The sequence below is a fragment of the Crassostrea angulata genome, chromosome 7, assembly GCF_025612915.1.
Source record: "Crassostrea angulata isolate pt1a10 chromosome 7, ASM2561291v2, whole genome shotgun sequence".
In the NCBI taxonomy this organism is placed as follows: Eukaryota; Metazoa; Mollusca; class Bivalvia; order Ostreida; family Ostreidae; genus Magallana; species Magallana angulata.
Window position 1 is genome coordinate 34,433,689 of NC_069117.1, and position 110,714 is coordinate 34,544,402.

The 110,714-nt window shown below is 33.1% G+C and overlaps 3 protein-coding genes and 1 pseudogene across 4 annotated transcripts; 3 read left to right on the forward strand and 1 right to left on the reverse strand.

Annotated features, from left to right (window-relative positions):
* Nucleotides 1-1,382: 1,382 nt before the first annotated feature.
* LOC128155435 (alpha-1,3-mannosyl-glycoprotein 4-beta-N-acetylglucosaminyltransferase A-like) lies at nt 1,383-24,793 on the reverse strand. The gene is made up of 14 exons (XM_052817136.1): nt 24,769-24,793; nt 21,106-21,278; nt 19,800-19,965; nt 18,538-18,710; nt 16,012-16,145; nt 14,618-14,667; nt 13,774-13,887; nt 12,547-12,622; nt 9,717-9,831; nt 9,485-9,615; nt 9,292-9,399; nt 6,803-6,996; nt 6,339-6,600; nt 1,383-5,535 (listed from the first exon to the last, which is right to left on the reverse strand). The coding sequence occupies exons 2-14, from the start codon at nt 21,191-21,193 to the stop codon at nt 5,494-5,496; spliced, it is 1,653 nt and encodes a 550-aa protein (XP_052673096.1). The 5' UTR covers nt 21,194-21,278; nt 24,769-24,793; the 3' UTR covers nt 1,383-5,493.
* A 214-nt stretch (nt 24,794-25,007) lies between these two features.
* LOC128155437 (ATP-dependent DNA helicase Q5-like) lies at nt 25,008-52,311 on the forward strand. The gene is made up of 18 exons (XM_052817139.1): nt 25,008-25,211; nt 26,296-26,963; nt 27,806-28,023; nt 28,456-28,618; nt 28,814-28,896; nt 31,117-31,338; nt 33,336-33,456; nt 34,488-34,589; nt 35,376-36,191; nt 36,649-36,777; nt 37,925-37,994; nt 46,016-46,192; nt 47,421-47,518; nt 47,700-47,836; nt 48,278-48,405; nt 48,657-48,839; nt 49,233-49,372; nt 51,962-52,311. The coding sequence occupies exons 1-18, from the start codon at nt 25,115-25,117 to the stop codon at nt 52,283-52,285; spliced, it is 3,876 nt and encodes a 1,291-aa protein (XP_052673099.1). The 5' UTR covers nt 25,008-25,114; the 3' UTR covers nt 52,286-52,311.
* Nucleotides 52,312-60,613: 8,302 nt separating this feature from the next.
* LOC128155436 (PC-esterase domain-containing protein 1A-like) lies at nt 60,614-75,510 on the forward strand. 2 transcript variants are annotated; one of them, XM_052817137.1, is made up of 6 exons: nt 60,614-60,737; nt 62,304-62,403; nt 62,502-62,581; nt 67,360-67,592; nt 69,390-69,745; nt 74,627-75,510. In XM_052817137.1, the coding sequence occupies exons 2-6, from the start codon at nt 62,322-62,324 to the stop codon at nt 75,256-75,258; spliced, it is 1,383 nt and encodes a 460-aa protein (XP_052673097.1). In that variant the 5' UTR covers nt 60,614-60,737; nt 62,304-62,321; the 3' UTR covers nt 75,259-75,510. The 2 variants fall into 2 exon arrangements, with proteins under 2 accessions (XP_052673097.1, XP_052673098.1); XM_052817138.1 differs by lacking the exon at nt 60,614-60,737 and adding an exon at nt 60,811-60,930.
* A 2,989-nt stretch (nt 75,511-78,499) lies between these two features.
* Nucleotides 78,500-103,788, forward strand: LOC128155438 (uncharacterized; annotated as a pseudogene).
* Nucleotides 103,789-110,714: the final 6,926 nt, after the last annotated feature.

A 110,714-nucleotide genomic window follows, 5' to 3' on the forward strand; every position in this document is an offset into this window, starting at 1 on the left:
AATAGTGCGTTGTTTAAATGCCATATGTAACATTGGCCACGAATTCACGTACTTGTATTATTTTTCTAAAACGTTCAATTGTTGGGCTAGAAAATGACATTTTTAAAGTCTAGTGGGTCATCTCTCCACATTTTTGTTGATTAAAATCGGTTTAAATTCCATTAAACCGCATTTAGACTATGACAAAAATATGTAGCTCAGACCATATTTTATAAGAGAAAAGGCATTGAAGTTATAAAAACGACACTATTTGGAGGTTTTGACACACATAAGCCAGTTTAAATCAAACTATTACAAGTATTTAAAATATTTAAGGGTTACAAACCGATGTTACGTTAAATATACACTGTTTTTAATTATTTTAAAAAAATTATGAGATTTAATGGTATTTTAATTTTGCAGTATCTAATCATTCCTCATATGGGCATTTTACACGCCTTATTCACCCATCTTCTTCATGTTTCGACCACATTAACTAAATAAAGCATCTAAAAGCATAACTTTCTCTCTCTCTCTGTCTTTCTTTAATCTCTCTTTCCAGTTTCAGGGGCGGATAAATAATTACCTCACCAACCCAATTTTGTTAACTCTCTTTTTTTTTTCATAAACGCTTTCTTACATATATATCCGATATGTCCTATTTTTCTACCAAATAATATATTGGGTTCATATTTCCACGGGCTGTGGTATCATTGCATATTTCTGATAGTCTTTTCTAAATGAATTCAATTGCTCTGCAAACTCCGGGGTTGGGGGTCAGATCCCCTCCTTTCCCATCTAAATCTGTGCTCGAGTTAAAAAGTTTTATGTCGTTCTGTTGCATTATTTGATATACATGTACTTAATTATCATTAGAAATGCGTGTGCAAGTCTGTTAAAATCTTCCTAGATACCTTTTTTGGCTTCTTTTGTTTGGGAATAGGAGAAATATGTACCGTTATTTATTTGTCAAATTTACATTTTTTTTTTATTTGTGAATTCAATTTCATCAATCATTGATCAAAATCAAACAGATAAATAAATAAATAATTATATGACAGCTTGTGTCCAAGTGACAGTAACAGAGTCGAGTCGCAGTGCAATTCGCCAGTATACGTTACGAATCTATTGTATCTGGGTCGTCAGAGAAGAGATAGAAGGGAAACGCTTTATAATACCCAAAACTGACTTAAGACATTTCAGAAGTTGTCTGTTAAGATTAAGCCAATTCATAGCAACATTCTTAATTCTAGTGTTGGTAAAGGAATTCTCATACTGATACATAATACAGTACCACTGCCAGTGTACAAACCAGTAGCTTATATTTCTAGTGTTGACATTCTTCAATATATATACCATTGATTGAATTTAATGTTCAAAAGGAAACAAGACAGTAATTGAATTTAATTTTTTTATTGATTTGGGACCAAATTAAATTTATCACAAAATTATGGCTACACTGAGTGAATGAAATGTACAGCAATTAAAAACCGGGTCTTAGTGGAAAATGGTTTACTATGGTGTACTAAATATTGCCACAAAAACTTGTAAACATTTATCAACAATAATAGAATTAAAAACAATATGTATTTTATGAAAAAAATCCCGCAACAAGATTATCAACAACATTAAGCATATGTGTAACAATGCTGTTTTAATCATGTATATACATCAAACAATCATTTATATAAATGATTATATCTCAAATTCAACAATTTTTAAAATGTGATTTGATTGCTAATGGCACAATTTTCTGCACGCAAACTAAACGTGCAAATTTATAGTGGAATGAATTTTAAGTCTTACCTTTCTTTCTAATATAAAATTTATGTTTTTTTAAAAATCAGAATAAAAGAGCTTTAACAATTAAGATTAAATCGATGAATTTGTAGTAACATGTAAAAAATTCACCAAAACTACAATGAAATTCAAAAGAGGAAAAATGGCTTGCAGACATTGAAGCACAAAAGCAGGATTAAATTGGATAAAAAGAAGGTAGACAAAAAAGTGACAGATATACACATTAATCTTCTACAACCCTTACTGACATTACAAAGTACCCTTACCATAGAGGCAACAATACCCTTGATATTTGGCACCAAGTCGTAACCTTTCATGATCTTTTATAACATCTGCCTTGCGATTATTATTCAAAACTCAAATAGCATACATGTTAATAAATATAGGCATTCTCCTTTTTAACAAATTTGTGCCTGAAAAATGGCAATGGATTTATTAATTGCTAATTTCAGTAATTTTCAAAAACAAATTTCAAGAATGTTTAAATCTTATATATATCAGGAACACTAATGTAATTCAACAAAAATAAGATAGGATATCTTGTTGGTGGTTGTTAAAACAAATGAAATGAATGGAGGGGTGACGAGTATAGGGTCCTTTTAGGAATGGGACATCAAATTGGGGGCAAATATGCTATATTCAAACAACAAGGCCATTTAGTGACTCTATAAATTTAAACTGCCCATTGATTGGATGATTTATACATTGAATAAAACCACTATTTGACTTAATCTTTGGTCTTAAAATGATTCAAATAAAAGATGTATAATTATCAAAATTACATTCAAAAGCAGCATTTCAATTGATGAAAATGTTTTTATGCAGGGAATATTTTTCAAACATGAAGATTACTTGCTGTCAAATCATAAAAAAAAAATATCATCACTTTTATCATATACAAGGTTAGAGTTAATCTAAATGCATATCCAAAATATTTTGAATGCAAAATTTTACTCAGTAAAATCCCTTTTTCTTCATGCTGTATGATTTGATTTAATGAATAATCTTAAAAAGAAAAGAAGTGTTTTTGATTTCGTGCACACTTTAACCTCTACTGCACTAAAATAATCCAATTGTTTGAATTTTCTTAAATCTATGGTGTTGAAAGTTTTTGAAATTCATTTTTGGTGGGTCCAGAATAAATTCAAAGAATTATCCGGTAAGTTACATGTACTAAAAAATTGAAGGGGACCCAGTGTGTCTGCTCAATACATTTCTGCTTAAGGACAATTGATTCTAAAGTAAACAGAAATACTTAAGTGTTTTTAAATAAGTAGCCTCACTCAGAACATACCAGCTGATTTGATTATTTTCTTTTGCTTCGCTCTCAATTGTTATTAAATTTTTTTTTTACATCATTTGACTTAATTCATATAAGCATAGGTGAAAGTGATAGCACTCTTTGTTTTACAAATCGGAACTTAAAAACTTAAATGAGTTTTTAAAAATAAAATCACAGAAAATCTCAATTACTTTAATTACCTGGTAAGACTTTTCTAATAGAAAAAAAAAAATCAATCACACTTAGCGCTTCTTATTAAAAATTCATATCATCTTTGGACAGGAGTCATTGGCATCTTTTTTATCTTTACAATACAATCAATGCCATAAAAGCTTTAGACTAAAATAAGACAGGAAGCTGTGGAGATATCACAGACATGAATTCTACAGATATCTGTACTCCCAATTGGAACTTACTTTCTGGGCCTTTCCGACAACCATAAAAACAATACATGTACTTGTATATCATAGAGGCATCCATAATAACCTCACCCCCAGCCCATACCTTCTTTATACATATGGTACTAAAAGAAATATATGGTACTAAATGCATCATATTGAGATTGATTTAAAATTTAATAAACCCAACAATATAAAAATCAAAAAACCCCAATAAGTCTGTCTTGTTAACTAACACTTCGAATTGATGGGGAGTAACTCCCTTTTATTAAAAAGATATTACAAACTCGTAAAGGAATTATATTTGAGGTATTTTCAAAGCTCTACCAGAAAGGCTCAAGAAATTATGAGAATTGCTGTATCCCTTCACAGGTTGTAAATAAAATGATGATAGAGTATAAAGACACTAGAGATTAAAGCTTCGTCTCTACTCACTATGTACATGTGTGTGAACAGTTCTCATTAAAACGACTCATCTGGTACATGTATTGTCAAACTCTTGGGGGGGGGGGGGGAATTCTTTGGCAAAATTAAAAACACAACTGCAATATTTCAATGTAGACAGTCAAATATACATGTGATTGTATATACATGTAAATATTCAGGCAACAGTGACTAGGAAAAAGAATGGAAAACAAATACATGTGCAATAACCTATGATGTAAAAAAGACATCAAAATGATGTGTACATTGAGTAAATACTAAATATCAAAACAACAGTTTAATTTTCCTCTATGGGAAAAGGAAGACCTCTACATGTTTATCTCTTAATACATCTGTTGTTATCTGTTACCTGATGCTGCTATGAATCCACCTCTTAACTCCTTGTACATGCCACCAATGAGGGATGTAGAGAAAAATACTCTTACATAACTTTTAAAACACACTTTATAAAATCCAAGGTAGTAATAAAATTCAAATCTGGACAAATAAAGCCTATAAAGTAACTGTCTAATAGATATCTAAATTGCCTCAAAGCCTATGAACTGGACAGATAATATCTTATCATTTACAATGTGATTTTAAAAATTAACTATTGTTAATTGCAATTTTCTGCACCAAAGAGACTCTAAGTGCATAAAAATTCAATAAACTGGTGTTATTCTGTTTAATACCGGTAAATGAAATCAATAAGTTCCAAAAAGATTTTTGAAAAACCTTGTCCATTGGTTAATTACGACACTGGTCTCTTCAGATTCCATATGCTTTAACAATTCAAGTTCATAAGATAATATAATCATCAACTTTTCTTTTCCCTTAAAAACCACAATCAATACGTGTAATAGCATTAGCATGAATAATCAACAATTTTTGGTACTATTTAGACATGATGGAAAGGTACAATCATGTTGAATATAAAGTATGTAAAGGTATATATGGCAAATTTATTAAATGATCAAAATTTTGAAAATATTTTGTTTTGTTAACATTGCCTAACTTAGTCTATTTTTGTATTATTCACAATAATGGAAACAATAGATTGATACATTCAGAATGATTGAAAAGGGGATACATGTATTTATTGCTCAGAATCAGATCAAAAATATCTTAACAGAATGACAGAAAAATTATGAGATTAATACCAGAGTGAATGTGTGTATTGGCTTCAACTTTTTTATGCACAGCTGTGTTGTAAATATCCTATGTCTTAATCAAATAATCATCAAATATGAAGATTTATATAGGTACTGGTAAATAACTATGACAGTATGTGATACAATTTAATTGTGAGATACAGAACACCTACCTGCAATCAAATTTGAAAAAAAAACCCAAAAAACAAAGCCTGGGTAATTCAAGCTATATATACCTTTAGATATTCATATTCTCAATACATAATGTATATAACCACAGTATTTCTGGGTATCAATATAAACAACTATCGTCAGTACATGTGCACTTGATTGACTCTGCAGACCTTTCCATCGATGACCAGTGGTCCCTATTTCAATCGCTGTTGGTGGGACAAGAATCAACACACCACGTATAATCAACCCAATTGCATATAAACATTTCAAAAGAAGATGGCCAATGCTAGCTTGGAGGCGTTGATATTTTCCTTTCTTTAATATGGATCTGTAAACAACAAAAAAATGTCCACAAATCTATACCACTTACATGTACTAGGTATTCAATGTACATGTACTAAAAGCAAAAGCAGGATTCATCTATTTGTTTGATATTTTGAACAGTTTTAAAAAGTTTGATATGCCAATTTGTTTCTGCTCTAACTTTCATGTTATGATCCAAATGACATTGTGTGATAGATACACAGGTGGAATTTTAAGAGTGCAATGACTAACCATGGATCATAAACAAGGCTAAATTAACATATGCTCAAGAAATAATGGCCAAATTACAGTAAATCAATATATCAATTTCGAATATAGAACATATGGACAATTTATTTATTTATTTTTTTAACTTTTTAACCATTATTACAATTTTTCTTTTTTCTTTTTTGTGGAGGTGTGGGTGATAGTATGATAGTATAAATACATAAACTGTAAATCAACTTTTATTTGCATTGACTATCATTTGCAATTAATCAATGGCAAACTATACTGCATCAACTAATTCTTGCCATTGTGCTAATCTAGATGATGTTCAATAAAGAGGACATCCATTTATAGGAAAAAATGCTTTGCAATTTAATTAATCACAATGAAACCGAAGATTTGACCAAATTTTGCATTTGCCTGCCTGTTACTTTTGAAAAATTAGTATGATGAAGGACTACAGGCAACAAAGGAGTTCTGGGATGCAGTCACAAAAAAAAATTCTTGGCAAACATTAAGAATTTTCTACAGCTTTAACTCATTCTTATTTAGGAGGTTTTGTCCATTGAGCTTGCTTTACTCTCCATAAACTACTCTCACCTCACTGACAATCATCCAGTTTTCGTTGTCTGCCTCTACTACCACTTTCACACAAGAAATTTTTTCCATATTCTCACTGAACTGTACATGAGCCAGTCCCTCTTTAAATGAAGCGACTACGAGGAAGCCTGAGCTGGTGACTGTGAAGGTGGAATCCTGTAGGGTGGACACAGGTTTGGAGGACTCCACGGGCAGTACAAGCAGAGAGCCATTCACCAAAACATCATCCTTGTGATCAGGATTTCCAGTCCTGATCAAAATCCTTAGAAACAAAATAAACATTCAAATATAGAGCAATATCAGTATCAAATGATATTTGTTTAATCTCTTATCTAATACTGAGGCAAAATCCCAAGATTAATATCTTGGTATGTAGGGAACAGTCTTGCTTGCTTGTAAAGGAAATCTGTTTCTAGTTTTATTTGTTTTGAGTTTGTTGATAAGTGCTGTCTCTGAATACCTACTCCTCTACATGTATTGGTGGGTCCAGCTTGATCTGGATGTAGTCTCCCTTGGCAGGAGTTGTGGCCCAAAACACATCCTCTCCAATGTAAGCTTTGTGCAAAGTAAACTTCTGATAAGCTTTTAATGAAGTTTTTAGATTGGCTCTAGGGTTTACATGAGCTCTATGCAACATCAGCTTTCCAAAGTCTTTTTCCTGAAATTCAAAATACGAAAAATTAATAGCATTAGAGCATAAAATTATTAAATAATATCAGTTGAATCTTCAAGGGTAAGTAAGCTTTATACAATTTATTACGAAATAAAAATACATATATCCATGCAAGTGTTTTTTGCTGTATACCTAGCATGCCTGTCAAAAAAATGACTTTTTCATCATTAAAAATGCATCAATTTCCAACCTATAATATAGAGTTGATTTTTTTATTTCTAATTTTATACAATGGGCAGATAATTCAAATCTCAATTGCAAAACTATGTGACTTCTCACATACAGTACTTCACAATAAGGAGGAGTCTCATACCTCCTTAACAGCATTACACAATATACAGAAAAAAATTTATTTTCACCAAGTAGGAAAGAATATGTGTTAAGATTGTAAGTTGAATTACATATGGCATATGCTTTCTTTACTTATCCGGTAAATCTGCATAGTTTGATAGATGGACTTCTGATAATTGTGAACATTGTATTTCATAACAAAAGGCCAATATATAAATAGTGCCTGTTTGGGAGTGTAACAGTTGAAATTGACACCTCTCGAAAACCATTGTCAACCGACGTGAAACAGAGGTTGACAATGGTTTTCGAGGGGTGTCAATTTCAACTGTTATCCTCCAAAACAGGCACTATTTATTTTATTACACAGAATGTCTTAATTTTAGAGAAATTATTACTGCTTTTATATTGAAATGACGTGAATTCTACGGAGAACCGTACGCGCATAATTTATGCGCATGTAACAATTCGTTGTGTTACCCATTGCCAAGTGTGTTGCTAACCCTGAGGGTAATAGAACGGATTATCATATGCATATAAACCAATCAGATTTCAGTGTTTAACATGAAAGTATAATAATAGGCCTTAACGGTCACCTGAGTAGCATATACCCATGCATACACAAAATTGTCAAGGGGTCTCATATATATGAATTTAATTTTCATTCTCGAGTAGAAAAATGATAAATTTGTAATGACGACCACCTCCCTGCCTGAAATCTTTCAAAAAGGACTATGAAACCTATAATTTTAAAGTGAAAAACTTAAAAGATCATAATGGAGTGCATGACCTGATATTGAAAAGGTGCAAGACTCTGATCAACAATAATTTCCCCACACACCCTGCATTAAGAACCCCTACCCTATATGAGTGTTCTAGCCCTGCCCTAGATTCAAATCCCTACATTGAGAGACATGAAATTTAAAATTTTGATAGACAGCTTTATTTTCTTTCTTTATATGCAGTCAGTTTTTATAGCTAAGAAGATGATTTTTAAAACATTAAATGCAATAACACTATATGACTATTTTGCCCCCACCCTAGAGTCAAAACCCATTCTCTAGAGGACATGACTAGAGTCAAAACCCATTCTCTAGAGGACATGACATGAATAATTTTGGTAGAGGGCTTTCTGGTCTTTTTTTACAGATGCCTGGCAGTGAAGAAGAAGATTTTTAAACATATGCATTAACACTATATGGCCAAATTGAACCCCCCCCCCCCCCCCCCCCCCCCCCCCGGTCCTGAACCCCTGACCCAGGGTCATGAATTTCACAATTTTGGTAGAGGGCTTCATGGACATCATACCCATGCATTTAGTTTTTTAAAAATATATGTGGGAGTAGAGAAGAAGATTTTCTAAGATTTAATACATTTTTACTATATGGCCATATTGGCCCGACCCTAACGCCTGCACACCTGACCCAGGGGCCATAAATTTCACAGTTTATGTAGATGACCTCGTTGACTTCATAACCATGCATTCAGTTGTTTTTTTTACAAATATATGTGGGAGTAGAGAAGAAGATTTTTTAAGATTTAATACATTTTTACTATATTGCCATATTGGCCCCACCCTAGAGCCTGAACAACTGACCCAGGGTCATGAATTTCACAATTTTGGTAGAGGGCTTCATGGACATCATAACTATGCAATCATTTTTTTTTTCTCACTTGTGTGCAAGAGGAAGATTTTTTGGAAATTTTGCTTTTTTTGCATATTTTCCCTCCCATGGCGCCCAAGGCTGATAGAGCCATGAATTTCGCAATTTAGATTCCTCTTACCAGAGAGATGCTTCACACCAAAAATGGCAAGAATTGGTCTTGTAGTTTTTAAAAAGAAGTTAAAAATGTAAAAAAATTTAATGCACGACGGACAACAACAAATGAAAACAGATAGCAATAGGTCACCTGAGTTTACCCAGGTGACCTAAAAATCTGTTGATTTTCCCTAAATTAATGTATTTATACATATTTATATGTGCAACTTACTTTTAGTTTTTGGACTTTTCCTTTTAATGAGGAATGTGTCCCTACATGCTGGAAGAGAGAGGGCTTATATCTCCGACGCATTTCTCCCTTCATTCGATTGCAGTGTTTCTAAATGAGAAAAAAATAAGATTTTTATAAATTCATAAAATATGGACATCAATCAGTCTATCATTTTTTGATTTCTTTGACGTACATGATCCTTTTCTGGGTTGCAAACTTTTACAGCCAGAAAATAATCCAGCAGCCAATCAATGGGCTTGTCCTGGTAAAACATCAAGAAGAACTCCACCATCATCGGCAAGTCGCGCGATTTGAACATTTTGCCTAAAAAAAAAAGAATTAAGTCAATGATCATTTGATTATGAAGTTTAAGGAAATTAAGCTCTAGTTTGAATTAAAATCTAAAAATTTCAAAATTAATATACCTATGAATCCCAGAGTAGAAAACTCCAGCAGTACCCAGGTACTTGAGCTTTGCTGTTCAGCAAATGTTTTCATTATGGAGAAATAGCCTGGCTTGGCAATCACATCATCTTCCAGCTACATTTTACAGAAGTGAGAAATTTCATACTGATAGTAAATTTGAAATCTATATGGATGAATTTACACACTCAGATAATGGAGGCACAGAGCATGTAAAGGAATGTTTACAACATTCCAAACAGTAATGAAATGTATTTATAAGAAGGCATTGAACAAACTCTCAAAAATATCTTTTAACTACCAGTAAGCTAAAAAAAAACACCAAATAAACAATAGCAAAAATATTAATAAAATTCATCCTTTTCCTTCTTCATAGTAATACTTTTTTTTCACATGCTATATTTAAATAGTTGTTTCCACGATATTTTTGTAAAAGCTGGTAAAATAAATCTAACACTGCAACACTTTTGTAAACAATCAAAACTACAGCTACCAACTAACTCATCACAAAAAGAAAGAATTAAAACTGATTAGTACTTCTACATAAATATGAAAAACTTTTGTCAATGCATTATTAATAAATTAATATCCAACAAAATTACACAGCACACAATTTATTTACTATACACTCAGTTAGTACTGTTCATTATGTAGTGATATATTGTGATACAAAGAGATTTATAAAGGGACTTGGTCACGATGTTGGTCAAATTCTATTTTTTCTGTTTTTATTATTTACAATGCTTTAGGAATGCATTTCTAATGATCAAATGAAATTTGAGAGTCAGTCGTAGAGTTATAAGCAAGATACAACAAGGCTCACAAATCTGTCACGAATACAAGGCTTGTGTCCTATTTTTGTTTATATAGGTTTAATATACCAGTAAAAAATCTTTTTCAAGCTATTTTGTCTATTTTTAATCATTCATTTTAAGCATAAATAAACAGTTTCAAATGTTAAAAACATTCATTTTAGGTCTAAAACTCGAATTTTGACTTCAGCATTCAAAATGTAAATAAAGCTTTATCTACATAGCAAATAATTGTAAGCTCTGTAACTTGCTTATAACTCGATGTATGACACTCAAATATCGGGTTCCCTATTAAAAATGCCTTTCCAAAGCATTGTAAACATTAAAATCAGAAAAACAATTTTTGACCAACACCATGGCCATGCTCCTTTAAGACTGATTGACAGGGGTGGTATGTTAGTACTGGATTCCCCACTGGTTCACACTGGTTCCCCACACAGTGGATAGGACTTTTCTGACTTGCATTTCATGTAGTATTGACGTTATGACACATACAATGATATTACAGAGTGGATGTTTATTTTCAACTGCACATATAGCACTGCTGTTTTTTCTTGTTTTGACCTGTGGGGAAAGGTTGAGAAACCTTATTTATTCCCTTGCCTTCCATTTCAATTGACATAATTTCGCAAGTTTACGCATAAAATTTCAACCATAGAAACACCATCATATTGGGTAATCTTGCAAATAAGTACTTCTACAGTGCCATATTTATAGACTTTAAAAGATAAATTCAAATCAAATTTCATCAAGCTTTTAAACACCAACACATAGTGAGTGACTTTTATTTAACAGAAATCTCTGCCTGAATGATCCCCCCTCCCCAAGGTTAAGTTATGTTACAGTTAGGTATTGTCAGGAATAAGATTATCTGATATCATCACAGAAGTGCATTAAAAATGGCTAAACATTGGATAAATGAACAGTGTATGCAGATGAAGAGAAAAGAATACATGATTAGAAAAAGCAAATCAAAATAAAGATAATAAGAAAATACTGTGTCGCACATTTACCAGGACTCTTTTATCTGAAAACATTAACAAACATTCCATGCTAATGCTTGAAAAGTAAAAGTAAATGCAGTAAATGCAGTCAACCACAAGACAATCATACAAAATGGTCACTGATAATCTAATTAGTATAATCTAGTGTTGTCAAATCAGAAGAGGAATTAATATCCGATTAAAATTACACGAAGCACATCTTCGTGGATTTTAAAAATCTCGCTTTTATATGAAACTATATCTGAAAACTAAATGAAACTATGATAAAAATTTGGTGTTTTAATACCATATTCTTGTGACTTGATGCAAAACAGTTTAATTTTGGAATTAAGTACTCGTGTAAAATAAGGAATCTTCTGTATTACCCGGTATCTATAAATTTACTATATAAAATGTATTTTTTATCGATAAATCAAATGCAAGTTAGCAGTTAATATAGCTAGTGCTCATTGACAACACTAGTATTATCATCGAGATTTGTTTCAGTAAAATCATTACCGCCTGGTGTGTTACAAAACCCATTCTTCTTAATGCTTCAGTTAAATTAAGATATGCATGCAAGATTTTCCTTACAAACGATGGACGACGGAAAGAGCCGCCAGTTTATTTCAATTGATAACTTCTATATTTCACGTACAGATATGATTTGGTTTACATTGTCTTAAAGAATGTCCAATTCAAAATTGCTCAGACTTATAAACAGACAAATTATCCTCGATTTTTAATGATCTGTAACTCAGTGAAACCAGAAACTTGTTCATCAAAGTCAGGATAGTTTACACCGAAATCTACAAGAATCATTAATTGTAAGGGCATCATAAGTCAACTATTCTTGCTAGATCTGTCAGAAACTCTAGACCATTGTAGGCGAAAAATCATCCAAATATATTTAGAAGTGGAGACTTCTTGCATTATATGACTTGGATCACACTGAAAGAAGTTCCATTTTTGAAATGAAGTTGTAGACATGCTGACAGAGCATTAGAGGCATATACAAATCACCTTTTAGTTCTTACCTGTACATAATAAACTGCTTTCATTCTAGCATACATCATTAGAAAGGAAAAGTCTAGATTCTGTTTGGTTCTCCATCTGAAATACATGGACATGTACAATAATAAAAGTCAGTGGTAGATTCCAAAAGGATTTATCTATCTACTGGTATTGTTAAAAAAAATTACATAATATACTGCAAACCAACTCTTATTCCATTGATATTAGTGACTGCTTTTGTCATGAAATAAAAAGCTCAAAGGTCATACAGTCCCCTGAGAATTATACAATCCAGTATAGTTTTCACAGATCTAGAATGGCAATCTTATCAAAAGATAAAGCAAAATACATGTACTGGTAAACTAATAGCAGTAACATGTTGCTCAAAAACAAGATTCAAAGGGGTGTATGAATGATCAACAAAATAAGTGTATATCATTGGTGTTCTGAAATTTTATTTTTTATTATTTGATTCCAAATAATAATTTGTTTTTTATTATTTGATTCCAAACAAAGAATCATTACCCGTATCTGTAAATGTAACATACTTCACCAGCAGGCAGGATAAAGTTGTTACATTTCCATTGGTAACATGGAAAGAGGAGCAACTTCCTTAAAATAAGCTCAATCCAGTACAAGATTTGCAAAGAGGTACAACTCAAGTGATTCTCTTTTTCAATATGGCAATAAAATAACTCAGCATTTAACCTGTTGTGTGACTGTGCCTGAGAAACAAAACATTTCTTTCTACACTGAGGTACCGACTATACAGACTTCCAAACTGTCAACCTTGCATCATTCGACCTCAGAGTTACGAATCTACGTGGAAGTTTAGTACAGGTATGGTGTACCAATGAAACTTCCATATGGAAGAATTTGCGGTTTCTTTTTATCAATGATTGTAACTGACATATTTTCAATCACTACATATGGATAATTGAAGAAAGATTCAAAAAGAGATGTTAAAACATTTTTAATGCTTCCTTAGTTGTTTCATATAAAAAAGACAATCATGTAAAAATAGCTACCGTATTATAATTTCAGAAAAAAATTACAAAACACAAGGTTTATTTTTCAGCAGTGGTATCTTAATTTATACCAGCAAGAAACACAATAAGAGAATTTTTATTGTTAAACAAACAAACACAAAACTAAAATTTACTTGATTTCATTGTATACAGTTACAAAAAGAAGTCCATGTGACTAAACCCCAGAAATTGTACTAACTACACTGGATGTACTATACTTACTTTACCCTTTCCTTTGTATCTCCATAGGTTTGCTTGATATTATTAAAATCAGGGTAAAATTCCGCTGGTGGTGATATCAATTCTAACAAACCGCTCTGTAAATGTTGAGGGAATCTAAAAATTAAAAAAAAAAAAACTGTTCATGAAATATAAAAGGAATTTTCAACTGACAAAAAAAAGAGAATGTTATTATTTTAACGTGTTTGAAAAAATCGTATATCAAAATGTTATTTCTGAATAAGACATATTTGGAGAAGAATTCCCAAGTGTGGGCAAATTGAAGACAAATATTTAAACAGTTACATGACATCTTTTGTTAAAAAACCAACAACACCAAAACTTAATTCCTTTTGGAAGAATAAAATAGCACTTCACAACAATATAATGTTCATCTTTCAAGTAAAGCATAGCTACTGTATTTACAAGGAAACTTGATTTGTAATTTAAGAAAATTAGGTTGTAATACATGTAATTATCAATTCAATTCAATTCAATTTATTTTCACTCAAACCGTCAACATGACGGTACATGAGGTACACATATATATATATATATAAATATTTACAAATGTATGTATAGAGTCAGAGGTACATGTACAGTACAAATTAGAGAGAAAAAAATATGAGAAAAAAGTACAAATGTTCAAGGAGGACAGACTGATTCAAAAATTTCATTTATAAATAAACAGAGTTTTTTGAGTTTTTTAAGTTTTAAAGTAGACAATAATTCACAAAATTTAAAAGTGTTTGGTCTTACACAAAATCTAGGTTCCAAGTATTTTTGTATTATCACAACATAATACATAAGGAATAAACAATCATCCATTTTATTCTGGTAAACTTACTGTTTACTTAATTCTCTACCCACTTCTTGCACATACTCAGGATCATTTGGCTGGAAGTAGATTGAAAAAATAGAAGGTGGAAGTTAGAATATGATTGAAAAGTAGAATAACATGAAAAACAAGAGGCCTATGGGCCACATTGCTCACCTGAGCAACAATCCCCATAATAAAATAAGCTTTATGGAGTTATATACAAAATATCTGGACAATGTAGATTAATGTAATCTGTATAAAAAAAATGTTCAAAATTTTTTTCATCTGAATATACTAATGTTCATCGTTAAGCCCCTTTGTAACAGGATAATTAGTCATATCACATATTCAGCATTGCAGTTCTTAAGAAGATCTTAAAAAATTGTTTATATATAAGATTTACATATATATCAAAATTTGAATCCCTTGTGAAGCCAAGGAATTTTCCAGGGGCCAAAGTCTAGCCAATTTTAAAGAATTAACTATTTGTCATAATGCTTGCATATTAGTTTAACCATAGAATAAAACATTTGATTTTTTTTTGAATAATTTAAAATCTTTTCCTTTGCAAAATTGGAGCCCCTTTAGGGTCCCACCCTTATCCTGAAGATTTTGATGAATTTGAATCTACACTATACAAGGTTGCTCTCACTGAACTTATCGCTTTTCTAGGCATTCTATATGGGGTTTTTTTTAGAAGAAGATATATAAATTTTTTATTCTATATATTCCTATGTAAAAATAAGATTCCCATTGTGGCTCCATCCGATCCCTGGGGATCATGACTTTAACAAACTATAATCTACCCTACTTGAGGATGCTTCCACAGAAGTTTCACCTTATTGTGGCCGATAAGTTTCTGAGAAGAAGATTTTTATTGTATATATTCCTTTGTAAAAAATTGGACCTTCCATTGTACCCCTACCCTGTCTTCAGGGATCATGATTTAAACAACTTGAATCTTCATTACCTGGGGATACTTCCATACAAATTCAGCTTTTCTTGTCAAATGGTTTTTGAGAAGAAGATTTTAAAAGATTTTTCTCAATATATTCTTATGTAAAAATTCGACCCCTCATTGTGGCCTCACCCTGTCCCAAGGGATTATGATTTGAACAAACTTGAATCTACACAACCTGAGGATGCTTCCACAGAAGTTTCAGCTTTTCTGGTTTAATGAGTTTTAAGAAGAAGATTTTTATATAAATTTTTCTCTATATATTCCAATCTAAAAATTTGACCGCCATTATGGCCCCTCTCTAACCCCAAGGATCATGGTTTGAACAAATTTGAATATACACTACCTGAGCTCAGGTGAGCTGAACACAAAGGCAATCAAAGAAATAAAGTAACCAGGAGAAAATAGATCACATTTGTGATTGTAATCAACATTCAAATTACAGAACAGTTGAAAGTCCCACCTCTGCTACAAAGACCACAATGAGACACTCCTTCTGTTCCTCCTTAGACATGCCTTGTATCAGGGAGGCCACTGTCTGCTGTAAATAGCTCGTCTTATCCCGACGAATCGTTGGAATTCCAATCACAATAGAGACTGCAAAGATCAAAGAAATACTGGACTTAAATTAAAATTTTCACCTTTAATAATTAAATATACTCCAAGAGATGATATACAGTAAAACACGGTTATAGCGAACACACTAATAATGAATTGATGCTTATAGCGAAGTAAATTTCATTCTCCAAGACTCAATTTCATGTTGTAAACATGACGGATATAACGAATTATGCTTATAACGTAGAAAAATTGCTCGTCCTTGGGACTTCGTTATAAGCATGTTTTACTGTATAACTACACACGTCTTTATTAAAAAAAAAAAAAATTATGTGTGAATTTTCAAATTAATGAAGTTTTAGGTCCACTTGTATGTAATGTTTTATTCATATGTCATAATTGCTATGAAAAAAACACAATAAACTTAACATTGTCATCAATTGTATTTTATTATTTATTTCTACCGGCCAGTTCTTTCACTATACAATGAGAACCAACCCACAATCTTTTTTTGAAAAATAAAAGCTTCAACTAAAATTCTGAATGGCAAAAAACATCAGCATGTGCACACAAAGGTACTTACTGTATATACATGTATAGGGTTATTTTAACTAGTTTTATTTTGCCTACCAGTAATCAGTGTTTGCCACATGTTAAAAATTTATCCATGGCAGGTGTGCAGTACAGCAAAATCACAAATGCACATTTGATCTTTATGTTTTCAATAAGTACTTGGTTGACCATAATATACTGCATAAAAAATCAAAATACGGTAACTAACAACTCATTAAGAAAGTTGCATTTATTGTTCAATTGAGCCATTCATATCTCTATAAATACATCAGTTTCAAAGCAATTTAAAATTGAAACTAGAACTTTCCTAATAGGACTAATACCCCCGGAAGGCTAATTTCAAATGGGACAAATAATTTTACTGAAAAATAGAACCATTTTAACAAGAGCTTGGACTTTGGGTAGTTGTGTTAAACAGCAATGTGAACATGTCTGTCTATTTCATAGTCAGCCACTCAGCCATTGGTCTCTGAAATCAACAAGATTTGTCTGGCATTTAAGCTACGACTATGCAATCGTGGCATATTTTGCATGAAACAGTGTCACTTTTAACTTGTTTTAAGGCAGGAAATAGATGGCTACGTCCAACTGAAAGTCCAAGGTCTTGTTAGGCTTGCGACACATAAATAAAAAAATTCTAGAAAAAAATCAAAATTGTCCGAACTTCAATTTAAATACATATGTAAAATATTAACAAATTCCTGTATCCTCTGATATATTTTTTTTTATTTTATTGTTTTAAAGAAAAAAAACTGAGTGATAATAACCCCTCCCTTTATAGTAAATGAAAATAGCCAAGCAATGCTCTTCCGTGGATAAAACCTTGAATATTTTCTAATCGGAGTCCTGACAGATGCAATTAGTAGTGTAAAATTTTCCTAATTTCTCCTATGGTACAATGGAACTCCATATCAGAAAATCAATCATATAGGACTATGATTTTCTTTGATGAGCTTGTTAAACTTAGATTAACTCCTAAAACATTATCATAATTAGCATACTATGTAAAAATATGTAATAAAGAGAATTTAATATTACATGAATTTTTAAAATTGCCAAAACACTACAATCATATTGAATTTGAATTTTTATTTACATTTATGCATTATAGAGTCACTTCATCAATTTACTTGACTAATAAATTCTAACAGCTCATTAAAATCTTTATTAATAATGATATATTTCCTTATAATGATAGAAACTTTTGGTTTTAGTATATGAAACAATATTAAAATACCCCCAAATCACTGCCCATTTTACAGACTATCAATTTTTCCTAAACACAGGCTCCATCTAAACTATGGCTCAGATAATGGCTCCCTTGGGACAAATGAATTCAGCCACACTTGTCTTTAATGTTTTTATTAGCCCCTAAGAATTCATTAATGACAAACAAAAAGTTTGCATTGTCAGTTGATAAAATACTTACAAAACATAAATTTAGTTAAGAAATAAAGACAAAAACCTCCATCTGGATGTATTTATATAAATATATTTAAGAAAGTTTACCATTAATTTAATCTTTAAGGATTTAACCTCCCTAACTTTTGAACATCAGTGTACAATATATAGGATAAGGAAAATGAAAATTGTCATAAAATCAAATCTAGTTTGATCTTAATAAAAATTGCAGGTACACATCATATGTTCAACATATGTACAAATTTTCAGACTGTTCATGCAGTAGTAGAAAATTCTATAAAGGGGACAAAATTGTGTCTACAGACAGACAGACGGACAGACAGACAGACAGGGTGAATCCAATATATCACCGCTAAACTTTGTTTGTGGGGGTATAAAAATCTCTTTTTTTTTAGGTGTGAGTGTGAAAATAACCACAAAAGAGTATACATCTTACCTCCATATCTGTTCTGAGACAGCTGAAAGCTTGGTCTGAGACTTTGGGGTTTCCCAACAATGTGGGGTAAATATGTAAATAGACTTGGCAGTTGAAGGGAATTATCTGAAGAAATATCACTCATATTGCTGAGTTGTAAGGCCTGGTTGGTTTGAAACAAGTCTGCTATAGATCTGTCAAACAAAGTTCTGAATTAGAATCAAAATCAAATAATATGGAATATACCATGCATATATCATATACAGTAAAACTCGGTTATAGCGAGGTCATAGGGACCAATGGATTTACTTCGTTAAATCCGTAATTCGTTATGGCCGTAGAACGAATTCATAATTATAACAATAGCGAATTCGCTATATACATGCTTTCTTTCACCAGACTATAATTTGGCTAATTGAAGCTTAAAATAAAAATACATTTCTTAAGTACTTCAATAATCGGATTGTGCAATGAAAATTTTATATGAAAATAAATTCATTTAAACTATTATGTTAAATGGTATTAAAAACTTTTTAAACTGTAAGGTAATTCATTATAAAAGTGTTAAATTTCATCCTTATTCACCTCTACAGGACTCAAAATCAGTTTGCTATATCCGTAAATTCTTTATATATATAAATTCTTTATAACCGTAAAATTTTCGAAGATTTGTTAAGAATTTTACCAGGGAGAGAATTCGCTATATCCGTGTTCGTACTAAACAAGTTTTACTGTAGTAATATGCAGATAATTAATTTTTTTATCTTGACACAATACTGTAAACGTATTATATTTGGCGTGTATGATATTTGGCGGAAATTAGTTTTTGAACAAGTTGGTGCGGAGTTGAATTAGCGTATTCATGAATATGACCATTCTTATACATATATGCATGGCATTTAGTGATGTACTTGATTTAGCAGAAGCCGCATTACACCAAAAACGCTAAATAGAATACACAGCCAAATGTAATTTGTTTACAGTAGTTCAGCTTTATTCACCATATACATGATATAAAACCAACAATCAGTTACATTGTTGCTTTGAAGTACACGTACAAGAAGTCTGTGAAGAGTTCTCTTCCTCATTTAAACAAACAACTTGTTATGTCAAAATATGCATGTCACAGATTTTGAATAATAAACACTATCCATATTGTAATTTTTCTTTTTTTGCAAGCATTTAGGAAGTTAGTATATAAGAGGTGGTAGTAACATTGTATCTCTGACGTCTTGTATGAACAGAGTGCACCAACTGCTAGCTAGCTGTCATGTTGGACGTACCTGTTTGTTTGATTAGTTTCCTGCAGAACGCTCCTTAAGATTTGAATGAAATGACTGCGTAGAGTTCTTAGATCCTCCTCCCGTCTCCTGTTGACATGCTCTGCGACCTGTAACCTGTCTTGTACGTCCTCCAGTCCACTAGAATCTGTCCTCGGAAATGGTACATCTGAAATAAAATAATTAAAGTAGGAGCAAGCATGTACAATATAATGAATTCACACTAACGGCAAATCCAGTTCATTGCCCTCTAGTTTTAAAATCTATAGAAAAAAACCCAAAGAGGTTAAATAATGTACTTGCATTATTTTTATATAGAATCAAAATTAGACATCCCTGGCATCTTAATTGCTATGATCATGTTTTCTTGTATACATCATACAGTGTCTAAATTCCCATACTTCTGACAGACTTGAGACAGCTATCAAATGTTGGGAGGCTATTGCCTATATCACAAGTATAATTGTAGTTAAGTTATGTGATAATTAAGAAGTAACTGCATTTCAAATCTCAACAAAATTGTTATTTTGTACCAATTAACATACAAAGCCTGTTTTCTGACCATTATTCTTATCAAGACTGTGTCAGTGTTTGGACTTTTTATAATCAGACAAAGGACATTTCAGTATTATTCATTTTCTGTCTCCAAATCTAAAAGTTATGAACAAGACTTCCATGCATGTTAACTCTATCGCTTTTTAACTTTGTTTCCCGCCTACCCCTTTTACTAGAAAATCTACTGCTTTTCTTCAAAGTATCGATGTTTCACTGTTTTGATAGATAGTCATTTTGGAAGCCATTGTGGTAAAAAATCTCATCTGGTTTGAAATTAGCACATCACTAGTGACTTAAATCGGGGGCAAACAAATGCTTTTTTAAAGCAGAGAAATGATCCGATTTTAAGCATGTGTTTTAAATTGAACAAGGAAGCCACTTCCAGTAAATAATCAAGTTACAGGACATGTTGATCTCCTTGCCAAGAAAGGAAGCTTTGCTATCCACACAAGGCTTTATTGTTGACTGAACACAAAACCTTATTACTTAATTAGCCTTAAAAGCAAAAGTTAATTGTCCCATTTTTGTGAAATTATTTATTAACAAGAGTAGGTTTTGGGCAATGATGACTAATCATAAATATTTCTTGTAATAGATATAAGTATTCTGTTTAATATATAATTAAGATAGATAGGATATACACGTAATAAAGTTAATAAAATTTAAAACTGAATCCAAAAACAATCAAACCGTATAGACCTTCTAAATGGATATATGATAATTAAATAAATGTACTAGTATTCAAACAACTTACTTTGTTTTGTTATTAGTGAGATCCAAAACAGTGGAATAACACAGACACAGAGAATCAAGATAAGAACATTCTTTGGCCTAGCTCTCATTGGAATTCTCTAGTTTTCAATAAACTTGCGTTTTTTGGCTGAAGAGGGACATGGCACAATGGACAGACACAGTTATTCCAAAAATCTGAAATATACAAAAGATGAAAATTACCAATATCATGTAATTTATCCAATAAAAATATTATGTTGGTACACAATACGCATTTGCTAATTAGTGCATTGTACAGGAAGGATACACCTACATGACTATAAACAAGGGGAAGTTTATTTAAAACTTGACCGGCTCAATTTGAATTGCTAAATACCAAACTAGAATCCAATCAACAGATAAGATTACATAACATTCCAAACAAACCTTATCCAAAGTGTAGTCTAACTAGATACGATCCTTTACGAGTAACGAGTGGGTCTTCCGTGTAATTTCTCTCATAAAATATCGATACAAGTAAAGAATCACCCCCCCCCCACACACACTTTCAGGATGATGAATAAAAATCCCTAATTAAGTCAGTAATGGGTGTGGCCATGATTTTTTCAAAGAGATATTGTTACAGTCAACAACTTTGCTTCTATAATGCATTACAAAATCTTTATCATTTTCAAGTTATTTGTAATATACTTTACAGGTCTCTTGGCCCCTAATTTGGGGAGCCAGCCCCTTTTTCTTGATGTCAAACAAAAGATCTTCTTTTTTCTTCTACATGTCTTAACAAAATATTTTTGAGAAAAGAGATAAACTAAGAAAACTATATGCAAATCTAAAATGCTTTTTTATCCTTTTTTTCGAGCCCTACTGAGCTTTGGCGCTTTTTGTGCTTGAGAAATTGTAAATGCCTTCATACATATCTACAATCTGTTGTCTATCATTCTTGAAATTTTGAACTCAATATCTTTTATAGTTTATGAGAACATTCATGGACAAGCGGACCCTCTAAAAATTGTAAAATTGTTAATATTTCAAAACCGGAAGTGATGTCATTATTACAAAAAAATTTCAATAGGTTCAGTTCAATATCTATCAGATCTGAAAATTTCATGTAAATCAAGTAATTTTTGAGAAATCGGGTACACAGAATTTGTAAGGAAAAAAACGCTAGGGAAAAAGAAACCGAATGAAAACAGCGGAAGACCTTAAATATCCTAATTTAAGTTATAGAGATTCCCTAATGCAAAGTTTCACTATCTGAACCAATATAAAAGTAGAAAGAAAATAATGAAAGATTTAGTGGAATCTTTTGGAAATGATTAGTACAATTATATTCTTCTAACAATTTACTACTGATTTCTTTACTTTCCTTGCTTCAGACTCTCTCGTGAACATGCTAACCTACCTCGGAAAACGAAGTTCCAGTATGTTAAACTCAAGCAGATCAAGAGTGATCTTTTTTAATGTAAACAAACTACCTTATTTTAATTTATGGGACTGGTGATGGTGCAAAGAATATGAGAGGCAAGTCAATCATTTTGGGGAATATAATATTTGTCCTGGATGTGTTCATAAATAAGACTAATCCATCTAAAACCAGCACAGATTTTGCGCCATAAAACTTTTTAACATATTAAGGAATTACTGCTGAAGCGAATGTTTGAATATTTTTATTCAAATGAATTTTTAGCATTCAAATATTTGGTCACACTCTTTAACACCCATATGCAGCGGTGTAAACTATGCAGCAATGTGTTATTTCCTCATGATAGAAAAGAGAAACTGGGTTTGTGAACATTCAAATCAATTTGCAAACTCTGTAGAGTTGGTAACAGTAGCCTTTTATATTTATGGGCACACCATTGAACCTAATCAATCACCTATTAAAACGGCAAACATCTATTGGCCTCAATGTTTGTAAAATTAATCATTTCTCCGAAGTTTTGATCTATGACTGCCATCCTTTGAAAGTTAAAGCAGGGTTTACATAGCACAGAGACAAACATTCCAGATTTTTTTTATTCATTAATATGATGAATGTATAATAGCAGAAATACTATCATATTTTGTTAAATATGTTTGAACGTGTAAGTTACAGAGAGATACTTCAACATGATGAGGTCATTATTGGTTTTCTCAAATATATGTACAAAAATCAAATATGGCAGAAAGTTTCAGAATGATTTACATATTAAACTGCGCAGTATATTAATTAAAAGAAGAAATAAATCTTCTGATTGTAGTTGATAAAGATGTAATTTTTTTCTCTCGATCAATATTATTTGTATAGAAAAGTGTGTGTGTGTGTAATAAGCTACCAAGCATGCATAATACTTTGTACATGATGAAGACGTCTATGAATATTTGAATTTGAATAGAACAGCAGTCACGAATATTCGAATATTGATTTATCATATTTGTTTCAGCACTTCAAGGAACTGTACTCAAAGGTTGTCCATCTGAATTTTTATAGACCGGGAGCTACAGAGCTTCAGCTTTTATAAATCAAGCCCATTTGGCAGGATATGTGAGGTCAACCCCACTGTAAGACAATCAAGAAAACCTTGGAAACAGTTCTTTTCATGCAGTTTTTTTGTTTTATCAATAAATAAAGAATTAATTAAAGGGTTTCAATTCCACATAACTTCTGTTTGAGAATCTGTGAAAATTTGGAAACTGTCAAATTCATTCCATAATTAAAATTACATGATATAAAGAATATCTAACCTTCTTATGATGAAAAACATCTTTTAAACAAAACTGTCATCCTGATTATTCATATACAGTAACTGTATAATCATTGGTACAATAAACATTCAAAATAGCATGCATGAAGAACAAACACCATGCAGACACAATGTACACACTCTAGTATACACAACAATGGGACACCATGTCTGGAAGAAGGTTATATCATTGAAATAGCTTTAATGAAAATTTTCTCCAATCTCAGTAAATAATGAATTCTTCTAAATTTATTTCAATGCTAATGGAAAGGTTGGTTGTCATGGATGACTACAGTATACTTTTCTAGATGACTAACATGATGCTTTAATTTTGCACAGAAAAGCATTAATATGAGATGGATTTGAACAAAATTTTAGTCCCATTTCATGAGTTAATTTGGGGTTCCTTATAGGTGGTTAATCTGATAATCAAATTCCTATAGTGGGAAAAACCTGGCCAAACAGAGCAGTGCCCAGGTTCTGCTTATTATCAAGTGAATATGCAGCTGATTATTCTCTTTTGAGAAGTGGACAGGCATAGCCTACAACTATGTAGACTACATGTATGCCTGTCCACTTCTTAAAAGAGAATAGCAGCTGATGTGTGTTGATTGATTGCATTGTTTGACTATACTTTCAATGAATAAATTATTTTGCAAAATTACAATGCTGTTCAATTATCCAACCTTATAAAAATGTACATGGAAAACCGTCATTGAGCTGTTGATTAATAAACAGATAAAAAGAAATTATTAACTAAGTAGAGGTTAGTTTGATAAATAAGGTTTAACTGTTTGACCATGAAAAATTCGTCCTTTCGATTGCTAAATTGTCTTCATGGCCCTTTCAACATACAATATGTCATAACAGATTGTAACTGTTTTCTTAAAATTGCTAAAACTATACTACATTACCGATTAACAGAGTATTCACTCATGATTACTGTAATGTGTAACCCCTACCTTATTCATCCATCACAAACAGGACAGGAAGTAACACCAATTCCGGATAAAAACGGAATATTTTTAATTTGCATTGAGCTCTGTAACATCTGTATTTTACTGTAAGGGAAGGGTATAAAAGGTCAAATATTTATCTTTTTTTTTCTTTACAAAATATAGGCCTCTTACCACGTTTACAGTTTTATACCTCTTCACTCGGAGTTCCTCGTATGTTTATGTTATCTCATAGCCGAGGATAACCGAATGGAATAATACTTGACAGCAGGCACTGAGACAGTCACACCGCATTGTCAGTCTATACCTATTTTTCAAACTTAGATGGATTGGGAATCCACTGAATGACAGTATGGCTGCAAAGATGTACGAAGTTCTTAAGAAAATATTTAAACATGACGACTTTAAGTCAGATCTGCAGAAAAAGGCTGTAAAATGTGTCCTAGAAGGTATGGTATCCTACAGGTGATCATTACATGATTAAACTGACAAGGTTCATGGCTGTGAGGAAAGAATATGATATATCTACTACATCACTTGTATATTTTGTACTCCTATTAAACACAGTTTTGTACCGTGAATCCTTAATATACTAAATGGTAAATTATGTATATTCTGTAATTAACCAGTCAGGGGTGTACTTGACTGAAATCCATCATATTGACAAATAACTAATTATTGTCATTTCTTCTAAATTACAGACTTACTAATTTGATAAAAAATGATGAAATACAGTCATATTTTTTTTCAGAGGTCACTCTATGTCATAAAATAAACTCCAAATAGTTATGACTGTTTTTCATCATTATTCTAAAAATGATGGATTTCAGATATTACTAAAATTAGTTTTGTGACTAGAAATCATCATTTTTAAATAAATTGGTAAGTCTGGGTACACTTAATTATCTTGTTTGGTTTACGGGGCGCACTAAGGTATTTTGGTTTCACTGTGGGTCAAGATGTTTCTCAAAACATGGGACCATGGCAGGAAAGTGTACTATGAAGCAAATAGGTTGGAAGAGACTTCACAAAAATATTAACTTTTACATCATTAAGATGTAAGAAGGTAAGAAGTTGCAAAACTGTAGCCCTGTAGCAAAGTCTGTCAATTTAAGTTCGCGCGATCCTTAACACACAAAAAAATATATACCCAAAAATCAAATTTGTTTTGGAATTATCTATTAATAATATTATTTCCTTACACATACTTTACTCATAATACTATAGTTATATAAGATGCGGAACATTCTTGAGAAACATTTAATTGCTTTCAAACACCAGGGTTGCATTATATGATCATGCTGGTGGTTGTATTAGAATGTGAGGTACTGTAGATTTGTGGCCTGCAACCCAAATTTTTGAAAAACCACATGCATATACATCTGCAGCTTCTTTAACAAATCTGTTTGCATATGTAGAAGGGGCTAAACAAATCATGGGGTGAAAATAACCTTGTTTACAGTAATTCTTAGCAAAATCACTGAGTGAGTTGTTATTTTGAATGAAGATCTGCATACATCTTTATAATTTTAGGTAAGAATGATGTCTTCATATCCATGCCCACTGGAGCTGGAAAGTCGCTGTGCTACCAACTTCCAGCTGTTGCATCTCCTGGTATAACTGTGGTTGTCTCCCCATTGATAGCACTGATGCAGGATCAACTTGAACATTTGGAGATACTCAAAATTCCAGCAGAGACAATCAACAGTAAAATGACAACTAAACAAAGAGCAAAGGTAGTCGAAGATCTAAACAGAGCAAAACCCAAAACTAAGCTTCTATATATAACTCCTGAACAAGCTGCATCAGAAGGGTGTCGTACCCTGATTGAAGGACTTGTCAAAAGGCAGATGTTGACATATTTTGTGGTAGATGAAGCTCATTGTGTTTCTCAGTGGGGACATGACTTCAGACCAGACTACTTAAAGCTGGGCTCCTTCAGGAAAATCATGCCCAATGTGCCATGTGTTGCATTGACTGCCACAGCAACAGCTCAGACTATAGAAGACATTGTACAACAGCTGAAACTCAAAAATCAGCTAACCAAGTTCAAAACAAGCTGCTTCAGATCTAATATTTACTATGACATTGTTATGAAAGATGTTGTTCATGATCCATATGAGGATTTGATGAAATTTGGGTTGACATCCCTTGGAAGGGAAATGTTTACTAAGGAAGATAATTCTCTTATAGAAAATTGGGTAAGATTCATCAAAATGTATTTTCATTGATAAGGAATACTTTTCAAATTGGTTTGAGATGTTATCCATATCATTTAGGAAATTTCTTAAAAATATGAAAAAAAAATATGACCATGTATTCTTAGATTGTATGCATATTTAGAGAGATCACAAAAGACTCAAAAATGAGGCCTGAATGCAGATGTTAAAGGGACTTAGACACAATTTGAGCTCAAATGTTTGGAATGGCCAATAAGAATATTTTTAATGCTTTGTCTATATTTGAAAGTCAAATATGGCGTAAGAAGCGAGTTACAGCGATTAGAATTCTTTGTTTTGTCAACAAAACTTGAGTCCTATTATTGCTTACATATGTGTTGTATTTGAAAAGTGTAAATATAATGTTGCTTTTTGTTGTTGATAAAGTTATTTATGAAAACATTGAATCAGTTTACTTTGTTTACCACAAGTTATTTTGTTTAAGAAATGGCAATTTCTTTACGTTACCTTATTTGTAAACAAATATAAGACTCAAGCTTTGATTACATAACGACTTCTTTCTTTAGTATCTCGCTTGTAACTCGCTTGTAACTTGACTTCAAACATTCAAATTTTGGTGAATCATTAAAAATTCACAAGTATATCATTTCAGACCCCAAAATCAACAATTAAACTTTCATCTTAAATCGTGTCAAGGTCTGTATAAAGAGCCCAACAGGTCTTTATACATGTATGCACTATTGTGCTCGGGTGACTAATACCGCCTGTTGGTCTCTTGTTTTTTTAATCATTTTGTTGAAGTACATGTATTTTCATGTTTTGTTCAATAAATCAGGATAATTATGTAAACTTGATTATTTTAGTCAGAATTTGGCTGTGGTATTGTCTACTGCCGAACAAGAGATGCCTGTGCTGAGGTAGCATCTCATTTAACAAGAAAAGGCATTCTGACGAAGCCTTACCATGCAGGACTGAAGGCTGACGTCAGGGAGACAGTACAGAGTGACTGGATGGAGGGCAGGTTCCCTGTTATTGCAGCCACCATAAGCTTTGGAATGGGAGTGGACAAACCTAATGTCAGGTACAATTATAAACCAGTTTATTTGCCTTTGAAACGCAGAGATAAAATGTCATAATTGTTTAAGAAAGATTCTTATGGTATCTCTATTACAGGTGAATTAAGATTTTCAAAATTTTATCAAAATAATAAAATACTGTTGAATTGAAATACGTTCAGTGCTATGTAAAATAATCAGAATAAATATACAGGTCTGAAGAACTGATACTGTATACAGGATTATTTTCAGCCCGTGTTATTTTCGCCCTTCAACACTTGGAAACGGTTTTGACCTGTCTTGAATTCACACAGATGCATTTGTGTTAAAAGGGATTATACTTGCAAGAATGGGATTCGCCCATTTTGAAATTTGCCCGCTTATAACGAAGGCGAAAGGGGCAAAAATAAAACAGGCCAAATATTTCTCTGTATACAGTTATACAATTACTGTTGTAGATTTGTTGCTCATTGGACAATTCCAAAATCCATGTCAGGTTACTACCAGGAATCTGGGCGGGCTGGAAGGGATGGTGCACAATCATTTTGTAGATTGTATTATTCCAAGCGAGAAATGGACACAGTGGCATTCCTCATCAACAAGGAAAACTCCAAATTTACAGTCAGTTCCTTTATTAAACACACAAACTGTTGTTTGTTTATGAGCTTTAAAAGATGCATGGAAAATCATCAAATTGAATGTAGAACTAAGTAGAGACCAAGGAAAATCCCTTGGTTTATTCTTTGATTTTTTTGTTTTGCTCTTTTATTTCATATAATGTTATTTGTATGATTTAAAGGTCATAAAATATTGTAGAAAAACACAGAAGCTCGAAAGATAAGGAAAAAGGCTGCTGAGAGTGGCTTTGATGCCATTGTTAAATATTGTGAAAATTTAAGGTATGGTTTTCTTTTTTTTTGCTTTAGAAATACACATACTGGCAGCATTAATTTGTTTGCTGTTATTTACTTGGTGAAAGACAACTATGAAACTTTTTAAATCTACATATTTGTAAAAAAAATGGGTCATTAGCAGAGAATGGAATAATACTGTGGATAGGAAATTTGTACAGTGGTTTTAATTAGTGATCAGTTTGTCCATCTGTCTGTGTGTCAGTGTGTCCGTCTGTCTGGGCATCTGAAATCTCTTGTCTGGAGCATATCTTCTCTCCCCCTGGCCCAATCTGGCTCATACTTCACTAAGAGAGTGGCTTTGGTAAAGAGTATGCAATGACCTTGAACCATTTTTTAGGTGTAACGTTAAGATATAGCAGAATTGTATGAAAAATCCTTGTACGGAGCATATTTTCTCACTACTTGGTCAAATCTGGCTCATACTTCACTCACAGAGTGCCTTTGATCAAAGGGTAGGCTTTAAGGTTAAGTGTCAAGGTCATACTGGACCTTTTTTTCAAAGCATATATCCTTTCCGCTTAGCCTTATTTGGATCATACTTTCAATAAACAGAGCTTTTGGGTTAATGGAGTTCAGTGACTTTGATGCAAGTCAATGTGAAGGTCAAAGCAGATTTCTTTATAATCAGTTTTAGACTGAAGATTATTTCCAATTTGCTTAATCTTGCTCAGGTCGAACAAAAATGCCTGTATGTATGGGGTAATAAGATTGAATTAGACGTTCTATGCCAGCTGAAAAATTTGAAGTTATAGGTCAAGGTCAAAGGAAAATTCTCTAAAATGCTTTTCATCCTATTGTCCATTATTTAAGTGGGGCCCTTTGAGGTGTTCACCATCTCAATGTTGTCTAGTTTCACTCTGTTTGCAATATACCATTTTTCAGAAAATAAAACCTGTTGTAAATGTGGTTATTTTTACGGCATGGTAGAAATCCTTTTTGTTTTAACGAAGTAGATTTAGATCCTTTAGAAAGAAATTAAAACAACTGCTGCAATTGGTACCTTGAACTTATAGCATAATGTAATTAAAACATCTTGTATTCTTCGAAGATGACATTATTGTCGTTTTTTAGCTCACCTGTGCTGAAAGCTCAAATGAGCTTTTCTGATCACATTTTGTCTGTCGTCCGCCTGTCTATCTGTCCATCTGTAAACTTTTCACATTTTCAACATCTTCTCCAGAACCACTGGGTCATTTTCAACCAAACTTGGCACAAAGCATTCCTAGACAAAGATTCAATGTTGTGAAAATTAAGGATCATATGCTTTAGAGAAATTTTCAAAAATCTTTTTCTCAAGAACTATTTTGCCATGAAAGCTGAAACTTATATTGAAGCATTGAAGCATTCTTAGATAGGGTAGATTCAAAGTTGTGAAAATTATAATCTCTGAGAATATTGAGGGGCCACAAAGGGGGGTTGAACTTTTACATAGGAATATAAAATTTTCTTCTCAGAAAATAATCAGCCATGAAAGCTGAAACGTGTGTGGAAGCATTATCAGGTGGGGTAGATTCAAAGTTGTGAAAATTATAATCCCTGGGAATATGGTGGGGCCACAATTGGGGAGGGGGTTGAACTTTTACATAAGAATATAAAGGGTAAGTTTTCTCAGAAACTAATCAGCCAGGAAAGCTGAAACTTAGTTGGAAGCATTTTCAGATAGGGTAGATTCAAAGTTGTTTGAATCATGACCCCAGTGATAGGGTTGGCCACAATTTTGAGGGGGTCAAACTTTTATGTAGGAATATAATCAATATATAGAGTAAATCTTTTAAAATCTTCTTAGAAAACTAATCTGCCAAAAAAGCAGAAACTTGTGTGGAAGCATCCTCTGATAACGTAGATTCAAAGTTTTAAAATTCATGACCTCCACGGGTAGGATTGGGTCACAATGAGGATGGAGGGGCATTGGGAACAAAAATTTACATAGAAATATTTTTATAAAAATCTTTAAAAATTTTAAATTTTCTTCTAAAAAATCCATTAGCCTAGAAAAGGAGATAATTAAGTGAAAGCAACCTCAGATAATGTAGATTCTGATTTGTTCAATTCAAAATCTTGAAGAGTATTGTTTGGCCACATTTGGGATCCAATTTTACAAAGGAAATCATTTTTATTATTCACAAGATTCTTGGGCCTTGAAAGGGGCTATTTTTTTCTCAGGTGAGCAATGTGGCTTATGGGCCTCTTGTCTCTGTATTGCAGCTGCCGACATTGGTCTATTGCCAAATATTTTGGAGATGAAAAACCAGAATGCAATAAATCATGTGATTGCTGCGCAGATCTTAAAAAAGTGGAGAGAGCAGTCGAAGACATGAAAAGAAGTGCATTTGGAAGTATGAAGAAAGGAGTTCCTGGGGGTGCTATTTACACGGTATCAGAAGATGACCTAGAGATGTATGGGGGAGGAAGGAAAGGGCAAAAGAGGTGACAAAATGTTATTATACTTTCATGTTAAATACTGAAATATGATTACCCGTAGTTAAGACGCAGTTTATAATTTATTCTATTACCCTCAGCACTAGCAACACACTTTGCAACGGGTAACACTATACATTTATTGCGTGATGGTGAAGGAAAGTTGAAGATTTATTCCCCCAAGAAAAATAATATTTCCCGAGGGCTTTATAATCTTTATATTTCCCGAACATTCATGCAATAAAAGTTTTATTATACCGAACAACAAAATATTATACAACATACGTCTATTTTTAATAATTTTTCGACTTGTCAAAATCAATAACGTCATAATTTTTGGGGTTTTTTTCTGATTGTCTATCTTTATCTTCATAAATTCGAATGAAATATAGTAAAATTGATTTTTGTAACATAAAGATACCGGTTATTTAAATGATTAAATATTTTTGATTTCATCATATTTGTTAACATTGTATGCTCATATTGGCTTTTTCATACCTTTGGGATGAAAAAACATGAGATTTCCGAAGAGGTGAGACATGACCTTTATTCCCCGGGAGACACAACGTTTTGTCGCCCAGTCACGTGATTGTATAGAACCAATCAGATGTCGCGTTATATAGAATAATCATATTGAAGTATAATAAAACGAATTGTTTTATGCGCATATATTCTGCGTGTACGGTTCGCTGAGGAATTCACATCAAAAATTTAAAAGCTGTAAGGTTTTGTTTAAAATTAATACATTCAGTATTATAAAATAAATAGCGCCTGTTTGGGAGGGCAACAGTTGATATTGACACCCCTCGAAAACCATTGTCAACCTCTGCTTGGTGTCGGTTGACAATGGTTTTCTCGGGATGTCAATTTCAACCGTTAACCTCTCAAACAGGCACTATTTATATAATGGTGAATCAAAAAATCATAAGACAAATAGATCCAGTGTGGTCTTTTTTCAACAAGTACTGTTTAAGTCCTTGTGATATAAATGTAGAACTGACAGCAGTAAAACCTCTGTATAACTGAAATATACCGGTACATGACATTTATTCTACCCTAAAAGAATAGCTGTCTGCCTAATTGAACTTTAAATGTACAAATTGACCACAAAAAAGATCAAACTAATAGTTTTTTTACATAGTACTCTTTGTAATGTTTTCAGAAAATTTTGTTCATTTCAATTTTTTAATCTCTGTTGAAGACCTTATTCCTGTCTCCTAGATAAAATAAAACCGATTTTCCTTATAAGTGTACAGTTTACAATAATAAATTTAAAACAATTTTTTTCATAACAAAGGTAAAGATCTAAATGTGAAATCCTTGTCAATGCATTTTTAATCCCTTTGGCTCTATCCTGCTCATTATCTACCTATCTTTATAGATTTCTGAAAAGTTAAAAATGTCTAGTAACCAAGTTTTTAATTCAAGATCATAGCAAATCTCTGTTGAAAATCTTTGTCCAAAACATATTTTCTCTCACTGTGGTCCTATCTAGCTTAGGCTTTACCTTAAAAGGGGCCATGGGTAATGATCAGATGTAAGTCAAAGATCAATGTCAAGTCATCTCTGTGGTAAAATACATGTGATAATATTTTTTTTCTGCATGTCTAATACATACATACTTCAGCCAAATAGCTCATGTTAATTTATAGCGAGCAAAGCAGTGCGCAGAAAAAAGGACGAGCTAAACCTACAGACTCATCAAGAAAAAAAATGGATAGTCAAGGAATTGTTAATTTACTTGTACTTGGAACTGAATGCCATTCTGGAATGCTACTATCACTTACAATTTATATATCTTTGAATTAAAATACACATGTATTTGATGATTATAATGATCTGTACTATATGTATTAGTTTTATATACATTTACATTTAGTTTACATTTACTGTATACATTTTAATACATACGTTCTGTCAACATTGATAAGAAATTGTGTAGTTAAAAATAAATCATTATAAGATTCGCTTTCGACTTTGTTAATCTCCATTTCTGTATGCTTCAGGGAATTTGATGAATATGATGAGGATGACGAGTTCTCCGAGTATCACCGAGACCTGCAGGATCAGGAAGTGGAGAAGAGACAGAGACGTGCCCTTATTACTAAGGAGTTTAGGAAACGCAAGGCAAGAGAAGTGATTAATTTCAGAATTTAAACTTAAACTTTAAATGATCTGAACTTATTACAACTAGAATTTTAATCTTAATGATGCATTGATATTGCTTATTTTTAAACCTTTAAAACATTTCATTATAAAAGATGTAAATTTCGCTATTTTTATACCCAGCCCTGAAATGGGGGGGGGGGGCATATAATGTTACCCCGTCCGTTTCTTCATTCTGTCCTTCTGTCATTTGTAATCATTCACTTTCGGATCATTATCTCAACAAATGTCACACACATCCAACTCACATTTGAAATGTGGATGTATCTTATGAATATACAAGCTGAGTTCGAATTTGGTTCCAACCCGATGATTTTAGACAGAGTTAATTAATTATGCCTCCTAAACTTTGAACAAAATGAGAAATTCACTTTCCCATCATTATCTCAATAATCATTGCACACATTCAACTCAAATTTGATATATGGATGTACATGTATCTCATGAATATACAGGTTGAGTTCAAATTCGATTCTGGTCCAATGATTTTTGACAGAGTTATGCATATGGAACTTGAGAAGTGAGAAATTCTCAGTTTTGCTCTCTTACTTTTGAAGGAATGCATATATATAGCTTATATTTATTATTATTTATTATTTTTAAAAAGAAAATACATACGGTATTAAGTTTGAATTTAGTACAGGTTTGATGATTTTTGACTGATTCGTTCATAAACTTATGTATCTCATATTCACATCATAAAACATTATTTCATAAATTGTTGCCATTACAATATATTCTCAAGCAATCTTTAATAAAATGCTATTCTGACATCTTTACCCTCTGTTACCCATGGTGACAATAGGACTACATAGCAACAAATAAACTACATGAAGTCTATAAAACTGTAAAGTAATGAAGAAAAGTGGTGACTACCTATTGCATGGCCATCAAATTTTTATTCTTGCATAGAAATGATCTTATAAACTATGTTTTAACCCAGAATGCATGCAGATTATCATTTTGATACGGAAATTGTTTCTCTACAATAGGCCACTGTAGAGGGAGAGGTTTCCAAAGACTTTGTTCCTCCCAATGAAGATTGTCCTTTGAAAGATCCTGCCAGCCAGAGGATTCCAAAACTGACTGTCAAGGTTGTTATTTTAAATCTGGTAGAGTAGACATTCATGACCAGTAGGCCTACTTGAATTTGATATTAATAAGAAATATAAATCATTTGAGGGTAAACCAAAGTGCTTTTTCTCAAAGCATTTTGGGTATCTGACTATTTGTTAGCAATGCCCATGACTCTCAAAAGCTGGAACAAAATCAAATGACATTTATTCCCATCAGTTTATTCAATAAGTTTACAGTCAAAATGTAAGCAAACTAAGTTACCAAATAAACCCCAAAAAAGTAATGTAAATTGACTTGCCTTATTAGAGAAGCTGCTGATTCACACCGCCTGAGCTACAGAGTCTTTGGAGAACTGTCAATTAAACTCAGTCCTATGTCCACAATTCAATTCTTAAGTGATGAAACTTAGTTGTAAAATTCTATCTGTAATGCTATAAGTTAAACATTTACAGTAAAAACTAATTTATTACAAACAAACTTGCAATGAAACCAGGATAATAAGCAAATTCAGCTTCATTCTCTTATTATAAACCGATAACAAATAGTGTATATGATGAATCATTGTTGTTTGTTATTGGTAATTTGCTGCAGACGTGTTTTACTCTTTGTCTTTCTCTCTCTTAACAATGGATCGAACATTGGTGTTGCATACTTAGAGAGGTTTGATCCTCTGCTTTTGGGTAGACATTTTGGGTCACTTTTGGTGTAAAAATTCTGTATCATATATTTATAATTGTTGGAGGTTGGCAAGTATTTTAACAGGATATGTTTATATCATTGAAAATGCATCATTTATTTTGTAGATTAGAGAACATTGCTTAGGAATGATTGAAGAAGCTTTGAAAAATAACTACATAAGGTACTATGCTGACATTTCTACCAAACTAGCTGCATCAGAGTATGTCCCAAAGTGCTGTGCTATTGATGCTGAATACCAAGTGTTTAAAACCAATAAATTAGCAAACATGTATAAAACATCAATTATGAAAGCCATTAATGACATCAAGAAATGCACTGGTTCAAAGGAGCTTCATGATTCTTTAGTTCAAGGAAGTGAGGGACAGGATAATGCTGAACTTCAGACAAAAGACAGGGACTTAGGTAAGGATTCACTGCCAAAACTGCCAGAATTTTCTGTCTTCATAGATCAGGAAAAGGATTACCCAAAAGGTGATTTCTCTATCAGTGCAAGTGGTCAAGCGAAACAAAACTTGCCATCATCTAATTTGTACTGTGAATCTCCTTGTGATATGCCAACTTCAAAAGTAGAAAGTTTTCCTTCATCATCACTGGGTTCAAAAACTTTCAGCACCCAATTTCTTAAAGCAAGTGAGTTATTGAATGTACAGACTTCTAATCAGCAGAATACCAGTAAATCTACCTCAATTCCCAAAATCTTTAACAAACCACCAGTGCCAAAAATAACATATTTCTTTGAACGTGCCAAAATCTCAGAGGGAAAAGATAAAAACTGTGAAACAGATGAGAAGAAATCTTCAGCAGAAAATGGTACATGTAGCGCAAGAAATGAAAAGAACTGTACTGGTAAAAGTGAAGTGTCAGGAAATGTGAAAGCCACTCAGAGAACCTTTAAGAGACAGATCACTCCTCAAGACGAGGTATTTAAATGAAACAGTGGATATGTTAATTGTTATGATAATTTTCTTAGGGTTTTTTTTATCAATATTTTTACTTATTAGGTTTGTTATTGTCTACAGAAATACATGTATGTCTAGTCATTGTGCCCTCTGTGGATTTAAACGACCTAACATCTTTCTGTAGACAGCAACAAATATAAAACTATGGTATTGTTGAGGATTTGTAGATGTTTAACTTAATAAATTGTGAAATGATAAAAGAAATATACTAAATGAATGACTAACATGTTGCTGTCTATAATTTGCTACCTGCCGACCATAGAAATTAATGTAGATGGCAATTATGTGACATGTCAAATCTATCAAATGAACACATTTTTGTCATTTTAGGCAGAGGAAAAACAGATATATAGTACATACATCACACTGTTTTACATGTGCACCATTTCTCAGGAAATCATATTATTTTTTGTGATAGACACATCTAGAAAAGAAGAGGCCAAAACTTGATATGCCCTCTATGTCGAATTCCCAGCTGAAGAAAACAGCAGATGTGGTTGTACGCTATTTATCTCCATACTACAAAGATGGGCATATTGTTTCAAAGGTAACAAACAGTGAATTAGATGTAATTTACAGTTACTACTATTAAATTCAATTTTATGCTTTTACAAAGCTTAAGGAGTGTTAATTTGTAGGATATCCTTTATAAATCTTGCTATTTCAAATATATAGAGAAAAATATTTAAAGATCTTCTCAAAAATCAATCTGCCAAGTAAAGCTGAAACTTGTGTGGAAGTATACTTAGGTAGGGTAGATTAAAGGGGAGACAAATTTTTACATAGGAATATATAGAGAAAAATCTTTAAAAATCTTCTAAAAAACCATTTGCCTAGAAAAACTGTAACTTTAGTGAAAGCAGCCTTTGTTTATGTAGATTCAAATTCGTTAAAATCAAAATCTTGAGGAGTAGGGTGTGGCCACATTTGGGATCCAATTTACAAAGGAAAACATTTTAATTATTCACAAAAACTAAAAAGTTATAATATATGGTTTTGCTTATATGCAATGATTCTTTAAAATTGTTTAGACTTTGGCCCCTGGACGATTCTGGGGCCTCACAAGGGGTTTAGAGTTTGATGTAGGTTTATATCCCATGTATAAACAATTGCAGTGGATGTATTTTATACGATCTACATTGTCAAGATATTTTGTATTATGAATCCATACACTAAACTGATTTTATCATGCCTATAGTTGTTCAGGTAAGCAATGTGGCCCATTGGCCTTTTGTTTAACATGTAGTACTTATCTCTTCTATACAAAGCCAGTATTGAAATGTTTTAAAAATTTATTACTTACGGGTATAACTTGACTATACTGTAAATGTGTAAAGACATCACATTTAGTCATGCAATGAATATTAAACAGCCAGTGTGGTGTTAAACACTGTAAATTCTTTATATCACGCCAGTACTTATTTCTGCAATCCAACTGTTTTGCATCAAATCGCAAACGCAGAACTTTTCTCCTTATTTCTTATAGTTGTCAACTCTCAGAAAATAATGGTAAGATTTTAAAATCTGCGAAGTGTGCTTCTCGCGATTTTATGTGGATATTAATTCCTCGCGTTTAATTAGGAATATACAGTAGAAATGAAAATCATCTGGGCTTTCAGGATGTTTTCTTGTTTATAACTTTCAAGCATCAATTTGACTTTTTGTGTATGGTTTTTTTTTGGTTTTTGTTTCAGGAGATCTTTAAGACAATGGCAAGAACCCTGTCTCATAGAGTCCAGTCTTTGTGTCAGAGTGAGGAGCAAGGTGAGATGTAAAGTAACTGCTATGTTTATACTAGGGAAACCAAGCACCAACTGTATAATTTATTCATGTAAAGACAATTTTGTCAAAACATATTCTGGTACAAAATAATACAATGTACATCAATTAAATATTGATCTTTATTTAACTTATATGATCTAATCACTTACAAGCATGTCCTTTTCTCTATTTTCAGCTAAACAAGAGTGCAAGCATTTGATTAAAGAACTCTTTTCTAAACATGAGAAAATCACATCAGAGAAAGATTTTGATGACTTGAAGTACAATTAAGACAGCACATGCATGAAAAAAAAATTAAAAAAATATATGTGTTTAGTATTATGCAGTTTTTTTCAACCTGTGATGTGAAATAAAGGAGATTTTGTAACTTGGGTGATTTTTATAATGCAGTAAATGAAATTGTAGTGTTCCATGGGAAACATCGAAGTTAATTAAAACAATCACTGAATTTTTAAAAAAAAAAAGCATTTCAGATCTTTTTAAATGTGGAAAAATAGTTAACTTCAGTCTTCACTTCTGCAAAAACAAAAGACTAAACAAAATTTTACGAAACCCTACAAATATTGGTACCAATGGTTTTTTTTAAACCATAGTACACATAATTCTTACGTTCAAATTTTTGTAACCATATATGTTGGGTTTTCAAACATGAGACAATGCACTCACCAGCAAGGAAATTTTTAAAAAAAGTTTTTAGCTGGCACAAATACATGCCTTTTACTGTTGTTTATCAATTTCTTTTATGATTTGCTTTCTTGACTAAGATGGATGACTGTAAAACAATTTATCAGAATTAAAAGATGAAATATTTTTAATCTTTTGTATTTTGTTTCATGGATGATTGTGTAGTAGTACCTACTTAAATTATTTTCAAATTCATCGGGTTCGTTATTCATTTTCTCTTTCATCTATTATAAAACGTAAATTCTTATTGGCCAATTCTGTTAAACGTGTTCACTAGTATATAAACCCGAGCACATTCGTGCGCGGGGCTTCTTCTCTGAACCTTGCATCAAGGTACGAAGTCGCCCTCGTTGTGGCAATTTTAAGTTGACTCAAATTCCATATTTATTTTGGGAAATTATTTTTTTTCTTTAAATTTTCGTTATTTATTTTGGTCACTAATTAAGGTACACTAGCTACTCCTCGTAATTAATTATTGTTTAATTACGAATAAATTATATTTTCAACTTATCAAATTCTTCTGTTTTTCTTCTTGTTAATAGCCTTAACAGGCAGACTCAAAATTATCTGGGTTAAATATTATGTAAAAACACAACGCGAAGTCAAAATATATTCATATACAGTAGTGTAAAAGACCAAACTACTACAATTGCTTCCCTTTGTAACTGCAATATATTCTTATAGCTCACCTGAGCTGTAGACCAATTATAACCAAACTTTGCACAAAACATATTTGGTGAAGGAGATTCAAGTTTGTTGAACTATGCCCTCTTTGTAGGGGATATAATTAGGAATTATTGAAAATTTGTTGATACTTTCTAAAAATCATCTCATCGGGCCAAAAAGCTGAAACTTGTGTGAGAGCATCCTCAAATTGTGTAAATTTGTTCAAATCATGGTCCACGAAGGTAGAATAGGACCACAATGCTAGGTTGAATTTCTATATAGGAATATATAGTGAAAAGTCCTTTTAAGGTCCTCTTCTTTAAGATCAATTTGCCAGAAGACTGTACCTTTTGTGGAAGCATCCTCAGGAAGTGTAGATTCATATTTGTTCAAGTCATGATGTCTGGGGGTTAGGTTGGGGTCACAATTTGGGTAATTTTTCCATAGAATAAAATCATTAAATTAAAAGTCTTCATTCTTCTCAAAAACCATTTGGCCAAATAGACTGAAACTTGTGTAGAATCATTTTCAGGTGGTGTAGATTCATGTTTGTCCAAATCATGATCATTGGTGGTAGGATGTTGAATTTTTACATTGGAATAAATAGAATAAAAAATCTTTAAAAATTTTATTCTCAAATTGAAACTACAAAAGGAGCTCAATGTTTAACTTACTAGTAAAAATATGTTAAGAAATGTTAAAAATCTTTGAAAATCGAGATATACTTTAGCTACTAAGCTGTCTAGATAATTTCTATTTGATACTTTAAAGAAGGTCTCAAGCTGTTGGATATTGTTTCTCAGGTGAGTGATGAGGTCCTTTGGCCTCTAGCTTGTTATTCTGTAGAAGTGAACATTTTAATGGCAATGAGAGAATTTTGAGATATATAAAGACTATTTCAGAGATTACAAACTTGAAATTTGTGGTAAACTTGAAATTTGTGGTTCACTATTTGGCAGTTCATATACTCTTCGCTGTTTTTAATATCTTTTCCAAAGATATATTTGTTCAAATCTGATAAAAATTTCAGTGTTTACAAGATTTTAAAAACATATTTGCAAATAGTTGCTTTAATTTATTTTTAATTCTTGTGTGGAGTATTTTTACTGTGATGGAAATGGTCGAATTACGGTATGTCTGCTCTGCTAAAATGGCTTTGCAATAGACTGACCACCCTACCTTAAGTGAAATGAGTAGGACCCAACTGCACCCAAAAGTGAAAATTCTGTTATTGGGTTTGCTTCCAAACGGTCACATTGTAAAACATATTTCTGAAGATTTTTTTTTTATTCTTTTTCAATCTGATCCATACATTTTTAAAAACATGTTTACAAGTAAAGTTTTTCGGTGAAAATAACTTTCAACATTGCTCTGTCGTTATGTAAGCTGTGTGGCCCATGGGCCTATTTTACTTTTCGTTTATTAGTGATACCCAACATCCGAGCCCGACTGAATTAGGTCTATTTCTCTCCAAAACTTTGGATAGTTTGGGAGTTTTATATGCTTCTATTTCTAACTACTATCAAATCAGGTAATCACATGTATTTTCCTGAGAAATGGTTTTTATGTTATCGAATGTATTGATTACGATGTGTTCCTATGATAGCATGATTGGCAAACCATTCAACATCATGATAATGAACACGTTCAACTGTTCAACCTGAGGTTTGGGTCAAGCATGACTAATTAACTTGACTTAATTTCATCGTATTGACATAATCTTGGGTATAATGGACGGCTAAAATAGCTTTAATCGATTAATGCTAATTTTGGTATGTTTTTTTTAAGGTGTAGTTATGTGTTTATTACCAAGAAATGAACATGGCTCGAATTTCCTCTTTACACTTCGAACCAAAATTTTAATAACTAAACTATTGGGATTTGTTTGAATATTTTTTCGGAAAGTTTAAAATTTTATTTTTAGCTCACCGAGACGAAGTCAAGGAGAGCTTATGCTATACCCTCGGCGTCGGCGTCGGCGGTGGCGTCGGCGTCGGCGTCGGCGTCCGGACCTGGTTAAAGTTTTTGTTGCAGGTCCTGTATCTAAGCTATTACTTGTCCTATCTTCACCAAACTTGCATGGATGATGCATCTGGACCTACTTATGGACTTGAAAGACTTGGATGCTGAATCTGGGTCCTAACTTTCAGATGCTGGAGGAGGTTAAGGTTGTTGGACCAGGTTAAAGTTTTTGTTGCAGGTGCCCTTTGATAGCAATATCTTAGTTACTGCTGGTCCGTACTTCACCAAACTTGCATGGATGGTGTGCCTTATGATACTGATGCACCAGACAGGCTTGAGGGCTGAATCTGAGCTATAGGTTTCGGATGCTGGAGGAGGTTAAGGTTTTTGGAGCAGGTTAAAGTTTTTGTTGCGGGTGCCCATCGATAGCAATATCTAAGTTACTACTGGTCCTAACTTCACCAAACTTGTATGGATGATGCGTCTTATGATACTGATGCACCTGACAAGCTTGAATGCTGAATCTGAGCAATAGGTTTCGGATGCTGGAAGAGGTTAAGGTTTTTAGAGCTAGTTAAAGTTTTTGTTGCAGGTGCCCTCTGATGATTATATCTTAGTTACTACTGGTCCTAACTTCACCAAACTTGTATGGATGGTGCGTCTTATGATACTGATGCACCTGACAAGCTTGAATGCTGAATCTGAGCAATAGGTTTCGGATGCTGGAGGAGGTTAAGGTTTTAAGAGCTGGTTAAATAAAGTTTTTGAAACAGGTGCCCTCTGATGATGATATCTTAGTTATTACTTGTCCTTACTTCACCAGACTTCCATGGATGGTGTGTCTTATGATACTGATGCACCTGACAGGCTTGAATGCTGAGTCTGGTTTCGGATGCTGGATAAAATTAAGTTTTTAGGAACAGGTCACATGTTTAATAGATGAGAGTACTATTTCAAACTTGCATAGTTGATTTAACTGTAATATGAATGAATCGCAGAGGTAGCTTCAGATGCAGAGCTTGATCTCCATTATCAAGGATGCTAAAAAATAAATCTTAGTTATTACAGATCCTAACTTCACCAAACTTGAATGGATGGTGTGTCTTATGATACAGATGCACCTGACAGGCATGGATGCTGATTCTGAGCCATAGGTTGCGGATGCTGGAAAAAGTTAAGGTTTTAATTGCTAGTGCCCTCTGATTATGATATCTTAGTTATTACTGGTCCAAACTTCACCAAACTTGCATGGATGATGCGTCTTATCATACCAATGCACCTGATGGGCTTGAATGCTGAATATGAGCCATAGGTTTCGGATGCTGGATGAGGTTTAGTTTTTTGGAACAGGTCACATGTTTTATAGATGATAGCTTGCATAGTTGATTTAACTTTATTATAAATTAAATGCAGAGGTTGCTTCAGATGCAGAGCCTGATCTCCATTATCAAGGATGCTAAAGAAATCTCCTACCTCACTCAAACCAGCTCAATAGATAGATGTGTTTGTTGATAAATGATATAACATGATTCCTATGATATCGTATTGTATGATATGAAACAATATTGTTTGATATGATACAATATGATATATTATGTTATATTATAAAAAGTTATATGATAAGATATGATATTGTATCAATTTTTTGATATTTTATGATATGATATTGTATCATGATATTGTTATGTATAGTATTGTATATTATGATACAATATTGTATAATATTATATTGTATTTTTAATTTATTATTTTATCACATGATACAATTACATAAGATATTGCAAAATATAATATTGTATCCTATGATACAATATTATATATTCTATAATATTGTATCATACAATATTGTATAATATGATATTGGTTTCAGTAATATAGAATAATATCACATGAAATTGTATTATATGATATTGTAATATTATATAATATTGTATCATACGATATTGTATGATATGATATTGGTTTATATGATATTGTAATATCATGTGATATTATCATATCACATGAAATTGTATTATATGATATTGTAATATATATTATTGTGTCATATGATACAATATGTATAATATAATAATGTATTTTATAATATTTTACTTTATCACATAATATTGTATCATTTGATAAGATACAATGTTGGAATCAAATTATATTGTATTATATGATATAATATCATATAATGTATCAAATATGTTTCAGTGTCATTCAATACAATATCATACTATATTATACAATATAATATCATGTTTCAATGTTATGATGTATTATGTAATATGATATTGTAATATAATACTATATTGTATTATATTTTATGATATTGTATTATGTGATCAAATACAATAAGGTATAACACAATACAATGTCATATCATACGTTACAATATCATATCTCATTATTGTTTATTATGTGTTTGATGCAATATTTCATTTTATATCATTGTATTGATTAACATATGAACATATGATTATCATAAAAAATTTTATCAGATGATATGCGATATTTTGTCAAAACAGAATCCATGAATATCCAAGATCATAAAGTATGATTTTCATATAAAATGATAAAGGTGGTCTTATGAAGGTGATGTCTCATAAGGGTGATGCTCCGTCTCGGTGAGCTTAGTAATCTATGATTACCTATGTTTATGGCAGGTAACTACATCTAGATATATTCGATCATCATGCGGATTACAAGACAATTATTTGTATCTCGCAAGAAGAGGATCAAGTTCCTAATGGACAAGTTGACCTACAAAGATATGCCATTAAACGCTCCAGCTCTTAGTGGTAGGGTTTTGCTTCTTTTTTTTAAAATTTGATTATCACCAGGCTAAATAGATGAACTATACTGTGACTTACCGTGGACATTAAAGGTTTAACATACTCATTACGCATTAGGGCATACTCCAATCATCTATGATAATTAACAGATATAACCTGCAATACCTTTGCAGGGAATTTCATTTAGCTATAGTGTGTCCCAGTCACAGTGTCCATCCCTTTTTGTTGATCACATACTTGTAAGTGAAGAACAATTAAAATCAAATAGTGACAAAAATTCTAAGATTTCATCTTCCCCACTAGCTATCTCCGCCTTTCTGAACCTGGAGAAATTCATAGAACAAGTGATTTTTACAGGGATACATAAAGGGGAAAATCTGACATCTCTTTACCGGGACCCCCCCCCCCCCCCCCCACACACACATACACAATTTTACAAAATTATCATCGGGGTACTATTTGTGATGTTTCCATAAGACTATTTATTTATGCCCCCTTCAAAGAAGGAAGGCTACGTTGCTTAGCTGCTGTCTATCTGTATGTCTGTTGATCACTCCACCAACAGTTTCCTTTCATTTTCTTCACAGAGGTTGCACATTCTGTAATGAGATTAGGTATACAGATTTATCATAAGAATATCTAGGTCAAGTTTAATTTTGGAAAGGATTGAGCAGTTTTTGACAGAGTTATGCCCCTTGGGCATTCCAATTATTTTTTTTTCTGTTCATTATCTCAGCAAAGGTTTAGCAAATTAATTACTGATACATCAGGAAAAACATGTTTTTGCCAAAGATGTGATATGTAAAAGATTTGTGCAACCTATAATTCTAAAACTTGTATTTTAGATACTAGTATGTCATACTTGATAGGTTGATGGATCTCAGATAGTACCAGTAGATGACCCCTATTGATTTTTAAGTTGAAAAGGTTAATAATTCAATTTCCATGTACACTTCCCATAATGTATACTGCCTACAATAAAGGCTTGTGCAACCCATAATGTATATCCAAGGGAGAGGACATACATGTTTCACAAACATCTCTTGTTGGTTATGTAATGAAACCTCAAGAGGGGGCATTTCAAAACAGAAAAACTGCATGGACTTTTTCATTCTAGCAAATGAATGTAACTTGGGCACAAAGGTATTTATGATTTATCAAAATATGAAGTACAAAGTGGAAGAAGCAGCCACTTGGGACAGAGTATTGAGGAAATTGCAAAGCAACATGTTTTATAATGTTCTTGAATTTTTAAAATCATTTTCAAGAGATGAATCCAAGAAATGAGTTATTTAAATTTTCTTAAGGGGAAAAGGTGTTTTATTAACAGCACAGGAACTTGTGTCCGTAATAAAGGCAGGTTGGTCATTAATGCATATTTTTGGTACAGGGCTGTGCTGGTATCCTTTCTGATCTGGAAATTTTTTACTCGTTTGAAGTAGAAGTCATACATGTATTTTCTTTTAGAGGAAAAGGCAGTTTAAAAGTGTTTACAATCATTTTCATATACATCCTAGTACATGTAATTTCATGATTAAATATCATGATCAACAAAACCAGATATGGCATTACTCCAATTTGTGGTACAATATTTAATATATATGAACATCACGAATGGAGAACGTTTTGATTGCATATTTTAATTGAAGTACCAGTAGTTTTAGTATAGCAGTATGTCTCAATACAAATTTTACAATGTTTGTTCGACTTTTATGTAGCATATCAGATATCCATTATTAGTTTTGCTCTATGTTGCTCTTACAAACAATGTCAAGAAAAAACAATTGGAGTAGGAATCAATGTATAAAACAGGAGATAGAACTCACTGTCTAAAAATGGAAGATGGTTTTGTAGCAAGAAGGTTGTAAATTCTTTGGAGTTAAACTTTAATAAATGATTTCCAATGGGTTTCAGATGTTGAAGTTGTAAAGTTAACAGGAAGGCCAGAGCCAGGACAAAAGCAGCGAAAGCCACTGCCACCAGAATTAGCAGATGATCCAAGATTTTATGTACCTCCTAAAGGAGAGGAAAAGAAAAATTATAGAGAAACACCAGCATTCCTTTACAACAGAAACTGCAGATTCATAGAAGGTACATTTAGCTCCCATTTCAATTTAAATAAGTGAAATGACAACATTTTTTGTGAATGTATATTAAAACTCCAACAAAACCTACAATTATTACAGGTATATTTAAGCACTGAATCATTATTTTTTTAAAGATATAGTCTCATAACTGCAGTGGTGTGTGCATTAAATGCTGCGCGTTAGCACGTTATGATAATTTGTATGCACACAACGCTGCAGTTATGAGACTACCGGTATATCTTTCAAAAAATAATATAATTTAATGCTTATATTTACATTTTTTAACTTCCTTGTCTGCAAATGTTATTTATACCTTTAAAATCGTGTTTTATCGCAAGGGTAAGTTTATGTAAATGGAAGATCCACTGCAACAGCCACAAGCGTAAACTTTGATTTTTCGCTTGTGACGTTGCATTTTACAGCGTTCAACGTTTGTGACGTCATAATAAAACTTGTCATTTTAAACCCTTCTGTACCCTGTTTGAACTGCAGTAACTTTCCACACACTCTACATGCAAAAATATGTGGAATGTAAATATACCGGTATATTACTGGACATATTATTTTTGAAACACAGTATCACAATATCCTTTAAAAACATTAGCAGACATGTATTAAAAAAAAAACCAATGGGATGGAATAAAAGTTCAAAATAGGAGACAAACCCCACGAAGAAACAGTTGTTTGATAGCTTCAGTTCATTACTTGAAGCAGATTTTATTTTCATGTATATCTAATCATCTGCTGATTCAACAATCTGATATGTCTTTAGACAGTTACAATTTAACAGGAATATGCATATAGACACTGTCTAAAATTGAATTTAGAAAAGCTGTTTAAAACAGGAGACAAACCCCACCAAGAAACAGTTGTTTGATAGCTTCAGTTCACAACTTGATGCAGATTTTATTTTCATGTGTTAATTAAAGTGCATGATAAAAGGTGTCATCTAATCATCTGCTGATTCAACAATCTGACATATGTCTGTAGACAGTTACATTTTAACACGAATATGCATATAGACACTGCCTAAAATTGAATTTAGAAAATCTTTTTAAAATTTATGTAGTAACACACCAATAACCTGAATATGTTTTATAGATTTGCAAGCTATACATTGTTGAATTTAAAATATTTTCACTGAGTTTCAGCTACTGTACTGGTAATTGCTAATAAAGATGACAACCAAACCTTATGGTTATGTATTTTATATAATTTTTGTTTAATTGTAGGGACAAAACAGGCTTGTTTTTTGACAAAATCAGTAAGATATGATGGAATGCCAGAAAGTGTGCGCCAACTTATTGACAAATTTGAAGTTCCAGACGAGGTAAACAGATTGTAGACATGTTCAAGTCTATCTCATGGTCATTAAAAATATCTTTTTTTAAATTAAAATAAAGATGATAATGGATATTGCATTATTAAAAAAAATGTAAGGACAGGATTCATTTATAAGTCTTGCAATAATTGTTGCATTATTTTTTGAATGTGTTGACCATTTATTTCAGTCCAGGCTAGTGCAGAAAGCTATTTTAAAATCACAGATCTGGGACTCAACAAGAGAAAAACTCCCAAAGAGACGTGATCCAGAATACCCAAGATATAAAATTGACAGAGAATATGGAATTCCATTAGAAAAAAGGCTGTAAGTTTCTAACAAAATTTTTTAGGCTGCTCTCATAACATCTGTTCAGGCACTGAATCACAGGCATTTGATCTTAAAAACATTCCTTTTTTTAGATAGATAATTTGATGTTCTTGAATAATAGTGAGGTTTGTCATTGTTGCCGTTTTAAAATTTTTAGACTGCCATTACTGTCATGAGTTCTATTACTGTCTATTTGAGTTCATGTAAAATATTAAATAGGTAGAAAAATATCAGTTTGCTTCTTTTACGTATATACTTGTGCATCATTCATTTGAATTGATGATATAACCATTTATATTACTGTATTTAAAATCATTCTCCAAATTCAGTCTTCAGCTTCTCATACTGATAAATCTGGAATATTTTATGCCAATTTTTCGTATTTTTAAGATAGAGGAATTTATATAATTTATGCGCTGATCTTAATTTTGATTTAAGAAATATGCTGTCCTTTGATCTTCTTCGCATGGCTGACACTGCCATTGCCTCCCAGTATCCTGAGATTGGTAGAAGCAGAAGGTTGATATTTTATCCCAATGGAATGGCAACTTTCTTCAAATACAGTGGTAAAAGTATTAATGTTTACATTATTTGTATACAATTGTTTTTATTTTATTCATTTAGAAATATTTATATGTTTATGGTATTATATGTAGGAAAATGAGTGAAATAATGTATGAAATGCTATTACAAAGTGTCTGCATGCCTAAACATATTATTAAAAATCATAGATCCCTTCAGATAACTTTCTGAGGTGTTTGATTATAATGACAACTGTTTGTTAATTGCTTTCCTAGCGTTTATTTTTCAATTTTAGACTCTCTCCTAAGTTTTTACCTGGGTATTGATGCAGCTATCACTTCAACCTCTCCGTTGCCTCCGTTTGTGCCAGAGGAGCTAGTGGAATCGTCCAGTAGTGAAGCGATACCCTCCTTATACCCCATCTCACCAACGATTGATTTTTTAAAGACAAATAACTACAACTTAAAGAACTCCATAGGTCAGAAGAAAAGAGCAATTTGTGAATGGTTTTAGCACTACCACAGTTGCAAAATGATTTGATGTGTATCAAATATCAAATATTTTTGTAAGACATCTGTACATGCTTAAAACATGTAAAGAGATTATGGTCTTCAAAGGTTGATTTGAACAGATTTCATTTTCATAATTACCTTATTGTTATGTTTACTCTTTATTCAAATGGCAATGAATGAGTGTTCAGGCAGTAACAATTATTTTTATTTATTGAAAGAAGCAATTATGATATTTTATTTCATGGACATTGACCTGTAGATCACTGCTAATAAATATTTTCAGTTCATGGTAAATGTATGTATGTACACTAATGTCTAAATGATGGGTTTGCTGGTAATACTTTGGCTTGTACTTCCAGGCTTTTCTGAGATCAGCTGTAAATTTCCTCATACTCTTATTCTGTTGAATAATGATGATTGGAGTGAGGATGAACGTCAAGCACGGGCTCTAGTGACCGCCATGGGACTAGCAGTGGCACAAGTGAAAAAGACCTACCCTGTAAGTACAAAACATTTGAAATTAGCTGATGTTGAACCAACAAGACTGCTAGTGTGTTTTCAGGTAACTTAAATTGTACTCTTGCTAAGGGTTCTAAGCCCTACAACAGGCCTATTTGATGCATAAGATGTACCGGTAAAATACATTCTATTGTCGAAGAGCGTCTCTTCTTACTCCAGGGCATTTCTGAACAAACTGATTAAGGTCAAGATCTAGTACATGTATATGAGTCCAGAGTATCTTTTTGATGGTAGAAACATTATGACATTTTAATTGATTTGATGCATCTTTTTCTTGAACTTTACGGCTTTAAAGGTTTCATGTAGAAATGAAACAATTTCTTGACATTCTATAGGGTGATTTAACCATGCATCGGACACATACCTTGGATCGGACAACTTTGTTTATAAATATACAAATAAATGTGCATGCGCTCATGTGTTGTTTCGTATATTCCTGAATTAGAACAAATGAACTTTATCATTATTAAGAATTTGACAGTCACATTGTCAAAAAAATAGCAATATAGACATCGTAAAATGACATCAAATACGCCATTATTGAAAATTTAGTTACGAAGATTTTACACTAAAGCATTATTTGAATGCTGTGCGTTTGATTGTGAATTAGTGAAAATGCACTCTCTGCGTAAAATAATTAGAAAGAAGTAAGTTTTGAAACAAAATTTGATTAAAATAAGTCCAAGAAATTTGAACAATTAATGTCAAGGTCATTATTGCACCATATGTTCATTTCACCATGGATCGGACATAAATTAACCATGCATCGGACAGTTTTCACTTGCATGATTTCTTCTAATAATATGGAGATTATGTGCCCATTCCTTGTGATATACTTTAAATGTGAAGTAAAATAAAAATTTAAAAAATAATTGAAACAAACATTTTCTTCAAACCACTTAAAAATCGAGTTTTACGGACACACCCTTTTTAGTCCAAAGTTCCTGTAGGAGCTGGCACGATAAAGAACCCCTTATGATAAATATTCCTTTAAACAAAAGCACTAGTCTAAATTCCTATATGTAGATTTGAGGATTTACATTAAAAGAAATATGAATAGCAATTGAATAAATTAATATTTCCGAACATTTGTATTTTTGCATTAAAACCAGAAAATGTTGTTATTTTTAATCTCTACTGCACTGCTATAGCTGTCCGATGCTTGGTAAATATTGTCCGATCCATGGTGAAATAGTTCAACACTTCATTAGTTTGCTTTATTTTCTACATTTTTAATAATTTCACAATTTTTTCTCCAATAATTAAGCAAGGGGAAAACCTGTAACTTTTAAAACAAGTTTTATTTATATTTGGACGATATTTGATGCGTGAACAAAGGGAAAAATCCAAAGGTGTCCGATGCATGGTGAAATCACCCTATTAAATCGTGGGAAAAGTAATCCCGATACATATATTTAATTTGATAAGATATTATAGAGGAGGTCAAGAGCGTGTTTAATGCCATTTTTAAAGAGACTGTAGGCCTTCTAGATATACATGTATTTCATTGGACAAAAATGGACATAACTTCTTATTTCCTTCATATTACATAGAAATTGACTGTTAAAAGCATGATTTTTTGTTGTGTTTACTAGAAATTTAAGCGCTGGTACACCCTGTCAAACAAAGCTATTGTTGTGAAGCGCCATTGAAAGAATTTATATCCTGAATTTCATAAACCTGTACTAGATCTTGACCTTAAGGTCAACATCTAGTAAGTAGTACTGGTTAATGATTCCAGAGTGTCGTTTTGGTGCTAGAACCATTATGACCTCATAATTGATTTAATATTTCTTTTTCTAGTACTTTATAACAATAAGTGAATTAAACAGAAAATGAAACATTTTCTTGACATTTCATTTGAAATCCTATAAAAAGTATGTTCAATTTGATATCATTTAAAAAAAAAAGGTCAAGAACATTTTATATACTTTTGTACCAGTATATTGACAGATGACGAAGAACGAGTAAAAACTGCTGAACAACTTCTAGAAATTGTTTCAAAATTCAATTAAACACAATTTGCAAAAATTGTTGCTGGCTATGAAACATGGGTTCACCATTTCAACCCAGTAAGAAAAATTGGAAACAAAATGTAGCTATCTAAACATGGTAAAAGGTCTTTTCTCCTTTTTTCAAATTTTAAAAAGTTCTTTTCTGGTCATCATTTCAATTCCTGACAAGCCCTTGGCTCAGCCATCACTCAGTCATGCCTAAATCAGCATACCCTGACACATTTCTGAAATGTATTCAGAGATTGAAACTATGTAATTCAAATCATGGAGAATGCTTCGAAAGGATGTACCGTAATGGTCATTTCACTATTTAAGTCGAATGCTTTAGAGATATTGTACATTTCACATTTCATATCGAACAACCTTCATTTATATAAAGCATTGGAAAATATATGCATTTCCAACATTAGCTGCAAGTCTGTAGCTCCCCGTCTAAAACATTTGGATGGACGACCTCCATTCTACGGTAATTTTTTCAGACTGGGAGTACAGACCTGCAGCTATTCCATCAACCATTAATTTGGAATCCTCACAATGTACTGTTCTATTTGTAGGGTATTAAAGATCGCCTTCCAACACCAATCTCTGTTCAAGTGATCAACATGAGCGAAACAACTATGAACTTCACATACTTTCAATTGAACACTATTGATTTTGATAATTCTGAAGCTGGTGTGAAAAATTTTGTATGGTTTGACACTGGGAATGTTTTGTTTGAAAGACGTTTGCCCCAGCCATGGAAAAGGGATAAAATCTTAGGAACTAGTTTGGAGAATCTGGACTTGGATCCATTTAAGAAACTTCTTGCTACAGTTGGCAATTGTGCAGAATTAGAAGATTCATCCACACAGTTTAAGGAAAAGCTAATAGAGCTCTAACGAAATAAAGAAACTGGTGTGCTTTCTACATTTGTTATGTTTATTTTTTTATCATACAGCAAAACTTGTTTAGTATGAACATGGATATAGCAAAATCTTGGATATATCAAAGTTTTATGGAGTCCCCGGCAAGATTCTCGAGTCAATACAGTATAAAATTTTACTAGTATATATTCTCACCGAAGTTACACAACTTTAGATGTAGGTTATAAATTCAAAACGAACTTCTGGGGAAAATCCTCTTGAAATCTTTTTAAACAGGTCTAGGCAACCTCCGTTTTTGGAGGATAGCTCAATTTCAAGATGGCTGCTGATTTTTACCATATATGGAAAGTAACTTTGCATTGTGGGTGAAACTATCCTCCGTTTTTGGAGGATAGCATGGGTATATTTCAAAGGCTTCGTGCATATCTTTAATGAGAAAATGCAAGCACCAGACCATATGGGAATTAAAGTTAAGGAAATAAACTAATGATTGTATGCGGCGATTTGAAATTCTATGTATAGTATTTTCACAATATGCTTTGAAATAGTGTACTTCCTGTGTTCAGTTTTACAAATGACATAGACTATTTACATCCGTTTCATTTAATAAAAATCACAAACTAGTGATGTTTATTCCTCATTAAAACATTAATGAGTTCATTCACGTTTAGAGACACATAATAGATATCTTGATCTGCTATATTGTACATGTACAAAGTAAATGTTTGCATATATCTTAGGAACTTTGTAGCTCTTATTCTAATTAATTCACAGGTTATTAAGTATCATTTAAATTTAATCCCTTCACACAAAAAGACATTGTTATATTTTATTAATCAAAATGATACCATTTAAAGATATCAATTATCCTGAATATTGAAAAAAATGTGAGAGTCTTCACATAAAATATTTTTCTTTAAAATCAGCCCTGCAATTATTTAAAATTAAATATTTATTAAATATTATCAATAAATATAATTACTAATAGCTAAATAAGGTGATATTTTTATTGTCTAATAATTATATTTTATTAATAGTTAACTCCCTTTGTAAAAACAGAGTTAATTGCCCTTCATCTGAAAAGATCCACCAGGGGGCGCAAACATCTATCCTCCGTTTTTGGAGGATAAAATCTATCCTCCAAAAACGGAGGTTGCCTAGACCTGTTAAATATGGTGTCCGGATAGGGCCATTTGCGTTAGCGCGACATCGCGTTCAGGTAAACGAGACATCGCGCTAACACACAACACGCCGTCGCGCTAACGCAACTTTGCACAACACGCCGTCGCGCTAACGCAACTTTGCAAAACACGCCGTCGCGCTAACACACAACACGCCGTCGCGCTAACGCAACTTTGCATAACACGCCGTCGCGCTAACACACAACACGCCGTCGCGCTAACGCAACTTTGCACAACACGCCGTCGCGCTAACGCAACTTTGCAAGTTTCACAGTCTAGTAGGAAGTCGTGTCCGGAAATATCAGACTGCGCATGCTTAAATATGTAGGCATGCACGCAAGCATGGATGAAAAATAAATAAAATGTACTTTGAAATATATATATTATTTTCATTTATTATCAATGCATATGAATAAAATTATAGTTACTAGTGTGTCACTGTATAAGGATATGAATTATTATAAAATCTACCAATTGATACATATACCTTAAATATTTAATAAAATTCATTAAATCAACAATAATATATTCATGACACATAGGCGTCGGAACCGGTGGGGGGGGGGGGGGGAGCCCCCCCCCCTCTTTTTTTTGATAAGTTATACCTAACCATTAGGAACATAGCAGAATATAGGGTTCAGCCCCCCCCCCCACACACACACACTTTTTATCGCAGGAAACATAATTGTTCCGTAATGTACGTTTGAAATATTTAGAAGTTGGAGTAAAAGGCATAACCCCCCACCCCCACGGATTAGGATTTTCATGATCTTGGGAATTAGGTTTTTCTCTCTCAATATTTCTGAGGATCAGTCTAGCCCCCCACTTTCAATTTGCTTCCGACGCCAGTGTGACATGTTATATACCTGTAATTTTACATTTTAAAATTTCTTTGCTTTGGTAATATACAGAGCACCTAATATGAATTTGTGACATGTACATGTTATAAATTTATCATTGCTAAATTAATTAATTACATCAAATATTTAAGCTAAATTTATCAATTGGTAGATTTATTAATAATTTATATGCACTCTAGCATATCCTTATACAGTGACATACTAGTAACTATATTTTTATTCATATGTATTGATAATAATTGAAAATAATATATGTGCATATGTATTTCAAAGTACATTTTATTTATTTTTCATCCATGCTTGCGTGCATGCCTACATATTTAAGCATGCGCAGTCTGATATTTCCGGACACGACTTCCTACTAGACTGTGAAACTTGCAAAGTTGCGTTAGCGCGACGGCGTGTTGTGCAAAGTTGTGTTAGCGCGACGGCGTGTTGTGTGTTAGCGCGACGGCGTGTTATGCAAAGTTGTGTTAGCGCTACGGCGTGTTGTGTGTTAGCGCGACGGCGTGTTGTGCAAAGTTGTGTTAGCGCGACGGCGTGTTGTGCAAAGTTGCGTTAGCGCGACGGCGTGTTGTGTGTTAGCGCGACGGCGTGTTGTGTGTTAGCGCGACGGCGTGTTGTGCAAAGTTGCGTTAGCGCGACGGCGTGTTGTGCAAAGATGCGTTAGCGCGACGGCGTGTTGTGTGTTAGCGCGACGGCGTGTTATGCAAAGTTGCGTTAGCGCGACGGCGTGTTGTGTGTTAGCGCGATGTCTCGTTTACCTGAACGCGATGTCGCGCTAACGCAAATGGCCCTATCCGGACACCATAGTTAAACAACATCTTATTTTCAATCTTGTAGCAAAGAGCACACATGCCTACAGCAAGGCATGAGACTTTTCAGTTATGGCAAAGTTACACATAATTGAAAATCAAGCCCAACCCTTTTCACCCTCCTCCAGAAACAACAAGCATTACAAATTCAAATGACCTCACATGATTATATTTACATCTACCAAGCATAATTTCCTCTATTTCTTACGGAAACTTATAGTTCATTCATAGCTCTATAGAAACAGCCATACTGAAATCTACACGCCCTAATTATCGATTGGTCGAAATCTACAGCGTCTGAAAGTGACAGGACCGAAATTGACACGCCCTGTTTATGGATTGGTCTGAACCTACAGCGACCGTAGTAAAATCCCGGACTGCACGAAATAATCATGACGATGCCAGACTCAAAGTCTCACAGGCTGTTTCTTTAAGCTAACGTACTTTTGTACATTAACAGTAATTTAGTGATTTTTACTAACTTTTCATAATCAGTTTATTAATTAGTTAAAGAAAGATGTTAATATAAACAATAAAATGCTTTCTTTGATGATTCATGCTGGTTATGAAGGTAGCGGGTTATATATTTTCCTGCAATGTCGCTACCTTCTTATCCCGAATGAATCACCAAAGAAAGCATTGATTTTGCCTAGGTCGCTGTAGGTTCAGACCAATCGATAAACAGTCAACTACAGTCCTGTCACTTTCAGCCGCTGTAGATTTCGACCAATCGATAAATGGGGCGTGTAGATTTCATTCTGGCTGTTTCTATAGAGCTATGAATTAACTATTACTTTCCGTAAGAAATAGAGGAAATTGTAGTTCGTAGATGTAAATATATAATAATATTTAAATAAGGAATATCAAATGTCACAGTTGTTTTGAATAATTTATCTTTCCATATATATATAATTTATATATCCACTGATCCCTAGGACTTCGCTATAACAGTTTTTCTGTATTTACTAAAAAGGGGCGACGAGGAAACAGCATGGTCAAGTAATATAATTATGTCATTGGATGTAGAAATGGCCACATTGCAAATATAGTCCTTTTATAAACTATACTGTACCATAAATAGGCCTACTGATTTTGGCATATGTGCGAAATTGTGACGTCACAATGGCGAAATCAACGCCTCAAATAATTATGTTAATGGGCACTGTCACACCAAGTTGCGTCCCCACGGCGTGTAAAATTCATGGAATCGCCGTATGATCGCAAGGAAAATTCAAAAAAATTGTAGTTTTATTTGAAAATTTTACGATTGGAGATGTCACGGCGTCCTGACGGCGACCGATGCGTGTAACTGCGTTTCCACAGAGTTCTACATTGTACTTGGCGATTGACTGCGCTCTCGCTGAGTCTCCGCCGAGCGCTCATGACGTGGTAGGAGTTTTTACCGCGCGTCCACGGCGTGCTCTGCGTGCACAAGACGTTCGTTACTTCTTGGTAGGTTAATATTAATTTGTACAATTGTGTGGGAAACAAACAAAAATTTACAACTAGTAAATAAATGAATAAAAAAAAATGTTTTCTTTTTAAGAAAAAATGTAGCTGAAACGTAGCTACTTCTAAACAATTTGTGAAGGACTAGGACAAAACTCTTAGTAGTCAGGTCTACAAAAAAGATCCGTTATTAGTTTTTAGAAAACATAGAAAAGATGTGAAAACATCATAACCAAATGGCATGAATTCCATCTACGTCCATTGATACATGTAGGTCTTTGAATATTAGCAAATGCTACTTTTTACATAGTCATCTACATCCAGTTGGATAATTACTACACTGCTTGCTATTGTACAACAGCCATTGTTCGAGTTTTCGTGGTCTTGATGACAACGCTCTAGAAACGCCGTGGAACGCGGTATAAATGCAGAAGAAACGTCAAGAGAGCGCGATGAACGCAGCAACAGCTCTTTGGGGTCGCTGGAATGAAAAACAACTTGTTCAAACGCTGTGGATGCGCAGTGAGAGCGCGATAGAGACGCAGTGAGATCCCAAAGGTCTCCGCACAAGCGCTATTGATTTATCACTGCGTCTACACTGCGATTAGCTGCGTTTCTTGAGCGCGCCTACGGAGATCTCGTGGCGCTGTTGGAGATCTTACGGCGCTGTCACGGCGACCTCACTACGCCTCTACGGCGTGTTTATCAGAACGCAGAGCCACGGCGCGTACTTTGTGCATGTTCAAAGTGCGCGCGGTCACATGGCGTTCTAAAATGTTCAAGGCGATCCAACCACGACGGACGAAGATGCTTAAGGACGCAGCGGGATCGCCGTGAGGACGCAACTCCGGTGTGACAGGGGTTTTATGCTCTTTTGAAAGAATTAGTTTTAAATTTAATTCATGTTATCTCAAAGGGAAGATGTGAAATTCTTCCCCAGGAAATAAAACTTGACCAGAAACATTAATGCCAGGATTTGTGTTTCAATATGCATGTATTTGATCTTTGAAACATTTACCTTCACTACTAACACCGCTTATTGGGGATATGGGTTTTCACCGGGTTTTCATAAAATTATATTTTTCGAAGTTCAGTATCTGAAGTCGATGTACTGATGTACATTAACAGTAATTAAGTTAATTTCTACTACAGTTATTGCCAAGATCAAAGAGATGCCGCGGACATTATTCTCCAATATACCACGAACGTCATCAGTAAATTATCAGATCAGAAATACCTATTTGTCTCGCACTGATCATGAAAGTACAACTTCAAACTTTAAAATGTTTTAAAACCATGTCAGTTTCACGTGTTAGTTCCAGTCAAAACGATGTGTATCGCCTCTAGGCCTAATGATAATTTTAAGAGATCAATGCGGCTGTTCCTAGGACCTCCCCAGCACATTCTCACTGCGTGTTTTTACATAAAATATATAACGTGCAGTAGTAATAATCGTATAAATTTGCCTTTAAAATATAAGGAATATAACTCACAGATATTTTACAAAGAAGTGAAGAGAATTAAAAATCCAAAGATAAATTCTGTCGTCTGCATGCGATTCCTTTGATCGATACACATGTAAACATTACTAACAAAACCGTTGGGGTTACACGGAACAGCCTTCAAAATGACCTAGATCGTCTCTCTACAGGAGAAACGAACTGTAGAAATACTGGGCTGTTAGTAGAATAGAAATTAAGTTCTTGTTTTCGTGAATGTTGCAGGATAACCTCCTCGGTCTCGAAATGTTGTTTGAAATATAAAAGCCTCGGCTAACGCCTCGGCTCTTATATTTCAAAGCAACATTTCTCGACCTCGGAGGTTATTCTGCAACATTCACGATAACTCGTACTTTATTTCTTAAATAACTTACTTTTTACAATCAATTTATTTATTTGTTAAAAGAAAGATTTAAATTTAATCAATAAAATGTTTTCTTTGATGATTCATGCAGGTTATGAAGGTATCGATCATTGCAGAAAAAAAATGCATAACCGCTGTCTCGGGTTATAAACTTTGTTGGCAATGTCGCCACCTTCATATTCCTCATGAATCACCAAAGAAAGTGTTTTATTGTTTCAATACATGCTTAGTTAAACTAATTAAAGTGTAATGATATATCGATCCATTACACGCTCGTTGGTACATGAACTTTTTATATGTTTTTGGGGGGTGGGGGGGGGGGGGTGGAATGGGCAATATTCCTAACTTCTTTCAAACGCCAAGGACAAGTTGTCTCCTTCCAGAGAAGTTAAATTAAATATAATATTATATTAGAACATAGTAATACATGTTTCTAGTCTATTCTTTAAAAACTGCTGATCTATCTTATTAATGTATATATACATCCAATTTATAAACAGTTTGTTAATTTACATAAATGTTTTAATCATGCAAGTACTGGCATTGGTTAATACATATAAAATGTGTTATGTAATAATCTTGCAGAAAATTACTGATTTATTTTTGGAAAAAAAATAAGCTTTGGTTATTTTTATTTAATTATTTATTTTAATTATCATATGCATGTTATAGCTAAAATTAAATGCTATTTTTTATTTGCATTTTTTCAATAAACTATTCTCAGGTAATTGATAACAAATACACTTACATGTGAAAACAGACTATAGCCTCCTGATCACTCAGGTGTGAAAATCAAAATGTTGGCCAAGTGGGAATTGAGAATTTCAGAATGTTGGCTAAGTGGGAATAAACCGGAAATACACAATGTGTCATACATAGCCTACAGCCACCTACATCCCCCTTCCACTACCACTGTCAGGTATTGAACTAATAAGGAGCACGTACCTGACAAGCATTTGTACACTACATTTATGTATACACCCACTCAAATGTACCTATACACGTGGGACTTTGACACGCGAGTTGATGATTGAATTTTACCACTGTGACCAGCGCATTAATTTCCACTTTATATAAACAATATAAAACTACTCCATTCAATTTTAAGCATATAAACAACCCATGGCCGGAATTTTTCTCAGCCTTTACATAATTGGTTATGGTCTACATAAATTACACACGATATTTCATTTTTCATCATTGAATATTGTCTATTTTAATATTTTTTGATTTGTTTAAAGGAAAATCGGGGGTGCAAAAAACCCCCCTGTCAAAATACTCATTAAGAATACGCATATTTTCATCTCCTATATATTGTATTTATAATATCATCTCAGTTACGTAAAAAACATTGATCTATAAGTTACAGCTCAGGCCGGGCTTGTGGCTATTACGTGTATGGTTACGTAAGGCTACTATGAATTTTTCGTGAAAGTTCACTTCCCATCGCTAAAGAAATAATTTTTATTGTATGTACCTCTAAATTAGTTTCTATTTTTGTAAGAAATGCACAGTTTAGATTTAATGATCATCAAATGAAACCGTATGATAAAGATTTTACATGTGAATATCAATTTGTATTTGACAGCATAACGTTACGATGGTTTTATGTAATATAGTAAGGTCGCCGATAACGAATCTTGCAGTATGTGGACCAAAAATGTATATATAGACATTTTTTGAACTGACATTTCTTTAGTATGCCAACTGTTGTCAAAAGATACAGCTATAGTAGACTTGCTCAAGTCTTTATTTTGTTTTAATGTTTTTCTTTTTTTGAAATTATCTTGCAAATTTTACTGTGTGTCAGAACTCTCCACCAATTATAATACGTAGAGACGTGTAAACTCTATATACACAAGGCTTATCTGCCTCTAAATTAAATCTTTTTCCAAATTAAATTCTCTCTCTCTCTCTCTCTCTCTCTCTCTCTCTCTCTCTCTCTCTCTCTCTCTCTCTCTCTCTCTCTCTGACCGTTAACGTTAGTGTCTTTTCTCTGAGTTTCTAAGATGGATGGACTTGCAAAGATAACTGCTTCGACAGAGACATAGCCTAAATTCACGCTAAAAGAGGGTGTTTATTTTTGTAATTGTTTATTAAAACTTTGTGATTTGACATCAATTTTTAAATAATTTTATTTATAAAATATATTTATTATATAAGTGTATCCCATTCCAAAATAAAAATGAATTCGAACCTGTCACCCCTACCACCAGAATGGAATTGACCATTGAAGAAGGGTTATACATCCGGGCGGTAAATTTTGCAAACTACTCTGAGGCTGACAGAGACCGCGAAGGTAAGAAACAACAGTACAAAACAGTTACAAAGTATTTTGATGAACTGAACATGGGAACAGTTGCAGAGAAAATGCCGGCGTTGATCTATTCTTGATTATAGTTGATCTTGGACCTAGCGAGGAGTCAGATCAGATACCTCTCATGCAGTCTCAGGGATGCTTGAAAACTGCAGGGCTTAATTGACCCTCTTTGGTACAGGGTTACCCTTTATGGATTTTTTTCGTCGAAAATTGCTCTTTCGGGAAAAATAGTTTAACATATTTGGCCCGATGCAAGTTAGCAAAAAACAAAACTTCTACACAGTTTTCTTGATTTTTAGGCCTATATGCCCCCCCCCCCCCCCCAAAAAAAAGAATAAAAAATTAGCACATCTTTTATAACACAATACAAAACAGTTATTTTGGGAATTTTTCAATTAGACCCTCGTCCTAGACTGTAATTCTTGTCTCCCCAGTGGAATTTCACTTTCCCACACTAGTAATAATGAATGATTCTATAAGTATCAATTATTTTTAATTTTTTTTTATTTTACTGAGCATTTAATTTGAGGTTAGGCCAAAAAAATTATATGTGTGTTTCCTATTTCATCGAATTTTAAAATAGGGTAGGTAGGTCGGCTTAATTATGATCATATATGGGAATGAAGTAAAATGATGCATTCCTTATTAATTATTTAAGGATATTGTGTTAATGTTTTCAATGGAATAAAAGAAAACTAATGCATAAAAGAATCTTTGAAATTGCATCATGTGAGACCTTCGATAAGTTGCTAATATGTCCCTGGTTGTAAATAAACTTAATAAACTACATGTATCATATTATAGAAAGTATATTGAAAATGAAATTTAAAGATAATGAAGTAAAAAAAAAAGCATCCATAACTCGTACTGCTCTGACAACAACTGTGGAACTTTTTTTTTTTCAATCACTATACATTAAGAGAGCTAGAACCTAAGATTATAGTATACTGTGTTAATGGCCTAAAATCAAGAAGTGGAATGGAAAATCTATATGCTTTTTTTAAAGACAGAAACCAATACCTGCCCTATAGGTCAATTCTTTTGTTAATATATGCAATTGATCCTTTCTAAAACTAATTTTAATTAAATTTTGTTTCAACACTTAATAAGTACTTCTTTCTTATTATTTTGGGTAGAGGATGCATTTTCACTTATTCACATTCAAATGCACAACAATCAAATTATTCTTTTGAACTATCTACTTATATAGAGATCTGAATGGTCTGCATGTTTTATAGATAATCCTGATTGACAAGCTGAGGCCTGTTAGTAAGACTGGACCCTGCATTTGCTCACAGAAAATCGGGTTCCCTGATTTGTGTCTGATCTGGGTCTACTAAGCGTCAGCCTGTGGATTACTTTGGGTCAGCCCTGGTAGACCCCGATCAGACACAGACCTGGATTTTGGTTGGGGTCTGCTTTCTCTTAAATTGTGTTGCTTAGTAGTTAGTACTGTAGATTAGAATGCAATATCTTAAAGAAAGTAAAATCTTCTTTAAGTGGTGGATTAAAATGATGATCATTGTTGTTTTTTCAAATTTTCAGAAAGACATACCATTCGTAATGATTATGGCTGACATTTTCCTCAGAGAGGATATCATTAAACTTCTAAACAACAAGTTTGTCATCATTATAGGTGACTCAAGTAAGTAATTAATGATTACATATATATATGATGATACATTATTGACAAATTAACCACAATTTCAAGTTCTTCAGCCATTTTCCTTCTGTTTAACCTAGTTCAAAGAGCAATCTATAAAGACATGGTGATGCTGCTGCAGAGAAACCTGTACTTAAAAGACAGACATCTCAGAAACAAGGCAAGTGAACAATTGAAGACTACTAAGTACTATAAAGCCCAATAAATTATTTGGAGATAATAACGGTTAACATTTTAAACCTACTATAGGGGAGAATTTCCTCCTTACCAACTTGACTAAGGGGGAAATTTTGCGTAAACGACATTTTCTCATGTAAAAAGTGATTTTACAATTTATTTCATATTGCATTTTACGATTATTTATTTACATGACTGCTAGTTTTCAATTTATACAGCTTGTGTTGCTGTAATCAGATAAAAATTATATGTAAATATTTTTAGCTCACTGAGATGAAGTCGGGGAGAGCTTGTGCTATACCCCCAGGCGTTAGCATCCGGACCTTGTTAAAGTTTTTGTTACAGGTCCTGTATCTAAGTTATTACTGGTCCTAACTTCACCAAACTTGCATGAATGATGCTATGGTATGATATTGTAATGTATGACACTGTATCTTCCATCATATAAAATATGATATTGTATCGTAGTTATTACTTGTCCTAACTTCACCAAGCTTGCATTGATGGTGCCTCTTATGATACTGATGCACCTGATAGACTTGAATGCTGAATCTGAGCCATAGGTTTTGAATGCTGGATGAGGTTTAGTTTTTGGAAGAGGTTACATGTTTAATAGATAGTATTAATAGTACTATTTCAATTTTGCATAGTTGATTTAACTATGATATAAATGAATCGAAGAGGTAGCTTCAGATGCACAGCCTGATCTCCATTATCATAGATGCTGAAAAAAACACTACCCCACTCAAACTTTCTTCATAGATGTGTTTGTTGTGAAATGATATATCCTGATTCTTATGATATAGTATTGTATGATATGATACGCTATAGTTTTATATGATACAATATTATAATTTATATTACATCATAAAAAATTATATGATATATTTTATCAATTTTTTTGTACATTATGATATGATGTTGTATCATAATATTGTTATGTATAGACATTAGTATTGTTTATTATGATACAATATTGTATAATATGATAATTTATTATACCCCCGCTCAGAAGGAGAGGGGGTATACTGTTTTACCCTTGTGTGTCTGTCTGTCTGTCTGTCTATTCGTTTGTCTGTCCGTCCGTAACAAAAATTTCTGTCGCATTTATCTCAGCAACTATTTATCGCAGATGCTTGAAATTTTTACACAGTCTTTGTTAAGGCATGGCATATGGTGGGATATATTTTTGTACCAATCGGACGTCAACTTCCTGTTAAATGACGACTTTGCTTATTTTTTAACCAAAATTTTCTAACAAATTTGCGTCAAAGATTTCTCAGCAACTATTTATTGCAGATGCTTGAAATTTTTACACAATATTTATTTAGGCATGCCATATCGTGGGACATATTTTTGTACTGATCGGACGTCAACTTCCTGTTAAATGACGACTTTGTTTATTTTTAGCAAAAATTTTCAAACAAATTTTTGTCAAAGAATTCTCAGCAACTGTTCATCGCAGATGCTTGAAATTTTTACACAGTATTTGTATAGGCATGCTATATCGTGGGATATATTTTTGTAACAATCAGACATCAACTTCCTGTTTAATGAGTACTTTATTTATTTTTAGCCAAAATTTTCAAACAAATTTCTGTCAAAGATTTCTCAGCAACTATTTATCGCAGATGCTTGAAATTTTAACACACTATTTGTTTTGGCATGCCATATTGTGGGATATATTTTTGTACCAATCAGACGTCAACTTCCTGGTAATGACGACTTTGTTTATTTTTAGCCAAAATTTTCAAACAAATTTTTGTCAAAGAATTCTCAGCAACTGTTTATCGCAGATGCTTGAAATTTTTACTCAGTATTTGTATAGGCATGCTATATCGTGGGATATATTTTTGTACCAATCAGACATCAACTTCCTGTTAATGAGTACTTTATTTATTTTCAGCCAAAATTTTTAAACAAATTTCTGTCAAAGATTTCTCAGCAACTATTTATCGCAGATGCTTGAAATTTTAACATGCTATTTGTTTTGGCATGCCATATTGTGGGATATATTTTTGTATCAATCGGACGTCAACTTCCTGTTAAATAATGACTTTGTTTATTTTTAGCCAAAATTTTCAAACAAATTTTCATCAAAGATTTCTCAGCAGCTATTTATCGCAGATGCTTGAAATTTTAACACTATTTGTTTAGGCATGCCATATTGTGGGATATATTTCTGTACCAATCGGATGCCAGCTTTCTGTTAAATGTCGACTTTGCTTATTTTGCATATTCACATCAGAGCGGGGGTATCACTAGTGAGCATTGGCTCACAGATATCTTGCTATATATAATTGTATCACATAATATTGTTTCAAATGATATTGTAAAATGTAATTTAATATCTTTTGATACGATATTGTTTAATTTGATATTGTGTTATAAATATATTGTATCATATTGTAAAATAATATTGAGGCATATGATAAATATTGTATAATATGATATTGCATTGTTTAACATATTACTGAACCACATGATATTGTATCATATGATACAGTGTCGTATCAAATCATGTTGTATCATATGCCATAATATCATATAATATCTCATATAAGATACAGTATCATACAATACAATATCATACTATAGCATACAATATAATATCATATGTTACAATATGCAACTATATGCACAATATGCAACAGGCATTCATACCGTAATGTCGCGTGTATAACACACACTTTTTTTCAGCCAAATTTGATCAAAAGTGGGGATGCGTGTTGTACATAGGACAAAAATTGTACCCCATTTTTTCAAGCTGTGATTCTTGATACCACGGGAGTAGTGACTGCCGATATAGCGTGTTATGCAAATTGAATGAGTGTATACTAAATTTATTGCATCAGAAATACCTTATTCTTAGTTTTTTTTTCATGTATTGAAATATTTATCCTCTCTTGACACTCTTTCTTGCATCAAACAAGTTACGTACACATTATAGATGCACATTTATTATTATGGGGGGATGATTCGTTGACAAATATACAAAACACTGAAATTTTCAAGACAGTACAAATTTTTTTGAGTGAATGTGGTCGTTTTTCAAAAAATGTTTGAATTTATAAGGTGATATTATATATGCAGTAGATTGTTTATTCATGTATATTTATGTGTATTCAATATATTCGATATTTTAATATATTTAATGTATGGTGATATTTATAAAATTTCATTACTAGGAGAGGACTATCTAAGTATTAGAACTTGTGTCTTATCCTTTTGATTTATTCAATAAAATATGTTCAATTCAATTCAAATTCATTCATCAAACAAGTTTAAATATCGCCAATGTATTCGCCATTACGTAAGCAGCCACTGTTGACTCGGCGCGTGGTCAATGTTTGTTTAACTATTTCCGGTGTCAGAAGCATGCACCTGTCTCGTGTCGGACTTCACAGGGTGTTTTCAAGTGCATGTAGATAAGCAATTATTCTGATTTTATTAAACTTAATATTACTTTGTGTCCAATTATGCAGTTATTTTATAAACGTTATTGCTTTACATAGACACTGCTAAAATTACATCGATCATTTGTACGACTGGATAATGACGATATACGACATACATACGTTTCTTCACAATGTTTATTTAAACAACAATCAAAGGGTTTGACTTTACGTAATCAATTAAATCATTTCTTTTGATGTTGTTTTGGTTTATATCTGCAAACATTATCACTTTTAAGCACTAAGCTCGGTTGCCGTTCTTCTCTACGTATGATGATCTTCTACTTCTCCTATGTTGTAAGAAACTCATTACGAAGTGTCAAATGATATTTGATACCGCCCATGTAAATCATGCTGTTCTTTTAAAGTAAAATTGTAGAAACTTTGACTCTATATCGCTTAGGCCATGTTCTGATGACGAAGTTACAGTTATTACGCTTAGGTTATAAAATTATCATTAAACATCGATAGTTATTTGGGGAAATGGCGGCCGTCAATCTTCATCGTCTGTGCTATGTTCCGATCACAAAATTAAAGAAATTGAGCATGGATTATAAAATTAACACGCAACATCGATAGTTTTGGGGGAAATGGCGGCCGTTGGTTTTGCTATTTTTTGGGTGTGTGTTATACATAGGACCTGCTGTTTTTTCGCCATTTTTTTGTCAACTTTGGGGGTGCGTATTATACACGAGTGCGTATTATACACGAGACATTACGGTACTCCTGGCATCAAGAAACATTGGATGAAAAATTTTGTTCCTATGTATAATATCACCCTACAATTTTGATCAAGTTTTTGCTGAAACAAATTGTGTATTATAGATGACACTGTACGGTAACGCAAGTTTTTGTGTGCTGTAAATTACAGCTTTTAAACACACACGGACCTGTAGCTCCCAGGTTGTCTTTCTAAATTTTTCCAGACCGGGAGCTGCAGAAAATGAAATTTGAAATTAGAAATATGGTAATAAAAATAGGATTGAGGTATTTAAGAAATCTGCTTCTCAGATAGAACAAATACCTTTTCTCAATATATTGCACATTTGATGGTTATAGCATATTCCAATACCATTGTTCAAAAAATGAACTGGTTTATTTTTAAAACCAAAAGAATATATAATAATAATGGCAAGATATTAAAGGGGTACTTGGTAGCCAGCTGTGAAAAAGATTACAACCTCATTAGCTTGTGCACTTGGTACTTTGAAACCCTATAAAGTACTGATGTTCACCAAAGTAAATGATATTGGTATATTTTGCCACCCTTGGTATATTGATAATCAGGTACTTTATTCTGTTTTAGGGTGAAATGAGTTTTGAAAGAGATGAATTAATTGAAGGTGGACGAAAAGGAAAGATGAGTAATGGAGTGAATTACAGAGAAATTCGCCAGTACCACAGGGAAAATCATCTGATTCGGTTTTATTTCGTTACACGTTGCTACAACACATATGTGGAATCTATTTTGTCAGATCTTAGTCATGACCCTAAACCAGACATCATCTTAATGAACTCATGCCTATGGGACATCAGCAGGTCAGTTTTGAAAATTTATCCAAGTTTGAGAAAAACTGATTGTTTTCATGCGAACAGGATAAAGATGAATGAGGATATGCAGGAATCATCATGTAATATTAATAAACACGAAAAAAAACCCATAAAATAATGTTTATCCAGCATTATTATCAGTACCACTTTGGTGTGCTTTTTTGATAGCATCACGATGAATTCTGTCAGCTATGTCAAGCATGAACACTGCTTGCTGCTGGAGTTAAAACTATGATTGGTAAACTTGTTTTCTCTCTGTCTCTCTCTCTCTGTATGTAGGTGTTAAAAGCATAGTCTCAAGCCATGGTCCAGAGTATGCTTAGCTCTCCTAGATGAGAGAGGATTGTACGATGGCATTAAACAAAAAAAAAAAACTTGCATGTGCTCATTTTTGTAAATAAATTTATTATATACCCATCAATTTTCCCTTCTTGAAGTCGATACTGTCAATTTTACAGAGTGTGATCAGATTTTCAGGATCACCCGCTTTACGTCTCGTTTGATCTGATGATCTGCGCCTTGCAACTTGACGTGATTCAACCCTTTGGAGCAAGTTACTGTTAAAATAATATATATATATATATATGTAAAATATACCTGTATTACTTACTTACTTACCAGTCAAAGTGATAGTCAATTATGTTCTGTATGTAAGTCACAAGTACTGAATCAGTTAAATTCGTGGGGAACAATTTTCGTGGATTGTGGGTTTATTGCTTATTAGTGGGGATGTAATTTCAGGGATGCGTAGGTTTTCAGCTTCAGTAAGAAAACTCTTTGAAAATTTGTTATCTTTGAGGATGTAAATTGGTGAGAGAGGGCTACCCACGAATACAACAAAATTGAGCCACCATGTATTCTAATGTTTCCACAGCATACTCTTTCGAAAAATACCCAGATTCCAACAGTACCAAGTAATCTGGTGGATTTTTTATTCTCTGATAAATAGGTCTGTCTGTGCATAATTTAGTGTGCACCAGAAGCCGATCAGCAGTAAGCTGAATCCACCAATAAAAAGGTTTGAGGTTTAGGTGCAGGTATTGTTTATGCATGACGTAGATGACAGAATTGAACGTGACGCTATCGGGAAAAGCACACAAAAAATGGTATGATGATAATCAAGCATGTGTATTTGTATATTACTCCTCGCTATAACCTTAACAGGTTGCAATGTCTCAGAGTATTTATTCATAACGTTTAAAAATGTATGGTGATATACAACACAGCAATCAAAACAAAGCATGAATGATGTTTAAAATGAATCTGTCACGTTCATTTAATGCTTGTAAATAATTACAAATGTATTTGAAACTTTACATATACAACATCGAGTCTGCATTCATTCCATTTTATCCATGTCAATTTAAATTAATAATATTTAGATTATATGTAAGGAATGAAACTTAAATCTGTTTTTGCCGTAGCAGAAAAAATACTAATTATTTATAGCATATGTTATTCTAAATAACCAAACAGCTAATCAAACTTGTTCACTAATTGATTCATCTATTGTTAAAAAAGAAACTGGTTGAAGTTAACAATTTGAACTTAAATTTTGGGTACATATAATTACCCAACAAAATGACTAAAGATTTCATTTAAGACTGGGAGCTACAGACCTGCAGCAAGTTTATGGTTCCTTGTACCAATAGATCAAAATACTGAAATATATATGCTATATTAAACTGTTCAGCTATCAGATCATTCATGTGATGAACATATGTAAATGATCTTCTTGAATCAAAACCAATTAATGTTTTGGCATAATTCTGTTTTTTATTGTAGATATGGAAAAAATGGCGTTGAGGAATATAAAACAAATATGGTTCGTCTGTTTGATCGTTTTAAGGAGACTTTGTCACCAGATTGCCTTGTTATCTGGAATGCCACTCTTCCTATTTCAAAGAATATAAGAGGTGGTTTCTTGATCCCTGAAGTGGAGTTTATGAACAGTACTCTGAGACTGGATATTCTTGAGGCAAATTTCTTTGCTCACCAGGTTGTTATTTCTCATGGATATGACCTACTGGATCTTCATTATTATATGCGGAATCAATTGCATCGCAGAGCGGCAGATGGAGTTCATTGGGATCAAACTGCTCATCGTCGCATGACAAATTTACTGTTATCCCATATTTCAGGTAAACATTAATGGTACTGTAATACTCAGTATAAACACTTGTTTAATATATATACCGTATTTTTCGGAAATTAGGTCTATACTTTTTTTTCCATGACACGTGGACATCCTTATTTATTGCTCCGACCTATTTATGTTCATAAATTCATGCCAACCTCTATTAAGTCATGAGAGTTTACTATAATACCGCTAAATTTCTGTCTAAAAACCATTTGCATTTTTATCAATATACTGTAGTAATTTATCATAACAAATTAAATGTGAATTAATTTATTTCTTACATTTTTTACTTCAATTGCTAAGACTAATTCATCTTTTGATCATTATAACATGCTGTCATGCATTTTGATTGTGTGCTTACAATAAACAGGAAACCGATTTCACATGGTAAAAGTAAAATGATAAACGTACAAAAGGTAATTATGGGGTGAAAACATTGTCAGGTAGTTATGAAAAAGCGATTTGTTTTTATAATAGAATGCATGTACAAGTTTTTTTTCTGTAGATACAAAATAAAACTTGAGATGAAATCCTAACGAAGTGTCTCTGAAATTAGTCTGGGTAGGGCCTACATGTTTATACACAGTTAAACTCTCTGCCTGTGCCACTCATGCCCGCAGGCTCTGAAAAGATCAGAGGGTGACCTATGTGTTATATATACTCGGTAAAAAGTCACACAGAGGTGTGAACAATTATCATGATTATGTACAAATTGTTTAAGTACGATATATGACTAAAAGTTAAAAAGTTAAACTGACCAAAAATCTTGAAGAATAATTGCAATGACGATAAATGGACGGTAACATTAGCGGGTGAAATGAAATCTCCAGTGAATTAATTCGTATGTTACTTTAGACTCAAGCAAACAAAAAAAGATGAGACTTAAATGGTGGGGGTGGTCAAATTTTAACATAGGAAATAAATTTATCATATTTACATTTGTTGATTCTCAGTTGTTTAGACTTTGGACCTGGATAATTCTTGGGCCAAACAAGGGGTTCAAAATTTGATATAGGTTAATATTTATATGAAAAGTTATTTAAGATCATTTTGAGAATGACAATGGTCAAATTTGATATAACTATATCATCTAGTTACTAAGGTGCCCAACATTAAGAATAGAAAATTTTGAAAATCTGTTAAAACAGGATCATTTTTACTCATTCTTTATCCCGGTATTTTGGATATGACTTCATTAAGTTGATTTAATAATGTCTAGTGTTGCTTATATGAGCTATGTTGCCCATGGGCCTCTTGTTTATTATTGGAGGCACTGTAGCTCCCAGGTTGTCCATCCGAATTTTTTCAGACCGGGAGCTACACACCTGCAGCTAAGGTAGATTCAAATACAGAGCCTGATCTCCATTATCCCGGATTCTAAAAAACTCCTACCTCACTCAAACTAGCTTGATAGATGTGTTTGTAATGATATAACATGATTCATATAATCATCCAACAGGTTGAGGTGATGCATATATTTGCTCTGCAAGCCTTGCAGATATATACACCATTATATAAATAGTGCCTGTTTGGGAGGGTAACAGTTGAAATTGACACCCCGAGGAAACCATTGTCAACCGACACGAAGCGGAGGTTGACAATGGTTTTCGAGGGGTGTCGATTTCAACTGTTATCCTCCCAAACAGGCACTTTTTATTTTATCATACTGAATGTCTTAAATTTTTGAGAATATTTTTACTACTTTTATATAGAAATGACATGAATTCTACGTCGAACCGTACGCGCATGTAACAATTCGTTGTGTTACCCGTTGCTAAGTGTGTTGCTAACGCTGAGGGTAATAGAACGGATTATCAACTGCGTCTAAACCAATCAGATTTCAGTATTTAACATGAAAGTATAATAATCCAACTTGTTAGATAAAGCTAATGTAAAATCACACAATATAGATACCCTCTTAATAAGTATCTTTTATTTTGATTTATTTACATGGAATTTTATGATAATTATGATGATTTTTTGATAAATTGTATTGCAATATAAATCTTGTAGGTAATTTGGAGTGATATTTATTCAAACTAAACATGATAAATAGTTTTTTTAGCTCACCTGAGCTGAAAGCTCAAGTGAGCTTTTCTGATCACCTTTTGTCCGTCGTCCGTCTGTCCGTCCGTCCGTCTGTCCGTCTGTAAACTTTTTACATTTTAAACTTCTTCTCTAAAACCACTTATCCAATTTCAACCAAATTTGGCACAAAGCATCCTTATGGGAGGGCGAATATAAATTGCAGAAATAAAAGTCCGATCTGTATTCAAAGCGGAGAAAACCTTGAAATTGTAGAAAAAGGGGGGTGCATTTTTAAAAATCTTCTTCTCAAGAACTACCAAGGCAAATTCAACGTAGTTCAGCATAAATTATCCTTATGGTAAGGAAAATATAAATTGCAAAAATTAAGTGGTAATTCTGTTTCAAATCTGAGTTATTACGAAAATAATAATAAAGGAAAGGCGTGTTTCAATCAGTTTAATAGGTTCGGGTTCGGCATACAATAAAATGGGTAGACAAGACTTGGCCTGGGTAAAACAAAATATTAGCAGTTATTAATCTGCCAATCTCATTAAAATTTCAGGATATTTGATGGACTAGTATATTTGTATTCGCTGTAAATATTGCTGCAAAATAATGCGTATTTGGAATTGACGATTGCCGATCAGCCCCGGCTTTTATTTTGCCACGGCCCGGGTTTGCATACCCATTTTACCAAGACTCGTATTCCATACTTCTAAAACGAGGTTCTTTGTTTAAAGCAGCCATGACATTATACGAAAAAGGTTCGATCTGACTATGATGAATTTGCTTGTTGTGCAACAGTTCGCGTATGAAGGGAAATTTTGAAACATGCAAAATATATTGGTGCCGATTTTGTGAAATAAATTGAGGCTAGATATTTCAATGCGTTGACAGTTTGCACACATGACGTTGGTGCTAGCTTGTTCTAATTTTCGTTTCGTTTTAATTATTTATGCTTTGTTACCTGGAAACTATCGTCTGTATTTCGTGATTTTTACGTATTAAATCAAACAGAGAATTCGTTAAATCAAACAGTTAACTGTTTACCTGCGCAAATTAAGCAAAATCTGATGTAGGGGTAGGTGCCTACTGAAATACAATTTATTCTATCGGTAATTCGGCATTATCTTTTGCGTAATGGCAGATTAATGCAATAGGTTTTGTTGAGATGCTCGGCATTTTCTCGAGTTTATTCAGTTTAAATAGAGTTTGATATCGCTGACGGAAATATGTAGGTGTATACATGTAATATATATATGAATAATTTCGAAAAAATAAATTGTGTTCTTTATTTGTTATACATGTAGTGCATGTTTCTTGTGTTTAATTGTTTACAGTTTCTATTTACTAACCATATTTGAGTGTTAAGCTTCGAATTATAAGCAAGATACAAAGATTTGCTCACAATTCTATGTTTGTACACATATCTTAAAAACTAAAGATTAAAAAAGTAAAAAATTTGTCAATATTTATTAAGAAAATTTTCAAAGTCTGTTCTTCCAGAAACCAACGTATTGTAAACTTAACCTTTTTAGCTCACCTGAGGGTGGGGCCACAATGGGGGGTCGAAGTTTAACAAATGAATATATAGAGTAAATCTTTAAAAATCTTCTTCTCAGAAACTAATCAGCCAGGAAAGCTAAAACTTGTGTGAAAGCATCATCAGGTAATGTAGATTCAAATTTGTAAAAAATCATGACCCCCGGGGGTAGGGTGGGGCCACAATGGGAGATTGAAGTTTAACATAGGAATATATAGAGTAAATCTTTAAAAATCTTCTTCTCAGAAACTAATCGGCCATGAAAGCTGAAACTTGTGTGGAAGCATCCTCAGGTAGTGTAGATTCAAAGTTGTGAAAATAATAACCCCTGGGGGTAGGGTGGGGTCACAATGGGGGTCGAATTTTAACATATGATTATATAGAGTAAATCTTTAAAAATCTTCTTCTCAGAAACTAATTAGCCAGGAAAGCTGAAACTTGTGTAGAAGCATCCTCAGGTAGTGTAAATTCAAATTTGTGAAAATCATAACCCTGGGGGTAGGTTTGGGCCACAATTGGAGGTCGATGTTTTACATAGGAATAAACAGAGTTAATCTTTAAAAATCTTCCTCTCAGAAACTAATCAGTCAGGAAAGCTGAAACTTGTGTGAAAGCATCCTCAGGTAGTGTAAATTCAAAGTTGTGAAAATCATGATCCCCAGGGGTAGGGTGGGGCCACAATGGGGGTCAAAGTTTAACAAAGGAATATATAGGGTAAATCTTTAAAAATCTTCTCAGAAACTAATCAGCCAGATGATTCTTTATAATTGTTAAGACTTTGGCCCCAGGACAATTCTTTGGCCTCACGAGAAGGTTCAGAGGTTGATGTACGTTTATATCCCATATATAAACTATTGTTAAGGATCTTTTTGAGAACTGCAATACTCAACATATGATATGACTATAAAATCATCCTGTTAGAAAAGGGACCAATGATTATAAACATAAGAATATCCAGGGGAAAATGGATTTTATTTATACAGGATCTACATGTATTATTGTACATTGTCCAGATAGTTTGTATTATGACTCCATTAAGCTGATTTTACCATACCTATTGTTCCTCAGGTGAGCGATGTGGCCCATGGGCCTCTTGTTATAGTAACAAGCACCAGATTAATCAACGATAAAGCTTAATTGCCACACAAAATGTTGAATCACTGTCAGCTCTGCTTGAATTGCTACCATCATTGATAATAATGCCAGTTAATGTAATACACAGAAGTATGTGTATCTCTTGTTACAGCAAATTAGACCTAACAATACTCTATAATACCGCCATTATCTGTCTTTTATTTTTAATTAATCTAGAGGCTTGGCGACAGAAACTTCCAGGTCGATCAGAGAGCATGAAAAAGTTAATTATACAAGAAGAGAGTGGTAAACTCCAACATACATATGGCCAAGAGCAACGAAGAGGTGCAGTAGAATTACCAATGTTTGACAATGCAGGTGTAGGACTGCGAGAACCAGTGCAAAATTACCGCTCTCCTGTCAGCAACCTGTACGCTAATCCTAGATACTTTAGGGATGCCAACAACAACCCGTCATCTGCAACAGCCCCAAATCCAGACTCTCAGTATAGGCACAAAAGATCATTCTCCAACAGAAGAGGAGTAGAGGAAGAATCAAATTACAACAAATGCAAAAGGTTCTGTAGAGAAGAGAACTTTTATCCCTTGGACACAGAAAAGACAGGCAATCAAGAAAACAACAATGTCACATCTCAATTCCATCATGATCCACGGCTGCCAGAAGGTGACAGATTTCACGTTTTGGACAGTAATGCCAATGTGTGTTCTGCTTCTACTTATGCATGGAAACCTTACAGTGAGCAAGCTGCTTCCCAATATGGGAAATCAAGTGGAATGGGCAGAAGGCAGAATCCCTATCAAAGACGAAATGCTCATAACAGAAAATGTCACAATAGCAAATATGTGTAATATTTCAAGTACAAACAGTAGGTGCTTCAAGATTATCAATGGAAGTTATTTCTGGATGCCAGATAGCATTGTAAGGATGTTTAACTGATATTGAAGATTAGGGGATGAGTGGATTCAGGGGGACCCCCCCCCCCCTCCATTTCAGTATAAGAAAAGAAACCAAATAGTTTTATCTTCAGTTTTGATGTTAAGCAACAATTTAGAATAAAAACTTTTCAATTTGCTTTAAAATAAATGTTATGATATAAAGTCTTGTTTGATTGTTTATATTTTGTTTCTACCAATTAATAAAAAATTTGGTCAATGATCAGGACATCCAAGTATTGAAGAGAATGCAACCTTGGATATAAATGTAGATTCAATATTCAATATTTTTAAAATAGTGGCCCCTAGAATATTATATTAAGAACCCAAGATGGGTTCAAGGTTTAACAGAGAAGTATTATTATATTAAAGTTTTACAGCGGAAAATCATCTTGGTTTGTAGCCATTTGTTTTTTTGATAAAGATGAAAATAATGGGTGGGCCATAGTAAAATAGAGTACTTAATATGCCTGTCAATACATTGATTATAATAGCTTTTGTTTGCACATATCACATGACAGCATTTTTATCGAGTGTATTCATTGATCAAGTGAGTAAGGTTATAAAACGTCACACAAGTTCACGTTAATAATTGGGAAGTCAAATGACATTTTTGGATGTTTTTACATGTACTTTGAGCGCATTGAGGTACAATTTTCTTCACTCACATATATAGGAATGTTTTTTAAAATAAATCAATCACTTCTTATTTGAAGATGAAAATGTACCTAATTGCTCATATATTTTAATCACTTTATAAAGTGATGGGGGGGGGGGGGGGGGACTAAAATAAAGGGAATGGGAAGTAAACAGTGTACCCCTACCAAAAATTTAGTTTTATATCTTGCCTAGGATCTTTTTATTTTCAGTAAAAATGGTATTTCGTAAAGGTACAATGTCAAAGATTGAGTGTATGCAAAGAATGTAAATTTATGATACTTTATTACTGGTATTTCTTTTTTTTTTATTCTACCAAAGGCACAATATTCTTTGAATGCCAATATGAAGCCATTGTTGCCCAGGTGAGCGATGTGGCCCCATGAGCCTCTTGTTATTCATTTAACAATAAATAACAATATAATGCGTGCGTGCGCATTACATGTACCATATATTTCAATGATTTAATTAATAAGAAATTGTTGATAAACCACATTGAGGATTGAAATACCGTAAATACCCTCTTTTTTTTTTATTAAAAATAGAAATGCGCAAAAAGTCTCATGAATCTGCTGCATTTTTCACAGTATAGCTAACGTTGGACGCTTTTTCTCTATATGATTCAAGGCGTTATATACACCAGTGGCGTAGCTACCTTTTAATTGACTGTATTCAAAAAAAGGTAGGGGTCTGGGGGCTCCTGGATTTTATGTCATTTGAATGACAAAACTGCCTTAAAGATATGACATTTTTTAAGTATTATGATTCCAATAAATATGAACAAAAGTTGCTGAATTCTGAGACAAACATTATTTACCTGGTACTCTTCGAATATTTTCTTTAAAATTTCAAGACCCCCGATGCTCTTGGATTTTAGGTTTTAGCTTTTAGATTTACAGGCTTTTGATGATGAGATATTGTCTCAAAATATTACCGTGTCGTGATCGTCTTTGCCTTCATTGTGTAGCTGTTGTGCTTTTAAAAACGATTTTTAATTGCTTTGTACTGACATACTTTTTATATTTAGATTTCTTACGTAGTAAACTCAAAACCGGATGCATAAAAAGTATGAATTAATGTAAAGTATGGAATGACGGTATTTTCCGGAATCGTAGTAATTGCGTGGTTTACAATGAGAACTGAATACTAAATATGCAGATTATAATTCAGTGGAGTCTCAATACGATTTGTTTACGTGCAAACAATAGGAAACTCAAATCATAAGACCTATGCTTTGCAAAATTTTGGGTATTCATTTGCGTTTTTGCGTAAAGGGCGCTACGCCACTGTACACATTTGCAATTTTATCCTATTAAATGGTCCGAGACAGGCAAAACTGCTACCATAATGGAATGCTGCAGGTAAGTTAGAAACGTGAATTAATACGACACTGTATTTGCCAATAAAGAACCAAATCACACCAGATACTATTGTAACGTGTAATAATTTAATTTAATTTAAAATAGTTTAACGTGGAAAAACTTCAATACACTATATAATATATATGAAACTACTCACATTCTTCACATTAAATTCAACCTTCAGGCACCTATCATCGGGATGGGGGGGGGGGGCAGACTTGACAAGTGTAAGGTAAGGCTGGGGTGGACCAGGGTCAGAGGTCATGCATAACAATACACATACAATAATACAATGTGTTTACACTACACAAGCAAAAAAAAAAGTTACTTTCCCAAATCCAGATCGGAGGGGGGGACTCCATGTTAATTCATTTTTTTTAATGTAAAAAAAAAATCTAAAAGGGGGCACTGTCCATTCTTAAAACGTTTTAAGTCGGATATATAAGCATTATCCTTCTTGCAAATATTACATCGGGTTCGCGATTGCAAGTCCAACCCACGTGGCCTACCATTAGCCTCTTTTTCGATATCCTTAGCAAAGTAAGCACGTTAGAAAGATAAATGTGGCATTCATTTCTCTCATAAACTACAATAAATATATATTTTAGGAATAAATTACTGAATTTAAATGTACTAACACCTAGGGCAGTGTGATATACGTTTGATGAAGGGGGAAATGACTCTAAAATAACATTATAATTTATAAATCGGAAAACGTGACATAATTTTCCGTATTCCAAACAATTTGTCCAAATTCTTTTTTGGTTTAAATATGTTAGTCCAACTTATAATAATTGAATCCGATAAGATTTCTTTAGATTTGTGTATTTTTTGTACAACAGTAATGCTGAAAAAGGCGAATAAGTAGAGAAAATTCGAAAGAACAAAATGGATTGTCTTTCTTGTTAAGAAGCGTGATTTGAAGGAGGTTGGATGGTGTCAGGTGAACAAATCAGATCCACCTGCAAGCTATATACACTTTAATTTATGTCAAGTTTGAATGACAGTGAAAATGCATGTATTTGTTTACTTATGAAAGTTGTCTATATTCTGTAAATTACAATGGTGAATTCCATCTCCTTACAAAGATGGTTTTAATTGTTTATTTTCCTGACATGATGTAATGCCTTTCCATGATTAGTGATGAAGGAAGAATGAAACTGTCCTCGCTGTGCATGGAAATCAGGTGGCCATTGGCATTATTGTTTGCCAAATTACATATATGTCTCAATTTTGCATTTGCTTAACAGTTGACTGTTACAGTAACTTTAAAATTTACTTTGAAAATGTTACTTCCACGGTACCATAACTTTTTGAGTATTTAAATGGATAATTTTTCTTTTGTGAATCTACAACGATTATGAAGGTGTTGACCCCAACCAAGTTTTGTATGATAGTTTAAAATTAACTGTTTACATCACATTATATATTGATATTCATGAGGAGGCATTGCTATTCTTGCATTTGTTCGCAACTTTGAGCCCTGAAGTTTAATATATACATGGATGGGTTTTTTGGTTTTTTTTATAAATTTGGAGCATGCACTTTGGGTAGAACATTTACTGTTTACATACAAATAGATCAGATGTTTCTAAAATAAAAGGTGAACTAATTTCCCCTAGTTTATTATACAGAATGTATAATTTAAAAGTATATTTTATATATAAATGATTTGACTTATATTTTCAGGATGGGTATCTCAGTGAAAGATGTCAATGCACATGAATTCACAAAGTCTCTTGCTGCTTTCTTAAAAAAGTGAGTATTATCTGGTGAAGTGTCCATTAATATAATAAGTTGTGTTTCTCTTTAAAAAAAGAATAAGTCACTTAAGTCAAGGTACCATAGATGCATTAAGTTGATTGAGAGGGTATGTGGCATGTTTTTGATAGGTAAGCTGCAGATCTGTAGCTCTACGGACTTTGACAGACCATAAAGTAATGACATCTAAAATCAAATTTCTCAGATAATTTTTGGGTACTGCGTGCGTGCAACTTTATGTGCACTATAATTATACAGTGTTTGTATTGATGGAACAGTAGCTCTACCGTCTGTCAAACCAAATTTGCTATAGATCAGGGGATTTCCGACTGTTTCTATACCGAGTTCGTCCAGGGTCCATAGAAATGGGAAAATTGACCTGTAAATTGTTGAACTTGGGAGATAATAAGTTTTCTATAAGTACTACATGTACTAGTTTCATTAATATGCTCTAAAATATACACAAAAGTGAAGGAAAAAGCTGTTTTGTTGTATTTTTCTTATCAGGAAGCTTAAAAACATTACTTGACTTATTTTTTTTTCTTCAAAAAAGTCAACAGCTCTTTCCAAATTCCAACATCTATGGACACCTAATTGGGGAAAAAAAGGGTTTTGATTTGGGAAAATATTGCTGATTTTTTAATTGGGAATGGGTCCGGTTAACAGACACAAATATAAGCTAGGAAAACCCCTTGCTTTGATAGACTCAGAACGACAGTTCCTCTTGTACTAAACAATTACAATAAAACACAAAAAATTAAGCTTGTTTTGGACTTTAAATTGCTGGGACATTTAACTACTGATACCATCACTTTACTTGCCTCTGATATTCTTAAACGCAATTAACCAACCCTGTAAAGTAAAGTAGTGTATAGTTTGTTTCCTGTAAAAATTGCAACTCTTGATTTGTAGGTGAATTCAGCATACCTCATTTATCAATGTCAGTAATTGTGTATTAGAGGAAGGTGTTCAAATTAATTTATCATATCTTAAAGCTGAACACTGTAAATAGGCACTGTCACCCAGGCTAGGTACTGGTATATAAACCTAGTATTACTTTCTTGGTCTTTGGATTTCATGCATTTATTTCTTATTTTATGTGCATTATCTGTTTGTAAATAATGCATTGACTTGTTTATTTGATGTTCCAGCCCACAAAAGCCTGCACCAGTTTTGGACTGTGTAAACTTATTTCTACACAAACTCTGTGGAAAAAATTTGTGCCATTAAATTTTCACTTACTTGCCTTAGGCTTTCTCTAAATCACACTAACTATCGAAGCACAATAAATGAAATAAATTTATTCACCTGCAAGTCAAGTCGCAATTTTTACATGTAAACAAACTGTTCACTTTACACTGCTTGTGATGGTATTAGAATATTACAGAGGTATTTAAGTTGCAATATCTGTTGTAAAATGATCAGGATATTTTTTTGAAATTGAACAGAATATTTTTGGAAATGAGATTAATCAGTCCATAATTCAAAGGTTTTATGTGCCACAAATTGCATGTCGTTTAAAACATAAGGAATTGTAGCTTCGTCAGAATTGCGACAGGCCTGCAGCTATTTGTGACAAAAGTTTTTCAACTTTTGTTGTATTTTCATATTTCTTAAGTGATTCTGATGGTAAAACCGAAACATATATTTTCATTTATAGGCAAGGCAAAATGAAGATTCCAGACTGGGCTCCCATTGTGAAGCTTGCCAAATACAATGAGCTTGCTCCATATGATGATGACTGGTACTACACACGGGCTGGTAAATTTTTTGTGCTTAAAAAAATTAATATGACTTTTATTTATTTTTACATAGATTTCCTGTACTTGATGTTGTTTATTATAAATATGAAGTCTTTTAAAATTGGGTTCCAAGCATCAATTTTATTGAGACCATTAAGATAAAATGGTTAAACTACAAGTTTGGAGCTGATTAGATTTTGTACTTTTGTTTTTTGATTGTTTCAGCCTCTATTTGCCGCCATTTGTACATTAGATCCCCTGTTGGTGTCGGAGCTTTTACAAATCTGTATTCAGGTATGTTACTAAAGAAAGTAGTGTTTTGGGTATTCTTAACAGATTGATGGGATTAAAAAAAGTCTGAATTTTCTTTTCCCTAGAAAGTGTGGTTTTATCGTATTATGTCTCCCCTTTCAAAGGGGAGACATATTGTTTTTGTCGACTTTCTTTTTCTTCTTCTTCTTATTCTTCTTATTCTTCTTATTCTTATTCTTCTTCATCCAAATTTGTCCAAGCCGTAACTTAAATACCTTTTGACATTAAGACTTCAAACTTGAAACATAGGTAGATGGTATTGAGAAGGAGTGCACGCCACCAAAATGTTTGACCTTGACCTATTTTCTTTTTCAAGGTCAAGCATTTTATAAAAAATAGAGTTTGGACTATAACACAAGATTCCTTAAACATACAAACTTTTAACTTGTATCATAGATAGATGGTATATTGTCCAGTTGAACCTTACCAAAAATTTTGACCTTGACCTTAAAATTTTATTTCAAGGTCAAATCAGAAAAAACTTCATTGTTCACTTCCCTAAATATTCTTTGACAGAAGGACTTCAAACTTTACACAAAGAACAATTATAATACACTGACGTGTACTATTGATAAATATTTGACCTTGACCTTGTTTTACTCAAGGTCAACTTGAGAAAAAATAATTAAGTTTTGTCTGGGTGGTAACTTACATACCTTTTGACATTAAGACTTCAAACTTGGAACATAGGTAGATGGTATTGAGAAGAAGTGCACGCCATCAAAATTTTTGACCTTGACCTATTATCTTCTTCAAGGTCAAGCGTTTTATAAAAAATATAATCCGGACCATAACACAAGACTCCTTAATCATACAATCTTTTAATTTGTATCATACATAGATGGTATATAGTCCAGTTCAACCTTACCAAAATTTTTGACCTTGACCTAAAATTTTATTTCAAGGTCAAATTAGAAAAAAACTTCATTGTTCACCTCCTAAATATTCTTTGACAGAAGGACTTCAAACTTTACACAAAGAACAATTATAATACACTGAGGTGTACTATTGATAAATATTTGACCTTGACCTTGTTTTACTCAAGGTCAACTTGAGAAAAAATAATTAAATTTTGTCTGGGTGGTAACTTAGATACCTTTTGACATTAAGACTTCAAACTTGGAACGTAGGTAGATGGTATTGAGAAGAAGTGCACGCCATCAGAATTTTTGACCTTGACCTATTCTTCAAGGTCAAGCGTTTTATAAAAAATATAGTCCGGACCATAACACAAGACTCCTTAATCATACAATCTTTTAATTTGTATCATACACAGATGGTAGTTAGTCCAGTTCAACCTTACCAAAATTTTTGACCTTGACCTAAAAAAATTATTTCAAGGTCAAATTAGAAAAAACTTCATTGTTCACCTCCTAAATATTCTTTGACAGAAGGACTTCAAACTTTACACAAAGAACAATTATAATACACTGAGGTGTACTATTGATTAATATTTGAACTTGACCTTGTTTTACTCAAGGTCAAATTAAGAAAAAATAATTAAATTTTGTCTGGGTGGTAACTTGGATACCTTTTGACATTAAGGCTTAAACTTGGAACATAGGTAGATGGTATTGAGAAGGAGTGCACGCCTCCATAATTTTTGACCTTGACCAATCTTGTGTCTCAAGTTAATTCATTTTCTAAACTGTATCATATATGGATGATATCTAACATATAGCTGACTTCATTCTTTTTCACTTTTTAAATTTGCCCCATATTACAATCCTTGGGGAGAAGGGGAGACATGTGTTTTTTTGTATAAAAAAACAATACCCACTAGTTTTTTGGTTGTATTTGATGTTGAATGCTTCACATCTGTTTAAAGGACGCAAGAGGAACGGAACAGCTCCCAGCCATTTCTGCAGAGGCAACTCATCAGTGGCACGCAAGGTTCTGCAGTCTCTGGAGGGAATGAAACTGGTAGAGAAGGATACAGCCACAGGTGGAAGGAAACTCACCCCACAAGGCAGGAAGGATCTAGACAGAATTGCTGCCCAAGTGAATGAAAAATTAAATCCACGCCCTAAAAAGGAATGAGACTGTTCATTGATGTCAAATAAATTCACAATATATGTGATATTTGTTTTGATTCTGTACAAGGATTCCGGAAATAATCAAGATTTCCCTTCCTTTGTGGTGGAAGTACTGTAAATGCACATACATAAGGGCTTTTAAATTTATTTAGCCCACTCTTACAGGGGCATGGTCACGTTTTGGTCAAATTTTTTTTTTCTGTTTTTAACCTGGTTTTCCAACAGAAAAATCCGGTTATTAAAATGGTGAAAATGGCGGGCGGGCGGGCGGCTGCCAAAAGGGTACCCTCATTGTACGGATAACTCCTCCTTCAGTTCTCAAGATAGGAAATTGTTCTTTTGCAGATCAATTGTACATATATCAGAGGTGTGCATATTGCTAGGATTTTGATTTCTGATAATTTATGAAAAAAATACTAGCTTTTGAACTTAGTCATTTTTTGGCAAAATGTTGCATATAGGGTACTCCAATTCACTGGATACGGATTGACATGGATTATGGATACAGTTCACATAAAAGAAAACCCGGTTTGCTGTCACATTGACAGCTTTTCACTTGTTATTATTTGCAATGCTTTAGAAATGCATTTTTAATGATCAAATGAAATTTGGGTGCCAGTCGTTGAGTTTTAAGCAAGATACAGGGCTTACAATTCTTCATGTAAAGAAGGCTCATGCCCTGTTTTTGTATACATAGGTTCAATATACCAGTAAAAAATCTTTTTAAAGCTGGTTTGTCTAATTATTCATTTTAAGCATAAATAAACAGTTCCGAACGAATAACAGTACACATTAATTTTAGGTCTAAAACTGGAATTTTCACTTCAACATTCAAAATGTATAAATCTTCGCTTTGTTTACATAGCGAAGAATTGCAAGCTCTGTAACTCAGTTATGACTCATCAAATGACACTCAAATTTTGGTTGCCTATTAAAAATGCCTTACAGAAGCATTGTAAACATTAAAATTGAAAAAAATAATTTTTGACTATGCACCTTTAAAGCTGCATGGTCCAATTTTTAGCTCACCTGAGCTGAAAGCTCAAGTGAGCTATTCTGATCACATTTTGTCCGTCGTCCGTCTCTCCGTCTGTCTGTCCGTCTGTAAACTTTTTACATTTTGAACTTCTTCTCTAAAACCGCTTATCCAATTTCAACCAAATTTGGCACAAAGCATCCTTATGTGAGGGCGAATATAAATTGCAAAAATAAAAGTCCGATCTGTATTCAAAGCGGAGAAAACCTTGAAACTGTAGAAAAAGGGGGTGCATTTTTAAAAATCTTCTTCTCAAGAACTACTGATTCCAATTCAACGTAGTTTAGCATAAATTATCCTTATGGGAAGGAAAATATAAATTGCAAAAATTAAGTGCTAATTCTGTGTCAAATTTGAGTTATTACGAAAATAATAATAAAGGAAATGGGTGTTTCAATCAGTTTAATAGCTTCGGGCTCGGCATCCGGTAATCCGGCATCCGGTAAAATGGGTAGGCAAGACTTGGTCTGGGCAAAACAAAGATTGGCAGATATTAATCTGCCAATCTCATTAAAATATCGGGATATTTGATGGACTAGTATATTTGTATTCGCTGTAAATATTGCTGCAAAATAATGCGTATTTGGAATTGACGATTGTCGATCTGCCTTGGCTTTTATTTTGCCACGGCCCGGGTTTGCATACCCATTTTACCTAGACTCGTATTCCATACATCTAAAACGAGGTTCTTTGTTTAAAGCAGCCATGACATTATAAGAAAAAGGGTCGATCTGACTATGATGAATTTGCTTGTTGTGCAACAGTTCGCGTATGAAGGGAAATTTTTGAAACATGCAAAATATATCGTTGCCGATTTTGTGAAGGAAATTGAGGCTAAATATTTCAATGCGTTGACAGTTTTCACACATGACGTTGGTGTTAGCTTGTTCCGATTTTCGTTTCGTTTTCATTATTTCTGCTTGTAACCTGGGAACAATCGTCTGTATTATTTCGTGATTTTTACGTATCAAATCAAACAGAGACTTTGGTAAATCAAACAGTTAACTGTTTACCTGCGCAAATTAAGCAAAATCTGATGTATTAAAAAATAATGAAATACAATTCATTCTACCGGTAATTCGATCGGCATTATCTTTTGCGTAATGGTAGATTAATGCAATAGGTTTTGTTGCGATGCTCGGCATTTTCTCGAGTTTATTCAATTTAAATAAAGTTTGACATTGCTGACGGAAATATGTAGGTATATACATGTATCTATATGATTCATTTCGAAAAAATAAATTGTGTTCTTTATTTGTTATAGTGAATGTTTCTTGTGTTTAATTGTTTTCAATTTCTAATAACTAACCATATTTGAGTGTTAAGCTTCAAATTATAAGCAAGATACAGAGATTTGCTCACAATTCTATGTTTGTACACAGATCTTAAAAACTAAAGATTAAAAAAGTAAAAAATTTGTCAATATTTATTGAGAAAATTTTCAAAGTCTGTTCGTTCAGAAACCAACTTTAACATCTTATTGTATTGTAAACTTAACATTTTTTCGTCATTATTACTCCTACTGTACATGTGATCCTTCACTGTGTTTGTGTACATTTGTATAAACTGATTTTGAACCTCAAATACCAGTGAACTGGTATTGAGTGAATAAAAGAATATAAAATCTTAGGCCATTCTTTTTTTTCCATTTTAAATGCTGAATAGGAAATACCAAGTTAAAAATGATAAGCTGAATGTAATAAACTCATGTGAACAAAATATGAATCAAACCTAGGCGAACTGTGAGCTCTGTATCTTGCTTATAATTCTACAATTGACGCTGAAATTTTGGTTGAACATTAGAAAATCTCTATGAATTAGAGTATGTTAAATACTTGTACAAACAAAATAAAATAATGATACTGTGAAATCATTAGATTTCGTGGTGGCTCATTTTTCGTGGAATTCTTGGGTACCTCTCATCCACGAAATAACATCCTTCACGAATTGATGAATTAGGGTAATAAAGTCATATTCCCTTTTGTAGATATATATGAAAACACGAAATTACGTCCCCACGAATCTGTAAAATTTAAGTCATCCACGAAAACTGGCCCCCACGAAATTTAATGATTCCACAGTTTTCTGTATATATCTACTCTCCCTCTCTTTATACAATAAATAATGTGAAATCTACATCAATTTTGATAGTTTTTCAGACACGAGTAAATAAAAACGACATCTTTAAAACAGTTTCCATATATCTGACACATTTCTGTTGCGGGGATAAAGTAATTATCGCTATTCCTAAGAATATCACAGCGGAAAATTATCCTGGTTTGTACGCGAAGTAAATAACAGTCATTTAATTGTAATGGAGAAGACAAATAAAATTTTTGAATGTTTTTAATTTGAGAAATTGAGCACATTGAGGTACAATTTTCTAATAAAAAACAATAACTATTATTTTTTTTTAAAACAATAACTAGTAAGTACTGAGTAGTTGATGAAAAAAATGTAACTATATGCACTCATATATTTTGATCGCTTTACAAAGTGGGGGGGGGGGGGGGGGGGGGGGGCAGAACGAAAATATAGGGATTTGGAAGTTAACAACTTAACAGTATACCTCTACCAAATGTTTAGTTTTATATCTTGCGTAGAATTTTCTTATTCTGGTAAAAAATAGTATTTCATGAAGGTACAATGTCAAAGATTACATGTATACAAAAAAAGTGTAAAATTCGAATACTTTACAATATTTATTTTTTGTTTTTCTACCGAGGGACCATATGGCACAATATCTTTTGAACGCCCATTGTTGCTCAGGTGAGCGATGTGGCCCCATGGGCCTCTTGTTTGGCTATTACACAGATTTTGTTAGGGATAAAAGGAAAATTCATGTAGTATGCAATAAAAAGTTGGATATTTGAGTATTTGAACCATTTTAAACCAAAGAAATCCTATTAAAATTATGCTCTACTTGCATTGCAGTACGTGTATACATTTACATTAAGTCAATTTTGGTTTTACGTGGTCAACGGACTGAAAATAAGATAAAATATTAGGTGGGTCGCGGGGTTGCTTTCGTCATCAATTTCTGTACGCAACTTTGACAACTACAGCGGCCGTTTTGTGTACATTTGTTTATGACATCACAATGGAGACATTTTGCACTATTTACATTATTTAACGTAGCTCGCGGGTTTGCTGACGTCACAATAGGAATTGACGTAAAGAGTTGACCATCATAGTAAACTCATACATGCTTTTTTTAAAATGACAAATGAGATATTTAGAAGCTTAAAGGGAAATATTTCAAAAAGCTTAAATGCAGTTTATTATTGTTTATACAAACATTTATAATATCAAGTGCTGAAAATTTAAAGATGTCACATACTTTGTCACATTTTGTTCTATAAAGTGTGCGTTGGAACTCTTACATTTAAAATCATTTTTAAAATAGACAAGTAAATTAATTGAACCGTAGGCATTAAAATCGGGGGTTTTTTTTTTCAATTATGACTTCCGTAATTTTAACTACCGATCAATTTTTTAAAAATTCTTTTAGCTTATACGAGTACAAACTTATTATGTCAGAAGTTGCCTGGCATTTTTGTTTTGGCATTGATTGACTCAGAATTTCATAAAAATAATAACAATTTTCTGTATCTTTACAGCCTTACATTAATTGCATTTGATAACATTCACAATAATGTCTAATTAGTATTTACAAGTTCTAAAATGTGTTAATCAGCTAGTCTTGTCAAAAAATGCATTTCAATTTTTGGGTTCTCAGACGTGAGGAAATGATGACGTCGGGCTAACGTCGTAATGAAAATATAAGGTTTTGAGAAATCTTTTAAATCTTTAAAGTTGTTTTGCAAAAAATTGGTCGAGAACACATACTGATTATTTTTTATGAATCGATTCATAATTATCTCCTCTGTTATTGTGTTGAGTATAATTAATTTCGTCTGAATCGTTTAAAAGTTTGGAGTATGGTTTTGTAATGCGTTTCTCGAGTAAGATGTGCATTTTACTATATATTTCATTGAAATGGCGTTGCTTGATTTTATCAATGACACTGTATTTGAAACACAATAACATTATTACCGCGCAGACGAATCTCAAATAAATTTTAGAAATAAAACTCTGAAACCTATGGATCACGTGGACAAATTTTCAAGGTAGGTTTTCTCACAAGCAGGTAAACCCGCGAGCTACCTTAAACTAACTCTACAGACATCGTCTCAAGCCACGGGTTTTGTGTCCATTCTATTTCCACAAATTGTGGAAATAGAATGAACACAAAACCCGTGGCTTGAGACGGTGCTCTACAGGTTGTATTAGAAAAAGATAAAGATATTTGATTCTATGGTTTTAAAAATTCATGTATGAATAATAAGGAGGAAGTGCAGAAACAAAACATTGGTAAAAACTGAAGCTAGCGATAGTGTTTCAGTATATGTGAATACATCAAAACTCATTAATGTCAGTAGTGTAGTCACAAACTTGGGTATGTAAAATAGTTCGACAATGACATCTTTAACAAAGACACGTTGCTTCACTTCAAAATGAGCATGAACTATAGTTCTGTATATTATGTATGGCTATTCTGACCCAGAAATAGAGAGGAAAGTAGTCAAGTAATTTTATAAATTTGCCAATGTAAAGTCCATAAGATACGTACATGTAGAAAGTGAATATCACCCATTTTTGAGACTGTTTACTAATCAGAAGATGGAAATATTTAGATGGGGAACCGGGTACTCTCTATAACACAGTGCAGCAATCTAGCCGCGCAGGGAATTGGCGAATTTCACCTAGAAAACGGACAGGAACGGAAGGGATAAAAAATGCTGAGGGGGAAATTACAAAACTTTACTCTGTTTGTGAAAAACTTTCCAAGTTCTACAATGTAAATAATGCACAATGAATTATCGTTTATGCATGTGATCTTACAAAACAACTTGTTATACATGTATCATTAGGATCAAATAATCTTGTCAGACAAAATGATCTCTTTCATGCTTTCAAATTATCCAAAAACTCTTTACTACCATTTTTTAAAAAATATCATGTATTTTTAATTAGTTTACTGATTATAAGCACTTTTATCTTTTAAAAAAAAAATCACTTTTACTCAAATGTTATAAATGTATGGATGTGTATATGTACGTAATATCCGATAAAATGTGCTTTGTCATTATTGATGACATCTTAATTGTTTAGGATATTCCTGAGACACCTTTGAAATTTGACCGTGGATAGTCCTGATTCTCGTTTGCTTATCATTCAGAGAGATAGAAGTTTATTCGTCTTTAGGACCAGAACAACCCCAGACATTATTACATGAAAGACGGGGTTAGTAGTTTAACAACAACCCTTAACACCACACCCTTTCTTCTCAATTTATTGCAATTTGATACGTACATTTTGTCATTTAAACAATAAAATGCCTTCTTTGGTGATCCATGCGGGGATATGAAGGTGGCGACATTGCGGAAAAAATACGTAACCCACGTTAACTTGTAATGTAATTTTTTTTCTGCAATGATCGCTACGTTAGCTTAATTAACTAAAAGTTTCCGTAAGAAATAGGGGGAATCATACTCGGTAGATGTAAATAGGCCTATAATAAAATGAATAGAATCATCGTGGAACAGGGAAACTTTGTTGTAATCCGTAAATCTGTAATTTTACTAAAGGGGATTACTTTGTGTATATATATATATATATATATATATATATATATATATATATATATATATATATATATATATATATATATATATATATATATATATATATATATATATATATATATATATGTGTGTGTGTGTATTGTCTTTTAATTATTTGTTTTGTTTTTTTTTACTTTTCATTATTAGTTTAATTAAAAAATTATACAGCAAGGTGGAAAGTCCAGTATTACATATACATGTATATATACTAGTTCGTTTATATAGTATATATGTGACACTGTGCGTTTAGTGAAATAAATTTACGAATAACGTGTGCTAAAGCAGCTTTCTACATCGGCTACGCGTGAGATTTAATTAAGTTTTAGTTGCACTTGCGTTGGTCTACGACTACTGTTATAACCCATCCCATTGCGCTTTATATAACTTCATAAGATTACAGGTTTATTTGTTTAACAGCCATGAAAGAAATGAAGACCATATATATGATCACTTGCTTTTTTTATTATCGAAATGATTAACTTTTTTAAATATATTTTTTTTATCATTGGTAGTGTATCTATTTATTACGACGTTACACTACATATATACAGGGAATGATCAATCGAATTTTCAATTCACCAAACTTTGTGTGCTACGTGTCTAAGTAATTCTGGTATGTAATTCCTATCTGACTGTTGTGAAAACAAAGGCTGATAATCTCTCGTCTGTTTAGTAATCTGGATTAGCGCAATTGTAGCCTCACACATTGATTTACGGCAAGTCAGACTAACAGTAAACCAGAGTCCAATTCCATATTTCTGTTCCTTGATAAGAAAATAAAGCTTTGCGTTTCTTGCTTTGCGAAACTTTTATCTAATCTCAAATTTCTACCTTTTCATTATAGAGAACTTAATATTTGTACAATGAATTGCACGATACCTCTCGGATCGATAAAGTTTCCTTTCAATATTAAATCTTTAAAACGTGCAATTTCAACAATTTCGTTGGAAAAGATTTTTTAACAAAATAGTGTATTTAGGCACGGATTATAAATGTTATTGTCGTGACGTCACAATGTCCAATGCAATGCTGACGCGCCATAACGTCGATGTTTTGGATACGTAAAGTCGATCAGAAAAATGTTAGAAAAAACACATAAATCGTATGAATTACATCCAACGTGTTATCCTTACTCGTCTCATAAATGGTAAGTCTCTCTCTCTCTCTCTCTCTCTCTCTCTCTCTCTCTCTCTCTTTTCTCTCTCTCTCTCTCTCTCTCTCTCTCTCTCTCTCTCTCTCAAAGTAAACTTCAACAAATTTTTTTCTTCAATATCTTAAAGTACAAGACTAGTGTGCATTTTAATTGATATTTAACAAGGAAGTACACGTAGGTTGTGCTTTAAGATTTTGCATGAAAATCGTTAGTCATAAAGCATGTTTATATCGATACTATTTTATGTCAGTCTCATAAAGAAAAATATATCTAGGAGGAATATATGAATGAACGAATAAAATACCGGTATATCTACAAATGCACCAAGGTTATAAGGCCGTTTGATATAACTTTCTGATTTATCATATTTGGAGATGTGGGACTCTTTTAATATTATTGGTGTACTTAAGTTGGTCATATGAACGTTAGTATAGCTTTATTATCTTACAGTGTTATTTTGATGCTTCAAACACCCCCTCCCCAATTTCCCAAAACCGCATCATGCACTCAAAGCACGTGTACAATTTTATTTCACTAAACACTGTGAAGCATGGTGCCATGGTGGTTTATAATACTCCATCGTCCTAAAGTGATTTTTTTGTGTGGATGAAATCCTGAATATATTGAATGTAATTGTTAGCACATAGACTACTTTGCGTAACTTCTGCAATATCGACTACAATTGGTATTACATTTGAAATCATCAGTTTACTGTAAATCGGTCAAATTATTAAAACTAAGTGTTCAATAATGAAAAATGTGTCACACTTTTAAATCGCGGAAAAACCTTTTAATCGCAATGTAAATACTCAACTGAAAATTTAATTCGCATTGATTAATAAATTTCAGATAATCTCTAAGCGAGAACTGCACACATTTAATTACCATGCATGACCTTTCACAAGGGTTTCTATATAGTTTAAATCACATAAAGAACAGGGAATCACCAACCACTGTTAGTTAAACATCTAATAGATGACTTTTTAATGCCGTAACTACGATTTCCGAACACGGATGGATCTTACCTGTATTTATACGAAGAAACTGTGCAAATAATAGATTTTTAAAAGTATGATAAGTATTCCAGAACTACCCAAACAAAAACGGCAAGTCAATGTTCTTTGTCTCTTCTCTCACTCTTCTTTCTCTCCCTTTGTCTCTCTGCAATGTTGATTTACAAAACAAATGAATAAATATTTCAATCATTTATTTATATTTCATAAAGGAATATGAATAGGATTATAATGTATGGTGACTTTTAAGAAATTAAGCGATTCCTTTCGACGTAAATGTTATCATTTCTGAGAGCAATAACATGTTTTTGCAGGGTCAATGAGTTGCTAACTGCCTCCAGAGAATTAGCGAAAAAAATAAAGAAGAAGGATGAGAGACTGCCTACACTGAGGCTGGGGGACAGCACTGAAAGGTATGTTATATCATACAACAGTGGACCTTAAATTGTTAGTATCTACTGGCAAATTTGAGGTTTTATACACTGTTGGTGAGAAAATAACTCCAAGGATAAGATCCAGATAATGAAATCGATAATACATGAATGTAAGTACATCTATAAGATTTAACAGCCCTGCAGTTTAAATTCCAAAAGATCATGAAAATTGCAATTTTTGAAGTGGAATTAGACAAAACATTCGAGGGGATCTTTAGCAGAAGCCATTGTCGCGAACTTTTTTTCACCTCTCTTTCCGTGTAAATATTGGACGGGTACCTCTGACTGTCATTATACCATCACCCCGTCAAAATGCTGTGGACTTGTAAGTTTATCAATTCTTGTACACCTTAAAACATTTCCTTTTCAAAATCATCACAAATTATTCCTATTACATTCCAAAAAGATCATGATGCGAATGTATTCATTTAAGTTAATAATAAAGCTGATGAAATTTCGTTTCAAGGGGAAAATATTTTCTCATACCATAAATATTAATGAATATCAGTTCTCAATTGTAAGAAGAGGCTTAAACTTTGTCAATTTATTAGACTGAAAAGAAAAATTAACATACAAATGTATTCTCATTTACGGAAGCCCATTTAGGACCTATCAAAATATATATTTGAATTTGATATAACGAATTCTTGAATTTGTTAAAACGAATTTAAATCGTTATAACGAATTGTTGAATCCGTTATAACGAATTAAATTTGTTGTAACAAATTTTAGGAATTTGTTATAACGAATTTAATCTGTTATAACAAATTCGCTGAATTCGTTATTTCAAATTTTTAAATCTGTTTTAACAAATTAAATTTGAAATAACGAATTCTTGAATTCGTTATTTCAAAGTTTTAATTCGTAATTTTGGTTTTTTAAACTCGGTTATAACATATTTTCACCCAATTTGTAAGAACAAATTTCATGTTTTGGGGAACAAATCAAACGGGGCGGACTTCATTTGTTCCATATCGGCGTACGACGAAACGGCGAAATGGTAAATGAAGTAAACTGGCGTAAGAACAAAAGTGTAGGAACATATTGTCACAGCTGTTGCTGTAACCATGGTAACAGATGTAACAATTCCAAAAGACACCTGACTTAATTGGCTTTCCAAAATTCCAAAAAATTGTTTAGTCAATGCTATTAATTATTGAGCATGCTGATTTATAAAAGGGTACATGAAGCCCAGCCAATGTCGAACTTATGTCATAGAATTTTTTTACCAGAATTAAATGCAAAAACCGCATCGAAATCGATGCACACAAAAAATGGAGTTACGCTTCTTCAAAGTGCCTATTTTTACCTCTTTTAGAAATATAATCAAGAGAAAATGAAATTAGGCGATAACAAGGCTTCAGTGACGTCACGAGGTCAACACTAGGGAAATTTCCTTACAAAGCTATACAAAATATATTCAATTTTACAGCAAAAATGATTGATATAGGTCTGATATTTTGACGTATCTAGTTATTTTAAGTATTGTAAATTTAGAAAGTTGTATTCGTAGTTATTTTGTTACAGTCAGATTTCCTTTTAAACGATTTTAAAATTTGCTATTTAATCGCCTTTTACCGATGAATAGGATATCTTTAAACGCTTGCATGGGCAGATTTATGTTCAGTATTCATATTTATTTTGGTCGGAGCGTGTTCAAATCCAATAAAGCTTGAAGGGAGTTATGATAGATTTGATATACACGCTTCGACCGAAATTATCACCTCATAATATTCAAAGAATGATGCCTTTTTGCTTTTAATTATATTATTTCCAATCTCTACACTTCAAAACAACATTTCAAAACCACTGGGTATTTTTTTTCATGCATAGCACATGTTGTGTATTATTGCAGCAAATACCGTTTTTCGGTTATGCTGTAGGACACGCTTATTTTGGGTCGCTCATTTTTTATGAAATAATTGGGCCATAGGTTTCAAAATTGATTTGTAATGTTATCACAGTAAAGGACACTTAAAAAAAATATAAATATGATATTTTATATGACATAGCCAGGCATTATAACCAGGATGTGCTCATGTGTGAACCAACTTTCCATCGGGATTGGTAAACGTTTGGGAGGAAATTCGATTGCTTCTTGGAGAAACTTCGAACTGATGATAGGTGCCAAAAAACAAAAAAAAAAGCAAAAACAAAAAACCGCGACTGTTATATCATATAGTCATTAAAAGTGATAGGAATGTTATGTACCTTTGGTTTACACTAAAAAAAAGTAAATTAAATAATTGCGAGGACAATAAAGGCAATGTTACAGGAAAACAATAGACACGTAGCTTCAAACGAGTGGGTTGGTGGGGGTGGCAGGGAGAGGCCTGTCCCCATGCAGTTGCATTTTCGGAGCATGAAAAAAATTGAAAGTCACTGGGAGGAAATAAACAGTGAAATTTAAGTTTGAGGTAAATTTAGCATTTCTATAGCTACCCCCACGGTGTACGATTTTCGAATTTTTAAAGACTTCTTTTTTTCGCATGTCAAGAATTGTTTGGCGATTCTCCCAACCCACTCCCCCCCCCCTCTTTTCACTTGTTTACGATGCCACCTGCCTGAACAAAATATCACGGTTTCCTTACATATACCAGTAAAAAAGAATTGGGTTTATATATAAACCAATATTACTGTATCTCATACAAAATACCATTCACCAGGTTCTTTAAACACCCACGCTTAAATTCAATATACAAAAATTCAAGGTTAGGAGGAGAGGGATAATTCATTTTGTTTTTCTTTTGTTCAGGGGGGGGGGTATTGGGGAGGGGTAGGGGTGGTCAGAACACCGACCCCATGTAGTTCTATCCATAACCCCTCACCAAGGTCTGTGTGTCCATCACCAGGGTCTGTATTCCCATTACCAGGGTCAAAATACATATTACCAGGGTCAGAGTAAGTACTACCAGAGTAGGTGTACGTATCAACAGGGTACATGTATGTATACGCATAACCAGATTCAGTATACCCATCACCAGGACACCAGGGTCTCAATACTTATCCCGAGGGTCAATGTGTTTTTGTGCTCATCACCAGGGTTTGATTACCCATAGCCAGAAATCCACGTACCATCACCAGGGTCTCAATGCCTATCACCAGGGTCAGTGTACGTTTCACTAGGGTCTATAATGCTTATCACCGGGGTCTGTATACTAGTATTAATAGGGCCAGAGTGCACATCACAAGCGTCTGTATACCCATATCCAGAATCAGTATACCCATCACCAGGGCAAGTTTACCTATAACCAAGGTTTGTGTACCCAATTACAAGAGTGTGTACATGTATACGCGTAGCCAGAGCCAGTATACCCATCACCTGTGTCTCAATACCTATAACAATATAGGTTTTTAGACCCTAGTAATGGGCACACAGACCCTGGTGATACGTACACTGACCCTGGTAATAGATCCGGATAATCGTAATATTGACCCAGGTTACGGGTATACAGACCTTGGTGATACGAACACTGACCCTAGTGATACATACACTGAACCTGATGATACGTACACTGACCCAGGCTTTTTGTACGCAGACCCAGATGATGGGCACGCAGACCCTGGTGATACGTACACTGACCCTGGTATTAGATATAGACATCCTGATAATCGTAATACTGACCCAGGTTATGGGTATACAGACCCTGGTGATACGAACACTGACCCTAGTGATACATACACTATGCTATTAAAACATTTAAAAATCCTAATTCGTGGGGGTATGGGGAAAGGTGTACCTTTAACTTCAATTCTACAGTTTATTTCCTCCCTTTCATTTCAGTTTTTACCTGGTCCCAAAAACATTAGGGGCGGGGGACTCCTTGTTAATTCACCTTTTATATGTAAATTTAAGAAAAATGTTTGCTGCGAGAAAGCGTGTGCTAAAGGGGGTAGTCTAGCTCGTCCCCCTGCCCCTGCTCCACTCAACACCCCCTCCCCCTCCAATGCTAAGTGCCTGTTGTTTTCCTGTAACAGTGCTCTTTTTTGTTCTCTCAAATACTAATATTTATATAACATTTTGGTGTAAATCTAATGTACACAACATTCCTATCTCTTTTAAAAAACATTTATAATGTAAATTTCGAATTTTCCTATACGTTTTTAAATTGCGCGAATATCAGTTCGAAGTTCCCCCAAACAGCTTTCGAATTTCCTCCCAAACGTTTACCGAAAAGTCGGTACACGCATGCGTACATCCTGGTTATAGTGTCTGGTTGTACTATATAAAATCAAAGTACTGAAGAACTGATGGGAGTTGATTTTATCGATTATTATTTATTTTAAAATCAATGATATGTTATTTTGCATGGCAAGTACTTTCCTATATGTATGTGAATTACGCACATTTTTAATAATATGAATTCTTCCACAGGAATTTCGTGAAAACTCAATATGAATCATGTTGTATAATATTCAAAGATCTATTCTATCAAACTACGTATCAGTAATCGGAATAGTTATGCGAACTTGTATGGATCCAAGCATAATTGGACTCTAGTCTCGTTCAACCAGACTCTCAGCTGTATCCGTTAATCACCGACAAGCAAGAGAGAATCTCTGCTTGTCGGAGATTTACGGAGACAGTCGAGCGTCTGGTTGAACGAGCTCTGGCGTAGGAATATATAAGATGTACGACTTCAAAAATTATCTAAATTGTTCGTACCATTTAAAATCTAACTATTTACAAGGTATCTATAAATAAGTTTCCTTGAAAAACAATGCTTAAGAACTCATTACATCGAATTTATCGATTAGAACTAAATGTTGTCAGCAATGTTGATTTGTACTTAGGTCCAAACACTGTTTCACTTTCGGTTTGCCTGAGTAACTGCATACATGTAGGAGAGTTGATTAAAATCAACTTCCAAAAATAGCCTATTCTATACATCGTCCTCATGGAAAGTTGGTTCACGCATGCGCACATCCTGGTTATAATGCCTAGCTACATCATATAAAATATTATATTTATATTTTTAAGTGCCCTTTACTGTGATAACCCAGCCCAATAATTTAAAAAAAAACGAGCGACACATACAACATAACCGAAAAACAGTATTGGCTGCGCTGCGTAAAAATACATAGCATGTTTTATTCATTAAAAAACAGTGGTTTTAGAATGTTGTTTTAAAGTGTAGAAATTGGAAATTATATAAATATAAGTATTAAAGTAATAAGGAATCATTCTTTGAATATTATGAGTTGATAATTTCGGTCAGAGCGTGGTCATATCTATCATAAATCCCTTCGAGCTTTATTTGATTTGAACACGTCCCGGCCAATATCACCTGAGACTAGTAATACTCAAAGAATGATTCCTTATTCTTAAATCAATTTTATTCCAGACCGGTATTTTTTTTAAGTACGGCGTAATCTCACGGTTTGGTGATGTAATGAGATGAACAATGCAGTTATATGTTAATAAATCAGGATGCTCATTGATTGATAGCATTAATTAAACAATTTTTTGGAATTTTGCACAAAAACCCGTCGAAACAAATCTGTATATATTGTATTTTTGGTGAAACTGCATTGCATAGAGCATTGCATAGTTCTTAAATATATATTTTGTTTCTATCTATGTAGGAATTCTAGCAAAGCTGATAAAGTAGGTGTCTTATGGAATTGTTACATCTCTTACCATGGTTACATTTACTTCATTTAATACCATTTCGCCGTTTAACGCCGATCAATTGATCGGCGCATTTCGTTGTACGCCGATATGGGACAAATGAAGTCCGCCCCGTTTAATTTGTTCCCCAAAACATGAAATTTGTTACCACAAATTGGGTGAAAATATGTTATAACCGAGTTTAAAAAACCGAAATTACGAATTAAAACTTTGAAATAACGAATTCAGGAATTCGTTATTTCAGATTTAATTTGTTATAACGAATTCAAGAATTCGTTATTTCAAATTTAATTTGTTAAAACAGATTTAGAAATTTGAAATAACGAATTCAGTGAATTTGTTATAACAGATTAAATTTGTTATAACGAATTCCTAAAATTTGTTATAACAAATTTAATTCGTTATAACGGATTCAACAATTCGTTATAACGATTTAAATTCGTTTTAACAAATTCAAGATTTCGTTATATCAAATTCAAAAATATTTTTTGATAGGTCCTAAATGGGCTTCCGTACTCATTACTACGCACATTGATAAAGTTTTTTCGGCAAATTTTTCCCTCGATACGTCGATCAAAAGAAAAAAATAATTCAAATCATTTTTAAAATTAAATGCCTCCAATTTTTTCGTAAAAAATGTATCTTGTACAATATGCAATAATGCTGTTATATTGGCGTGTTTAATATGTTATAGTAGGGTAGAGTTTAAAGGACAATTTCATTCTATATCTCCATTCTTAAAATGAACAATTGGAACCTATCACTTCCCGTTCACTTTCACAGATATGAACTGCACAAATAATACCCCAAAGTTCCTTTTAATGCATTTATACCTAGCTATCCACGATCAAACAGGGCATATTTATTAATGAAAAGAGTTTAACAAAAGCATTGTTTTCACTCTCTGATAAAAGCGACACATTATCCAAACTTGAAAAAAACTTCTTAACTACAGTATTGACAAATCATTTACACGCATACACACAGAGCTCAAAATTGTGTGTGTAAACTTCTTTTCGACAATGGTTCCTTACAAGTAAAATTTAGAGTTGTGTAAACTTGCTTTTCCAACTTAAATCTGGAGGAAAGCATTCTTATGTATTGTTAGAAAAATGCTAGAATTCTTTGAACTCATTAACACGTTTGGGTTTCCCTTACCGATCACTCGATTCAGTGCTGGGACGTTGATGGATTGCACTCCAGTTTCTTTCTTAGTTTAGTTATCTGTTTATCGAGTGTTTAGTGTCCAGACTTCAGTATGGAGAACTGGAACTCTTACATTTGGTCTCCCTGCACGGTGCGACCCGAGGAGCAGCGGTAGGTTAATTTGTTCAGTAACAGTTTGAATCGTAAATCGGAGAACCTAACACTGTAAGACACACTATAAATATTGTTATATATCATCTACAATCGACAAAAGCACCAAATCACCCTCCGTCTGTACCGATTTAAATAAATACTTTCTGTTATGCAATGCATTGTGCAATATTGGATACTATTGGAGGCATGGATGGTTGTGGTCATTTTTAGACTATCTTGATTTCCTTAAGAAGAAGAGCTCTCTCTCTCTCTCTCTCTCTCTCTCTCTCTCTCTCTCTCTTATTCAAACCTTAAAATATCGTGTGGATTTTTTTCATTGTTTCACAGCTAAAAATAGGATATTTAAAAATTTAAGGTGGATGTTGACCATTCAGCCTCCTTAAACGAATGAAGATAAATGAATTATATCAATTATAGACACTTATACTTTAGTAATATAACATTAACACGAATATTAATAACGATTACTTAGTCATTAAAACAATAAAAATGTTGTTGTTTTTCTAATCATTTTGTTAATTATCTTAGAAATAAAGGTTTGGCAAGCACGTGGAACACGGAGACTCGTTTCCGGTACAAGGTTGAGGATTTGTCACAAAGGCCAGTCGAAAGACCGCCATTTATAGTCACATCGTTGGATTCCAGAAAACACAACCCCCAGTCTAAACAGATTTTCCATATCCACAGAATAAATGCCAAGGTAATTGCTTTTAATTCATAAGTCTGCACCCGTTATTTTTGATAAAATCAATGTGAGTGCCGGTATGAACTATGTAGGTACATCTTCATTCTCTTACAGCCTGTTTGTAAGGTTCACACATGGACGGATGATTCCACGGATGTAAATGAAGACAAGGGTACCTCTATTTACAAGTCTTCCTACAAACGGGACTTACATCCTGAGAACAGACAGCTTGTAACATCCAGGGATAAGGAAACAACAGCACATGGGATAGGTGAGTGGAGAAGAATTACAACGTTAACTCCACGGTGAAAAGAAAACAAAGTGTGAATTAGGACCTTTACAGCCGTTTGTCTATGTTTACACAAATAGAAGATGATAAAGGCAGCCATATGAGTAACCCATTTCGAAAACAAAGTCTCCTTGCCATATCAAATCTTGAAATAATTGTACTCATGAGTTCAGTTAGATTTTACAGCCTTGAAATGCACCAGTGAACATATTTGAGTCAATTAAGCTAAAAACAGTAATTAACCTGAATTTTGACATGTTTTACGAGTCATTTCAGATATATGATTACCAACAAATATTTATGGCATTTAATTGATTGCATCGTTTATCTTTCCACAGACTATTTACTCCTATCGTAAATCCAAAAGAAATACATACAAGTTTAAAGTTAAGAACAAACACATAGTATGCAGGGTCTTTAATAACTACATAGAATCTATATACATGTACTGATGAAAAGTACTACGTTATACACAGTCAACTTCGACCGTTATCTTTAACTAGATGGGGCCGTTTAAAAACTTCCAGATATCCGGGTATTCGAGATTTCGAGGGTAAAATACATTAAAAAAAAATAAGTGGTTGAGACTTCAAAGTTACTTCGATATATCCATTGTATTCGAGATATCAATGTTCAAGATCTATATCAAAGTTCGGCTGTAATTTGTAGAACGTCTTAAACCCCTTCAGTTGTTGTTTTATAACAAATTAAATTCGTGGCTACGAAGCAACAAAATTTATTTCTTGTGAACAAATTTTATTTTATTTTCTGGCAGAATTGTCATTTCGTTGGAAAAAATTTATTACTGTAAATTCCTAATTAAACGCGAGGAATTAATATCCGCGTAAAATCGCGAGAAGCATCCTTCGCGGATTTTAAAATCTCGCCATTATTTTCTGAGAGATGAAAACTATAAGAAATAAGGAGAAAATTTCAGCGTTCGCGATTTTATATTCTCGCGATTTGATACAAATCAGCGGGATCGCGGAATTAAGTACTCGCGTAATATAAGGAATTTACAGTACGTGCGAATGAAATTTGTTTTATTGAGATCGAATTTTATTTTATGGGAACAAATATTATTTCGTGGTCACGGATTTGTATTTCCGGGGACGAATTTATAAAACATATCTCAAACTTGTGTCCTATATACATGTATATATCAGTCAGCGTAAGAAAGCAATCCATTTCTTAAGTTACAAGTATTTGCATTTTATTTAGATACATAAAATTAATGTATGCAATATTTTATGCCATTCAATTCTTGATTGAATATTCAATATGAAATTTCAGTATCAAAATTCAATGGCAATTATCATGCATCTCTCAATAATTCATCAAAGTTGTTACCACATTTGACTCGATATGTAGTACATTTAGCCACTGAAGTTGAGTACATTAGTGCACGTCTTTGTCTGTCTGTCTGTAGTGCCGTTTGATCAGCCTGCCGAATCCTGCAATGTCAGAGAGGAAATGCTTCTTCCAATTTGTGAAACTGTAAGTCACACACACTCTTTTGTATTCAGGAGTTTGTAAAATGAGACATTCAATCTTTCTTCTATCACAATATGTCCTCTACAATAATTTCTCTTCTCAAATAGCATTGGTAGTTCATTGTTTCTATGTCGTTGATATATATTGTAGACAAATATACCGTCTGCCTCTCATCCACACAAGTATCTACTGAGAAAGAAAAAAGTGCCCCCTTCCTTTGATGGTAAGATACGAAAGACATTTGTATAAATACATTTCTATGGTTACTTTAATGATGTGTCATTTGATTTTTTTCTATATGCACTATACAGAGAATTGCAGCATGAAATATACCGTTTTAAGGAAAATATATTGAAAATTCACAAGTTATCTTTTCTGCACGCAAGAATGATATGCAAATAAAATCTCATGAAATAAGATCCCTGTTTTAGTAAATTATCACCTTCGCTAGTCAAGGGTTTCCGATACACTATGCTTCTTATGTGAATTCTTATTGGAAATCCTTATCAAGCGAAGATTTATCTAATTTTCCATAAGGTATGTTTCCAAGTCTCTTTGTAGTATACGTAAAATGTGTTGAATTATGCAAGTTTATAAATGTACTCGCCAAATTAATTTGGTCCCGCTGTGGGAGTTTATATTGCTATACATGTCAACAAATTAGAATGCGCAGGGACTACGCCTAAAAATAAAACACATAGAAATGTACCCATACATATATATATGTAGTTCGAATTTACGACTTACTACTTGCATGTCAACATACAGCAACATAGCACAAAGATGTTGAAAAGTCCATGTACAAGATAAAATAGCTCAAGCGATTGGCCTATTCTAGAAGGAACATACATTCGAGAGGGGTTGATTGCTTTGATTTTATGATAATAAAATTACCGAGCACAAACTACATGTATTGTAAACTATTGTCTAGAGATATATGTCACCACGCTACATTACGATCCATGTCACAAATTTGCAAAGCGTAGAAAAAATAATCATGTCTATCTAATTATGTCCTGCAGAAGCTGGCGTGTTCTTCGACCCGGAGAGTGGGTACGCTATTCCCTCTTTTCCGTACAAGGAGAGGAAACTACACCGTGAGTCTTCGATGCCGGAAAGGGTGTGCATCTCCAGTCTCCAAGGAATGGAGTTCTCTCGAAAGAGATACATACCGCCTCCCTGCGAGTCTTTCTCACTCGAGCGTGAGTATCAAAAACTTCAGTTTTGTAAAGCTTTACACAGATTCTCGATAACTATATAGTGGCTTGCGCTAATATGGGATTCAATAATCAAAATGTACAAAGACTGCCTTGAGTCGATAAAAGATATTATTATATACATGTATGTCATAAAGTAAATTTCTATGTTTTTTAAAAATAAAAGTAAATATATTAATTGATAACATTGGATTGTTTTCATTATTGTAGACTTTGACGACAGAGCAAATTCAGTCCAAGGAAATCGCTTTAGCGAAAAATACATCCCTTTCCTTCGTGTCAAGACTTTTATCTAGAACTGTATAAGTGAATATTGATCATGTCCACTGTGTTATCGGATCACATTTTTTTGCTTTTTTAAAAAGTTTTTTGTTATTGTTGTTAATCAAACATGATAAGTGCTTTTATGGCATATAAATATAGAACAAGAGTAGCAATTGTTGGCCTCAGTTTTTATACGCCTACGGTATGCTGTTTTTAAACTACCGCAAACTATTGCAAGTCAGTAATAACTAACAGGTTTTTTCTTGTTTTAAATTGATCACTGTTTTTGTGTAATTATGAAATAGAGACACGTTGCTAATTTTTTGTTGAATTAAATATCAATTGCTCATTTATTTCTTTTTGTTCAATTTACTAGTTCATGCACAATTGTTTGTGTTATGAACACTAGTGTAAACTCAGTATGAAAGACTGTTTCCTTAGATACAGCTGCTCTTTTGATGTGGATGATGCCAACTATGGGTTTTTGTTTCATGTGTAACATGCATAAATAAAGCTATCACTGATATAAGTCCACCATTATCATCATTCATAAAATTATTTTGGCATCCACTAAAAGTGTTTCCCTCTATTACTTTCGGAAATTGTAATTCATACATGCATGACTAGACAGATTAGAACTATTGAAACAAGACCTTGAACTTTCAGTATCGGATATAATAATAAGTAAAAAATGGCGTTGGGTTAAAGTGAAATATGAACAGATTGCGTGGTCTTAGCTCAAAAGCCAGACAAACCTTGTTGATTTCAAAGAACCATGGATGAGTGGCCGCAATGAAATAGACAGACCTACGTCACATTGCTGTTTGACAGAACTACCCAAAGTCCAAACTCTTGTTAAAATGGTTCTATATGCAATCTAACTGTCGGCGTTAGAATATACGCTTTCTTCTGATTTTCAAGAACTGTTATGGATGCATTGTTAAGCTTTTAAAATATCAACTTTAAGTATGATAATTAAATTAAGTATTGAATGCTTATTCAAGGAATAAGGAATCATTCTTTGAGTATTATGAGGTGATATTTTCGGTCGGGGCGTGATCAAATCCAATAAATTCCGAAGGGCTTTATGATAGATTTGATCACGCCCTGGCCGAAATTATCACCTCATAATATTAAAAAATGATTACTTTTTATTTATATAATTTTAAGCCATCGTACGATTAAATGTTTTAATATAGATAAGCAAACCCCTCTGCGCCTCAATTTGGAGTCATTTGAAGTTATGGGTTATATAGTACAAAATCGATACGTAGTGTTATCACAGTCAAAGACACTAGAAAATGTAAATATTTTCGATTCGTTGGTCACATAACACACCAAGGCGGTGCAGACAAACGTACTTTGAAAAAAAAATATTATTTTTTCAAAGTACATTGATTTGGTCACAAATTTAACGCATTTTGACATTTTTTTTTTCAAAGTGCGTAATTTATCAAAGTGCGTTGTAACACGGTATGTCTACACTACATCGGGATGTTTGCGTAGTATGAAAAGTCGTTCTTCGGTCCAGGCGAGCTGAAAACTGATAATTTTATACATGTATGGTGTCCCTTTCGTGCTAGAACCATTACGGCGTCATAATTGATTTGAAGAATCTTTTTCCCATACTTGACGGCTTTAAAGGAATTATGTAGAAAATTAAACAATTTCTTGACATTCTATGTTAAATCATGCTAAAAGTAATCCCGATGCCTATATTCAGTTTGACATCATTCTATTAGGTCAAGAGCTTGTTTAATTCCGTTTTTGGGGAGACTGTAGTCATTCTAAATATATTTTATTAGTCAAAAATGGACAAAACTCCGAAATTTGTTCCTCAATTCCTTCATATTTCATTGAAAATGACAGTTTAAAACATGATTTTTTATTGTGTTTACCGAAACCTTTAGCCCCGGTACATCCTATCAAACAAAGCTATTGTTATGAAGCATCATTGAAAGAATTTATATCTTTAATTATAAATATCTTAAATAATATGAACTTGTAGGCAACTTTAATTTACTAGATCTTGACCTTAAAATGTAATAAAATCACCAATCGCGTGACGTCTAAGTAAACTTGTCAGTGTTTTCATTTCAATGCGACCGTGTTTGATGCTTATTTTATGCCTTATCGATATTTTTCTCTACATGCAATTAATTTAGAAGGTATTTCTTTTTTTGGGGGGGGGATAAAAATCCTTTAAGCTTCTTTCTTCGGTAAAGCATAAAAATACAGAATGTAAGCATTGTAAACTTGAAAACAGAACCTTAAAAGAAGACGATTCTATAAGGTCTTCTTCTGGTCTACGAAATCATTTAGAGGTCTAGTTTGATGTAAAAAAAAAAAAAAAATTCTATGATATAATACAGGTCTTTATTTTTTGTCAACAGTCAGTTATAGGATTGATTCAAAAAGTAAATATGCTGGCTAAGCATGCACTTTTACAACGCACTTTGAAAATTACGAATTTTGAAAAATTTGTTCAAAGTGCGTTAAATTTGAGACGAAGTCAACGCACTTTGAAAAAAATGAATATTTTTTTTCAAAATGCATTGATATCGTCGATATTAACGCACTTTGAAAAAAATTGTTTAGGGTTTAGTCGAAATAATTCATACTTTTATGCAATAAATGATTGTTTTAGCTTTGTTTAGCTCAGTGGGATATATTTAAAAATGAACCCAATGCATGCTCAGCTAACTTGATAAACAGTTTCTCGATTAGAATTATTTTTCTTTTCTCATAGGCTAACGTAGTTAGACAATTTACACATCAAGAACAACTAGGGAGATATGAATTATTTAAATATGACATAAATTGCATATCGCTTAGCAACTGCATTTTCCTTTCACTGTGTATGCAGCAAATTTACTTCTTATCTTGACCATGCCAGAAACAAAACTGATTTACATAATTTGAAAATGGAGAGCATTGTATGACATATTTCAACTGGCCTCAACTGCATGTGCTAATAAACAAACATGATGAGAAAAATGATACGTTAGTATGTTTATCAAAAATAAAATGATCTTTTAGAAGATCAGTGCAAGAAAAAAACAACAACGCCATAATGCTTATTTTTTAAGTTTCCAATAAAAAATGTTCGTCAATGTTACTTTTTTTTCTTTTTATAATGAATTGATTTGTTTGATTAGAATTTGAAAAGAGGGGTTATGTTGAAACACTTATAGATTCTTTAACATACCAATGGAGAATTTGAAATAATTGTTTGGTCAGCTCTTTATTTCAATACCACTGTACTTAATTTATAAAAATGGGTATTTCTTTTCCAATCTTAAATGTTTACTCCAAGTTGCTGGATATCATATGTTTTGGAAGGAAAAATAAGGGGCAAGGGGCCTTCTTCCTGTAATCATTTATATGTTGTATTCGTAATTAAGGTCTTCCGTTTCCAACGGAAGACCTTATTGTTTTCGTTCGGTTTCTTTTTCCCTATTATTATTATTTTTTTTCTTTTTTTTTCCAACCAATTTTGTGTACGCGATTTCTCTAAAACTACTCGACCGATTTACACGAAACTTTCAGGTCTGATAGATAATGATCTGAACCTTATTGGAAATTTTTTTTAATGATGACGTCACTTCCGGTTTTGATTTATTTACAATTTAACGATTTTCAGAGGGTCGGCTTGTCCAGGGGTAAACTCCTAAACGATTTAAGATATTGAGTTCAAAATTTTAGGGATTGTAGACAAAAGGTTGTAGATCTGACATGTGGTAAATATATTTTCCTGTGACCAAAAGCACCGAAGCTCGCCCGAGCTCGAAAATTACAGTTGAAAAAGTGTCGTGATTTTTCGTGGTTTTCTTTCAATATCTCTTTCCTCGATTGTATTTTGTTATAACATGTAGAACAAAAAATCTTTATAAAGTCAAGAGCTTTTATGTGACATCAAGAAAAAGGGGCCGGCCCTTCAAATAAGGGGCTGAGGGGGCTCTAAAGTCTTTTAATGATAACTTTTCACTGTGAAAAAACTAGTGATACGTTATAGAAGCAATTATGTTTATTCTAACGTTATATACCTAGACATGGCAATCATTTACTCCTATGTTACGTAATTAGGGATTTTAAGGGGCCAGAAGTCCAAAACTTTGATGCTTAATATTTCAAAATGGAGGAAAATTTTGAAAAGCAATATTGAACAACAGATGCTCAGAATATTGAGCTTAACAATAATCAACCATAATTTCTTTGTTATGCGGTCCTTAAAAGGAGTTGCAGGGTCTGCCCCTAAAACGACCCTCTCAAGATATCTCGAGAATGGTACAAAATTTGTAAACACTTGTTGAACAAAAAGTGTTTGAATTGATTAGAGCTTTTATTTAAAATCATGAAAAAGGGGCTGGCCCTTTAAATAAGGGGCTAAGGGGGCTCTAAAGTATTTTAATGATAACTTGTTACTGTGAAATATTTTGTGATGCGTTATAGAAGCAATTATGTTCATCCTAATGTTATTTACCTATATATGGCAGTCATTTACTCCTATGTTACGTAATTGGGGATTTTAAGGAGCCAGAAGTGTTTGAATTGATTAGAGCTTTCATTTAAAATCAAGAAAAAGGGGCTGGCCCTTCAAATAAGGGGCTGAGGGGGCTCTAAAGTCTTTTAATGATAACTTGTTACTGTGAAATATTTTGTGATACGTTATAGAAGCAATTATGTTCATTCTAACGTTATTCACCTATACATGGCAATCATTTACTTCTATGTTACGTAATTAGGGGTTTTAAGGGGCTAGAAGTCCAAAACTTTGATGCTCAATATCTCAAAATGAAGGACAATTTTGATAAGCAATATTGAACAAAAGATGATCAGAATATTGAGCTTAACAACCTGTAACCATAATTTCTTTGTTATGCAGTCCCTAAAAGGAGTTACAGGGTCGGCCCCTAAAATGACCCTCTGTAGATATCTCGAGAACGGTACAAAATTTGTAAACACTTGTTGAACAAAAAGTGTTTGAATTGATTAGAGCTTTTATTTAAAATCATGAAAAAGGGGCTGGCCCTTTAAATAAGGGGCTAAGGGGGCTCTAAAGTATTTTAATGATAACTTGTTACTGTGAAATATTTTGTGATGCGTTATAGAAGCAATTATGTTCATCCTAATGTTATTTACCTATATATGGCAGTCATTTACTCCTATGTTACGTAATTGGGGATTTTAAGGAGCCAGAAGTCCAAAACTTTTATGCTCAATATTTCAAAATATTTAGAGGAAAATTTTGAAAAGCAATATTGAACAAAAGATGCTCTAAATATTGAGCTTAACAATTTGCAACCATAATTTCTTTGTTATGCAGTCCTTAAAAGGAGTTACAGGGTCGGCCCCTAAAACGACCCTGTCAAGATATCTCGAGAATGGTACAGAATTTATAAACACTTCTTGAACAAAATGTGTTTGAATTGACAAGAATACTCTTATGACATCAAAAAAAGGGGCTTGCCCTTCAATTAAGGGGCTGGTGGGGCTCTAAAGTCTTTTAATGATACATTTTTACTGTAAAATATTTTGTGATACGTTATAGAGGCAATTAAGTTTATTCTAAGGTTATTCATCTATACATGGTAATCTTTCACTCCTATGTTATGTGATTAGGGATTTTAAGGGGCCAGAAGTCCAACACTTTGATCTTCAATCTGGAAAGCAGTATTTAACAAAAGATGCTCAAAATAATGTGCTTAACAATGTACAACCATTCATTGTTTGTTATCTGGACCTTAAAAGGAGTTTTAGGACCGGATAACAAAACGATTTTTCCCAGATATCTCAAAAAACGGTAACCAATTTCTAAATACTTATTAGTGGTACACAAAAATATATTTTCACTAAAATTAATGAAAAGGAGCTGATCCCTCAAAAAGGGACACCAAATGGATAGATAGTCTTTCAACCATTACACTCATAGATTCCGCCTCCTTTTCTGGATACGTTTCGTTGACGAAGATCAAGAGTAAGGTCATTCCTTATTCTAAAAATCAGACGGAAGACCTCCTCGTTGCTCGCAACGAGATCGTGTCTAGTTGACCTCTATCTTTGGTTAACTCCGTTCTCAAAGACGATAAATGAGATTCATTATACTGTTAACAAATCATACTACAGTGTATCAATAAATTAGAAATTCAGTCCCAGAATTTGCGATTTATACATATTTTTCTTCAAAGTGCGTTAAGTGTCTCGATGATAAAAAATATCAATGAAAATTCAATGAATCTGGATGCAGGATGCATAACAGATATGTATGGGCTTCATAGGCGTCGGAATCGGAGGGGGGGGGGGGGGGCTTAGCAAAGTTTTGTAAAGTTAGACCTAACCTTCATGCACATAGCATCAGAGAGTGGCTACCCCCCCCCCCTTTTTCTCGCAGCAAACTAAATAAAAAATTGAAATATCAGGAAGCTGCCTCCCCCACCCCTACAGTTTCGAATGTAAGGATTGAAATAATGATAAGGAAATATTAAGAGTGAAATTGAAAATTGCAGTTATACAATGTAGGTATACTAGCGCCCCCCCCCCCCCCTCCCACGGATTAGGAATTTAATGGCAATACTTTTTTGTTTTTTGGAGCTAGAGGTATACTACGCTATCACCCCCCCCCCCCCAACCCACCCCACCCCGGAAGCTCCTGGCCTCATAATAATTCTGAAATATAGATATTCAATATAGTTCATATCAATCAAAATTGTTAAATTCACCTCAGTTATGGCCGGATGGACTACCTTAAGACACTTTTATGAGCTATTCTAGTCAGGTTAGACTTGACATATTGTAAGAACGATAAATAACAACAAAAACTGATTTGACATTCGTTTTATATATTTCTTCAGGCACGCAGCATCGTTCTTTGAAAGTGGGGGGGGGGGGGCCAGACTCATCCAAAAAATCTTGACATTTCACTCCTCATTTCCTTATTTTCATTTTATTTTTTCACATACTCCCAAAAAAGTGGGGGGGCCAACTCCATGATAATTCAATTTTTTATATGTAAATTTTAAAAAATTTGTTGCTGCGAGAGAAAGTGGTGATGCTACGTGCCAGTTCTTAAAAATTTTGATCACAAAAGCCGGGGGGGCTCTAAATCCGCCAGTGTGGTGGGTATGTCCGTATTTTAGCCCCATTTTTGCAAGTAAAGTTGTTAGTTGAAATATTGAAGTCATTGTAGGCCGAAGAAAGTCTTATTTTTATAGCCATGTCTCTACACAATTTGGCAAGCGATTATTATATCGATGATGAAACGGGGTCACGTTTACATTGG

Bases quoted from the DNA above. Each gene is read 5' to 3' on its own strand.
- LOC128155435 (XM_052817136.1), bottom strand. From the start codon at position 21,193: ATGAGAGCTAGGCCAAAGAATGTTCTTATCTTGATTCTCTGTGTCTGT. The intron at 18,711-19,799 runs GTACGTCCAACA...TTTGTTTGACAG, and splicing joins GAAACTAATCAAACAAACAG to ATCTATAGCAGACTTGTTTC. The intron at 13,888-14,617 runs GTAAGTTTACCA...TTTAATTTTTAG, and splicing joins GGTAGAGAATTAAGTAAACA to ATTCCCTCAACATTTACAGA.
- LOC128155437 (XM_052817139.1), top strand. From the start codon at position 25,115: ATGGCTGCAAAGATGTACGAAGTTCTTAAGAAAATATTTAAACATGAC. The intron at 48,840-49,232 runs GTCAGAAGAAAA...TTGTACTTCCAG, and splicing joins CAACTTAAAGAACTCCATAG to GCTTTTCTGAGATCAGCTGT. The intron at 49,373-51,961 runs GTAAGTACAAAA...TTCTATTTGTAG, and splicing joins AAGTGAAAAAGACCTACCCT to GGTATTAAAGATCGCCTTCC.
- LOC128155436 (XM_052817137.1), top strand. From the start codon at position 62,322: ATGATTATGGCTGACATTTTCCTCAGAGAGGATATCATTAAACTTCTA. The intron at 67,593-69,389 runs GTCAGTTTTGAA...TTTTTATTGTAG, and splicing joins TGCCTATGGGACATCAGCAG to ATATGGAAAAAATGGCGTTG. The intron at 69,746-74,626 runs GTAAACATTAAT...TAATTAATCTAG, and splicing joins ACTGTTATCCCATATTTCAG to AGGCTTGGCGACAGAAACTT.